General features: G+C 49.6%; 2 protein-coding genes across 2 annotated transcripts; one reads left to right on the top strand and one right to left on the bottom strand.

The window, feature by feature from the left end:
• Positions 1-25,396: 25,396 nt before the first annotated feature.
• Positions 25,397-88,254, bottom strand: SLCO2B1 (solute carrier organic anion transporter family member 2B1). The gene is made up of 15 exons (XM_063327956.1): positions 88,134-88,254; positions 73,405-73,508; positions 63,231-63,368; positions 62,316-62,478; positions 60,681-60,908; positions 59,466-59,564; positions 56,514-56,644; positions 45,491-45,599; positions 38,220-38,384; positions 36,443-36,635; positions 35,500-35,656; positions 30,405-30,574; positions 27,785-27,849; positions 26,958-27,078; positions 25,397-25,957 (listed from the first exon to the last, which is right to left on the bottom strand). Exons 2-15 carry the CDS (start codon positions 73,483-73,485, stop codon positions 25,783-25,785), a joined length of 1,995 nt encoding a protein of 664 aa, XP_063184026.1. The 5' UTR covers positions 73,486-73,508; positions 88,134-88,254; the 3' UTR covers positions 25,397-25,782.
• Positions 88,255-107,417: 19,163 nt separating this feature from the next.
• LOC134511305 (olfactory receptor 2AT4) lies at positions 107,418-108,350 on the top strand (the record flags this gene model as incomplete). The annotated part of the gene is made up of 1 exon (XM_063325039.1): positions 107,418-108,350. A coding segment is annotated over exon 1 (933 nt), but the record flags the coding sequence as incomplete, so codon positions are not given.
• Positions 108,351-142,927: the final 34,577 nt, after the last annotated feature.

Below are 142,927 nucleotides of genomic sequence, written 5' to 3' on the forward strand. Positions count from 1 at the left end.
AAAAAAAAAAGAAAGCTCTTTACAAACTGCACCAAATTTTGTATTCTTCAGTCTGTTTTCACGCAAGACAAAGATTTTTAAGGGTCAAAATTTATGTACAACTACGCTCTTTCAAGTGCATTCACAATATGTGAAAAGCCCCAGCACTGTTCGGTGTGAAACAGCCATCTCAAGGGTCTCTTGAGGATCGTGGTTCCAGCTGAAACTGTTTGTGCATTTATTTCTGGAAATTCCCAGTGTAATAACTGACATGGGCCAGTGCCCAGACACAAAACCCCCTACAAACCTCTTCTGCACCAAGATTTCTCCTTCTTCTCTCTTACCACTAATCTGTAACAGAGATTTTATTTGCATTGAGGGAATAGACTTGCTCAGAGTTGGCTGGAGACATGGCAGAGAGAAGCCAGGGAGGTAATGAAAGCAGGTGGAAATGCTGGCTGAGGAAACAGAGGGAGTATTTTTATTCTTGCAGTGTTGCAAAGCCTCTAACATCCACCTGGAAGCAACGAGGACTGTCTTAAGGATTTCATACAAAGACAAAAAAGGTCATCTGAGTTGGAAAAATCTGTACAGGATTGAGGATTTAGCTAGACTAGCCTCGACCTTACAGCCTGTAGCATCATTGCCATTCCTACACACGCCCCTGGCTATGGAGCACCATAACCAGGCTCCTACTCTGTGTGGTTCACTTGGAAATAAAGAAAACAATGAACAAGAAGAAAGTAAAGTCTCAGGAAAGTGCACACATCCTGTGGCAACCTCCCTTTTCTCAAAGCTGGACACAAAAAATTTCCCATTTCATATCAGCTGAGGCCAACACCCTTCCAAGCCATCAGGAAAAAGAGCTGTACCTTCTCCTCGGTAATCCAACACAGTGGGAAGGACATCCCTGTGACCATAGCACCACAGGCATGTAGAGCTGGGGGGACTTGGGGAGACTGCCTGGCCCAAAATCTGCATCAAAGGGTGGTGGAAAATGGCTGGAACCCGCTCCCATCATCTCTTGGGTTGGGAGAAGGGCTCTTCAACAACTCTACTCACCACAACACCTTGTTTTGTCCTGCACGCAAACACCACCAAGCAACCATGTCCTGGCAAAGAGCATCCTGCTTTGATGTGAGTGGATAACATCCCAGGAAGGAAGGACACAGATTTCTTCTATACCCTACAAAAGAGGGAAACTTTCCCCATTCGTCTTGTACTTTTTTCATCTCTACACTCATCATTGCCCTGGGGACCACTGGCTTGGATTTCCCCATGAATGCCTCTCAGATGTGAGGAATGTCCCTGGGAGACACCTTAGGACAGGAGAACCAGCTTGTCTCCCAGGAGGGTCCCGTTCAGGTCTGGCACCACCTGTGATGGCACATGGATGTGTCCTTGGCCTTGGATGGAGTCCTTCAGGCTGGAGCTGCAGGACCAGAAGACATACATGGGGCTCACAGGGGTTGCCCTGGGCTGCAGGCTTGTGGCTTTTTGGACCATGAATCTCTTGGCAGTGCAGCCACGTAAGTTCTAATGAAAGGTTTTCCTATTTCCCTGGGGTTTTTTTTCATCAAAAAAGCAATTTCCCAGTCAGTTTTAGTTCTTCTTCATATGCTTTCATCTTTGGAACTTTATGATGTTAAATAGCTGCCACATTTCACTCCAGGAGAGCACAAATCCCTGTATTTCTGCCCCAAGAGGGCAGAAGTAAACACAGATGTAGTCACAAGGGAAACCACTCATTCTTTTTCTGTCTCCCTTGTCTCTGGTACTTGAACAAGATTTCTCTTGTGTCTTTCTTCTCCTTGATCTTGCATTTTTCTATTCCCGTCATCTTCTTATCCTCTTTTCTTCCTTCCCTGGGTTTCTGGAGTCACTACCTTTTATGCACAAACCCAGCAGCTCTCTTTAATCAGACACAGCAATTAAGAAACTCTCAATTACAAGTGTCACGATTTATTCCTGGCTTCAAGATTTTGAGTTCACTTATTATTTCTCTGTCTGAAAAAGTCTGGGGGGAATTAAGCACAGAGAACTGGATTGCAGAGGGAAAGCACCCCAAAGAGTAGCATCCTCTGTCTCCAGCAGCCAGAAATTGTTATTTCTGGGGATTCACCAGATGAGAGTTTTATCCTGATGCTTTTGCAAGCCGACAGGCACCAGATACTTAACAGCTTGCTGGCAAGTCTTCCCTGCCCTCCCCATGGTCATGAGGAGACCCTAATAAAAAAAGAGGATGACTCTTTCCTCGGGGTTTTCATATCCCCGTTTTAGTACAGAGAAAAAAGACGATTATAGAAGTCACAGAGAGAAGAGGTTGGAAACAAGCTCAGGTGAACATGACAAAGCTATCTTGGCAAAGTCAGGCTGTCTTCAGCATCACCTGTTCCCTCTGTGTGCACTCTAGCCCTCCTCCTCCTCCTTTCCAGGCTGCAATGATGGGGCACGAATAGATGTGCCAGGAAACATTCCCTTCTCTGAATTCTTGGGTGGCTGATGGCTGGGGATGTGGGAATGTTGCCCAGAGGGAGAGGGGACCACACACATTAGGACAACAGGTCAACTTCTCAGCTAGGTCCTTGTGGTCAAGAGGGAAGAGGGCTGTATGTTGTCTGAGCCATCATTTGAGACTCCTGCTTTGGGAGGATGCTAATCATAGAGTCATAGGGTTGGAAGGGACCTCTGGAGATCACCCAGTCCAACCCCCTGACAGAGCAGGGTCACCCAGAGCAGGTGGCACAGGAACGCGTCCAGGCAGGTTTGGAACATCTCCAGAGACGGAGACTCCACCACCTCTCTGGGCAGCCTGTGCCAGGGCTCTGCCACCCTCACAGGAAAGAAGTTCCTCCTCATGTTTAGGTGGAACTGGCTATGCTCAAGTTTGTGCCCATTGCCCCCTGTCCTGTTGCTGGGCACCACTGAGAAGAGCCTGGCCCCATCCTCCTGACACCCACCCATTAAGTACTTACAAGTGTTGATAAGGTCCCCCCTCAGTCATCTTTTTTCCAGACTGAAGAGACCCAAGTCCCTCAGCCTTTCTTCATCAGAGAGGTGTTCCAGTCCCCTCATCACCCTGGTAGCCCTTTGCTGTCCCCTCTCCAGCAGATCCCTGTCCTTCTGGAACTGGGGAGCCCAAAATTAAACCCAGTGCTCCAGCTGTGGCCTCCCCAGGGCAGAGTAGAGGGTGAGGATGACCTCCCTCCACCTGCTGGCCACACTCTTCTTGATGCCCCCCAGGATGCCATTGGCCTTCTTGGCCACAAGGGCACATGGCTGGCTCATGGTCATCCTGTTGTCCACCAGGACTCCCAGGTCCCTCTCTGCAGAACTGCTCTCCAGCAGGTCAGCCCCAACCTGTCCTGGTGTGTGGGGTTATTCCTCTCCAGGTGCAGCACCCTACATTTGCCCCTATTGAATTTCATAAGGTTCCTCTCTGCCCAGCTCTCCAACCTGTCCAGGTCTCTCTGTATGGCAGCACAACCTTCTGGTGTGTCAGCCACCCCTCCCAGCTTTGTGTCATCAGCAAACTTGCTCCAGCTGTGGCCTCCCCAGGGCAGTGTGGAGGGGGAGGATAACCCCGTTTTGACCAAAAGACCTCATTTTGCTTGTTTTAGAGGGAGGCTGTAGCTTACTTTTGGGAGGAGGTGACTCCCAGAGGAACCAGTGCTGTATTCTAGAAGACTAAAAGACACACAGCAGTTTCAGGGTACAAGCATCTCTTTTCTTCTTTTTTTTTTTTTTTTTTTTCCCTCGGAAATTAAGTATCCTTGATCCAGCTTCTTGCCTTTGTGGAAGGCAAACATGGAAGTGAAATATAATATCATAAAACTAAAACCCTGTAGCGCTCTCTCTGCACTAGCAACTAGCCAGGGCTGAGCCACGAGCTCCAGGCTTTGCTCGTTATCTCCTAGATTGCTTCATTGTTACTTGATTCCTGGAACGCTGTTGTGTTCTTCCCCCCTGCCCATGCCTGATTGTGGTTTGGAGGACAGCATGGGCCAGAGGTCTTAGTCACATAAGGAGGTTGGATGCAGCTGGTCAGCCAAGAAAAGGAGCAAGTTCGTCTCCGCAGACGTGCAGAGGATGTGCTTCTCACCCTCCTCTTATTTACCAACAGAGACCCAGCCTTTAGCAGTGAGAAGGGCAGGGCTTTGCTGCAGATTAAACAGCTTGCTGTACGATTCAGTTCAGACAAACATTCCTGAGCGGCGAAGTGGGCTGCAGTGAAAACGAGCTGCAGAAAGCTCATAAATCTGTGGGCTGGGAGGCAGAGGGCTGCAGAGAAGTTTCTGTTGCTGCTTTTCGGGTTGTAACTGCCCAACGTGTGCTTTTATCCTTTGGGGACTCAGATTCTCCTGCATAAATGATGCTGCTCCAGTTGCCTACCAGAGACGTCCAGAGCAGTTTGAGATGCCCTTGGGATTCTGGAGCGTTTCCAGAGAAGGGCACCGGAGCTGGTGAGGGGTCTGGAGCACAAGTCTTGTGAGGAGCGGCTGAGGGAGCTGGGGGTGTTCAGCCTGGAGAAAAGGAGGCTGAGGGGAGACCTTCTCGCTCTCTGCAACTCCCTGAAAGGAGGGGGTAGCCAGGGGGGATCGGTCTCTTCTGCCAAGGAACAGGCCACGGGACAAGAGGAAACGGCCTCAAGTTGCCCCAGGGGAGGTTTAGGATGGATATTAGGAAAAATTTCTTTCCTGAAACGGTTGTCAGGCATTGGAAGAGGCTGCCCAGGGCAGTGGTGGAGTCACCATCCCTGGAGGGATTTAAAAGCCGGGCAGACGTGGTGCTGAGGGACATGGGTTAGTGGTGGGTTTGTCAGTGTTGGATTGATGGTTGGACTCGATGATCTGAAAGGTCACTTTCAGCCTAGACCATTCTATGATTCTATGGGCATCCTGGCAGGACCCCAGCTGCCGGCCACCAAGGGGAAAGGCTTCTTTTGGTCACATATCCTGATTGCTCACCCCATTCAAGAGGATTCGCTATTGATGCAGGCTGCTCTGTGTTTACGTAAAGCTTTTCATGCACATTCATGTTCATGAAAGTCTTTCCATGCACACACATGCATAAATAACACCACCAAGGAGGACTGTGCAGCCACAGCACTTCAGTGATTCCCTCCACTTAGAATGAGGGCTGGCCTCAGCTGAAGTCTGGGGAAGGGGGAAAAAGGAAGGACAGGCACTGGGTGGCTCTGCTATATGATGGGAAAGGCTATTGCTCCCCTTCACAGAAAGCGCGTTAATACCCTTCCTCATAAATCTGCCCTTTCTCAGGGGCTGGACCCAGCACAATGGCATTTTATTTGCATTTTGTGCCTCTGGGTAAGAAAGAATAAAATAGCCATTATGAAATGTGAGCAGAGGAGAGAAAATAATCTCATGGCAGAATGACAGCTCTTTGGGCATGAGCTTCTCCCAGCCAAGGTCGAGGATGGATGTCTGCAGCCCTGTCTGCTCAGACCTATTGCACCAAGGCAGCGATGGGCTCTGTGGAGCAGGGAGACTGGGATCTGCGCTTCCTTCCTAGACGATGAGCCTTGGGGGCTAAATTGCAGCAGAAATGCTGTTTGCACAGTCCCTGACAGAGCAGGGCTCCAGGTCTTCTCTTTTGGTGGTGAGTTCCCAGGTGCCCATCACCACAGCTGGAGTGATAGAGGAGGTGAGCCAAGAGCAAAGGGGGATCGAATTCCCTGTTAGTTAAGCTCAACCAGTCCCAGCAAGGTATTTTGGTCCCTAAAGTCTCCCGTGGAGCTTGTCACTTGCAAGGCAGTGTATGTGATACCCCTGGGAGATTAGGAAACATTGGCAGGTTCTCACCTTCACACAGACCAGGACCTGGTGGGAAACAGCCAGGCAGGTGGGCTTGGGATGCACAGACCTGAGGATGTATTCTCCTGAAGATAATGTAGTTTTCAAGGAACCTGGATTGTCTAACTCTCAGGTGCCGCAGGACTGAGGAAGAACTGTTGTCTCCATATTTACATAGGAGGCTCTGGAGCCATCAGGGATGAAGTGACTTATCCAATGACAAGGTGACAGTCATGCAGCCAGGGACAGAGTCCCAGTCCACCCCTTACCCATGAGTCCCTCCAGGCCCACAAAGCCCTTGCCCTTGACCTATATAATGCTGTAAACCACGATGCCAAGATTGCAGAGCCATTATCAACACTTCCCTGAGAGTTTAATTTCATTGCTATCTGTAAAGAAATCTGAATACAATTAATATTACCCCGACTCCTTTCTGGTCTTCTCTGCTGAGCTATTCTCCCACAAGCTGCCTGTGTGCTCTGATCTCACGGCCATCTCGGTTTATTATAGCTCATTCACTTGATGGATGCTGAGGCTTAATGATGACTTGTATGACTGATAGATCTACTGGAAAGCAGCTAGCAATATTCACTTCTAGATGGAGCCCCAGGTCCTCTTGCAGCTGAATGCTGGACTGGAACAGGGAAGCTATAAATAAAGCTCTGAAATTGTTTCCTCAGGGAATTTTTTGCTATTTCACACTTTGGGTCACTCAAAGATGTCCAGGCAAAATGCAGCCCATGGAGATGGTGTTCTGTGAGTATCCAGTGAGATTTGGGCCACCTCACTGCTGGCATCTAGACTCATCTGGTTCCTTCTTCTGGGCATGGGTAGGGGCAGAGAGTTACGGAGGCCACTTCATCCTGCCTCGTGCATCGCTTTATTGCTTACATCTGAATGTCCTCACTCTTGAGGTCTGAAGCAATTGAGAAGAGCAAGCAACAATCCTTGTTTGGTGGCATGGGTGATGAGAGAGGATGGAACCAGCATCTGGTGGAGGCTGGGAAAGCCCGTGGCTCTCAGGATCCTACATCAGACCCATCCCACCATCCATGCTATGAGATGAATAGAGCCAAAGGCAGCAGCCCAGATGGTCTTGGGAGCGAAGGGACATCAGAGTGGTCAGCGGAGAAGTGGCAGCATCTCGTCTCCAGGTCACAGAGCCACCAACATCAGCGATTTTACACAGAATCACAGAAAGGATTAATTTTTAAACAACTTTTCCCATATTGGCAACATAAACCCACCATTCCTTATCCTGAGAGGTGCTGGTAATTGATCGATAGAGAAATCTTTATAGACCTGCCTGGGTTTCACTTGGTTTACTCCTTCTGTCATCCATCTAAGATTTTAATTATGGCCTTAACAGATCAAACTGCACTTCTTCCTGCTCAATCTAGTAGAAAGTGAAAAAATATTTTTTGCCCTGGCCTCAAAGCCTCTGACTGTGCCCACATAAACGTCAAGTGCAGGTGGATTCAGGCTGCCCAGGACATGCTGGTTTCAAGCTGCTGCTCTTCACAGAAAACCTGCAAACAAAGTGCAGAGCATCCCAGCCTTCAAACAAGAGCTCACAAGGCCTTCGGCCATGATCACCACCTTCTCTCTGGAAAGATCCAAGATTGAGTCCGTAGTCCTTTATTGAGTATTTAAACAGATGAAGCCCCACACAACACGAGAGATTCAGATTTACTTGTTTTCAAACAGTTTGGTTTCTACTGTGTCTGGTCCAGGACCTCAGCTTTTAGCTGCTGGGAGTGGTGGATACTCATTGGACTCCTGGCATCTCCCAGCAGATCCAGGCATGTTCCTTCCCTTCTCCAAAAGACCCTGGGTTCTCCAGATATGCTGAGGGTGATGCTGATTAGCTTGAAAGGAAAAACCCTTCCTCCCAAATTCCTTTGGCTTATGGGGCCAGGATTTGCTGGAAGGTGAACCATTTTGCTGAGAATGTTGGATTGTCTTGTAGACCCTGTTATGCCCCTCTGCTGATGCATGAGAGTATTTCCCTTGGTCCAGAGGGCAAGGTCACCCTGGCAAGCACTGCAGTGCTCAGCCCAACACTTGGCTTAAAGCCACTTTCCCTATGCTACTTCTCTTAGAGAGAAGTCCAAGGATTCCCACTGCGCCTTCTCTACACATGTCCAAGGGACCCTAAATCCTTCTGTCTACGTCAGGGTGTGGGTTCAGAGGCAATACAGCAATCAAGCAGTTTGAGTGCACAGAGATAGTTCACTGAGGAGTGTGAGACAGTCCTGAAACACTTGGCTGAAGAGCGCAGAGAAGGCACAGTAGCATCCCTCCTCCTCTTAACAGCCTTCTCAGGCTCATACAGTGCCTTTCTCCAAGGGGAAGGAGAGGGGCTTCAGCGTGGAGAAGGACTTTTTAGAAGGGCATGTAGTGATAGGATGAGGGGTAATGGCTTCAAACTGGAAGACAGGAGATTTAGGTTAGATATTATGAAGAAATTCTTCACTATGAGGGTGGTGAGCCCCTGGCCCAGGTTGCCCAGAGAAGCTGTGGCTGCCCCATCCCTGGAGGGGTTCAAGGCCAGGTTGGCCGGGGCTTGGAGCAAGCTGGGCTGGTGGGAAGTGTCCCTGCCCAGGGCAGGGGGGTGGAACTAGATGGTCTTTAAATGTCCCTTGCAACTCTAACCATGCTACAGTTCTATGGTTCTATGGTTCTATGTGCAGGCACTTACACACAGACACACAACACAGTTTGTTCTCCTCTGAGTTCTTGTGCAAATCAGCTGCTTGCTCTCTTTTACTCCCCGGCGCCTCTGCTGCTCCCTCCCATCCATCTACACCAAACCAAGGGCTCCATGATACATTTCTGCCATACTGTACTCCTTCCTCATGTCCTCTTACTCTACACCTGGGATTTTCCTGAAGGTTCCCATTTCTCCTTGGTTTGATTTATACAGCCGCATTAGATAAATGGCGCTTGCTCCATCTATCCTTGTTATGACAGCCACGCGCCATGCACTGTGCATTCATTTCTCTCCCCACTGACCTCGGCAGTCTTCGCCGGAGTGTGCTTGAACAAAAAGCAAAGGAGGAGAGCTGTAATTACTCTCTGCGGTGGTGAGGGGAACATCGCGAAACAGCATGGGATCGAAAGCAATGCAAGCACCCTGGTGATGGGTTGTCGTTCCTGCAGCTAATAAAAAACGAGTGAGGACAGACTTTTTAGCAGGGCCTGTCGCAATAGGACAAGGGGTAATGGTTTTAAACTGAAAGAGGGAAGATTTAGACTAGATATAATGGAGACATTTTTTATGCTGAGGGTGGTGAGGCACTGTCCCAGGTTGCCCAGAGAGGTGGGAGATGCCCCATCCCTGGAAACATTCCAGGCCAGGTTGGACGGGGCTCTGAGCAACCTGGTCTAGTTGAAGATGTCCCTGCGCATGGCAGGGGGTTGGAAGAAGATGGCCTTTAAAGGTCCCTTCCAACCCATTTGGTGATTCTATGAATCTATTCTATGATTCTAAAAGTCAGGGCTTCTGGAGTGGATGGAAAATCTCTCTTAGTTTAAAACCTCTTTTAGTTTAAAGCTGTTACCCCTTGTCCTGTCGCTATAACACCTGCTAAAAATTATCTTCCGTATAAACTCCCTTTAAGTACTGGAAAGCCACTATAAGATCTTCCCTGGAGCCTTCTCTTCTCCAGGCTGACCAACCCCAACAAGGAGGAGGAAGTTGAGCAGTGTTTCCTTCCACAGCACAGATAAATAGTCATGTGGTTTCCTTTTTTGCCTTTTCTATCTTGAATTATAGTGACAGAGAATCTCCTCTTGCCCAGAAATGCAGCTTTGAGTATTTGCATGTGCTTTACTTCCGGCTGTGACTTTGATGCTGTGCTGCAGACGTGCTCTGGGTACACGGTTGGTGGCTCTTTCGGAACCCCGGGTCCCCATCCAAGGGCATGGGGCAAGTTGGCTCGGGCAGGCACAGTCGGGACAACGGTTTCTCTTCCCAGTGTTCTCCTCTCTGACCTTTTTAAGCCAAATCCCTGCTCCTGTGTCCCCCTTCACTTTGTACAGCACTGATGCCCCGGGGCCCAGGCTTGTTTATACTCCTGGATTGTCCTGTGATAGGCATTATCACTCTGTTACCCTAGTAAAACATCTTTTTTTCCTTTCCTTTCCTTTCCTTTCCTTTCCTTTCCTTTCCTTTCCTTTCCTTTCCTTTCCTTTCCTTTCCTTTCCTTTCCTTTCCTTTCCTTTCCTTTCCTTTCCTTTCCTTTCCTTTCCTTTCCTTTCCTTTCCTTTCCTTTCCTTTCCTTTCCTTTCCTTTCCTTTCCTTTCCTTTCCTTTCCTTTCCTTTCCTTTCCTTTCCTTTCCTTTCCTTTCCTTTCCTTGCCTTGCCTTGCCTTGCCTTGCCTTGCCTTGCCTTGCCTTGCCTTGCCTTGCCTTGCCTTGCCTTGCCTTGCTTGCCTTGCCTTTTTCCTTGCCCTTCCCTTCCCTTCCCTTCCCTTCCCTTCCCTTCCCTTCCCTTCCCTTCCCTTCCCTGTGTTTGCAGTGCATATTTCAGCAGTTCTTGGCTGTTCTTGATGCTTTGCCACTGATGAAGGTGGATGCTGAGGGTGCTGTGGTCACCCTGGGGCTGGTGATGCTGCAGGCCAGCTGAGGTGCAGTGCCTGGTCCCCGGTGACACAGCCACGCTGGGACTCTGATGACTTCAGTGCCTGCCCTGCTGTGTAAGACAGAGAGCTCTGCCTTGCAGGGATGAGCACACTTTGCCAGCCAGCAGCGTATGGAGGTTATTAATGGATGGAGCTAAAACCACTTGTACGAGGTAGAAAACTTCACACTCATCCTGCAGCTGTGGAGGGACATTGGATTTAAAAAAGGCTTCCCCAGCTCTTATTCCCCAAGTTGCTCTGTGTCGTGCAAGGAGTCCCCATGCGACAACACGCACAGTTCTCGCTGCACCTGACCCCAAATCGAGCCAGACACTCTCCTGTTCATTACAGAGCCCCAGTAGATGAAGCAAAGGAGGACCTCGAGCCTCCTCCTCCACAGATGCCCGTGGTGTCCTGAGTCCCTTTCCACTTCATGTTTCATCTCTTCCTTTCACTCTTGCCTTTACTTTTGTTCAAGCCTTTCTCCTCCCTATTTATTATTAATATATACATTTGCTGTCTAATTTCTCCCTCCTTTTCTATTATTTAACCATACCCAGGCTACAGGTCCTCTGGCTCAAAAGACGCTTTAAATTAAAGCTGCAGCTGTGTGTGGGCCAGAAGGAATTAGAGCCTCCATCACCCTCCAGGGCTCGGATCAGCCCTGGCATCTGCTGCTTTCCAGCATCCCCAACACTGATGGGATCTGAGGGTGCTCAGGATCTGCCCGTGTTTTACAGAACCGTGTCCTTTAAAACTTGGCCATTTGGTTGGTATGTGCCAAACCAAACTTCAACAATTACAGCAGGGCTGTCATCTTTGGAAGGGTTTGGTCCTGCAGCCTGCGGGGCTATTGTGCTCCTCTGAATAGTTTATATCCTGCATGATGCAGTGGAAAGGGGAGCGCAGGAGGGGAATGTGTGGGTCGGAGGGTTGGGCCGGGGACCCCGTGGCGGGATGTGCTCCTGGTCCCAAAGGGCTGCGCTGGGAAACGTCTGCTTCCCATGCATTTCCCAGCACCTGCACAGCTTTCTCCCTCCCCCGTCCAGAAACAAGCGGAAGGAGCCGTTTCCCTCCGGGAACCTGGAAAACATGTATTATTTTACATTTCTGGAGAAAAATAAACATAAAATTTCTTGGTGGAAGGAGGCAGGGCAGGCCCCATATTAACCCTGGTGCGTCCTCCTCCCATTGTCCTCTCCCAGAGAGGCTTCATAGGCAGAAACCGTCCTGGTGCTACCTGACCTGGTCCATCACAACCTCTTCTGTGGCCTCTGCTTGGTGACCCTGAAGCAGTGGCAGGTTGTGTGTGTCCCCCGTGACGTGCCAGCCTGCGGGATGCTTTTGCTGGATGGGGTGTGGAGGAGCATATTTTAAACATTTAGGACCCTAGGGTCCCAAATAATGCTACACAGCTGTGTTTGTATAGCAAAACTGAAGCTGTAATGGGAGGTGAAATGCTCGGTGCATGTGGACATCCGCATTTAGGGGATTTAATGTGAAGCCGAATTACATCCCAGCATCTGTATAAGGGGGGTGAGGAAAGATGCTTGTGGCTTGAAAATTATCATGGACCTCGTCAGTCCCCGGCTCGTTTCTCTTTGTGCACAGCTTGCACTTTCTTCCAGCCTCGGGAAAATGGGTATGTGACACCAGCACCCAAGGAACAGGTCTAGGGCGGTGGGAATGGGACGGTGGAAACCACACAGGAGACCAGGCATCACTATTACCGCTTTGCAGCATGCTCCCTGCAGCTGATACCTTGCTTAAGCTGCCATGAACTCCTGGCTTCTTTCAGGTACGTCTTATTCCTGCATCCTCTGTTCCCAGAACAACTTCTGCAATTGCTCCCCTGAGGTATGTGGAATCCTGAAGACTCTACAGCCAGGATTTCGGGGAACGACGTTGGCACACCAGGCTGTTGACCACAACTTTCCTCCAGTTTCCTGGAAACAGTAAAGTTGTAATTTCCTCTGGACTTGCCTGTCATTATCACCAGGGTCCAAGAGCAACACGTTGCCGTGTGTCTCTAAACATCTTTGGTCTGGGATGAGCCCCAGCTCAGACCTGGGACACCTGGCTGTGTCACATCTCTCCTGGTGGGGACAGTCACGAGAGCTCTGCCTCTTTCTGCTCCAGATGTAGGAGGTCGATGCAACAAGAGTCAGTGCAAGACCTTCTGGAAAGGAGGTGATACTTGCTTTAATCCAGATGGATTTCAGTTGTTTGCTCCTAGATTTCACCCACTCACCCTCCGCTACCCAAATATCTGCGAACACCAAGGCATGCGTGCCTCAGTCAGCTCAGGATTATCTACTTCAATGGGGAAGATCAAGGCTCCAAAACGTCCTTTCCATCTCTCTTGGATTCCTCTTCATTGGCAGTGACAAACTTATTTTGGAAAGGTGTCTGTAGGGGGTATCTTTTGCCTCAAAACCTTGCTTATTCTGCCTTCTGTGAATCTTAGGCAACGCTGTTGCATCTCCTTGCTCTGGGGCTAAGCACAGCTCCAGCCCGTCTCCCAGTGGGACAGCAGGATGAGGGCAGCTCATGGGGCATGAGCTAGAACCCCCCTGCCACTCTCTCATTGCCAGAGCAGGTCTGCACCAAAAGGTGGTTGAGTGGAGCTGTACAGGAGTGTATCTCTCGAGCAGGGTGGGAGTAGGGATTTCTCCAGTGTTGCCTCTTTTTTCACTGTCAATGGTGTCCCCGTTTGTCAGCATCCCATCCCTATCCACCTGCCTTTAGTGTTTCTACAGGTACTTTCACACACAGGCATTTCCCATCACCCTCCACCCAGATCAACCTCAGCACCTCTGTCACAGACCCCTGGGGGGCTCCGGGTGGGATGCACCTGAGGGCATAAAGCCAGCTGGTGTCTCCTGTCCCCATGCTGGAAACACTTAGGGGATGAAGAGAGAAGATCCTTCTCCGTGACCTGCTTCTCTGGAGACTCTCCAAAGGCAGCAAGACGCAATGGCTGGTAAGCGTTGTCCTTGGCTATCATGACCCATTCCTCTCCATCACTCCTTCTCCCTCCCCTCTATCTCTGTGGGGTGTCCATAGGCTCTGACATGCTTATCTTTCTCTCTGTGCCTCTGTCTACTCCACCCCTGGAGGTGTAGACGCAGCCTCTATGCTATCAAGGTCCTTCACAGTGTGTTCTTGCCCACCGTGGCAGCCTCTCAGCCCCTAGGTCACCATTTTATCCGCGTCTCTGTGTTTTCTCCAGGGTTTCCTGATGGAAAATCTATCTACAAATATTTGTGGATTTATATCTGCATCTCTCTAGCCTCCCGCACATCCCACCTTGAAGGTCTCCCTTGAGAGCCACCTACTCACAGAGCTGAGGACTGAAGGAGTGGCTGATGTGCAAACCCACCATGTCTCAGCCTGGCCAGACCCACGTCCTCCCTATGTGGCTGCTCGTCCTCCTGCTTGCAAAGATTTCTGACTATCTCTGTATTTGTGCCCATCCTCTGCTCCAGAGCACTCCTGCGGTCACGAGAAATCAGAAACTGGGGGAAAAAAAAAGTGAGCACAGATTCCCCAAAACTTTATGAGTGCAATTTGGGTACATCCAGCCGCCAATGTGCAGTTAGGTCAGGTCACTGAGAGGAGCAGGAGATGGGGAGGATGGAAAGGGAAACCTTTTTTAACAGCAGGTATAACAGCAAGAAGGTTTCAATAGCAAATTTAGCTGGGGAACGTTGGGTTTTTTTTTTTCACTAAAGTTTGCTCAGAAAGTTATAACGGTGTGCACAGCTTGGAACCATCTCAGGTTCTGGTCTCTTTAGCAAATGACATTTTAACTAGAAAAGTGAGGTGAGAGGGATTAAAATGTTATGGCAGCCTTTATCAGCGCCGTCTGAAAGCACTTCTGTCCTTCAGCGCCCTGAAAGCAACAGATTAGGGTGAAGCTGGGAATATGCTCAATGACGCAGTGTCAGCCCTTATCAGATCTGGAGGATAAAGGATGTTGTTCCCTCGCCACAATAATTTCAGAGCCTTCAACAACAAGCTCCCGCGTAACTTTGTTATAAGTACACTAAGCTCCAAAGATGAATTTCATATTTCATGAGTAATCATTACTCAACCTGTCTCTAAACACAGAAGAGACTTCCTGATTTATTCTGCTCTGTTTGTCTTGGACCTTCAAGTAAGCACAACTGGAAGAGAAGAGGGGAGGGCAGTCGGAAATCAGTAGGAAAACGCATTCAGTTGAGCAACACGGGGAGATAATTTTGTGCCTCAGAGTGCAAGGGGTCACACCTTCTCCGCATAGGACAGCGACTGAATTCTGGTGAATGCCAGTTTCATTGAGAGGGATATTATGAGCTTAAAACTCTTATAATGAAGGCACAGCATCTTGGCCAAACCCCAGCAAATTCTGCTTTTAGATATACTCTTCTGCATTCAGGCAGCTGCCATCTCCCCCATGTCCTGCCATGCTCTTGGCCAAGGGAGAGAGAGGTCACCCCAGAAAGGTTTGCATCCCATGGGTGGCATGGTCGCTCCTCAATGCACAGCTCATTAATTCTTTATTTTTCCTGAAAGTATTTTGAGATTCAGCTGCGTGAAGAAAGGTTTGTAAATGGCAGGTCCTCTGTGACCTTCGATGTCACGGTTCTGTAAGGAAATGTTGACCCAAGCAACCAGGACTGCAGTGCAAGTACCTCTTGAAAAGGACAGTCAAATGCCATGCAGCACTTCAGAGCAGGAAACGAAGAAGGGAGTCATCGGATCAATGGCTAATAGGGATGGTTTTCTTGGTCTTGATCTGATGGTGCAATTACTGCTTATAAGTAAAGTCCACTCAAGTAAGCAGCAGCATTTCATGGGATGTGAGATATTTCTTTCTTGGTTCCTGATGTCTGAAAAAGCACCATTTTGGAAAGCGCAGCTGTCTCCTATCTCTCCCTGCCCTGCACCAGGCAGACCCCAAGTGGTGGTGGGTCAGTGATCAAACCCAAGAGCAAAGCCAACCATTAGATGACAACAATGTTTCCTGCAGGACACAGTCTTTTCTTGACAGTCTTCTGTCTGAATAGTGGTGCTGCCCCTGCCCTACTCATCTTGTGGGCTCTCATATGGTTTAGTGGTGGGTTTTGTCAGTGTTGGGTTGATGGTTGGACTAGATGGTCTGAAAGGTCCCTTCCAACCTAGGCAATTGTATGAGACATTTCTGGAGACATTCAAGGTCAGGCTTGATGAGGTTCTGAGCCATCCAATCTAGTTGAAGACGTCTCTGCTCACTGCAGGGGGGTTGGACTAGATGGCCTTCAAAGGTCCCTTCCAACTCAACACTTTCTATGATTCTATGGTACTATGATTGTCCTGGAGTCAATGCATGTCTCCAGCTGTTGGCACGACTGCAGTTTGCTTGGAGAGTTGAAACTCTTTAGAGACTCTATAGAAAGTAAAAATTTAGGGTTGACACCTGTTAGGCAGTGGAGAAACATCTGTGCCACTTCCTTAACTGGCTGCAACAAGGTATGGTCATGGCACAGAGAAGCAGAGGAGCAGCACAGATCCTTCCTGAAGCCGCAAATCCCTCAGCTCTCCCATTCCTTCTTTCATTCAGCATGATGGAAAAAGCAGGTTTTTGTCCCAAATCTGGGTTCTTTACCTGGTGTGCAAGACAATAAGACACAGGGCAGAGGTTTTTCCAAGTTTATTCCATTAATGCGCAGAAATGGGGTGCACCTTATTTTCAAAAATTTCCCTTTTTATACACTGATTATTACATATTTGAACAATTAATACATAGTCATTGTTATTCTCTTCAATGATCGGTCAAGATTTCTTTGTTTCCTATGTAAATTAGTGTGCAGACTCTGTGTTCTTCTTCTGTTGTTCTCTTTTGAGTAGGTGGTATCACTTGGGTGGGTGGTCAATGAGTCGGTGGTCGCGATCTCCCCCTGCTGAAATTACCTTTTACCTACTTCTCCTCTAATTTTGGTAGTTACAGGTGGTTTTCTCAGTTTGCCGACCAGGCCTGCGGTTCATCATTCTCTTGATGGAAATATCCTGCTTATTAACAAAGCTGCATTTTCTAGTAGTTTGTTCCTTAATCCAACCTTAGATAAATCATGTCTAGTTACTATTTCTCTATAATTAATGAAATAAGGTTGGGGCTGTACAGGTGACTTTTAGCAGCAGCAGCAGTTTCTCTTGGTTGCTTCAATTACATTTCATTTTTCTAGTTAGCATCAATTTTATTACAAGGTGATCTGTTGGGGTGCAGCTGCTTCAGTGTGAGACATTCTGGAAAGGGGCATCAGATCAGGTCACACAGGTGTGATTGAATCATCCCCTACCTGCTACAGCATTACAGGGTCTCTAAGCCTTCCTATTGCGTAGTTCATGGATAGTCTGTGCCAATCAAGACAATGTACCCTTGCTACTGGGGTGGCAGATCCCAAAATCTGCTCCCACATGTCTCCTGGTGCTGGGGTGGGAAGCCTGGCTGAAACTCTGGGGTCTACAGGCTTGTAGAGTGCCTGGGATGCTGGCTCTGTCCCTATCCCCGCATCCAGATACGTGGTCAAAACCCACAAAGGAAGGCAGCAAACCAGCCGACGACTGCGCTGGAGGCTGTTTTCATGCTTGCCTGCACAGCGCAGACATCTCTACAAGAAGCATGAATTTCTCTTACACGTTTCCATGTCAGGGTCTGCTTTCTTTCATGTCACCAGCTGGGGAACACGCCACAACACCAAGACACGTGTTGTTGGACACGGGTGCTGCCAGATCATATCACAGCAGCGCTTTGCATTGCTTTATAACCTGCCTCACATGCTGGACCACAGCAGAAACCCCAAAAGAAAGCTCTCCTGCTCTCCACCTGCTTTGAAGTATGAGATTTTCTTCCTTTTTACGTTTGCAACCATGCCTGATGTAACTCTGGGCATTACCAAGATCTATATGAATCTTAATCATTCTAAAGTCCAAGTTAGTCTTGGCTTTAGCTCTCCCACCAGCCAGTGAGATGTGCAGGTGAAAAAAAATGTTGTTCTTTGGGAAAGTGTGTCCTGTGACCGCGTTGAACATGTTGCCTGTCAGGTTGACTCACCGTCACACAGCTGGCAGCGCCAACACGGCGGCGATTCTGGCAGTGCTGCCAGCTCCCGAGCAGTGCCAGCTTGCACAGCATCCCCACGAGGTCTCGAGACATCCTCTCCCTTTCGCTGCTCTTCAATGCTTCAATAGAGCCTGGGACGGGCAGGTTGGAAGGGGCTCAACAGCATCATATATATGCTGGTTAAAGAAAAGACTTTGCCTTTATCTGCAGTCACCCTGTGACTTTGGATTAGGTACTTGCATCTCCCATTCCTAGAACGTTCCACTGATGATCCCAGGGCTTTGCATTGCAGCTGGAGCTTCTTCCTGCTCCTCCACCTTCATCTTTTCCCCAACTGAGACTTTTTTTCTCCTACAAACAACTGATCTTCCCTCCTCCTTAGAGCTACTCTGCATGAGAGGCGGCTGCCACATCCCCTTTCTCACAGGGCAGGTTGTGCACCCCAGCCCTCCTCTATCCGTTTGCTCTCGCTGTTGAATCCCAGCCTTATCGATTTCAGGCCAATCTGCCGTGAGTGATTTGAATTCAAATCCTGCCATCCGCAGCACTCGCGACTGCAGGCAGAAATTTTATTAGCTCCTCTTTCTCTCATCATCCAAGTCATTAATTAAAACATTGATTAGTGCCAGAGACAGGACAGACCCTAGTGAGATTCTACTGGATAAATCCTTTCAGGTAGGCAGTAAACTACCCGTAACCTCTGGAAGTGAAGCTTTCCAATTAAGCATGCTCTTTCCCCTTCTTTTTCTCCTCGCTGCAAGATAATTTCATATGGCTAATTAGTTTATGGTGGGGTAGGGTCAAAATCCTTACTTACGTCAAGGGGTAGCACAGCTTCCCCAGATGGGCCAGATGCCTCCCCAAAAGAGAAATTAAATGTTTGATGTGATCTGTCTGTGACAATCCACGACATTATTAGCCAAGTGCTTGTACATGGATTAACAAATTCTCAGCATCTCTCTGGTGCTCAGTGCTGAGCTGCGTTTGGATCTGCCCGATTTCTCCCTTTTCCCTGTCTATGACCCTCCAGGAACCCCCAACCTCTGTGAATTTTGGGGTTAATCGATGGCAGTTCAGTGATGCCTTGGATGGTCTTTTCAGTATCCTAATGGGAACTTCCCAGACCTTCCTAAAATGACTATTTCTACCTTTTGTATATACCTACATGAATTATTTGCTTTCCTTTTCCCCAGCTTGGGGACTAGGTTTTTCTCTCCCAGCTCTGCCTCAGACTATGGCCAGGCACAGGGATTCTCCACATTTTTGCTACAAACTGGGTCTCTTTGCTGAGCCTTTTCAGGGAACAGATTTCGGGTTGCCGGAGGCAGTTTGAGGGAATTTTAATAGAAGCGTTCAGTGGGTTTTGATACACATTTTTTTGTTGGCAGTCTGCAAACAGTTGCCAAATCCACGTGGGACCATCCCTACCCCCCTCTGCTGAAAAACCTGCTCCTTTAACAGCAGCAGACGACCAGGAGAAACCCTTTGGGCTTTGATTGCAGCAGAACGGTGGCCAGGAGCACCGCAGGGAGAGATCTAGCCGAGATAAATAGACCAAGGGGATGCTAGGTGATTTAAAAGCTTTAGCTTTGCTCTTTTCCAGAAGAATGAGCATTGTGCTTAGCTATAAAGTAGCTCTCAGCTCCATAAATGCCTTGGATCCTTCCCCGCTCAGACAGACAGCGATGAACCAGGTTCGCTGAATCTTTGGCAAACTCTGCTGATGTTTTTCTTCTCCAGCCTGCAGAGATTTGAACCAACAGTGAATATTCATGGGCTGAAGACAGAAGACAGGCTGTTGAGTGGCAAGGGGTTAAAATGCCACGAACCGCACCAATGCAGGTGTCTACCAGATGCAATGTGTTAAAAACCCTCATGGAGATGGATGTCTGGAGTCCGTGTTCCTCTGCCCCAGGCAAGGATTCTAATCATGGGGCAATTGGATGAGGAAAGAGAGATGCTATGGCTTGATCTCCCCCAGAGAGGGCAGAGATCTCCCTCACCCCTCCCTGGTATTTGTCTCTGCTGGGTTCAAGAAACACCCAGTACTGCACCTCAGCTTTTGTGAACCCTGTTTTGAGCTGCTGGTCTCCATCCCTGCCTTGTGTAGACACTGTGGGGGAGGGTAATCCCAATCATGAGCGGGTCCTCACCATGTCAAGCACTGGAAATGCATCCATGTCCCTTTTTGAACCTTCATTTATGCTTGGTGGGACTGCAAGGCACCCAGCTCCCCTTCTACTGCTGGATGGATGGAAGTCCGGGTGTTAGCCAGGGACACCCAAAGAACTGCTACGTTAAGCTGTCTCAATTTAATACAGTTGACAAGAGCAATTACAGAATTTGCTGCTCTCAGCATTTGCACCACTGTTTGTCACTCCTCAGTAGCAAGTCAGGCATCGTCCCTGGCTGAGACACTTGTGTCACATCTGCCTGAGTAATGGCTGGCCTCTGGCAAGGGGCTGCTGGGAAGGGCTGGGTTACGTCTCCTCAGGGGTGGAGGAGGTAGACTCGGCCATGCTTTGAGGAAATCAGATCATCCTGGGAAACCTTTCAAATTCCTCCCTATCCTCTTTTCTTTAGTGTGCATCTCTAAATTCAACTCTCTAAGTTGAGTGTTGTGCTGATCCCCATGCCATCTCTCATCCCGTTCCAGCCATTTCCCAAACTCCTACACAACAAAGCAATGCCCTTGGGTACGCAGACCTTGTCCTGGACACAGCCATGCTCCAGTGCTGTAGGGTCTCCCAGTTGATGGGGCTTTGAGGGTGAAACTGTCCTCCATGTGTTTTAGCACTGAGCATCATCATTTCCTTGTTCTGGCCAGCCCTGAGGAAGCCCCAGCTCTGCCAAGCCAAGTGCTACCCTTTCAGAGATGTATGAAGGAACCAGCGAGAGAGCGGTGGAGACAGTGATGGATTTATTAGGGGTTTAGAAAACACAAGCTAGGAGGGAGAGGTTGAAGCTGTTGGGTTTGTTTACTCCAGAAAAGGGAAGGTCAAAGGGTAATGGGTAAATGAAAAAAAAAGGTTGTTCTCAAAAGGTTAATAGCCAGGTTTTCCCCTGTGTCTCCTGAGGAAAGACAAGAGGAAGAGTATTTATTTTGCAAAGGAGAAGATTTGAGCTGGCTGCTGTGAACTGTTTCCCAGTGCTCTGACCACTGGGCCGGGCAGTGTGGGTGAAAGGGGAAGGGAAGCTTTGAGAGGGCTAGTCCAGCTTTAATTTTGGTGTCCCATCTCCTTCTGGTTTGAAATTGACAGACGGTCACAGGACAGACAGACTTGTTGAGGTACTTCAGGTTGGTGCCTCACCATCCTGGGAGCCACTCTTCTACCAGCAGAAAATCATAGAATCATAGAATGTGTTGGGTTGGAAGGGACCTTTAAAGGCCATCTAGTCCCACCCCCCTGCAGTGAGCAGGGACATCTTCAACTAAATCAGGTTGCTCAGAGCCTCATCAAGCCTGGCCTTGAATGTCTCCAGGGGTGGGGCCTCCACCACCTCTCTGGGCAACCTGGGCCAGTGTCTCACCACCCTCATTGTAAAGAACTTCTTCCTAATGTCTGATCTAAACCTGCCCTGCTCTAGTTTAAACCATTGTCCCTTGTCCTATCGCTACATGTCCTCGCAAACAGCTCCTCCCCAGCTTTCCTGTGGGCCCCCTTTATGGACTGGAAGGAGCTCTAAGGTCTCCGCGGAGCCTTCTCTTCTCCAGGCTGAACCCCCCCAGCTCTCTCAGCCTGTCCTCCCAGCAGAGGGGCTCCAGCCCTCCCAGCATCTCCGGGGCCTCCTCTGGCCCCGCTCCAACAGCTCCATGTCCTTCTTGCGCTGAAGGCTCCAGAGCTGGATGCAGCACTGCAGGTGGGGTCTCACGAGAGCAGAGCAGAGGGGCAGAATCACCTCTCTGGATCTGCGGCCCACGCGTCTTTTGATGCAACCCAGGATGTGATTGGCCTTCTGGGCTGCGAGCACACGTTGTTGGCTCATGTCCAGCTTCTCATCCACTAGGACCCCCAAGTCCTTTTCCGCAGGGCTGCTCTCTGTCACCTCATCCCTCAGCCTGTATTGGTAACGAGGATTGTCTCGACCCAAGGGTAGAACCTTGCACTTGGCCTTGTTGAACTTCATGCTATCCTGGCTTCTGAGGGGCTCTGGGCAGCTGTTGGCACTGAAAGGTTGTTGGGGCCGGATGAAAAAGGTGTGGGTCTGGGTTAGATCTGACAAGAAAATGGGTTAGGGACTAGTAACAGAGGTGGAGGAACAGGATCCATCAGGGGAAGGTTCTGGGCTGGAAACCTCAGGCTGTTAGAGACCACAGGTGACTACAGCAGCAGTGCAGGTGGTCGGAGGCTCCTCTGCAGGACAGAAGAACCTACCTGCTGGCCAAACCTGCTGTTTAGGGGGGTTTTCTGCTTACCTGGAGCCCAGATCCATTATGGTATGGAAAAACTTGCTAAGGCTCATGCAAATTCCCAGCTTCCCTTGGCTGTTATCCATGTGGTCATCAGCGACTCAGCCAGGGGACACCGTCAGCAGATAAAGATGAATACAGCACTCAGGGTGTGATGGAGTGGGGAGTTATCTGTCTCTGCTAACCAGCTCACTGCCTTTGATGGATCCGGTGCCAGCCACCCATCCTCCTAGCACCCTGCAAAGCCTTCTTGTAGTTGGGGAAATACCATTCCCTCCTGTTTTAATTCATCCTCTTGACCTTGTGCAATTCTCACCAGCCCCGAAGGCACTTGTTTTATCTTCAGGTCTGTGACCCTTGGTACCGCAAAGTGCTGCATGGAAACACCCAGTGCATTCAGCTCCTGCTCTGGACATCTTTGCTATACCTGCCTTGCTGTAGGTTATCTCCTTCAACCTTTCTGGAGCACAAAGGAGTGAGACTGAAGAAAGTCAATGGACTTATGGCACAGCTGGATTCACTCATGTTACCCTCCCCTCGGCAATTGATGGCTGTTGCCTAAGGTATACCTTTAAGTGCTTTGTAAAATCTATTTTAAGCTATCTCCAGGGGTATATCTTCTCAGGGGAAAACCTGGCAAAGCATCAGAGCCCAGGGCGGATTTTGCTGATGCTACACCTTCCTTTGCTTCCATTTTTCGCAGTCCTCCTACCTGCCTGCCCCTTGCTCTCCATCAAACACTCTTCCTCTCACCTTGGTGCTGGCAACCTTTTCATATTTCCTGGGTTTTATCTCCCTCCCTGCTGACAGTGGGAGCTAGCCTTTCCAAACTGCCTCTTTTTAATCTTCTCTTGCAAGTCAGTCCCTTTCAACAGTGTTCTTAAAGAACACAGAGGAAGGGAAGAGGAAAAAGTGGCTTTATTTCTCTTTATAGAAACTCCAGCCCAAATTAATGGAAATTACCACAGCAAAAGCATAACAGGCCTATACTTGACCACAAAGCTAAGACACGCTGTTCGCAATTGCCTTGGATGCTTACCTACAGGGAACTCTCCTCTGCTGGAGGGGTAATGAGGAAAGGAAGAACTCAGGCTGCACCAGCTCGTGCATTGCCTGAGAAAAATCTCTATAGGATATGATAGGAGTTTTCCAAGCGGAAAATGGATGCAGACTCCCAAGCCCAGTAGTGAGAAGAGGCCATGCTGGGACTGAGCTGGCCAGACTATCCGGTGGGTTGTTTCTTCATCCGTCATGAGCCCAGCAGACCTGGCCATCGTTCCAGATGGATGGCCAAGGGATGGTGCGGCCTGCCGGCTGCCTGAAATAGCACCATGAATCCAAGGGAGGTAATTGAACTCACTGTTTATTTTTGCATGAAGTTGTTTGTGAACAAACTAACAAGACAAATTGCTGTGTAAGGATTTTTCCGCCCCTCTTTTTCTTCCTCATAAGCAGCACAGTGGTTTGGTAATCATGAGGATTAAGGAAGAGTGGTTGGAGGACTTTCAGAAAGGCTGCAGTCATCCCTCTGAGGGTCTCCCTCCGATTTCTAACAGGAGAAGTCTGGTGCTACGCTGTCTGCTTTGCAAGAGCACAGCTACCCCCTGAGCCTGTCCCCACTGCTGCCCAACAGCCCGGCGTGGCAGATCCACGCAGCAAAGCGTTGGCAGCAATTTTGCAGAAGGATTGCGCCGGCAGTCCAAGACAAAGAGCCTAGGACTCCTTGGACTTGTGCAGTGGCCACCAGCCAGGCTGAGCTGCTCTGGTGCTTGAGCATGGTCTGGCCCCCAGCTGAAGTCAGCTGTCCTAATGGTAGGGAGGTGCAGCCTTTCTGGCTTTATAAAGTCATTCTGCTACCCCGTCCGGGGGCGTTCCTGGCAAAGTGCACTGCAGCTCGACTTTTCACACCATATGAAATGAATTGTGTTGTTATTATCTTGTTGTGGTTTGGAAAGTACCCTGGAGCAACTTGAGGTTGTGCTGAACAATGCAGGAAACCGTCTGCAAGCTGAGGACTTGTGCTTAGCCAGGAAAGAACCTTCTTCTCCACTGGATGCAGCAAGGAGGACACAAATCCATGGGCTGCCAAGAGCTGGAGGGATAACTGTGAACATCATGGCCCATCTCTTCCCTACTCCTGACCAAAGAACCTTTTTCTTATTCCTAGTCTGGTTTATAAACAGATGCTACATAGTCATGGCTTGAAAACCAAGAATAGTGCAAAACTTCCCTGGATTTGGCTTTCTGATGCTCATGGTGAGCATGTGCTATTCATCCTTCCTTGAATGGGTCCACCTACAGTGTCCACTCTCATGTCTGTCTTCTAACACCTTGTTCTAAGCCAGAAGTCACTTCTGTGTGTAGGCACCCGTGAACAGGGCTGTAAATTCTCGTAACCATCTCTTCAATGAACAAAAGGTACTGAACAAAAACATGCAAAAAAAACCCCCAACCCTAATAAAATAAAATTAATCTTTCACTCTGAAGTACGTTCATTTGGTCTCTCAAAGTGTCTGAGCAAACAGTCTGGTGAAATATCTAAACCAGCCACTTAACCACTGGCCTTTCCACCCTCCACCACTGTACTTCTCTGCACATCTTACCATAGGACTATTTGTCAGGGCGTGAGGAGTTAATGAATTTTCTCTACTGAGTATTTCTTTCCTCTTCTGCGTATTTGGGCTGAACTCAGAAGTTTTGGTTTCTCTACTGAATTCCATTCTGGAGCCAAAAATGACAAGTTACCCTATGGTCTGTGGTTGCACATTGATGGTATGAGACCAGCAACACAATCTGTGCTTGGGTGGAAAGGAGCCCCGAGATGGGAAGAATGCAGGAAACAGAGGCAGCTGCACCAAAATAACACCAGACTTGGCTTTTACCCCGTAATTACAGCTGCATCTGACAGTAACCCCTTCAGGGAGCACAGCAAGGCTGTCTGGCTCTGTGGTCAAATGGCTTAGCCACAAGCTCTGCCCAGTCTGCTGGGTTCAACCTCCCTTTCTGGTCCTGCAACCCTGGGAAAAGTTCTGCCTTTCTCAAACTGGAAAACAGGAAGGAGCCTTAATACTCACATGCTTCAGTAAGCTCCCGTGACAAGTACTGATAATGCAAAAATAAGGATTATAATTATTATTATTTGGGCAAAATGTGGCCATGCTGCCAAAGCTCTACAGATCTGCGGGCATTGGTGTTTCTCTCCTGGGCTGGACCTGAGGTTCCTTTTGATGTCCTCCCCTCCCCAAATCCTCACCCCTGCCCCTCGCTGCCAAAGCAGCATCTACACAGCACCATGGGACTTGGTCCTTGCAACGGTCCACAGCCTGGGACAAAACTCCCATCAATGTCAGCTGGAGCTGGATGAAGCCTTCAAGAAAGAGAGACCATCTAACACCACGAAAGCAAAAGGAACAAGCACAACTGACGTTTTGGGGTCAAGGACAGACCATCACTCATGGAGATGTATGGGTTCAGTACAAAACCATTTCTTAAAAATGATTTATTAAAACAAAACAAACCACAAAACCCTTCAGCTATATGGTTAATGCTCAGTGCTGGCACCACCAACATTGTCAGCAGGAACAAATGCTTTGGAGGACATAAATCCAGAAGACTGCAGTGTCCAAAGGTTAATGTGTGTGGACTAATCCACATGAAGGAGCGAGCTGCACCACTGAGGTGGAGATGACAGGTGTAGTACAGCATATGGACAGACTCCCACGCTGTACAGACGTAGTACATCCCACCCAGAAGATTAGGGAGCATCCCCATCATCTCTCTCTCCAAGCATCCATCCTTCACAGTTCAAATGTTGTGTGATTCACATGGCTTCACCTCCCTGGACAAGGATTGCAATTCACATTTTTGGCATCACACTTTGGATTCTGGGCTCTTTATGGAGTTTACTGCCAGTTTCTCCTTCTCTGGGTCTGCCTTTGTCTCTGCTGTGTCACTGGCTTCCCTCTCCTGCCGTCTGAGAATCACATACACCATCACGAAGCACAGGAAAGCGCCCACCTCAAAGAAGAACTGGAGACCGAGATATCTGTGGTGTGGAAACACAAGAAATCAGGGCACCAAGCACCAACGCCCTATGTCCCCAGGCCCCCAGCAGATACTGAACATTGGGGATGGGCTCCTTGGGCACACTCAGCAGTGGGCAAGCAACAGGTGTATGCCTGGCTCCTGAGAAGGGTGGCAGAAAGAGGAGGAATAGCTAAGAAGAGCTAGGAAGAGCTACTTCTTTTGGTGTTACATTAACAAGTCATATCTCCTGGCGAAAAGGAGGCACATAAAAACATGTCTTGGGGTTGAGGGCAAATAGGACTTGCTGTGGCTACTGGGCAGGGCGTCACTTAACGATGGATTTACAACAGGGATGGAAGACCACCTACAGCTCCCTTCCAGCCTCCCCACCGTGCACAGTCTGGATTTGGTGTCAAGCTGGGCTGTTCTGTTGGAAAATGAATCCCGTGGTAAAAGGCACCCTGCATGGACTCTGCACCACCTCACGGGCAGCTCTGAGGCTGGGGTCACCCCTGCTGCTGCCTTACCTCCAAAGACAAGGTGTCAGGACAGGCTGTTTTTGTCTATGCTCACGAAATAAGTAATCATAGCATTATAGAACAGCCCAGGTTGGAAGGGACCTCAGAAGATCATTTTGTCCAACTTTTCATGGGAAAGGGAGCCTAGATGAGGTTACCTATCACCTTGTCCACTTGCACCTTGAAAACTTCCAGCAATGGGGACTCCACCATGTGTCTGTGGAGGTTGTTCTGGTGAAGGATTGTTCTCACTATAACGCAGGGAGTGTTTCTGGAAGTGGACCTGTGTGGTCTTCTAGCATCAAGTTAGCATGGTCCTTGGCATGGTTTCAGCTTGTGCCAATGACTTCCCTCCAAACCATTCCTGAGCACTGCTGGGAGTTAGCACGGGCCAGGGGGATGCCAGTGTCCCTGCTCGCTTACCGCGACATATACAACTTATCCAGGTTGGAGGTGGCCTGATGCCACATTCCCCCTTGGATTGCCTCTGCCCATCCCTACCTTTGCCTGAAGAGGTTATTGTCGTAGTATCTGCAGGCCGCCTTCCTGTCGCACTTCTTCTCCCAGAGGATGCAGGTTGTGTCGATGGCGCTGCCGTACAGAACGGGCCCCGGCATCCACGCTGGAAGCAGAGGGGGATTTGTTACATTATGGGAGCACCTCTGCTGGGACAGTCCCAACCCTGGTTACTTTCCCATGTCTTAGGGAGGAAAGTGGCTGGGGGTGGTTTCCTTTGCTCATGAAGCCACTGGTCCTGCACAGCACACCAAGGGCTGGTTGCATGTTTGCACCCCACCATGATGCGAGAAGGTCCTTATTTATCATTGCTCTTTGGCAAGGGACCATCACTCATCCCAGGAATGATGTTCACCTCCTTCATGCGCCGTGCATGTACCCTCCTTCCCACGACTGCAGTGGCACGTTCTGGGGGCCTCCAGGTGAACGTGAATTTTCACCATAGGAAAAATAACTATAGTGGGATCACAGGGCATGGTTTGCAGCCACCCTGATATGCTGGAGGACAACATGGGAGTATCTACACACAGCCAAGGGTTGTCCTCCTGGACCTGAACTTATTCCCTGTCCTCTTTTATTTAGCTGCATAGATGCACCCCCATGGAGATGCCTCATTGTCTCCCCACCGTGTGCAGCCCCCCAGACCCTGCAAGGTGGCATCTTTCCCTGGCTCTGGACAGGCTTTGACCAGTCCGTAACTCTGAAAAAACAGCACTTCTGCAGCCCTGGGGCTGCTCAGGGATGAAATGCCCACGAATCCCCAAGAGCTGACATGATTTTCCAGGACGGCATTTCAACACATTTTAATTTACCTAAAACTCTCAGCAGCATGAACTGTATCCCCACCGCAAACGATTTGTCTTCAGGCTGGATGCTCCTGAAAAACAAAATGGAAAGTGTGCCCTCTGGCATTCCCGCAAAGATGGATGTTTCCCTCCCTGGCATTGCATGAGGCCTTACGGCACCTCACCCAAAAAAATGATCCTTCGACCCAACCACCAAGGACCCCAGGCAGCTCCCATTTACGTCAGCAAAAATAATGAAGTTTCATTCATTAGGGCTAGAAGCAAACCACAGCCTTTTCTTGGCCTGAAAAACCTACCAAACTCCGTAAGAGACGGGGTGGAGCTCAGCTGAGTATTTTTGCTTTAAATTTAAAGAATGCGGACAAGTAAAACACAAAGAGAAACCAATATAGCCGCTGGCTCTGCCAAACAAGAGCAACACAAGGGATGCTTTTTGTAACTGAAAGAGAAAAGTGATTTACCCATTGAGGAAGTGGCTTTTTTTTGAGGTGGGATGCCCCAGTGTATATTTCAGTAGTACCCCAGTTTCCTGAAATAAATATTTCAGGCTGTGGTTCCTGCTGGGGTCAGACATGGGAGAGGACTGGGTGGCAGAGGACCTCCAGGTAGAGCACACCTCAGGGAACTTGGCTTCCCTTTCCTCTCTGTCTGCCTGGTGTGTGCACTCATGGCATAGAAGGAGATTTAATAATGCCTGGGAGCCAAGGTAAAAACAGGTTTTAACCACAGCTTTTCCCTAAAAAGACACTGTTCAGAGTGCTTTGACCACAGAAGCATCATAGAATCAAGCAATGGTTTAGGCTGGAAGCGACCTTTAAAGATCATCTAGTTCCACCTCCCTGCCCTGGGCAGGGACACGTCCCACCAGCCCAGGTCGCTCCAAGCCCCGGCCAACCTGGCCTTGAACCCCTCCAGGGATGGGGCAGCCACAGCTTCTCTGGGCAACCTGGGCCAGGGGCTCACCGCCCTCACAGCCAAGAATTTCTGCCCGAGATCTCAGCTCAGTCTCCCCTCTTGCAGTGGAAAACCCTTCCCCCTCGTCCCATGGCTCCCCTCCCTCATCCAGAGTCCCTCCCCAGCTTTCCTGGAGCCCCTTGAGGGACTGGAAGGGGCTCCAAGGTCTCTCCGGAGCCTCCTCTTCCCCAGGCTGAACCCCGCTAACTCTCTCAGCCCGTCCTCCCAGCAGAGGGGCTCCAGCCCTCCCAGCATCTCCAGGGCCTCCTCTGGCCCCGCTCCAGCAGCTCCGTGTCTCTCCTGTGCTGAGGCCCCAGAGCTGGAGGCAGCACTGCAGGGGGGTCTCCCCCGAGCGGAGCAGAGGGGCAGAATCCCCCCCCTCGCCCTGCTGCCCACGCTGCTGGGGATGCAGCCCAGGATGCAGGGAGATTCTGTGCTACCAGAGCATGTTGCTGGCTCATGTTGAGCTTCACATCACCCATCACCCCCAAGTCCTTCTCCTCAGCATTGCTCTCAATCCAAAATTGTGCTTGGGAATATCATTTATAGACTAACATAGAGATTCCCCAATGACTTTCCCCTCCTCCCCAGCACAGTCCCAGCCTCAGCCTCTCCTGCCCATCCCAGGCTCCAGCCCCATCAGCCCAGGGCTTGTGTCGAGGCTGGCTCCAGCCTGCCCCATAGGCACCTTTCCAAGGGTGTGGGAAACCAAAGTCCAGGTTGCTTGTCTGCACTGGGAAGGGAGGCTGTATTCAAGCGAGATCCTTCAAGCGAAGGAAGGTAATTAAACTTCTTAACTCAACACAGAGATGGATTAAGAAGTGCCAAAATACTGCCATGCTAAATTAAATCTGAGTTAATGGTGCATCTCGTTACTGAGGTATCAGCCGTGGGTGGGGAGAAGGAACAGGATGGCTGCTGGATCTGAAGGTTGTGCTGAGACCAGGAATGGGGGTGCTGAGGGTAATGTAGGGATCCTGTGACCCCCACGGCCCCATCGGTGGATGGAGGTTCTGTAGGGGCCTGACATGGTGTGACACCCACCCACCCACCAGCTGCTCTTTGCCTGAACCTGTTGGTGAACACCACGTTGCCTGCAAGAGCAATTGGCCATGCAGCGCTGGTGGCTCCATGGTAGAGCCTTCAGGAGCCTGAAATCTCCATTTGCTGCTTAACTCTGCAGGGATCAGCAGCCGCAGCCAAGGAGACCTTGGAAGAGCCTTTGTAGTCTTAGGGCAGCAGGACCTCTGTTAGTGCAGGGTCTTCAAGAGCAAGTCCTGAAGGTCTCTCCTGCTTCAACATTTGAGACTGGAGATGCTCTGTGTTTCTGTCCTGCCCAGACATGCCAGGTCTTTTCTAGGAAAGCACAGCCAGCTCCTGAGCCAGGAATATGCTAGAAGACAGACAACCACGTGCAGGAAGCCCCATTCTCCATTCCCTGCACCAACACATGCAAAACCCATGTAAAGGCAACTGGAACAAGCAAAAGGAACTGGGCACAAGGTGCAATATTGGGGTGGTTTAACCCTCCAATCCCTCAGCTGGAGAAAACCTTCCTCCCCAATTCAAGGACCCCTTGGTTTCCCAAACCCAGACCCTGGATGCCTTTTCTGCCACGCTTAAAGGTGTGGTTGGGTTGCACCTAGACCATGGCCAACCCACGTCTGCTCACCTGAGGATAAGCATGAAGGACGGTGTGTGGGATACACTGGCCAGGATCCCCGCCAGGCAGGACAGGACCACAAAAGGCAAGAAGAGGTGGGAGCAGCCGGTGCCGCAGGTCCCGGGCTTGGCAAACCCCGCAAAACCATTTTCAGAGATGCAGCTGCAATTGGTGTAGTTCTGCAAAGAGGAGAGAAAACCCAGAGGCTGCTCATCTGCTCAAGACTGTGGAGATACCGGGGATAGCTGCCAGCTGTCAGAGGGTGGGAGAGTATTTAGGTTTTGTCTGTAAATAATTAGCAATAATTAGCACTCAACACTTAAGGGAGCAGGGGGAAAGAAACACATAGAATGAAGCTGGCTGGGGATAACAGACTGAGGGGATGAGGAAACTCGTTTTCCCATCCCTACTTCTGGCCTCCAACATGCTACCATCTCTGAAAAGAGGTCTCAGTCCCACCAGGCCCCACAGGCATCGCTAGGATGTCCCACGGGAGAGCATCCACAGCTGACAGAGATGCTGGGACAACCGTGGTACCTTGGTTCGTCTATAGTGGTACCTTGGCTCATCTCTCTGTGCTTCCAGGGGCCCCTGGGAGTTCTCCCAAGCCAGAAACATCCATGTCTTGTTGATGTGAGCCCCAGCCATGGCTCCGTACCCGCTGCAGCAACCCTTCTATGCTCGTGCTTCCAGTCCTGTGTTTCACGCCTGTTGTGTGTTGAAGATACTTATGCACAGGTTTATTTCAATGTCATCCTTTGCTGCTGAACGCTTTGGCATCCTGCATAAAAATCTGGACTCCTGGCATGGAAAAATCTCACCCCCAGCTGATTCAAGCCTGATGTGAGCTTAGTGGCCTGTGTTATAACTTTTGGAGGAAATCTCCAAGGGAGCAGCCTGGGCTCCACCACCTGTACCCAACTTGTCTCCTGCTGTGAGACCCTTCATCCAGGGGCTACGTCTTGAGCGGAGCTGGCAATCAAAGCCAGAGCCCAAGCTCAGGGGAGCGTTAAATCAGAAAACACTTGCTAAGGGAAAATGCAAAACTTCACCTTTGAAAGAGGGTCATAAATAACCGGCTCAGCGTTAGCAATGGAAGGATGCCCTGGGGCGAGGGATATGGATTTTTTACTTTTCTCCAAATTTTAGTCACAACTCTCTTTTTTTTTTTTTAATTTTAAAATAAACCTCTTTTTTTTTTTTTGGAAGAGACCTTTAAATAAAATGAGCATGATCTTATTGTTGCCAGAGGGGATAGATTCATAGCAGGATGGCAGTTTACAGAAGGGTGATCCAGAGGCAGGGGCACCTCAGGGTCTCCCAAATTCCCATTCCCGCCTTGCTGCCTGGGGAAGTGGCATGTCTGACGCCCATAAAAGCTGCTCTGCTCCTTTCATTTGGAACCTCGGAGGATTTTAGAGCAGGGAGCATGACCCTGGCTGCAAAAACCCCTGAGCAGCAGGGACAAGCCACAAAGCGGCCGGTGGCCGGTCTCCATGAGATGAATCAACTGGGCAGCAGTGCCACGAGGCTGACGCAGCACCAGGGATGGGGAAAACCACCCAGAGTAGTGGAGAGAGAAGAATAACTGAGAGCAACCCCCAGACAGGGCTATGGTTTCTGGGCAGGATGGGCAGCTGGATGGCACATGGCCAGCCCTGGGTTTCTTAGGAGACCTTGGAGCCCCTTCCAGTCCCTCAGGGGGCTCCAGGAAAGCTGGGGAGGGACTCTGGATGAGGGAGGGGAGCCATGGGACGAGGGGGAAGGGGTTTCCAGTGCAAGAGGGGAGATTGAGCTGAGATCTCGGGCAGAAATTCTTGGCTGTGAGGGCGGTGAGCCCCTGGCCCAGGTTGCCCAGAGAAGCTGTGGCTGCCCCATCCCTGGAGGGGTTCAAGGCCAGGTTGGCCGGGGCTTGGAGCAATCTGGTCTAGTGGGAAGTATCCCTGCCCAGGGCAGGGGGTTGGAACTAGATGATCTTTAAAGGTCCCTTCCAGCCCAAACCATTCTGTGATTCTATGATTTTCCCCAGTTGGGACCTCCTGGTACCCCAGATTTTGGAGTGTGTGTTGACCATCTCAGATCTGACCCAGGTCGCAGCAGAGGGATGTTGTCCCTGCTCCCACCTGTGACCATGTATGATGAGAGCAGAGGAAGGCTCAGAAACCCAGGAGCCCCATGGCATGGATATTCCTGCAGTCCCAGGGGAGCCCCTGAGGCCACCTCACTTCAACAGGTCACGCTGGACCCAAAGAAATAGCAAAGCACTAAAAGGTTGTTACTGCAAGGTCCTGCTCTTGGGGCAAAGCTTCCTGTTGACCATGAAATTTGGGGACATCCGGCGATGTAAAAAGCAAATGGCTTTCAGCGTAGGAGAGCTTTCCAATGAAAAAAGCCCAGCTTGCACTGTGCAAGCCTCCTCTGGAAGGGCTGCAGCAAAGCTGAGCAAAAAACTGTAAGTTTTTTGGCACACTGGGAGGGTTTCTAGAAAGCCAGGTGTTTGGGACATGGAGAGCAGTAGGCAATGAATGCCACAGGTCTCTGCACTGGAAAAGAAATGCTGAAAATGGTAAGAAAAGTGTAATATGGCAGAGAAAGCAGGAGCTAGAAGAATGCCATAAAACGCAACAATCTCTTTTTTCCTTTCCTGCAAGAGGCAATACCCAAAATTGGAGAGAGACTGAGGTTGCTCTGTGGACACCTGAGCTCAGCTCCTCATCCCGCACAACAAAGGAGCAGAGCTCAGCATCTGCAGCCACGTCACTGTGTGCCATGAGCTCCCCCGTCCTGGGGAGATGCAACCTGCTCTGGCCACTGCCTGCTGGCACATGGCTGGGCGTCTACAACACCATACCGAGACACCGTCCCCGTGCGGAAGAGCCTCTCACACAACTGAAATTGGGTCAAGATGCGTCAATAGGTGGAAAGAAGATTCAGCAAATTATCTCAGTGCTAGAGGAAGAGCTAATGCTGGTGTTACCATGTGGTGTTTGCATGGCACCATCAAGGGAGCCCTGATTTTGTTGTAGCATGTGACTACATATAAAAATACATATAATGAATGCAGGAGTGGGTCACGTTCCAGACCCCAGGATGCCAAAGGGCTGGAGGCATCTTTGAGGAGGAAGAAGCAGTTGAAAAGCATCTGCTGCGCAAAGGACAGGCACGGGGATGCAGAAAAGCCCATTTGGGACCAAGCTCTGGCAGAAAACATAATTGTTATTAAAATGAAGTGTTGTTAATTAACAGAATGCTGCTAAAAAGTGCCCAGACAATCCCATGCTGCCATTATATCCCGTGCCAAGAACACAGCGGAAAGCTACTCACCCTCTATGGATTGCTAGCGTTTTTCAGATAGGTATTTGAATTGGCAAAGATTTCCTTACTATTTATTTGTTGAGCTGAATTGCCTGGAGACCCAACAGGCAATTTGCACTCTGAAAACTCAGCCCTGTTGGGGTTTTGGTAACAGGAAGGGAGTAGCAGAGGAGCGAGAGGCACAGGGCAGCAAAATAACCCTGCCAGGTCTGCAAATCAAGGCAAAGCCAAGAGCAAAACCCATTTCTCTACCCACCGCATTGGGACTCTCCCACTAAATTATCCTCTCAAGTAGATACTTGGCTTGGCAACTGGTACTTATGGAGAGGATGCACTCTGCAACTGGATCATGACTTTTTGACCTCCAAATCTGCAGGATGAAAGGTGGAATAACACTGCTCTGACGCAGCCGTCCCAGGGCATGCAGCGAAGGTCTGCTAAATGTCAGTGCTGTGTGTACTGGGGCAATGGTCCCTCCAGGCTTGGCTTGCCCACAGCATATACTCTGGTCATAGAATCACCAAGTCCGTTTGGTCACAGAATTGTAGAATTTAAAAGGTGAGTAGGTGCTGAGGGACACAGTTTAGTGGTGGTTTTGGCAGTCTTAGACTGATGGCTGGACTCAACGATCTTGAAGGTCCCTTCCAACCTCGATGATTCTATGATTCTATCATTCTGTGACTTAAAGCGCCTCCCTGAGTCCCCAATATCACGATTTACCTTCCCTCTCTTCATCCCTCCACATGATCTATAGATGAGGCATAACTAGAGCAAAATATGTGATGGAAACACCCAGGCTGCTTCTGCAACTGTAGGTACCAGTGGAGCGTTTTCAGCTGGTATTTGCTCTGACTCTGCAGGAGGGCGGTTTGGACCAAGCGCAGTTTTGCATTTTGCTTCAGCAAAAAAATAAATAAATAAATTGTTCATTCTTGGCTTTGAGCATTTTTTTAGGTCAAGCCCCCCCAAGCAAACACTACTGGGTGAGCAGTCTGGGTTGAGACCTGCTGCAAGACATGGAGGTATGTGAAAATGTGTACCACCTGCATTAATATTTTGCCTTTACAACACTGCAAAAGTGGAAACTGTCATAGTCCATCCAGTTTCAGCTAACTTTGGGCATATGATACTTAAATTAGGACACTGATTTCCGTAGGTCCCTATTGAAGGAAAACAGATGGAGAAACTCACAGCAGGAGCCTAGAGGTGGCCTGACTCCCCCCATAGAGAAAACACCCCTTGAGTACAAGAGGCATCCATGGACCTGGGGTCGTGCTAGGTGCTGTGATTAGTCCTTCCCATACTGCACTTCCTCCTGTCCCACGACAGGAAACATAGCTAAGAAAGGTGACTTTGTTGGTCATCATTTAGGTGGGAAGGGAAAGCAGATCCTTGCATCATCCATGCAAGAAGTCTGCTCAATCTGCTGGGTAGCATGGGAGATATTGAAAGTATGGTTTGTGGAGCAAAACCTGACCTGAGGTGGAGCAGTGGGTGGGGAAGGACACCTTGACATCCTAAAAGGTTGGAGACCTAGACGGTTTCCGCCTGCTGTCTTGGCCAAGGACCTGTACTGGCAAGGGCTGTGTTATACTGGAGAGTGCTGAGAGACACCATCTACAAGGGGTTTTCCTGGGACATTCTCAACCTCCTCATCCCACAGGGTCATGCAGAGCTTGTCCAACACTAACGAGCTTCAGAAAACCTAATTGCCAGACTTGAGTGCTGCATTGGTCATCCCTCATTAGCCATCCCAAGCCAGGACACTGGCGCAGACAGAATGACTCACCAGGACTGAGTTGTCCGCATCGATATTTACGACTCTGCAGCCGGCGGAACAGGGTGAGATGTATTCAATGTTGTTGGAGCCGCAGATGGGGTTATAGGCTTTCTCGGGGCAGTTACACTGGAGGTTACACTCCAAGGCGTAGTGTTCAAATTCAGAGCTATGACAGGAAGAAAATATTAATACACGCTATTGAGCATCATTAATACACATCCTACATAGAAAATATACTGCATGTATATTGAGATTAATAAAGAAACACTCGATTGATAAACAAAACCTTCCCCGTATGTAAGAGAGGACCCACAAAAATTCAACTATAACCCCCCTGGGCAAAGCATCATGACCACAAATGGTGAAGGGAGTCACCCACTTCCTTCATATTTGGCCCCAAACGTGGGGTCTTGGGGTAACGCAATACCACGCTGTGGGAGGTGGTGAGGTTCCCGCTGAGAACTTGGGCTGGCTTCCACCGAGACCACAGGATGCTGAACATGTCAATTTACAGAAACTTGGATCAAGCCTTGAGGGAAGACAAGGTGCTGCCTGCGTTTAGCTCCGTAGGGAAGCAGCCACGGCTTCAAAGGTGTGATCCCAGGGCTGGCCCTTGCCCAAATTATTTGCCTGTGAGTAACGCACCGCACTTTCCAAGACGCGATTTTAATCTTGTGCTGTTTGTGTCAAAAACGCGTTCACCTTGGGTTTCACAACCAACGAAGTTAGAAGGAATAAGGATGCAGAAGATCCAGTGTTTATGCACAAAAGCATTATTTTCTCGTGTTATTCTACCACTGTTAACTGTTTCTTTTGAGGGAATAAACTAATTTTGGGGTATTCTGCTTAATTCCCACCCAACTCCACCCTGAGGAGTGCAGCTGGGGATGAGGGGTACCCACAGCCCTGGGAATGACCCCCCTGTTCCCAGCTTAGCTGGAGCTGCCGGTACCTCTCACTGTAGGTAACACCTGCGACCTTCTGCGTGGGGCAGCCGAGGAAGAGGAGGGGGAAAGCCACGAGCAGGCAGAGGAACATGCCGAGGACGCACATGGCGCTGCATTGCCGTAGGGACATCTGGAACCGCTTCAGGATGGCACCACCCACCACGATCCCCACCATCGCTCCGGGGATGTTCACAGCACCTGGGGAAAGGCAGGTCCTTGTTTTCCATCTTCCGAGCTGCATCATTCCCTTCATTATAGTGAAGGGCCAGAGGATTTGCTGTTGGGTTCCTGTTTTTCAATGTTGGTCATCTGGAGGGGACCAAGGCTTTTGCAGAGGCTGGTGGAATAATGCTAAGAAAGAGCAGTTTTGCAAAACCAGCAGGATCCCACAGCAAACTGACCGTTACTTATCCGCGCATGGAAGATGTAGGGACCGGTGAAAAGCTACGCTTCACCCAGCAAATGTGATTTTTCAGTGTAGATGGAGGAAAATATCAAGTAAACCTGGAGTGGATATGTAATTTCTGCACAGTCATGTGCCCACTTCTGTTGTCATCAGCATAAAAATGAAGATTTCCGTGACAGACTTAGCGTTTTGCAAAACCCAGCTTTCTAATGGGATACCAAAGAAGCGCAATCTGTTTAATTCAACAAAGAATCAACAGGGAGGTTGCTTTCAGCCCATAAACAGCCACAGAAGGAAGGGATTTCTGACTACAGAAAGCCTTTTGATCTAACAGAAAAAGGCAAAGCAAGATTCAGTAGCTGGGGACAAAAACTAGATAAATTCGAACAAGAAATACGGCGCACGTCTTTAACAGAGCGGGTAAATCAAGGGTGAGAACAGCTCAGCAGGGCGCATGGGTGGAGGACCCCACTGCTTCAGCATTTAACCTTTCCGCCTGTATTTAGCCAGGTTTGCTGGGCTTTGCCAGTCTGCTCTGCTCACTTTCTTCTGATTTATTTTTTGCAGACTTCAGAAGACTCCTTCTCTGAGGACGCGTGCTGGTTTTTTTTTTTCCAAAAATATATTTTAAATCCTTCTGTGTCTAGATCCACAAACTGATTATAAGAGTAAGGCTTTATTCTTCGTATTTTTATTACCATGAGAAGCTCGCACAGGGAGACCTCAGTGCCGGACAGGACGTTCTGGATATCACAGTGCAAGCAAAAGCAGTCTAATCTCACGAGCACATATCCTGCTTAACACTTACTCCTTTCCTTCCTAACAATACCAACAGCAAGCAATTAGCCCAACCATTACGAGCAATTAGTTTGACTATAGCAAACCTTTTGAAGGGTTTAGGCACGATCAGTACACCGGCCTGAGTGGCCTCTTGCTGCAGACTATCTTCAAAATGCATGCTTACATTTCTGCAGTTTTTAATTTTATTGACTACCTACTTTTTTAAAGACCCTTAACCCAATGATCGATGTAAAGTAATCCCTGCTACAGAAATGTGCACGATTCATATCTGATGTTTCTTTGCTCCTTTAATGCAATCAGTTGGTGTCCTCTCCTTGATTATAGTGAATAGCTTTAGATAATAAACATTTCCCCAGGTCTTAAAAGGTTTTATTCTAGCAAGCTCAGGCTGCAATGTAAAGGAAAGAAGGCAGATAATAGCTAAGAAGTTGTGTGGGCAAGGACCTGGTGCCACGTCTGTCTGTAGGTAATGGAAGGAGCCTGGCAGCTCTCAAGGAAAACTTGCTTTTTAGTAATCTCTAGATTATTTTCCAAGGGACGCTCAAAAGCTGGCAAGCCTTGACAGCAACACTCACCGATGATCATGTTGGCCAAGGACGCCGTGAGGGAGAACTGCCTCTCCAGGAATTTCCCCATGAACGTTGCTAAACCAGCAACCATGGCAGAGAGGTTGACCTGAGCCAACACCACCAGCAGGAAGACGGGATGACGCAGGTTCCTCAAGAGGACCACAGGAAAATCTGAAAGGAAAAAGGGAAACCTGTTGCATACAAAGGAGGTGTACAGCATAATATTAATCCACAGAAAGTGACAAACCGTTGAATTTTCCTATATTTTTTTGCACAGAATTAACTCTTTAGGAGCAGTGAGCTCTTCCAAACATTTCAGAATGCGTGCTTTCAGGGTTTATCATTTGAGGGTGTGATTGCATGGCCATTGGGATATTAAAAAGTCAGGATGACGCATCAGGACATTGCAAAAATTAAACACTTGATATCTCACATCAGCCTTTGGGTGATGTGCTCAAGCAACCCTGAACATTGAGATGGGATGGAGAGCAGCCCTGGGGAGAAGGACTTGGGAGCATTGGTTGGTGAGAAGCCCAACATGAGCCATCAACGTGCTCTGGTAGCACAGAAACCCCCCGCAGCCTGGGCTGCATCCCCAGCAGCGTGGGCAGCAGGGCGAGGGGGGGGATTCTGCCCCTCTGCTCCGCTCGGGGGAGACCCCCCTGCAGTGCTGCCTCCAGCTCTGGGGTCTCAGCACAGGAGAGACACGGAGCTGTTGGAGCGGGGCCAGAGGAGGCCCTGGAGATGCTGGGAGGGCTGGAGCCCCTCTGCTGGGAGGACAGGCTGAGAGAGTTGGGGGGGTTCAGCCTGGGGAAGAGGAGGCTCCGCGGAGACCTTGGAGCCCCTTCCAGTCCCTCAAGGGGCTCCAGGAAAGCTGGGGAGGGACTCTGGATGAGGGAAGGGAGCCATGGGACGAGGGGGAAGGGTTTTCCAGTGCAAGAGGGGAGATTGAGCTGAGATCTCGGGCAGAAATTCTTGGCTGTGAGGGCGGTGAGCCCCTGGCCCAGGTTGCCCAGAGAAGCTGTGGCTGCCCCATCCCTGGAGGGGTTCAAGGCCAGGTTGGCCGGGGCTTGGAGCGACCTGGTCTGGTGGGAGGTGTCCCTGCCCAGGACAGGGGGTTGGAATAGACGATTTTTAAAGGTCCCTTCCAACACAAACCCTTCTGTGATTCCATGATTGTGTGATTCTATTCAATGCTAATGCACAGGACAGATCTGCCGCCTTCTGCAGAGATACCTCCTGCTGAGCTCTGAGCTGCCAGGGTCTTATGATGCCTTAGGAGAAATGCAAGTGGCTCCATGATAGTTTTTCAGCCTCAGCTGAACCTGTCGATAAATAGTGTTGACATCTCCCGCTTTCCATGGGTGGACTGTACTGGGATGGCTGAGAGCAACATGGATACCTGCCTGTCTTTCCCCCACCACCCATGGGCTGAGGCTGCAGCGTTGAGTCATTACAGGGGCTGCTACAAACATGCATGGCCCCAGCAAACACGGCCTCAGTTCCTTTCCCTGAAGCTTTCTGGCAGGGCTTCCACTACAGCAAATACAAGAGTAGCTGGGAAGTCATTAAAAGTTAATTTATTTGTTTGCTGCAGTTGCAATTTCAATGTCCTTTTTGTTTCCATCACAAAAATGTATTTTTTGATTACAAGCAAGAAACACTCAGGCGAATTCCCCTGTGGCTGAACCCTCGCTGCTTGAGAAGAAGACATCTTTAGCTTGTTCAGCAAAGACATCTGCCCCGCTCCCAGCGCCGTGGGAATCGGGATGCCTGATGCTGACACCCGCCAGCTGGGAGGCTACAGTTCTCCATCCCCGAGCGATTTCTCCTTCGTGCCCATCCCAAACCCGCTTTTCTGCTCAAGCCTTTGCTCCCCCTGAACCATTGGCTTCCCCCCGTGCTCTTCGTCCTGCTCTGCAGCTCGCAAGCAAAGGGCGTGCATAAAGGGCAACCTCCACACAAACAGATGATGAGTTTCCCAGATGAGGGCTCTGAAAGTCAATATGCTGAAGCAGAGATAAGGAATTAACTGGGGGGATTAACGCAAGGGCCTGCCATAAATTAATGGTGTTAATTCTTAGCAGCTCACAAACAAGTGGGACAATCTTTCTATCTGCTCCAGCACGGAGGCGCTGGGAGACGGCAGCGGGGAGAACTTTCTGGTGTTTGTCTGGGAGTTGCCCCAAGCTGTGTATTTGGTTTAGCTGTCCTAAAAAGTTATGTGAAGAGCAAAGGGCCCTCCGTGGATGCGAAGGGGTGCCCCGTAGGGAAAGGCGAAGCTCTCGTTCATGAGAGTATCACCTCTCCAGTGCAGCCATCTGCTCTCAGGGGTAGGCAAGCAGCTACAGACCTTGGGGAGCAGCAAACTCAGGGGCGCTGGAGAGGGTCCAAGTGTGCAAGGAATGTTCAAGGACCCTGAAATACTGACACGCTGAAGAACTGTGAGGGTAGGAATCCACCAGAGAGGGAGTGAGCCACGATGGTATCTCTAAGCTACATAGAGACCAAGGTGAACCCCAAAGAGGGCAGAGGGTTTTGCTCTTAAGTATCAATAGAGCTCTTGTTTTTTGAAGCATATTCCATATGGAATATCTCATATACTGGAATATCTCAGACATATTGCAAATACGAAACCTCAACTTGCTGAAACATCTCCTGAGAGCTAATCCAGCCCTTTGTGGGAGGTAGTGGGAATCTTCCACCAAAAAGGTTTTTTTTCCCCAGAGTGCTTCGGTCTTTTCAATCAAACTTCGCCCCCTCTGCCATCCCAGATCAGAGCCATAAAGGTAGGACAGCGAGCAGGGCTCCCACTTCATGGTGGGAGGCGGCAAGATTGCCATCCTTTGCAATCACCGTCTCATCACTAATTCGATCGCCCTTATAGCTCCAGGGAGGAAGCTGAGTAGATACTAAAAGCAAGTGGAAACTTTAAAATAATGATAAAAATATATCTTGAAACCATCTTTAGGCACCGTAGAGAAACAAACAAGTCACAAGCCCAGTGTTTTAATTGCTTTGAAGATCACCTTTAACGGATTAATTCCCAGTATGCACAACAGAAGCTGCACATCCTCCCAGGTGTTTTCAACAGAAGCCTAGAAATTAGCAATGGAAATGACTTCAGGCTGGCTAAATCCTACTTTCTTGATTACTGGGAGCAGGTCCGATGCCTGCAAAAGGAGCATTCTGTGAGTACGAGGAGCAGGGTGCAACCCAATGTCACGCAGAACATCTGTGCAAGAGCCAAGATCCTTCCCCACAGTGCTTTGATTTTCCTACTTTTGAATAACTCCGGCGTGCAGAGCCTGATCCCTCCTTGGATAATTGACCTCATTGTTTGGAAATGTCCCCAGTGCTTTGCCTGAGTATTTATCCTGTACACAGCTCCATCCTGTTATTGCTGATTGTGGAGGGAGAAGCTCTTCCTGTCCTTGAGGCAGAGTTCCCAGGGCTTGGCAAACTGCTCTCTGCTCATCACACCTTGCCCCAGAAAGATTTAAGGCCCGGTGGCTTCCAGAGGAATGGAGAACACGAAGAACCTCATGGCATGGGCTCTAAGCCATCCTCTTTTTGTTCCCAATAAAGCAAACGGCAAAAATTCCCGCAAGCCTTATTTTGCGCTCAGTTATCTCCATGTGCACTGAAGCAACAGAACAAATGACAAAATGCATTTCCTTCTCCATAATCATGCTTCATTTTGCATCATTTAAGCTGAAATAAGTGACTAAACAGCATTTCTGAGCATGTTCCTCCTCCAGGTCAGCTTAGTAATTTAAGGCTTGCCTCTGCCAAGCTCTTAAGAAAATTATGAACCATTACAGGCACTCTTTAATCTTCTTCTGCTCAAGGAGCAGCCTCAAGCGCTTTGCTGAATCACAGCCTAAATAGATAGTGTCTTTCTCACCTGGAGTTTCCCCAGGCTTGGGCCAGGTGATGCATCTCCAACAGGAGATCCATTTTCCCCACTCATCAAGAAAACCCATCCCCGTTCCCTCCAGCTGACAGGCAAAGGGACACTTCTCAACGGGAGTTGCTGTCTTCCTCCCGGGCGAAGCGTTCCTGGTCTCAGGTTGGGTTTGCAGCCATCCTGCATGGGTGGCCCATGTGAAAGTGTGAGGCCAGTTTGCAAAACTTTTTAACACCAGTGATGAGCCAACTCCAAGCGTTGACTCAATGGACTCCAACTCCAAGCGCGTTGTTTGGGCAGATACAACACCAATGGTACAAAGTACTTTCTAACTGAAAGTGGACAAAGACCTGCAGATGAGCCAAATAACCAAGCACAGCCCTGATCTCTGGGGCCATTTCATAGAATCATAGAATCATAGAATCATAGGGTTGGAAGGGACCTCTGGAGATCATCTAGTCCAACCCCCCTGCCAGAGCAGGGTCACCTAGAGCAGGTTACACAGGAACACGTCCAGGTGGGTTTTGAATGTCTCCAGAGATGGAGACTCCACCACCTCTCTGGGCAGCCTGTGCCAGGGCTCTGCCACCCTCACAGGAAAGAAGTTCCTCCTCATGTTTAGGTGGAACTTCCTATGTTCCAGTTTGTGCCCATTGCCTCTTGTCCTGTCCCCGGGCACCACTGAAAAGAGCCTGGCCCCATCGTCCTGACACCCACCCTTTAAGTATTTATAAGCGTTGATAAGATTTGTAGATGTGTCAGTTAGGGACATGGTTTAGAGGTGGACTTGGCAGTGTTAGGTTTGTGGCTGGACTTGATCTTAAAGGTCTTTTCCAACATAAACGATTCTGTGATTCTACAACCTACTTGAGGTATTCAAACACCTCAGCCAGAGGGAGGACTCTGTCTTACAAGCAGTGTGGGAGGAAAAGGACTGAAATATCACAGGGAAAAATCAGAGACCTTGTGTGGTCCTTGCTTGATCCAATCCCTGCTGGCATCTTAATGCTTTCCTTCATCCCACCCTGAACAGGGGACCCAGAGTCAACAGCGACCTTCATCCCACCCTGAACAGGGGACCCAGAGTCAACAGCGACCTTCGTCCCACCCCAAACAGGGGACCCACAGCCATTAGCGTTGGGCAGGGCTGGGGCTGCCTGTCCCAGGGACAGCACCGAAGTACCAGGCAGCTCTGGGGAGGGGACCATCTGTAAAATATCTCCTCGAGATGCAGATGTACCAGTGAGCAGAGGCCCAATCCACTTCTTGCCAATAGCCATCTCCAGCATTAAACTTGGCCCCTTGCCCATAAAACTAACATATTTTTTCACAAGCAGAGAAAGCTGTGAGCATAAGACTGAATTGGCATGCAGGTTGCTATTTCTCCTGTATGATATTATAAAAATCTGCCTTGCTGTCGTTTCTGCCGGTAGATTGGCATTGCTCACCTCCTGCTTTTCTTCAGAGTGGGCTCCTTCTCCCCACACCACGTCCAGAGATGCAATTGGAAAAACCAAGGAGGTACGCCTCAAAGATCCCCCAGCTCAACCCCACCAATTCCAGCCTGCTGAGACCAGCAAAGCGGGACCCTTCTCCTTCACGAGCCGGGTCATCCTATTGCACGGGGGTGTGGTGTAAAATGGGATCACTATGAACACTATGAACCTGGTAAAAGGACCAGAATGTCCTACAGCATTTCTCCATCACACATGTTTTGTTCTGTCTCTCTTTTTAAGCAACTGAAGGTATAAAATTCCAAGGTGATTCAGGCTGGAAAATCTCCAAACGCCGCTTTCATAAACTCTCATATAGAAAAGAATAGTAACAATAGAGAGGAAAAAAATGCTTTGTGACAGAAGAAACAAAATAAGGAGAGGAGTTACAAAGTAGGAGGTAAATTTCTCTTTCCAGTGACCCATAGATGAGCCACCACTAAAATCTTCAGCCTTTACTCAAATTGTCCCCATCTACACCATCACACCCTAGCTACCATCCAGATTCTGGCTCTAAAATGAGTTTCGTATTAGAAATCTCGGTGATTTCAGCAAGATCGCTCTTCTGAGAAAAAATCCAGGCACTTCATTTTTTTCAGAACTGGGCTTTAGGGGATAAACTCCCATAAATAATGAATTTATTAACACAGATCCCGCAGCCCTGACGACACCGAGCCAAACCTGCGGCTCGAGCGGAGGTAAGATCTTTCCTTCTCTTTTCACCCAGGGGCAGGGAGCTCATTTTTATTCGTTTTTCAGAGGCAAAGAGCAGAGCATCGGTGTGAAAATCCCATCTGAGCACCATAAATCTGTTCCCACGCCATCACTTCCATCACCCAGGTTTTCTAAATGACGGTGCAACAAGGTCAGCGGGGGAATAAAACCCCGACTTGCTCCTCTAATTTAGCGTCAGGCCAGCGAGCAAATGGTGCAAACCAGCAGAATAAAAACCTGCCCACGCTTGTCTGGCTGTGCCTGCCCTGCGCTGACCTTAATAAAGCGGAGAATTTCCAATAAATTAAAGGGATGATATTCAGGAAATATGGAGGAAGCTGACATGGATTGACTTCAGAGGGCCACTTTTCTTAAGTAATTGCCAAAGCACAGAGTATTTCCTTCACAAAAAACAACCCTGAGCGGCAGCCTCCACAGCCCAGCTGATTCCCTTCAGCACAAAGAGCCTCCTCGTCTCTAAACAAGCTAATTGCACCAGGTTAAGATCACCCTGTACAAACATGCATCTGATTTTAATTGCTCAGACCCTAGTCCCAGGCAGCGCCGGCTGTCTTCAGTGGGACAGGGAGGGGAGCCTGGCTCTGATATTGTTATCAGCCTTGAAAGAGGGGGTCTGAGGAGGGTTTTGGGGATGAAGAGCCACCAGTGCTGCTGGTGGTCTGGTTTCTGCTATGTCCTGGAAGCTGAGAAAGAGCAGTTGGATGCACCCAAACTGCAAAACCCCTCTAACTGGGGGGTTCTTTCCCTTCCCATGGCTCTGCTCCAGGCTCACAGCTTGCACCCCTTTTTTCCGGCCTGGCTTTGGGCTCCGATGAGGTTTTGGCCTCCGTTTCCCCCTGCCCAGATGAGCTCTAAAGCCACGCAACGTTGAGAGCTACCAACCCCAGATGCTTTGATCAGCATGAGCTGGGTAGTCTGGACGTGATGGCATCTGCTGTGAGCAGACCAGGAAGAGATCTGCAGATAGAATTAAACCCAACAGTAGGTCTAAGTTGCATCTTGAGGGCTTATCTAGGAGGTAGCACAGGGAGGAGCATCTCTTTTTCTTACCAGCATTGCAACCCCTTGCATTGCCCGTTGCCGGGACGTATGTTTGTGCAAGCAGAGGAACCCCATCCGTGTGGGAGGCAGACACTTACGTTTGATGAACTTGGTTAGAGAGAGGTTTTGGACGTGTTCAGACCTCGACCTGAGCTGGCTCAGCATACCCTTGCTCTTCTTGCTGTCGCTCTCCTTCCCACTCGCCACCTGGGGACAGACGAGAGGCTGTCACTACAGTGACCGTGCCAAAGTTTCCACTGAATTCACTTTTTCTCTCCCAAATCAGGGCAGACAGCAGCCCGTGCTTCTTGCAGACGGAGTTTGAAGCATTTCGGCCAGCACGGTCCATGTCCAGCATGGGATGTGCAGCCACCACCGAGAGGGATCTTCCCACCCTTGGCTGCTGCTTTGTGCCCACACCGTTGGGTTTCTGATGGGGCTGAGAGCATCCACGCTGTGCTATAGGGGTAAGAGCCAGCTTCCCTGCCTTTCCCAACCGCAATGAATCACTCTTTATAAATATTGAGCCAAGCCGTTACCCAGGTACAAGCACACTTTGTGCTCAGCTCACATGCATATGGAAATTCAAGATTTTGCATCGGGAAAAAGCAATACCCTTAGGGAGATGCGTTTCTTCCCCAGAGGGTCTCCTTTGCCCCTGTGTGGGGGGGGCATAGGAACAGCAACCCAAGGAGAGATGCAGCTAGACCTGCACCCAAAGCAGGTTTGGACCTTGGGTTTGGATGGAAGATGAGGAAAGACTTTCCTTTGAGGGTGGCAGAGCCCTGGCACAGGCTGCCCAAAGAGGGTGTGGAGTCTCCTGCTCTGGAGATGTTCCAAACCCATCTCCAACCTGCTCTGGGTGACCCTACTTGAGCAGGGGGGTTGGACTCGATGGTCTCCAGAGGTCCCTTCCGACCCCAACCGTTCTGTGATGAGCATTTTCCCTGCGTCTCCGTGTGCGCCGTAACAAGCTGCTGTGCGGGTGCCAGCAGGGAGAGCAAGCAGCAAATGCAGGAGGAAAAGATCCAGGCAGTGAGAGGGTTTGGGATGGAGGCAAAATATTTTTCACCTCCTAAGCTGAGAGGGGTTGACCCAGAGCCACGCAGAGCAGGGGAGCAGCCACAGACCCCTCAGCTCTCCCAGCCCCTTCCCTCTCTTCTCCTGCTCCTGGAAACCTCAGCTGAATTCTAGCAATTCCTACTCTCGTTAATGCTTTTAATTCTTTTTAGCCACATCTTTCCCACTGAACAGCAGCATTGTGGAAGGGGCATCCTTTCCCATCCTGGTCCATGCGAAGGGACAAATCCTGCAGCTCTCCTCTTTATTCCTTTTCTATTCAGGGGCAAAAACACTTTGCAGCTGGAAATCAGATGGGTCCAGGTGTCTCTGCTTAATTTAGCCTCAGCTGGTGCTTAGGCTAATGAACAGCTCTGCAGGACATTAATCCGGGTGCTCTCAGGATCCGCACCCTGAATGTCATGTTGCCACTGCTCACTGTTGGCGGAAGAGGAGAGATGGAAGATGGAGGGCTCGGATCATCTCAGGTCCATCCCAACCTCATTAGATGACTGCATGTCCGAGGCAAGTGTCCAACACCCCATCAGCAAGCGGGAGGTCAAGGGAGGGGAGGATTTCTTGGATGCACATCCCATCCCCTGTTCCGCAGGATTTAGGGGAATCACTGGAAAGGAGGGCATTAATTAAATTAGATGTGCTACTCTACACGTGCAATAGCAGAAAGCGTTCAGTGGGAGTGCGGTTTTCACGGAAAACCACAGCGTATTTTTAGCCAGCAGGACAGAGCCAGCGGCCCCGTCTCCCACATCCCGCATCAGCTCGGCAGCAGCGCTGCTGCACCTCTCGACGCAACTTTAATGCGAGTCAGACAAACGAGTTCATTCACCAGAAATTATAGATGCTCTTAATTCACAGAAAGAACCGGGCAGGCTAAAATGATCTCTTTTCCGAAACTGATTATTAAACATCGGAGAGGTCAAAATGCCCCACACTGCGCTTGCGCCACATTCCCTTTTTGAAGAGCCACTACAAGGCAAAAGCAATAAAATTCCTTTCATGGTTTTTATTGATCAAGCTTGGGGTTTAATATATTTTTTGAATGCAAAGATAAAATCCAGCTTCCTTTCACTTTTCAATTAGGTTACATGGTCTCTTCTCTCTGCTCTAAAACTGGAGTGTTTTCCAAAAGTACGTTCAAGCTGTTACTGACTGTGCCTTTCTCAGCTTCCAGCTGTTTGTACTTCAGAGAGCTGACAGTCTGCTGGGCACTCTCCGTGCGTCCAAAAAAAAAAAAAATTTTTAAAAACCCCCAAATCTCCCCAAATTCCCCAGTCTGGGATGCCTCTGCGTGAGCATGACCCTTGCAAGCAGGACGTTTCTGTGCACATCTGCTGGCTCGGCACCCACCTGAGGAGCAGCTGGACATGGAGCAGAGCACTCAAGGAGGAGGACTACTCCACTCTCCGTGCTGGTTTGGCCCCAGCATTTTTTTTGCTGTCTGAAAGGATCCAGAAACGCATTCCTCTGGGATGAGGTAGGCATGTTCACACGCCGGGAAAGCGAGTTGTGGAGGGACCGGCACTAATCACAGAATCACAGAATGGTTTGGGTGGGAAGGGATCTTGAAGATCATCTCGTCCCAACCCCCTGCCCTGGGCAGGGACACCTCCCACCAGCCCAGCTTGCTCCAAGCCCCGGCCAACCTGGCCTTGAACCCCTCCAGGGATGGGGCAGCCACAGCTTCTCTGGGCAACCTGGGCCAGGGGCTCACCACCGTCATAGTGAAAAATTTCTTCCTGAAACGAGGAGCATCCCTAACATGACCTCAACCCGGGGAAAACCCCCTGTTTCCCTGCACGGACATGAATAAATCGGGTAATGACTGAGCAGGGCTGAGACCTGGACTTGCTTTGCAGGCTCCTGCCTTCACCCACCTGCTATTGCACCTGCAAAAAGGGCAGCCAGAGGTGCTGGCGGTCTGGTTTTATTCGAATATAGCACTGGAAAAAGGGAAGAATAACCTGCTCTGTGACAGTGAGGTTTTCCTTGCTTAATTTGAGGCTTCTGCAGAGTTTCCCTTTGGCTGTGCAGAACCTGGCACTCCCGGCTCGTTGAAAAATAAGGTCAGAGAAGCTATTTTCGTGTTAAACAAACAAAATGTAAAAACTCATAGCTTGAAAAAAAGAATTATTTTCCTCCTGACAAGGTCATGCTCCCTACACACACTTCTTTGTGCCTCTTCCAGCGAGTGTGGGTCCCACCAGGGACCCTGTTTCCTAGAGTGCTAAAATAACCAGCCAACAGGCACCTCGCTCACGCGGAGCGGGATAATTATTTTTAACTGCTGTTTTCGCCTGTCTTTGAAGCTCCCTGGGGAAAATCTCAACGCAGAGACCAGCCCATTCCTGTAACACACCAGTGGCACCACCACGCCCTGCCATTTGGCCCCCAGTTGCTCCCCAGATAATGCCCTGTATTTTCCGACTGCCTTTGCTGGTGCTTTAGGAGATTTAATGAGGCAGCCTCGGAGCATCGCAGCCTCAGGAGCAAAAGTTTCCAGGCAAAGACTTAGATTTCCCCGTCCCCGCTCTTTAACCTTTCCCTACTGGCTGATAACCCAAACTGGAGCAGGCGTTTAAGAGAGTTCCCCCTCGGTTATTTTCATTTCAGCTTTTTGTCTGCACTGGAAGCGCACCAGGTCACTGCTGAAGAAACGTGGGAGGAGGGTTCATATAAATGCTGGCAATCTGTCCCGAGACAGAAACCGGAGAGGTTATTTTTCACTTCCCCAGCGCCGTTGCACAACGTCTCTGCCTGCGCAGAAGGGGCCGAGTCGCTGCCCCAGCACCATCCCACCACGCTGGACCTGGGATGTCCACTTGGAGCCCTGAGGACAAGCCCAGACAGAGCTGTCAGCTCTTTGCACCCTGAAAATAACTTCCATGGGTTGGGAAGTCCCCAACGACCCTGATATAAGGCAGGAGGATCCTTGCAGGCTTGGACATGCTGGTGCAATCCCGTGATGTAGCCAAGAGCAGCTCCAGCATCCATGGAGCATCTTCAGGGCAGGGCAGGAGGGATCCCAGCTGCATTTTACCTGCAGCATCTTCTCCTTGTCTCAAACCTTTTGCTTCAAGAGCAGAGGGACAAGCATTGCCTAGACCTTGCCAAGCAATGCCACCTCCAAGCAGGGACGGTGATGACACATCTCACACCTCATTCAAGGTTTCTCTGTGCTTGCAGCCCCCTCCTGCCACCATGCACCAGGTGCTTTTCGGGATGAAAAAAGTCCACCCAGTCTGCAGGCTGTGGTCCTAAACTCTCTAGCTCTCCCCGCTCCACGGCTTGAAGCACTGTCCAGACGATGGGTTTTGCCCTGGGAAACGGGGGGTGACTTCTTAACCCTCTGCTCTGCCATCTACATCTCCTCCAGGACAGAGCTGCACGTCCAGCTTGGTGTTCCACTCTCTTGCCAAGCGTCTGCTCCAACTATCCAGCAGGGCAATTGAAAATAAGCTCTGGAGGTACTGTACAGATGTCAGGGGACACATTCCCCACCATCCCAGCAGAAAATCCCATCAGATGCATTTTGCTAGGCCACCACAGAGCTGTCGCATTGCTGCACGCCCTGAGCACTCCCGCAGTTCACATCCCTCCAGCTCCACTACGAAACACCCCTAGAAATCCACCTCCTCTCTTCTGCAAAGGATTTCTTCTCCCAGCCTCTCCACCCCACAGATGACGACCATGCCCTTTCCACCTGCCCCGTTAGCAACACCAAGGAAGGAGCATGGTTTCTTTTCCATCCCATTTCTGCACTTCTCCCAGTTGAAGTGACATGTGTGAAGCTTTGAGATGAGGAAGGATCCAACGTGAAAGAGGCATCATCCTGCTCCATCATCCTGCTCATCCCTTCTGGTTGGCACCCACGTGTCCCCCAGGTCGATGGGTACCTTGGGCTAGGGACTGAACGTTCAGCAGCAGCCTGTTGTCCCTCCTCAACAATATCGGTGGCTAGATAAATAAAAGCAATGCAGTAGGTCTAATCTCTACAGCCCTAGGCAAAGCAGAACGTGCAGCACCATATGGGAAACCGTTAGCTAAGCTGGAGAACATGAAAATTAGGAGAGTAAACACAACATGAGTAAATAGGAGAAAGAAAACAGAGCATCCCAGACGGATGTACTGCGCTGCTGGGAGGTGCTGGTGGCTTCCTTAGTGGTTTGGTGCAGAAGCTCCAGCAAATATTTTCAGTAATCCCCTTGGCATAGCGAGAAGACAAGTACTACTTAATCTGCAGAGCAGAGGGAAGGTGGGAATTGTCCACACAGAGTGAGGTGGGGTACCATGTAGGAAAAACTAGGCAAGTAGAAGGCTGAAATAACAGTAACTGAACCAAACTTAGTAAAAGGGCATAGCTGTACACTTGGGGTTTAAAAATAATTTCTGCTGCACGTCTGGAAATGCTGGAAATGAGAGGAGGAGAATGACAAATAGATCCAGGCGTATCTCTGCATAAGCGTATGGTGCAGCTGTGGAAGGAGTAAGTGTGATGTGAGGAAGAACTGAGGACGGTGTTTCCAGGAGAGCCAGGGAAGTGCAGACCCCGCTGCACCACCACTGGAGACCAGATCCAGACCAGTGCAGCACCAGGAAAACCAGTTTGTGAGTGGGATGGGTGAAGAGCAGAGCTTCTGGGATGGAGAAGCTCTCTGGCAGCAGAGGACTAGCTAGCATCCCCCGCCCCGCAAAAGGAAGGCTTTTTTTAACGATGCCAATATGGCAATGAGTAGGAAAGAATTATTTATTCAGGATTAGGGGCAGAACAAACTAAGGGATAAAATATAGACGGGAGATTAGACAACATGCTTTGCAACACGCAATAAATATCTGAAACCATCTACTGGTGAGACCTGAGAGGAAAGCACTGCTGAGATGGATTGATATCCAGAGGGCATTGCGTGACGGTGAGCCGGAACCACTAGGGCTTGGAACTGGTAGACCTGCTTCCCATAAAATCTATCCGAGCTTTCTCACAGGGCATCTGTTTGCAGATGACATGTGCTGACACTACAGGGGAGGCTTTGTCAGGGTGAGGAGGAAGTGTCAGTCACCCCCTTGGGAGATGTTTGGTTCTACATGACTTCAGAGTGTCAGAGAACAAAATTTGATCTGGGAGATAATTGAGTCTACAAGACAGATCTTGCACAGGAGCAACGCTAAGCAAGGTCAATGCTCCTGCTGTTGTTTAAGGGGCTCCCCAGAGACATGGAGGTGCTGGAGCGTGTCCAGAGAAGGGCACCGGAGCTGGTGAGGGGTCTGGAGCACAAGTCTTGTGAGGAGCGTCTCAGGGAGCTGGGGGTGTTCAGCCTGGAGAAAAGGAGGCTGAGGGGAGACCTTCTCGCTCTCTGCAACTCCCTGAAAGGAGGGGGTAGCCAGGGGGGGTCGGTCTCTTCTGCCAAGGAACGGGTGATGGGACAAGAGGAAACAGCCTCAAGTTGCCCCAGGGGAGGTTTAGGATGGATATTAGGAAAAAGTTCTTCACCGAGAGGGTTGTCAAGCATTGGAAGAGGCTGCCCAGGGCAGTGGTGGAGTCGCCATCCCTGGAGGGATTTAAAAGCCGGGCAGACGTGGTGCTGAGGGACATGGGGTAGTGGTGGGTTTGTCAGTGTTGGGTTGATGGTTGGACTCGATGACCTAAAAGGTCCCTTCCAACTTAGGCAATTCTATGATTCTACCTTTCCCCTTTTCAAACCCTTTTCACGTCACCCGCGAAGCTGCAGGGACTGGGGAGGTGCTTCACCAGCTGCAATGCAACAGCCGGTGAGATGGCAAGACAGACAGACACTGTGCCCAAGCAAAAGCACAGGGAAAGCCTGTAGCAGACAGGCTACAACCGCCTGGGTTGGGATATGATAACATCGCCAGGGATAGGTGGTAAAGCATGAGGTAAACTTTGGGTACTCAGCACCCGGAAAACACTCAGGTGCTGTAGCTCCCCAGAATCCAGGACACAACCCCAAGAAATCGTTCAGGCTCTTGGGGGCAGGATTAAACCATAATTACTGAACAAAAGAACTGGTCTTGACTGGAAACAGTTTGTCCAGTAACAGCCTTATCCTCATCCCCTGCCTGAGATCATGACAGCTTTACAGCTTTGCTGTGATCGTCCCTCAGATAGGATTATTGAGGATAATTTGGTGCTAGAAATTTACTGACAAGTTTCAAAGCAGAGGAATAAAAACGTTCCGGGTCTGGAGTGATTGATTTATGAAAAAAGATCAAAAAGAGCAAACTCCTATTCTCATTAATGTTAACACTAAGTACACAAGTCATTCCAGGAACTTCAAAGAAAGAAGCTATCAAATAAAGGTAAAGCTGGAATGTGGATGGAGAATAAATAATCTGCCTGGGTTGATGGGGAGAGGCAAATAAGTCTCCAAATAGACCGAGGACTGTGCTATATTCAGTGTTTGCTGGATGATGCCCATTGACGAGGACGGTCCTTGGTCCGGAGAAACCACCAAGAGCTCAGATGAGTTGTATAGAGTGGGGCAGGTGAAAGAAAGGCAAATGAAGGCAGGAGGAGAATCAGAGAAGAGAACTAGTGCTTTTGGCAGTGAGAAGGACCGAGCTATGGGCCAATCTTTGCTACAGGGATCTCGTTTAGTGGACTCTGCAGTGGGAAAATGTACCCACAGCTTGGTGTGGACACATTATTCCCAGGTTGTTTCATCATCTGCTGAGGAATGTGTGGTCCCAGGGGTCTGCAGACAACAAGTGACACAAGGACAGCTTGGCCTGGGGCACCTGAAATTCATTTTGGGCCTCTTGAAATGAAGCTCACAGCTGGTGGTGGTGCAGAAACGTCTCTGTGGACAGAGCAGATCTGTGCTTTTTCCATGCGTTATCACAGCTGCCATGCCTGGAGGTGTTTGGTGTGGGTAAGATGTTGTGCTAGACCTTTACAAACACAACGAAAAGCCCGGCTGATGCCTTCAAGGACTTGCAGCTTGTGGTTGTTCTGCTGCCGATTGCTTTCCTCCTGCTTTGGACAGGCAGAAGCCCTGAAACTGAAGGCAGCCAAGGAAATGCCGATTGTCTTTGAAACTGCAACTGTATTTAGACAGGGTTGACCCAAAGGTTATCACAGTGTCCGTTCTTGCTGATTTGCTGTCTGCAAAACCCTGGGCTGACCCCATCCCTCCCTTCCCCTCTGCAGTGTGTCGGGGATGGGGCTTTGTCCTGCAGAGCCTGGCAGGGAGCTACCACGGGGATCCCACCTTTCTTCACTGCAATGCCGCATCTCCATCCCAAACCAGAGCCAAGCACGAGAAGAAACAACAGCTCTGCTCTGCGCAGTGAGAGGGAACCTGGAAGCAACCCTAAAACCGCAGCATGAGCCACCGTGACTCTGGGACCTACCAGGAAAGGGCCGGCTACTCCAGCTGGGGCAAAGGAAGGCAAAAGCGGGGTCAGAACTGAGCTTTTTGGCTGGAAACACATGTTTCCTTCCTGTGTTCGTGTGTCATACCAACTCTCCCCATCCCTTCTGTGGGGTGTTGCAACATGTGCCCGGCTGATGCTCTTTTGGGGGGGAACCACATCTCGAACAAGCTGCAGTAACTCAGTGGCCTTGGAGATGCTGCTGCCTCCAGCTCACCGCAGAAGAAAACGGGCTGCCCTTCGCCATGGAAAAGCGGTCATGCTTATACCCTTAGCCAAACACTGATTTACTCCAGGGGCAAGCAAGAGAAAGTGATTTATAATTATATTTTTTTCTGCTATACCTACAGAAAATCACCCTTGATAATACAGATTTTCCTACAAAGCTTTGAATGCTCCCACAGCAGACAGGTGTCTTACCCAGAATAGCATCTGTCAAAGTTTCTAAAGAGGCTTTTTTTTTTTTTTTTTTTTTTTTTTTAATTTAAGCAGGGCCCTTTGCTGCTGCTTGTGGCACTGACACCCCCATGGGACGGGCACAAGCCGGTTTGGCTGGCCCTGGCGTCCCCTGTCCTGCAAGGGGGTCAGAATTTTGCCATCCCTTAGATTATTTTCCCTTTTATTATTTTTTAACTGTAAACAGTTTCCAAAAGCTTTCTGGGGGAAACGGGGAGAAATTCAAGAAGATCTGGGCTGCAAAGGGATAAATGGGTGCTGAGCCATGCGGGAGCATTCCCTACAGGCATCAGCCAGCAGAGCGGGGTGAAATCTCCCTGCGGCTTTTTTAAAATCAATATCCAACCCATCCTCCCTTTAACTCTTTGAAACTCCTCAGACTGGTCAGAGGAGTGCAGCGCTTGCAAAAAAAAAAAAAAAAAAGAAAAAAAGTACAGTTGTTTTAGTTTGAAGTACCTTATTTTGTCTCAAGAGCCGTTTATGAAATTAATATTCCCATCGGCCCTAATAAAGAACGTTTGCCCTAAGATGGAGTGTGCTGCTCTTGCACACCGAGCGGGTTCTGCTAACATAGATCATCCGTAACGACTTTAAAGTGAACCAAGCTTCAGGGGCATAAATCAGCCACGTTGCACTGGGTATTGCCCTCATCCTGCAAAGCGCTGGGCGGTTTCCACCCCATTACCTCGCAGGCCCACAGCACCTTTGCAAACCTCACACCACGTATAACCCATGAATAGAGCATTATATCCCCAGAAACGTAACTGGTACATCAGGTCACATTTTTCCCAGGCAGGTGAAACCCAACTCTCCCTAAGAATCACTCATTCCTGTGAAAATTCAGGCGGCACAGCAGGAGGAATGAAGCATTATTACGCACCAGACAGCGCATGCACTTGTTTAGACAAGAAATTTTCGACACTGCCCCAAGGTAAAATATAGGTGAAAGGCAATTACACAGGCTAGAGTAAGGCCAAGACATCGAGACGAGCCCAATTTCACCTACTAAGCGCGTCCCGACGACTTCAATAACATTCCAAACCGTAGCGTGATGCCTCCTCTAAAAGAACAATTTGTTTTGTGTTATTCCTCGCGATGCGTCGGTTGCCAGAAAACCATGACCCGCAGCCAGCGAAGCGCTCGGGGAAGCTCACAAGCTATTTTGCATCTTGGCGTGAGCACTGAAGCACTCAGGAGGGCTCCGGAGATGTAAAAACCTTGGTAGTAGACACAGAGCAAAGTACAGTCCCACCAGTGGGCTGCAGCAAGAGCCAGGGACACGCATTCCCTGAGCAAACTGCAGGAAGGCAGATGTTTGCCCGCAATAATGAGTTCAGGCTGCTAAAGGCTTTTTCCCCACCAGAAAACTCTGAGGACTTTACAGAGGCAGGGTTCAGGGGCTGGAAAGTGTCTAAAATCCTTTTTGGCCAGCCAAGAGGTGGCAGTGAGAAGGTGGTGGGGGAAGTTTGAGGCTGGAGCAGCAGTTAACCCCCTTCTGGAAAGCGAGAAGGGGCTTTCGCAGTGGAAATGAGACAAACTGCCCTCCAGCCTCAGTGTTTCAAACACTCCCAGGGTACAACCAGCTTCTAAGGAAAGGCTCCTGATTCATCTTTCCAAAGAACTGGGACTGATTTCCTCATCGGGCGCACGTGGCGTCTCTTGAAGGAAAGCAAGTGCCTTTGGCACAGCATCTCCCACCACCTCCCAAAAGAGATCATAGAATCATAGAATGGTTTAGGTTGGAAGGGACTTTAAAGACCATCTAGTTTGATCTGCAGCAGAAGGAGCAGGACCATCTCTTTCCTAGGGAAGGCAAGGAGTCCCATCTCCAGGTGAACCAGGAGGGTGGCTGTGAGGATGACCTCAGTCTACACAGGATTTGGCTGGTGCTAGATGTTCCTATGCAGAGGAACCAGCATGCAGGTGCTGCTTCAGTGCCCCACCAAGGAAATTATCACATCCATTAAGCTGCTTGCACCATGCTGGGTTTCACTAAGCATTTCCAAGAGCCTCTGACGCGGGAGATGAGAGCAAATCACAGCTCACATCTGACTTTGGGATGCAGATCTAAACTACATGACCACTTCCACAGTGGTGCTTCCCACCCACGGATGCAGCAGCGAATGCTGTTGGTGAGGGGGGAACGGCGTACTTGTGTGCAACGGCAGAAGGGCAATCTGCAGCACCTCTCTCTCCTACCTCTTTCGGCATTTCCCGCGGGAAGAAGAAATAAGGCACCGCAGATATGGCCACGAGACTGGCTGCAACGAGGAAACCAAGCCACCAGGCGCCAACCCACCGCGGGTCTTTGTTCGTGAGCTGGACGTCATCTGGAACACAAATGGAGAAATGGGCAGTAAATCAAAGGTGAACGGAGGGACCCCAGTGCACCAAAGGGATGGGGATGAACGGCCCCTGTCATCCCAGACATCAGCGTGCTCCAAAGCGGTGGCCCCAACCTGGTGACCATCAGCTTTGGGGTCTGAGCAGCATTTGCACCCAATTCGTCCCATGGTGCTAAATCACATTTTGTTCTTTGTGTCTTAAAAACCCACTCAGCCCTTTGGATGGAGACAACTGGGACAGGGATGTCCTAGGGCTGGAAAGGCAAACAAAAGCATCCCCATCACAGCTTTTTCAGACAAGGGACATCCCTGTTGTGAAAAAGCTTCGAAATACTCACTCGAGGGAATTAAGCCATGGTGACTGTCAAGACAGAAGGGAAAATCCTTTCATAAGAGCATAATGGAGATAACTCCAATTAACTTTTGGCATCCAAGAGCGCTGGTTTAGTTTTTTACAGTCTGGCTGCCTGCACAAGGACCCCTGTTCACAGCAGGACTTGGACCCTGGAGCTCTGCCCACCAGTCTGGTCCATCAGCCAGTGCCTGGCTTGCAGCTCAACCGCTGGAAGCCAATCTTAAAAAACAGTTTAATAAAAATTATATCCCTTTCTCCTGGCTGCCTTCCTTCAGTTCACAGAATCATGGAATGTTTTGGGTGGGAAGACACCTTAAAGGCCACCCAGTGCCACCCCCTGCCCTGGGCAGGGACACCTCCCACCAGCCCAGCTTGCTCCAAGCCCTGGCCAACCTGGCCTTGAACCCCTCCAGGGATGGGGCAGCCACAGCTTCTCTGGGCAACCTGGGCCAGGGGCTCACCGCCCTCACAGCCAAGAATTTCTGCCCGAGATCTCAGCTCAATCTCCCCTCTTGCAGCGGAAACCCCTTCCCCCTCGTCCCATGGCTCCCCTCCCTCATCCAGAGTCCCTCCCCAGCTTTCCTGGAGCCCCCTGAGGGACTGGAAGGGGCTCCAAGGTCTCCGCGGAGTCTTCTCTTCTCCAGGCTGAACCCCCCCAACTCTCCCAGTTCACCCAGCCTCTTCTCCTGCCATCCTCAGGGCGCTCTGACAAAAATAACATTTTCTGTGGGGAGGATACTTGGCATAAATAAAATGGGATATGCAGAAGCCAGAATGCAAATTCACAACAGGGTGAGTCTGAACCAAGAAATATTTCTACAGAAAAAGGGGATGCCTGTGGTTAGATAGCAATCCCAGGAAACGAGTCCTCCTGGAAACCTCTTCCTCAAGTGTGAAGTTTAACACAAGTGAGCTATTCTCACTGTGAGGGGGGGGATGCAATTAAAACTGCAATCAGTTTACTAGATTTTGGTACTGCCACATCTAATCTCCCATCTCTGGAAGTAACAAGTGATAGGTCAAAGAAATTTGATAATCTCCTCCCTGCACGATGCGGTTAGCAAATTGGAATTTTAAATCCCTTCTTGAATAAACACCAAGTTTATTTTCTAGGAAAACATGAGGTTAAATTGCACTTAGCATTAAGCAGCCACTAGCTTTTCCCAGTAGGCTGAAGACATCTTTAGGCTGAAGATGGCTCTAAAATTGGCTGTTCTCTGGTTCTGGCTACTCAGGCACATTTCTCACTTAATGCCCATCTGCAGAAGATGGCTTAGAAGAACTGAGCACCCCATTTCTTCACCTTTCAGAGGCAGGTAAGCCAAGACTCCAGACACCTGGCCAAGGTCCACCCACTGAGGAGGATGGATGGCAGCAGGACTAAGTCTGGAGGTCGCCTGATAGCAGGAGGCAGTGTCGAGACTCGAGTGTGCTCTTGTGCTGCAAATACCATAAACGTGCGGAGTGAAAAAGTCCAGAGGAAAAAAACATCTGGCGAAGTCAGTGAGCAGGAATGAGCCCAAGGCACCGAGAAGGAGCCAAAGCATCCTTAGTGTCAACACCCGCTGCTCATCCAGCCCCAGCCCTGATGCTCTCTGGTCATCACCCGAAGGAGCCTGTCCACGTCAGGATAAGCTGAGCTGTACAACGTATGTCTGCTCTGCTAATAACCAGGAAAGAAACTCTTGTTTTCCCAGCCAGGATTCAAGAGCAGACAAAAAGGAGGCGACTAAAAATGCTTTAATAGCGTGGCTCAGGAAGAGACATTTGAAAAAAAAAAATCCCCTTTCGTGCTCCTTTCTTGCCCTATCCAGCATTTCTCTTCTACTGGTTTTCACCTTCCTCCCATCCTACCCTTCCCTCTGCTGCTTCACCTCTCAGGATCCTGGTACCCATTCTCCATTCCTTCTCTCTTACTTCTCCCCTCTGACTTTCTCTTTTGTGCTTCTCTCTGAGTTTCGTTCATCGTCCACATCCCCACTCTTTCCCAGTGCTGGCAGCAAAATGCTCCCACTGCTGTTGCTGGCATATGGCAGAAAATTCGTAGGAGAATGAAAATCAGGTCTGGTCTAACAGCAGAGTGCAGATGGGAATCTCTCTCTAACCAGACCTGGCAGCAGCCCAGGGCTGAGGGTTCCCCCAGGTCTTGAAGGAGGAGAAAGCACCGATTGAAATGCAGCGGCCATGGGGCCAGGTTTAACCCTCGCAGATGTGTGTGTGACACCGATTCAGGTGGCAAGGACCCACTTATTTGGGGAACTCACCCCAGCACTGATGGGACCCAGAGCATCCCCAGGTGATGGAAGTGATAAAGGGAGCCAGCCCCTGCCAGACAAGTTGTACCCTCATCCCTTGGTGGTTGGGATGCCCAGAGAGGGGCTGGACCACTGCAGGCTCAGTCAATGGGATGCGAAGGGTGCTGGGTGGCTCTCCGAGGGCGCGTTCACTCACCTCCGGCGACTTTGTCAATGTCGACGTAAAAACGCAGCATGGCAGAGCCCAGCATGAAGGCCACCCCCGGCCCGATGACGGTCACGGAGAACAAGATCCCTGCAGAGGGGCGAGAGCAGAGAGGGGCTCAGCCCCGCACATAGGGACCACGGGGGACAGGAGGTGCCTCGAGGCAGGACCACGGTGAACTAGGGTCCGCCCCATCTGCCTCCAGTGCAGGCTTTTTCCCTGGCAGCTTTCTTATCTCCCACCTTTCAAAGGATAACAACCCTGTGTTTTCCACGCTCCCTTCACAGAAAAGGTTTTGCAAAACTCGGATCTTTCCTGCCACTTTTTTTCAGCCTCCCAGAAAGACCGAAACACACCCAGGAACACGATGTGCCCCTTGGCATAAGAAATCCAGGAAACGCAAAGGTTTTTTACAAGGTCAAGGAGATAAAAGTTCTCAGCAAACTCTCCCACGTGAATTACTGATAAAGAAATTAAACACATGTGAGAGTCAACTCCTATCTTACAGGGGATCCTTTTAAATACGGTGCAGAGGTTTGGAGCATCTACCTGAGCAAAATCCGATGCGGTACTTCCAGTCTCTTGAGAGTTATGAACTGGTTTTGAACCACCCTTGCTGTCCCATTCAGTTCAAAAAACCATCACAGATAACAGCTGGAAAAGGGCTAGAAGGCCCCGCAAGGCCCCATCTTGTCCACCCCACCACCCTGGGACATCCCTTTTAGGTGTGTACCCAAGCTGTTCCCCAGTACCCCCTCCACTGAAGGATACTTGCCCACCTCCCAGCTGGCTGACCCTGCTTTTTTTAGCTTCCTATAACGTTCTCTATATCTAAACAAAGTCTTCCTTGCTGCATCTTGAGCCCACGGCTGTCCCCTGTGAACACAGAGGTCAGGTTATTCCTCTTCTCCTTGTTGAAGCCTTTTTGAAGGAGGACAGGGTTATTGTGCCCCTCTCCAGCTTACCACTCTCAGGCCAAAAATGCCAGCATCTCCCCTAAATCACGTTTTCCAGGACTCCTGGTCTGTCAGCTGTCTGTCCAAGCTTGAAGCAGATAAACCATTTCTGCAGAAACCTTCCTAGCACTGGGTAGAGCAGGAGGGCTACAGCAATCCCTTCTCTCATTAATGCAAATTAGTACTGTCTGGCCTTGCTACAGAGGGCTAATTCTGCTCTCCCCTCTTTCCACAGCACCCCTAGGCTTACCCAAATAGAGGGGGGAGTTCCTCTCGCTGGCGAAGTCGTCGATGTAGGAGATCCCGAAGGGCTGGATGGGGACGCCGCCGATGCCCAGCAACGCCTGGGCGATGAACATGACGAGGAGAACCTCGTGGTTCTCCCTGGCAGCATAGGGGGTGCAGCCGGCATCACTGAGGTTCCCCCGGGACCCCGGGACCTCGGGCTGGCACAGGTCAGTGGTGTTGCTGAACATGCCTGCCATGACAAGGGGAGCAGGTCTAAGGAGCTGGAGAAAGAGCTTCCCTAAGACAGCAGCAAACACGTAGGTGTGCACTCAGTAGATGTCAAGTGGGAAACAGTGGAAGAAAATGCAAAGAAACTGCAAGGATTACTGTGCAGATGTTTCACAGAGAGACGGACGCGCGTGCCCTGAAAAGCCAGCTCTATGGAAAAAGCGGAGCTGAAATCACTTCCAGGACCTTCGAGAGATCTTGCAATGAAGGTAAGTGAGTAAAACTGCAGATTTCGTGAATAGCTACTCAGGAAACGAGAACTCCTTTTACCCAGAAACGGGTTACAAAGCTGCCGAAGTGCTGACTCTAGCATCCTTACCTTCCTTAAAATACTGGGGGAAGGGATGGGGGGTGTATAGCAGGGTTTCCATGGTTATGTCCCGAATCATATGCAACTCTGAGTGCTCGACACAGGGCCACCTGCACCAGCAACTCCTGAAAGGCACGGCTAATTGGTTCCAAACTGCTGTTAGCACCTGAACCCTGTTTGCATCTGTGAATTATTCACCTACTAAATCTTCCTTTGGTGGCTGCAGCTGAGTGAACCAGCTGCGCTCTCTCTGAGGAGCCAGGGAAAAGCTGTTTAGTGGAGGTTTCTGAAAGATTTCCTGGCGCTTCATGGCAGGATTTAGGAACCTAACAGGAGTGTGGTTTTCTCCTTTCTTTCTTTTCTCATCTCTTCACCTTCTATCAGGAAGAAAATCCCAAGTCCACCCTGACCTGCTCCTCCATGAATGATTTACACCTGCATGTTTCTTTCACAAAAGATTGTTTTTTCTGGTGGGGTCTAAAACCTCAAAGCATTCCCTCAAAGACAGCTCAGCTAGACAAGGGGAGATGAGGGAGGCGCCCCACAAAGAGGAGAAGTCAGGTGGGAAACGAATGTTCCCTCATTGCAGGCAACAGCGTTTCACCCCCAAAGCTGCCCCATTGGATTGAGTCCAGCTCCTTCCGTATCTCTTGTTTCCTTCCCATAAAGGGCTTTGGAGTTTATGAGACCTTATCTACGTTATGGAAATAAGGGAGAAGTTCATGTGCATGAGGGCAAGTTGCCTCAACTCACAGAAGGTGAGATCTCTGATGATTGGAGAAGACCTTCCTGCTACACGGACGTGCAGAAGGCAAGGGGAATCAGAGGCACAGCCTACTTTTTGGTGGTTTTCATGCCCTTTCCTGTGGTTCCAGCTATCCCCTGCCCCTCTGCTTCCCATCAGCAGCTGCTGCCTCTCAGGACTGAGATGATTTCATCCTCAGAAAATTACAATTCCTTGAGGACCAAACCTACAGCCTGCAGCTCGCAACCCCTCAAGGGAAGGTTATTTCCTTTTTCTGTCCCAAAAGGCATAAAATGAGTTCCTAGAGTACCTACTGGCAACGGACTGGTCGTACTCATAGGGTCCAGTTATGAAGTGGGGGAGAGACATGAGGAATCCAGCCAAGGAGACGAGGATGGCACCGCAGCCGATGAAACGGGGTCTGTGCACTCGGCTCCCGAAGTAACTTATGAAGACGATCAGCAACGTGTTTCCAACCTGCAGCAGGACACACAGACCAAGCATCTGACTATGAGCCAGCAGTGTGCCCAGGTGGCCCAAAAAGCCAATGGCATCCTGGCTTGTATTAGAAATAGTGTGACCAGCAGAAGGAGGGAGGTGATTGTCCCCCTGTACTCAGCACTGCTGAGGCCACACCTTGAGTATTGTGTCCAGTTCTGGGCACCTCAATACGAGAGAGACATCGAGGTGCTGGAGCGAGTGCAGAGGAGGGCAACCAAGCTGGTGAAGGGCCTGGAGAATAAATCTGATGAGGAGCAATGGAAGGAGCTGGGACTGTTTAGTTTGAGGAAGAGGAGGCTGAGGGGAGACCTCATCGCTCTCTACAACTACTTGAAAGGACAGTGTAGAGAGGTTGGTGCTGGTCTCTTCTCACAGGTCATTAGCGATAGAACAAGAGGGAATGGGTTCAAGCTGCAGCAGGGTAGGTTTAGGCTGGACATTAGGACAAAATTCTTCCCAGAAAGAGTGGTCAGACACTGGAATAGGCTGCCCAGGGAGGTGGTGGAGTCACCATCCCTGGATGTGTTTAAGACTCGTTTAGATGTGGTGTTAGGGGATATGGTGTACGGGAGAACTTTGTAGAGTGGGGCTGGTGGTTGGACTCGATGATCCCAAGGGTCTTTTCCAACCTAAATGATTCTATGATTCTACGAGGTCTCACAAGCGAATGACAGGAGCATGGGAAGAGCATTGACCAGGTAAACTAAGAGAATCAAGCTGGTTTTCACCTCATTGAAGGAAGCGAGCAGCCCTGAGGTCTGGCTGGAGAGGCCATATCGTCTCTCGATGGTTGAGATGGAGCTCTTCAGATAGCCAGAGACCAGGAGCTGGGAGAGCTGCAGGAGACCGTGGCAGAAAACGAAGAACTGCCAACACAAAAAGAGAGCATCCAACATGATAACTGCGAGCTGCAACATAACAAACAGCATCTCCTACACAAAGGCATGATTATTGAACATGAACGTTTGACCCTGAGCCTTTGAAATATTACCCTCGCTCCTGCCATCAGTGGTTGTCTAAAATTAAGTCCGGGCCATTAAACAGTCCTCTGCTAAAAATGACAATAGGTTTAGTATTTCCAAGGAGAGAGTAGTTTCTTCAGCTGAAAGTGGCTTTGGACAAACAGATCATTTCATTTGGGACGCTGCTAGTTTGGGTTGGCCTGGACCCCCTGAGATCCAGCAGAAGTGGGAGGTTGCACAACCTTCCCACTACCGACCGGCTCGTGGCAGGCAGCCATCCCCAGTGCTGTCAGGAGCGCTTCTGGGACAGGAACGAGCCCTTCCAAATGCAGCAACAAGCAGCTTCTTTAGAGAAAGTCAGGAGAAGGTCAGGGAGAATAATTCAGACTTTCCATTTTCCTTTCCTTCTTGCGAAGCCCTGGATGTAAAGAACATATCTCCATTGAGAAAATGTGATCGTTCTTTCCCACTTCCAGACGGAAACCTTGTCAAAGACCATCATCTCCCGGAAAATCATCTGACCTCAACTCCTCCAGAGCTTGGGACGTACTGGTGTTTGGCTGCCTGGGGGAACACATGGCTCGAGCTGCCCCACCATTACTGAGAGCACCATCCATCTTCCTGTTCCTCACCCAGAAGAATTTCACGAGTGCTGAATGAACCGTCCCAGGAGGGATGGACACCACCACCCCTCCATCCACAGCTCTGCAAAGTACTCAGCAAAGGAAAGGAGCTGGCAAGTCACCTCCTTCCCAGCTGCCACGTGGCTCTCCACAGGCATCCTTCCAGTCCCCGCACTAGTTAAAATAAACTAACCAACCCAAACAGTCGCATGCCCTGAGGAGGTGGACCACTCATCTCGCTGCAGGACAGGCTGACTATCACTAGGTCCTTGCAGAGCTGTTGCCCTCGGCCTTGGATGCTGCCCAAAGCTGTTGGCAGCTCTTTTCCCAGTTGCTGGCCAGAGCTGGGCATTGCTCCGGCTCTGCGTGTTTTGCGGCCAGCTCCCACCAGGCAGGAGTCTCGGCCAGCGGAAATGCTCAGCTTGGCCTGGGGTTCTGCTGTGTCTTGTTCTGATCCAAGGCTGAAGAGGGGTCCCTGCCAAACTGGACTGCTCTGCAAGCAGAGGGGCTATTTACAGCACAAAAAGGGAAAAAAGAGGGTGGTCAAGCCTCCTCGGCTCCCTGAGAGCTGGAGCATCAGGGTACCACCACCAAAAGTGATGCGTTGCCATCATGCAAAGCAGAAGGTAATCCAGGACCTTCCCCCTTCCAGGCTCGTGTCACCACTGAGGCGTGCAGCATGTTTGGACTAGGAAAATGTCACCCAGCCAAAGGAAAGCTTTTCCAGAATCAGCTTTGCTAGAACTCCTACACTCCTGCACGACATGCTGGCTATGTCGGGACACTGTTTCCTGAATACAATGAGTTCAGCTGGAAAGGTTGAGGCCAGATTCATTTTTTCCAGGCATCCATAACACAGAGCCCGATGGGTATCCAAATCTTGGACATTCACAGTGTGTTGGTTTACATCAGCTCAGCAATCGCCCACCACTGCCCCACGTCCTCCTCGGCACAGGAGGTCAAAATGGGTTGGGAATCTGGTATTTTATTCTCCCCTGTCTGGGCAGAAAAAAGAGATGGCCTGGCAAAGGACTTGCAGTGGCTTGGTGTCAGCACCGGGCAAGGACCCCGGTTCACCTGGCTCCTGGGGCTGCTTGCTGTTAGCCATCGGATCACAGCTCGGCTGGTGATCTGCCAGGAAAAGAAGGAAAGGCCTCACGGACTTTAGATCTGCTGGAGAGATAAATGACCCTGTTTTTCTCTGGCTGCACACATGACGCTGCATTTCATCCTGCAGCAAAAATCGCTTGTTTACATTTCTGTATCTGATCTTCAACTTGTGCGGTCTGGAAAGACGCTCTTCGCGCCTGGAAGAGCGCAAACTTTACTGACATCAGTGTGACCCTCGTAAACAGAGGGAGAGATTTCCATGAGGACCAACTGCTGCAGAGCAAAAACTCAGCTCTGCTCGAGAGGCAAAGGGCTTAAATGCCTATAATATCTACGCCAGAGGTCATATGGACACACACACCCCAATATGCACTTCTGCTGCCCCAGGAGATCTCAGCAGGGCTAACCCTACAGACAAAGCCTGCTTTCATCTAAATCCTTCCCTGCCAGCAGAGCCAGCTTCTTCGTACTCCCAGTAAAAGGAGGGAGAAGCAGCAGACTGCAGTGTTGTTAAGCGTGAAGGCAACACACTAAAAATCAAATTATTCCTGCTTATCAGCTCCCAGGAAACAGACGTCCCAACCTTGAGCATCCCTTTCCACCCTTTCAAAGTACAGGCTCTATTTACAAGCCTAACGTGGGCTTGAAAGAGGGGTGTGACACCAAGAACCATGATTCAGGTCTCCTCCTGCAAGCCTAGTTTTAGTTGAGTCCCAAAGGTTGAGTCCATACTTGTAAATGAAACAGGCTGGGGGCCCACTTTGATGCCAATGTTAGTGGGGACAGAATAACCTGCATCCATCCTACCAAACTCACTGAGCCTTCAAAATAGGGGGGCTTCACCCAAAATGCTTGCTGGGAATGGTCCATACCCATGGTCCCATGGCTGGGAATGGTCCCATTTCCCATTTTTGGAGGGGAAAGCAGTAGTTGGCTCAGGGTCAAGCCATGGTGATAATTCAGAGGTACAGCCAGATGAGTTGTAGCACTGAAGTCTGTTCAGGGTCTCGGTACCCAAAAAGCTCCCTCCATCCCTGGCGTTAATGTGTCCAGCCATGCTCCTCCAGCCTGTGCTGGGGTGAGGGTGCAGGGCAAGCTCCATCCTGCCTTTGGGATGTGCCAAGGAATGTAGCTGCACCGCCATGCCCACCATAAAAGAGGGGTCTGGTTTTCTCCCAGCAAGCTGCTGCTTGCAGCTCCGGCCATCCAGACCAAAACCCTACACTGGGAGAAGGATCCGGTGCTCTCTGCAGCCCTCAGAGCAACCACCACATGTCACCCCCCCAAGTCTGCTTGGGTTTGGGGGATGCCCTCCATGCCACAGCCTGGAGGGCAGGGCTTCCAGGGGGTGAAGATCCAGACCTGGAGTGAAGAGAGCTCCTTCACTGAAATCCGTGGTGCACTTTTATAGGCTTCTCTTTCTCTTTTCTGCAAGAGAGAAGCCATACTGCAAGTCCTGGGGAACACGGCTAAAGCTTGTCATTGGTGGCAGGACATCACAAGGGGATTGCAGCAGCTTAAGGAAACTGGAGGTGGAGGACGGGGGTCCTGGGTGATGCCGGGAGCTGGGGGGGTGGGTAAAGACAGCCCAGCAAGAGCCCTCAGGTATGCACCGTGTCCCACCGAGGCAGCAGGGGCAATGGAAGAGCCGCAAAGGCATCCGACCACAGTGCAAACAGCAGGATGAAGCGAAGGGAAGGAAATCCCCACGGGCTGCCCGGCAGAGCTTCCTAAGATCAAGCTATCGATAGCAGTTTTTAATTAAACATTTGAAGCTCTTTTCCTCAACGTGTGCCTTTTTAAAAGAAAAAGACTGCTAACAACCAAACGTATTAGAGGGGCCAACATCTAATGCTTCTGCACTGCGTGTGTTGAAAGAGAAAAGACCAAGAATTTTATAAAAACCTGGGTGCCCAGATAGTAACCGTGCTAGTTACGGCAAAAAAGGTTTTAGGCACAAGTCAGAATCCCAGAGCAACCAGGAAAATATTTAGAAATCAAGATGGAAATGGTTGAAAAGGAGGAAACAAACAGGGATTTGAAGACCATTGCCTGCATTGTCTCCAACTTCTGCAGCGATTCTGAGGAAATGTCACATAAAACCTCATCCTTTTGCAAGATCTGACAGATTTCCCATACTTCCCACTTCTCCATGATGGTGATTAACTTTCCTAAGGTAGCAAAGTGGGAGGTCTTGCAATTAAAGTTCTGCAAGGCCAAGCTTCCTTCTTGCCCCTCAGGGAGTCATTGCGGGCAACCACCCTAACCACGGGGCATTTTTAGGCTGGGGAATGTTTTAATGAGTGAGAAACAGAGAGCTGGTAATTGCTAGTGTGTGATTTCCAGTTTGCCCCACGGTAGCTGTGATGATAGTGGTGGGTGGTCGAGCCCCAGCAGTGTGTCTATCGCGGAGCTGCTCTGGGACCTCTCATGATATGTGGTGCAGGGCTGACCATGTGCAGACCTGGACGCCACCCTACTCCTTTCTCAGCTACATCTGGGAGATATCCCATGCCGCAGGGCAGGCAGATCCTCTGCACCATCCTTCTGTGCCATCTCGTTACTTTTCCCGAGGACTTGAGGCTGGGGTCCCTCCATACCTGGACTTGGGACTGGTGGGATCAGCCAACCTGGGTCTGCGAGGCTATTCCAGCAGTGGGAGAAGATTAGAAGGTGTCCTGGGTCTGAAGACACCAGCCTTTTCCCAAGACCAGGGCCCTGACAGCAGGTCACAGTCATAGAAAGACAGAAGCAGCCCCAGAACTGGGCGGTCACAGAAGCCACCCCAAGCCCAGCTCTCTGGCACCTCTTTCCCATTGTGGGCCAAGCCACATTCACATCCTTTCCCTTCTACATCAGTAGAGTTAAAACAACTCAAAGAATCCAAACGAGTGCTTGCGTAGGCTGAGGAGGAAGGAAGGGAGAGTTTTTTTAATGGCTTTTTTTAAATAAACATCTGTGCAGCGTTATTACAAGAGCCTGCTCAGGCTCTGTGTTGGGATCACACCAAACATTGCACTACATCAGGGTCAGATAGTGCTTGGTACTGATGTACCCCTGCCAGAAACACCCACCTTGCAATGCCAGGTGCAGAGCAACCTTCCTCCTCTGGAGCTGTGGCATGAATATTTCCCACCACCCGAGAGTGCCCAAGACATCTTCCCAGTGCCCCAGAGGTAAGAGCGGCACCCCCGCCAGGTCTTCGGTGAGGTGCCCTCACCCACAGGCAACAACATCCCAACACCTACATCTACACCCTCCACAACCAGCACCGGGATGAGCAAGTCTCCGCTCTACCACACATTGAACGAGGAGCTTCTCTGCAATCATGCACTCTCAGAGGAACTCGCTGCTTTTCTGCTTTTTTCTATATTTTGGAATATATTTTTGCAGGCTTTGCTCTACCAAGCCATGCATCGTGTCAGTGAGGTATTGCTGCTCCCACTCCGCACGTGTAAGAGAATGGAGAAATGTATTCAATCCTACGCAGCCATTAAATTGCAGAACTGGGGATTAAACACCAATATCTCCTCTTTCGGTGGTCTGGAAAAAAACTTCTTACAAAGCTTCCATTGTGTTCCTAGTGTTGGTCATGGAGTTTGGCAACAAATCCTCCACGTAAGGGCTCTGGAAGGCGCACACACAGTCTTGCCCCAGTTGCCAGAGGGAAGTCCGTATCACGCTGTTTCCATGTGTTTAGGAGACTTTTGCTGCTATTTTAAGGAAGGGTTTTGTGCCTCAGCACATGATAAAATCCCATGTGCTGGGCTGTACTTACAGAGAGGAGAAAACAAGCCGGGGAGGAATCAGCTTGTTCCAGTTTTATCACAAGCAGTCGTGTGTAATCAGGCACAAGTCCCTACCACTGCCCAGAAGCCCTTGTAATAAAGGCTTGGGGCAGGGACAGCTCTTGAACTAAAGCACAGAGCAGAAAACACCAAGGCCTGAAGCTTGTATGTAGAGTGAATGTCCTCTGCCAGCTTCTCGACAGCTTTAGGAAGTGGGCACATGCACAACATCCCTTGAGGAGGGGTGTTGGGACCACAAATGTGGTCCCAATGAACCTGGAAGCCACCTCTAGGGCATGAAGGTCATTGTGTGTGTCCTCAAGGTGCAGGAAGGCAACAGGTAGGGTCTGGCAGGGATGGGAAACGTGTGGCCATGGGACCATGGCATCCTCCTGTGGCCATTCACCTTGCCATGCATGTCCCTACCAGGAGGGGTTTCACCAACCTTGCCTGATGCCTGAAAACATGTACACCTCAAACAACCCAGCAGTGACCGCATTAAGAACCCCAGTTTACAAATGTCCAACTGGCCTTTCAGATCTTCCAGGTTCCCCAGTTTTATTGGCCAAAATCTCTTTATATTGACTACAATGGATCACACTATGGACTATGCTTTACCGCCCAGCAAGTCATTGCTCTTGGTCTGCTTCCTCTTCCGCTGCAGGTGATCAGTTGCCATAACACTCATTTAGTCTTTCCAAAAAAATTTCTCCTTCTGTAGCAGTCTTCATCAGAGGTTCCCAAAATACTTCTCTGTGTCTTCGCGTGAGCAGCTTTTCATCAGAACTGCTCTTCCCAAACCCGTGTGTCTGGCATGGGATGCAAAATGCTCCTTGAAAGCCAAGACAAGACATTGAAATTTAATGGAAGCAGCAGCAGACCTGATTTAATCTGCTCTGATGGACTGGACAAATTCATGCCAGGTATCTTAAAGGCTCAGGGACCATCAGCCCTGGGAACATTCCTCCTAAGGACAGTTTTGAGTTATGCCTCTCAGTTGCATTTTGGCATGTGGCAATTAGTTTTTGTGACACGCTCTCTCTCCCTGGAGATATATATATAAAAATGTATAAAAATTGCAGTGCTGTGATTTTTGGTCCTTCAGCCACTTCAAACACATAAACCACATTGTGCAACCGTTTTGTGTTTCTGCAAGAACCATTCAGACCCTGGACTTGAAGTTATGTTTTCTGAGGAAGTCATTTAGAAACCGGACAGGGTGACCTAACTTCTTGAAAACAACAAAAAAAAAAAACCCCAACAAAAAAAAAACTGCCCAGAAAAAGAGATCTGGGCAAAACATCCTGTACTGAGTATAATAGTGTGCTTGGAGACATTGCATGGTCAGGTCAGCTCTGCCTTAGGGGTAAAAACAAGTCCTTCAGCAGTTTAATGGGAAACAGAATTGGAAGAGAGGATTTGCCCTCTTTGCTGTCAGGATAAGGCCTGGCAATGGCTTCATCGAGGCTTTTCCCAGCCTTCTGTGATTGCAATCATCCCTGAAGCCTCCCACGATGCTCCTCTGACCTGGGGGGATCAGTCAGGGCTTCCCTCCTGAGCTCCAAGCAGAAACCCAGCAGTAGGGTGTCCATCATGAGAAGAACCAGTCTCCACCAAAATCCCGCTCAGGGTGAGCTCCAAAGACCCTCCAGAAAGCACTAGACCAGCATTCACGGGCAGTTTCAGAGCTGCCCATCACCCTGTCCAGGTCCGGCCTGAAATATTCTCCATGAAGAATTCCTCTCCATCTACCTTCATGGATACCTTCACTCAGCAAAACAGACATTGATTCTGCTCGCAGACCCGAGCTGACTTTGCATCTCAGTGGTTTTAGTCTTTGAAGTTTCAAAGCCCTTTAAAATATCTCTGCATGGAAAAATCAATGGGATTTTATTTTTAAAGATAATCTTGCTGTTATGTGAAAAAAAAAACCAGAAACCCAAACAAAATCAGAGTTGAATGGACTGAAAAGAGGATGAGGGGAGAAACCTCAGGACTGTATGGCACCAAGCTCTCCCCTCTCCTGTGCCTCCAGCCGCTGTAGCTGTGGTAACCCTCTGCCTCAGTGACTTCTTCTGAGCTCAATTCCCCCCTGCCACAAGGGGTGAGGTGATTAAATTCACCAGCATTTGTGAAAAATAGCAGAAAAACCCAAAATCTTCCCCACAAAAATGACAGAGAAATCTTGAGCCTTGAAGACTGGCTGTCGTCTTTTGCTCTACGACCTAGTGAGACTCCCTAAGGACTCAGGTAATTGGCTTTCAACTACACCCAATATAGCATCGAATTGGTGACAACGCTGTCACTATCGAAAAGGTGCAGTTATTCAACGAAAGGAGAATGAACCAGCCCATGGTTCTGCAAAGAGCTCCTCAGACGCTCAGCTGGAGAGGACCTGGGGTTGCCCTGAGTCCAGCAGGACACGTACAGCATTGCATGGCTGTAAGACTTCGAAGAAGCAAGGTACATATGACTGGCTCTGGTTTGTGTTAAAATTAAATGAAGACAACAAAGAGAAGGAGGAATCTGATCTCTCAACTTACCAAGTCACTACCGACTCTCCTAAGTGAATGAAAGCATCATTTCCTGCACACGCTTGCAGCGACATGCTAAGAGAAGCTCATGTTGTGTGCGTATTGCATGTGTACGAAGAAAATCCCCAAACTTATGGCTGCATAACAAGGGAAAAAGCGTTTTCCATCTTCTTCTCCATTTATTCTCCCAGCAGTCTTTGATCTGCTCCCACATCGTACCGCCTCTGGCTCCCCCAGTGCCTCAAGCTCCCACTTCGCTGTAGCCCATTCCCACAGCAAACCACTCCATACCTGTCATCTCTGTGTGTTTAAACAAGAGCATCTTGAAAGCTGATGTTCACATGCCAAACGACATGCTCCGTTGAACATAGCAATCGCCCTCCAGCTAGACCAAGAGTCGGCTTACTTTTGGTTTCCTGCTTCCTTGCGATATGTGAGAAAAGAGCACAAAACTTCCAAAATGTCCTTTTTGTAGAAAAGAAGATGGAAATATTAACTTGTTCCTGATGCAAGCTGAGCACTCGCTTTTTCTGATATCACTGCGGTCGATGTTGATTATTATTTCCCCTTTGCAGATGCTCGTCTGATCTAAATGTTTACACCTTTTCTTTTTTTCTTTTGAGTGTTGCTACACTTCTCCAATAGTACCTTTCAGCAGACCACCAGTTGCTCAAGGGATGTGATCATACCATCATTGTAACATGGGATTTTTAAATATGCCACTGTCACTATACAAAGAGAAAAGGATTATCCACCACCTCCATAGCCAAGGATCATGGATCCTCCTCTGCAAACCACTGAGCAAGCAAACAAGGAGCTGAGGAGCCCCTCTGGTGGTGACACAGCCATGGGTAGGAGGCAAGAGGCCATGAACATCTGCAGGTGAGCTCAAGGTCAATGTGCTAATCTCGCACAGGCAGCACTGGTCCCACCACCAGAAGATCTCAGCTTCTACTGCATACAGCCTCACACCCCTTCCCAGCTTTAAGAAGGGGAAAAAAAGGGACCTTCACACAGGGTTACCCATGGCTCAGCGGTTTGGGTGCTCCAGGACAAAGGGAACCTGACTTCATGCCTATGTTGGTGAGTCGAGCTGGTCCTCTGGGCAGCCCTCTGGTCATGAGACTGCTGTGCAAAGTGACGACCATCTCCTGCCGCCTGTGGTTCCCACCACAACCAACTTTTGGGGCTTCTCCAAGGGGCTTAACAAAGCCCACTCCTCTGGCTGCCTGCCATGGACCTGTCAGAGGGTGGAGGAACCATCTCCCTGCATGACCCCAGACACCCAACAGCAAGACAAGGAGGAGCCGGGTGAACTTACATCAGGGTCAGGGGGCGTTACAGGATGCGTGGCCTAAATCATTGCTTAGGACATATGTTTTCAGTGAATAAATTCAATCAACGACAGGGTTTAAGCCAACTAGATGCCATTTCTTGCCTAAATGGGGACTAATACCCAAAGCTTTGCAGGCTGCTGCGTGCCAAGCTCTGAGCGTGAGCATCGAGTCCCCCTTTCCTCCATCTCTGCTGCCCCCGTTACACACATGCATTTATCATGGACATAATAAACAAATTATTTCCAGGAAGACTGAGGTTCATAGCTGCTTTAAGACCTGGGATTTGTTTCTCTTGAAGGTTTGCTCTGGGCTCTGGGAGTTTCACTGACAGAAGTTAAATACCTCAGAAGCTGAAAGTTAAACTTGCGTTGCAACATCCCCGTCCCGGATGCACGTCCAATGGCATTTCTTCCACGGGGAGCACCCCATCCATATGCAAATACATTTTGTAAACAGAAATGCTATCGATGCCTTCCGCAGAAATAGAAACTCCTCTTTACCAGGCCAGTAATCCAAGAGGGGGATTAGAGAAAGCCGGAGGTATTTACCTTGATACTGAGAAATGGGTTCCTGCAGAGCGTTTTCCGGGACCCATCCGGGTAGCTGCTCTTTGTCGCGGTACTCGTCATTCTGTCAGGTCTCCTTTATCCGCCTGCCAAAATAATAAATTCAGCACAAAGCTAAGTTGCTCTGCCTGAATTCGCCTTGCTCAGCACAGCAAAATCCTGTCGTGCTTTGCAAACACCCACACAGCAGGCGCAGGGTCGTCGTAAGCAATTATTAATTATTCCTGTTTTTCATTTTCTTTTAGCATTTCGCTTCTGCAAAGCAAAAAAGCAGCCTGCAAAACACTAACACGCTCATCACCAGGGCACCTGAGAGGTTAAAAATTATCAATCATTTCACTCCAAAGCAACAAAGCAGCGCTGAGCCAGGATCTTGGTGTGCCTAAATCCCAGCCACACCAGAGCACAACTGGGGCTGGCGCTGTTCAACATAACCAAGGCCAATATTGTTTAAACATTATCTGAATGGGTACTGTTTAACGCCCTTATCAATGACCTGGGTGGTGATGGGGCAGCCAGTTGGCAGGAGATGCAAGACTGGGAGGCAGGACTGCCACAGCCGATGATCGTTGTGCTGCTCTCCGTAGGGACCCGAACGGGCTGGAGAACCTCATGAAGTTCAAGCAGGAGAAGTGCAAAGTCCTGCAGCTGGGGAGGAGCAACCCCAGTCACCAGCACTGGCTGGGGTCCAACCAGCTCTGCAGAGAATGACCTTGGGTTGGACACGAGCCACCAACGCTCATGGCATGGCAAGCCAGCCGGGCTGCACTAAGAGGAGTGTTGACATGATCTCCAGAGTTCCCTTCCAACCTCAGCCATTCTGTGGTCCTGTAATAATAATTTCAATACCCCTAGGAGGAAGGAGTGCAATCTTTACTGTCCCAAACTGTGGGACTCTGATTGCTCTGATTAACTCCTTCATATCCTTGAACTACACAAGACATCTTGGCTTCTTTTTGTCTGGTATCAACCACACACCTAGATGGACCATCCCAATTAGTAAACAGGTTTCCAGATCCCCTAATCCCACCCTGAACCTCAGGCACAGGGAGCATCCTGGGGTCCTCACACGGTGCCTGGGGCCAGCTCTGCTCTCCACCGTGCTGGTGTGAATCTCCTTGAGCCTCATTTCCTTCCCCTTCTTTCCTTCCTTGCAGCTCCACAAACCCCAGAGGACCTTCTCTGATTTGGTTAGATACAGCTGAGGCCAGGATCCAGCCTTCACGTCATATATTGCTCTATGTCAAGTTGTCTTAGCTTTCTAGGTATGTTTTTAATTACTCAGTGACACCAGAGTTGAAGGTCAATGCTATGGAGTTAGAAAAATACCCACAGCATTGAAGAGAAGGGAAAAGCAGTTGAGAGGAAAACCCAGCTGGGCATTAGCTCAGCTCTTGGTGCTGGAGCAGCCTTGGGCCAAATGTGAGGGATCTGCTCAGACATGAAGAACCCACAAAGGCGAGGCCAAACTCACCAGCTGCAGCTGAGGTCCCATTTACTGCTAAATGTCCTTATGGGATGCAACTGGTTTCAGCTCCCCATCACACAAGGCTGATGGTTGCAAGAGGGCAAGACGTACAGAAGAGTGCACATGAGATCATGCAGCTTCGGAGATGCTGGCTGGCCAGATGGCCTTCCCAAGAGCAGGCTATAGACAACCAAAGCTCTGCCTAAATGAGGGTGGGTTTTGGGGACTGTGGGCTTGAAGCAGGAGGCACAGACAGCTCCTGCCTGCAGGAGAGGATCATAGAATCAGAGAATTGTCCAGGTTGGAAGAGACCTTTCAGATCATCAAGTCCAACCATCAACCTAAGACTGCCAAGACCACCCATGTCCCTCAGCACCACGTCTGCCCGGCTTGTAAATACCTTCAGGGATGGCGACTCCACCACTGCCCTGGGCAGCCTCTTCCAATGCTTGACAACCATTTCAATGAAGAAATTTTTCCTAATATCCATCCTAAACCTCCCCTAGTGAAACTTGAGGCCGTTTCCTCTTGTCCTATCACCTGTTCCTTGGGAGAAGAGCCCGACCCCCCCTGGCTACCCCCTTCTTTCAGGGAGTTGTAGAGAGTGAGAAGGTCTCCCCTCAGCCTCCTTTTCTCCAGGGTCCAGCAAATCCTTCTCCATCCCTCCATACGCTGGGTCTCTGATGGATTAAAGCCTTCCTTTCCTGCCTCTCATTTTCACCCATTGTGTTTTTTGAATCCTTCCACATGTGCTTTCTGCCTCTCAACCACCACCTAAATTTAACCGCACCAAGAAATGTAAATCTGTGGGAAGCCACCTTCCCCCTGCCTGCACCACTGACCTCCTTCCCTTTGGACCTGCTCTCCCTCCTCCCTTCTCACTGGCTACATCTGTGGAATGAATGATGTGCGGGAGGACGATGTCTTTGTTGGGTTTTTAGTGCCCAGGCATCCTGCTCAGGAAGCTGTATTGTTTGGAGGCACGTTAAACCCATTAGGCTTTAGCTTGTTGTTCAGTACACTCTAATAGATGTTTCCATCTCAGCGGCATCTGCGAGCTCTGCAGCAAATGGGGTGAAAGGCTTTCCATCATTATTTCACCTAATTCTATTTTCCCCACAACGAGAGGCAAAGGAGCAAGTACCGTAGCCTCAAACAAATTAACAAATGTACAGGTTGATGTAAATTCTGGCAAGAGGATACTGTCTTAACTGCGGCGTTTATACAACCCTTAAATGCCCTGCACTGGAGAGGTAAATTCAAGGGGAGGTTCTGCATGTGGCTGAGTTACGAGCTCCAGCGCGTTCTCTGCAAAAACCAATTGCTGCCCTCAGCCCCATTTCAAGACAAGGAGATATTGCTACAACAAAATACAGGATGGGATCAATAAAGTATATTTGACCATAAATTAAAGCCTCCATGAAAAGCTCCACTGAACCTCTGGAGGGTTAAGCAGCGCCGGAGCAAAAGCACCTGCCTGTCTCCAGACCACGGCGTCCAATATCTCCTGTCTCTGGGAGCAGCCCTGTGATGAATTATTTGCAGCTACCGACTTTGCTGCTGGAGCCTCTTGAAAGCTCAGGGGCTCCACAGGGAAAAGAGGAAGGGTGCCAGGGTAGAGAGGGAGGAAAGCAAAAGGAGTCTGAGCCCAGTTTTGCAGGGATGGGCACGTTCATGGAGCTTTAATGCCCTTCTTTCCCTGGTTAACTCTATTAATGTCTTTCCTGGCCCTTCTCACCAAAGATATGCTCAAGCAGACCTGCAAACAGCAAGTCCTGTGTTCTCTAGGAGTATTTTGGTCTCCCTGCCCATCCTTTCCAGCCCCTCCTTTAAATGTGTTCATCCTTTAACCCTCCAGGGTGTCCAGGAGCCTCCTACACCTGGAATTAGTCCAACCTCTTCCCTAATGAGTTTTCATAGACTTCTTGTAGAAAAAAATAGTAGAAAGCACTGGTAGGAATGTTTTCGCTAATCCCTGCCCAAGCAGGGTGTAAAAGTCCCTCACGCTTCACCGTGCACCATAATGACCCCAAATTTCCCACACTGCCACAGAGGAACTCAGTTCCTTTTTCTGCGGGGGAGTCCCCTGCATGAAGGAGAACCTGCATCGTCTCTCAGCAGCTGATGGCCAAGGTTGAGTCCCCAACATAATAAGGACATGGACCTGTTGGAGCGGGGCCAGAGTAGGCTCCGGAGATGCTGGGAGGGCTGGAGCCCCTCTGCTGGGAGGACGGGCTGAGAGAGTTGGGGGGGTTCAGCCTGGAGAAGGCTCCGCGGAGACCTTGGAGCCCCTTCCAGTCCCTCAAGGGGCTCCAGGAAAGCTGGGGAGGGACTCTGGATGAGGGAGGGGAGCCATAGGACGAGGGGGAAGGGGTTTCCACTGCAAGAGGGGAGATTGGGCTGAGATCTCGGGCAGAAATTCTTGGCTGTGAGGGTGGTGAGCCCCTGGCCCAGGTTGCCCAGAGAAGCTGTGGCTGCCCCATCCCTGGAGGGGTTCAAGATCAGGTTGGACGGGGCTTGGAGCAAGCTGGTCTGGTGGGAGGTGTCCCTGCCCAGGGCAGGGGGGTGGCACTGGGTGGCCTTTAAGGTCCCATCCAACCTATACCATTCTATGATTCACGGCCAAGCCTGACTCCATCCCACCATGCACACCCTCATCTCACCTTCAGCAAGGTTTCCTACTTCCATTTCACACCTGAGAGCATGCACTGCCTTCGAAAGAGGGAGGGTGGGTGAGCCACGGAGAGACCCAAGGGGATACACTCAGCAGAGATCTGAAATGCTGCAAAGGTTGCCAGCAGTTAAAAATGATAGTAACCTATTGCATTCAGATACCGTTGAACCACAATGCTGCTTTAAGAAGAAAATGAAACAGAAAAGTACTTTGATCCAGCAGAAGGGGCAATGACCAGTGCAAATAGAAAGGCAGATAAGACTTAATTGATAAAAATCAAATTGCATGAAGATAGCAGCGTGCCAAGGTCAGTCTGGTTCTTGTTTCCTTCAACTGGGTCAAGCCCAGCCGTGGCAGCACACTCCAGGGATGGCACTTGCTTGGGGATAGCCATGTTTTTCTCCTAGGGAATGGACATCTATAGATGGAAAGAAGGATTATTTTCAATTAATGCAATTTCTCCTAGGTAAGGCCAAGAGGTCTCACCAAATCTGCTCCTCTGGAGGAAGGAGGCAGAGCTGGTGCTGCAGGATTAGTGCTGAGGCTGGGTACGGCAGGGGAAGGAGGCAGAAGGGAGCGATGAGATAGCAAATCCCAGAAGATACACCTGCATCAGGGTAAGGAGAGAAGAGAGCAAAAAAGACCAAATCCCAAGGTGATTGGTGTGAGGGGGGATGTGCCCGGGTCAGGTCTGCAGCCCTGGGGTCCCTGGTGGCCCAAAGACCCTCCAGCATCCCAGGAAGAGGATGTACGGTGGGGATCACTATTGCTCCAAGCATCCCCGCGCGTCCACGGTGGCACCCACAGAGAATGCAGGGGCCACGCCAGGGCCACAGGAAAAGGGGAGAAATAGTCAACCCCGAAGTGCCACCCCTTGATTTTGGAGAGCCTGACCCACTCCCAGACCAGGACCTGCACCCGCATCCTGACCTCAACTCCGGAGCAAGCTGCTTCCCACCTTTGTGCCTCAGTTTCCCCAAGAACAAGCCAGGGAAGAGACACCACCTGCCCCTATAAAGTCTTTGGGGAGCAGCAGATAAGCTGGGACAGGTAAATGCTGCGGCTTGCATCAGCGGGGGTGGACTTAGCACAGCGGATGCCATTCCCTGAACATGCTGTGGAGGAAAGGGAGCTGCAAAGAGCCTTGTTTACTCCTTCCTGCAATTTCTGCAGGCTGCACTCAGCTGTGCCTGAGAAGGAACTTTGTCCTAGACAATAAAGCATGAGCTGAGATGCTGCTGCAAGAGCTGGGACTCCAGCTAGGGAATGCTGTCTAGACGGTTGGGGTGGTTGAAGAACCAGGCTGTGGCCATGGGCAAGTCCCTGCCCGCAGGACTGAGGGCAGAGGATGGTCCGAGCTGCCTTCAGACCCAAGGGCAGCCCAGCAGCAACCCTTCTCCTTCCTGAGTCCCCTCCAGCCATCCCAAAAACACGGGTTCTGCATGTTGGTCTATTGGCGACGGTAATCACGAACTCATAGAATGGTTTGGGTTGGAAGGGACCTTTAAAGGCCATCTAGTCCATCTTCCCCTGCCATGACATCTTCAACTAGATCAGGTTGCTCAGAGCCCCGTCCAACCTGACCGTGATGGGACATTTCTGCAAAGCTGGAGTAGATGCCACTGCCTGGCTTCAGTCCTCTGCTCCTGGTGAGACACTAAGCAGGACAACATGGCCGCTGGAAGCCTGCTTGGTGAGCTGGTGGCCTCTTGCTGACCAAAGGCGATGAGCTTATCCCATGCATGGATGGGAAGGGATGTCTGAGAAACACAGCGGTGGGGCAAGTAGTGGTGGCAAAGGCATGTTTCTCCCTGAACACCTGCTGATGGACATGACTTAGGAGTGGGATCTCTTCCTCCTGGGATGATCTTCACCATGGATGTCAAGCAGGCCAGTGTCTGCTCCCCACTACACTTTCACGCCTCGCTAGCGCACAGAGCAGCCCAGTTCTGCTCTGAGAAACCCCTCCGAGAACCTCCATCCAAACGCTTCACCGTTCGTCCTCCCTTCTTCCCCTCCTCGACTGCAGGGAGCGAAGCCCCACAGCGCAGCAGCGTTTCTGCACTGCTCTGTCACGCCCAGCCGTACCCACCAGCTCCGACACAGCTGTATTCCCTTACACACTTCATCAGAGGGGAGAGGTGTTACCCCAGCGAGGTACTTATGATGTCAAATGCTGCTCTGCTGGAGCCCTCAATGATGCATTTCACCTTTTGTCCCCCAAATCACAGGAGCGTGAAACTCATTTGCTAGGGAGACACAGCCACCGAGAGGCAGGGTGACAGGCAGAGGTGACAGGAGCACCACGAGCGGAGTCACTGACCCTGGCACAAAGCCCTTTAAAGCCAGCGCTGCACCTTGATGAAGCAGAAAATTGCTTCCTTATACGCCTGCAAGTAAACTAAACTCTTGAGCAAAATTGCTTCTCGCATAAAATCCAGAGGGACTTGCCGTGCTCAATGGCGGTGCTTAGGAGCCTGGCGAGGCGCGCGGGTGGCTGGGTTTCACCGAGGGTGGCCTCTGGGAGACAGTGTTTTCGGTGCAGGGGCCCAGTGGAGCGGCTCATGCAGCGGGACCCCAACCAGCAGCTACCCAGCACCCACGGAATTGACCCATAGACTCCCGGGAAGGTGACGGATGGGTGGTCGTTCAGAGAGCAAAGTTGCCTGTTGCTGGCGATCCATCGGTTGATATTATTCCTTCAGCTACGGATGAAGGATTCGTCCTCAGAGACCTTTTTTCTCCACGTTGCTGTCCTGGGGCACAGCATCCCTGGGGAAGGTAGAGCCTGTCACGACAAGCCCCGGGTGTTGTGGGGACAGGGAGCTGAGCCGGGACACACCAGCAGGTCAGTCCCGCACCAGATGATGCCATAAAATATTGCCATTAATTACAGCCTTGCTTGCCTGACCTCTCATCACCGCTCCCAGGAGACAGTGACAAAGCGACAAAATGGGGGGCAACAGTCTGGGGAATAACCCCCCATCTGTACAGAGCTCGGCCAGATAATCCCATAAACCTTCGCAGCACAGATTAAGATCAGAGAATCACAGAATCTTCATGGTTGGAAAGGACCCTAAAGATCATCGAGTCCGACCAAACCCCTACAATCTCTGTCACTAGAGCATGCCCTGAAGTGCCACATCTAGACGTTTCTTAAATGCCTCTAGGGGATGCTCCACACGTGCTCCCAAGATGTCCTTTCTTTGATGCCAGGGCAGCCAAAGTACCCCAAAACCTCCCAGTTTCTCTGGGACATGTGCAATGGTCCTGGCTGCGATGTCAGGGGACCAGGCTCGGTGGCACCAGGGTCCTGTCCCATTCCTGAGGACGTAAATCTATTACAAAGCCTTTATTAATAGCAGTGAAGCTCCCGTTAACTGAAGAAGGAAAAGCACGCGCTGGGCTCAGCAGAGCTTGAGTAAACAACAGCGAATGTAACACAGCAAATTAAATCCCAGCAGGGGAGACAAAATACCAGCAAATATCCTGTAATCTGTCTGCCTTCTACTGAATTTCTAGAGAATTTACATTCACCGGTGGTAAAACTGGGAGAGTGTCGGCGTGCGTATTGATGAGCGTGCCTGTGTTAAATGGGAAGCTGGCTTGGGAAATGTGGGTGCAAAGATGTTTTGTAATCCAACGTATACACATCGTTCCCTGCCTGGAAAAAGATTGAGGGATAAAATGGATGTGTAGATGCGCCCAAAAGCTGTTTCCATCTTGCACCAACTGGCAAAAAGAAAGTGAAAATGAGATCAGCCCAGCTCAGTGACTCTTTGTAATGAGAAATGTGTCAGGGATGACACATCCCAGAAACCTCACAAGAAGCTAAACAAAAGGAAATCTGTTACTGAGAAGTTAAAAGATGAGAAGGAAGAGAAAAATTGGTGTTGAAACCCATGAAATGTAACCATGGTCGATGAGGGAGAGGCACCAGCCCTGCTCCGGTGTGAAGCACGACCGGGTGCTCTCCGGAGATCCCTGCTGGCCCTGACCCCCACTGACCTGGGAAGGATGAAGTCCTCCTCCCCATTTGCGTGATGAGGTCTCACAGACCTCCTTGGTGTGCCCTGCCAGATGCCGGAGTCTTCTTGGAGGGGTCCTCACCTGCTGCAGCACTGCAAGATGCAGTGAAGGGGTTGCATGGGGACTGTCCCCATGCACTGGATGACCCTTGTGGTGGTGGTTGCCATTGTCATAGGAGCATAGAATCATAGAATCACAGAAGGGTTTGGGTGGGAAGTGACCTTTAAAGGCCATCGAGTCCAACCCCCTGCCCTGGGCAGGGACATCTCCCACTAGATCAGGTTGCTCCAAGCCCCGGCCAACCTGGCCTTGAACCCCTCCACGGATGGGGCAGCCACAGCTTCTCTGGGCAACCTGGGCCAGGGGCTCATCGCCCTCACAGCGAAAAAATCTAGGAAAAATTCTATCTGGTCTAAATCTATTATACCCAGTCTAAACCTTCCCTCTTTTAGTTTAAAGCCATTGCCCCTCGTCCTATCACTACAGGCCCTGCTAAAAAGTCTGTCCCCATCACTCATCCTTGGGAAGAAGACAGTGTCCATCGCACGGGCTGGGGTGGCCTCGCCGGCAGGAGAGGAAAGCACCCAAGAGCAGAAGTGGCTCAGAGCGCAGGGGGAAAGAATCGCAGAGGTTACAGGCGAGGGAGGTTTTGCGGCCAAGATCCCCCTCTCAGCCAGCTACAGCAGCATCAAGGCTGGGAATCATAAAATGACACGAATCATTCACCTGGTTGCATTTTCAAAGGCTGCCCAGGGCTTGGGAGCCATCGGTACCCCCAGAGACCCCCCCCGTCTTGCCATCCTGCTGCTTCCTGAGCTCTCGTGGGATACATCCCGCTCCGTGCTAAAGCAGCGTCTCGTTACATCTCGGCGCGGCTCCTGCCCTTGGTTTCTCCCCGCGTGAACTCCGGGTTTGTTTGTGCTGGCTGTTGTGCTCTGGGTGAAAGCGGTTCAGCTCAAGGACACGTGAGACGTTTGCCAGACAGGGAGCTGCCGGCTTTGCAAGTTTTACTCCTTCTCCCTAAGATTTCATGCAGTATTTTGAATAAAAAAGTTAGCCCTCTCCTCCGGACCATGCCAGATGCTGAGCGTACCCTTGTACGGGGGATGAACAGATGTGGTGCGTACTACAAAAAGGCCATATCTTGTGTCCTCGGTGGGAATTTTCCATTTTAGCACCACCTCCTGTGTGTTTGGCAGGGAAATATTCCCTACTTCAAGCAGCTCGAAACCTCAGGATAGGAGTTAAAGTGATGAATTACGTACGAAAAGCCCTTTCCCCAGTGGGGACCGGCCTTTCCGTAGGCTGCAAACACGTGCTCAAGTCTATGAAGAACACATCTGCCAATGGAAGTCTGAAGGAAGGCGATCCCAAACCAGAGTTTTTCCTCATTTGGGGGTTTTATACACCACAAATACCTTCCTGATAATTTTTTTCCTCCTTACTTTACTGATGCTTGGGCAGGAGTGAAAACTGAGAAAAGGATGGGCTTTTTGCTCCGTGTTTCCAAAGAGCTGTAAGACTTTGCAGGGGCGTTTGCTGGAGGAAAGGGGTGAAAGCAAGAAAAAGGCAGGGGGTAGAGGGGCTCCAGCGACCGACGGATGCAGACACACACCGATGAGAAAAACTGACTTTTCGAAGGGGAAGCTGTTGCAAAATGAAGAGCAGGAGGCGCTGCAAAAGCCTTGTAAACGCAGCCTGAGTGAAAGCCCCAATAGCTCCCAGGAGCACAGTGTTCCTGCAGCAGTCCAGATGTTGCTTGCTATATATTTTCTACAACTTCTTTTAAAAAAAACCACCCAAACCCCAATATTTTCCACCTGCACACACCGTCTGCCCAGGACCGTGGACATGATCCCCCACGCTGATGCTGAGCATTGCATGAGGAGCACCTACACACCAGTTCACTTGCTTCCTACACATTTATTTCCACGGGACGTTCCAGGGCAGCTCTTTCCTCCCTCCAGATTAACCAGTAGATTAGCAATCAAGGCAACCCCAAATTTTGGGGAGAGACCAGTAAGTTTTACTTCACCGGGAGCTGGGAACGACGCCGGCCACCCGCACGCAAGAGAGATTGATGGAAGGGTAGGTGCAGAGAAACGCTGCCGCGATGGACGGGGAACTGAGAGTAGAGCTTAGGAGAAGTGAAAAAACTTCCTGACCCAGCAAAAAGAGAGGCAGAGAGGAGCTGGTTACAAACACCCAGGGGGAAACACTGAGGGTAGAAGAGAGTTGGCGACATTACGGGGTGATGTTGGGACAAAGAGCAAGCGCTGGAGCAAGCCCCAGCCCAGTGCGGCCATCGAGAGCTGAAGCTGGCACGGGAAAGGGAAGAAACATGGATATTTTGGGCAGCGGAGGGGATTAATTCACAGAATCATAGAATCATAGATTCATTTGGGTTGGAAGGAACCTTAAAGGTCGTCTTTTTCCACCCCCCTGCCATGGGCAGGGACGTCTCCCACTAGACGGACTAGACGTCATTCTTCCATTATTTAATGTTAACGGACTGCAGAAAGTCGTCTTTATTACAGAGGCATCTTGCTTCTCTTCTTTTTACTGCCAGGTGGTTTTTACACCATTTGAAGCAGCATCTCCTGCTCACCCCGAGAGCAGGTATGGACTGGCACACTCCAACGGATGAAGGAAGCCCAGTGAAAAAGGAGATTATTTTCTGGAAGTCCCCAGACCAGCGGCTGGAGCCACGTCTGGCCCCGGCTGAGCTGCTCGTCTGCAGCCCGGCACCCGGCCGGCGACGAGCCTGCTCTTGCATCCCTGGGAACAAACTTGTCCCGGGGTTTCTCCAGCCAGACGCCCACTATCGATCCCTCCCGGAGGAGATTTCAGAGCCTCGCAGTCTTTGAATCACGTTTCAAGCCAGAAATTCCCCGCGTTGCTCCCTGCGTCTTAGACCACTCTCTCCATTTCTTGTGAAAATTAACATTTTCAAAGCCTGGGGGCTAACGACAGGTCCCGAGATGGGGAATGAGGCTCCCAAACCATACCTTTGAGTCTACATTTAGCAAGGCAATGGCTGGAGACACCGAGCATTTAATCCCCACGATGGCTGGAGCCAGGGCATGTGCCGGAGGTTCAGGATAAAGACGGGATGTGCTGCCGAGCTGCAGCGAGAACACAGCGCACACCGGCACCCCCAGAGATGCACTGGGACCAAACTGGGAGACAGGAACCACAGAGAGGGTGGGTTGGGATTTATTTTTGACGAGACCAAGGTCCCCAGAGACCCCCGGGCTGCTGCAGGGGGAAGGGCAGCAAACCAAGCAGCCCAGGAAGGCCGATGGCTGGGTGAGGAGTGCTCGGGTGAGCCAGGACGAAGCATTTCAGAGCCTGGAAATGCCAGCAAAGGCAAGAACACTCAAAGAACAGGGGGGAAAATGAAGAGAAACTGGTGTATATCGCAAAATATACAGCTGCTGCCTGTGGGCGGTGATGCAGGTGGATGCCACGATGGATGCCACAGCAGGGAAGTGACGCTCCTTTCTAACGTTTTTCACCTTTTCGCCGTCTTCTGCCTGAACACAAGACATCAGAGACCAGTGCAGGGCAGAAAAAAAATAAAAAATGCAGTCATGAAATTTCTGCACACAACTGATAAAAGGCCTTTTGGAGCAGATCGATACGGCTTAGACCACAGATGAGAAATCGGATCCTGATGGGAGCTTGGATAAAGGATGCTCCGTTGCCCACTGGAGCTGTACCAGCAAACGACGGGCGAGCTGCACTGCGCTGCCTCAAACGGATGCTTTATCAGGTTATCAAACAGCTGGTAGGGTGAAATACAGACATGAATTTTGATAAGCTCCTGAAGCAGCTCAGCTCTGGCCTGTTTGTGTGGCTGGGTATCCTTCGTGCTGCTCATAACCAGCCCTAAATGTTTCTCTTTTTTGCCTCATTTGCCGTTGTTCTTTGATTTGCTCCAACATCCTTCAAAAGCAGCGTGGGCAGCAGGGCGAGGGGGGGATTCTGCCCCTCTGCTCCGCTCGGGGGAGACCCCCCTGCAGTGCTGCCTCCAGCTCTGGGGCCTCAGCACAGGAGAGACACGGAGCTGTTGGAGCGGGGCCAGAGGAGGCCCCGGAGATGCTGGGAGGGCTGGAGCCCCTCTGCTGGGAGGACGGGCTGAGAGAGTTGGGGGGGTTCAGCCTGGAGAAGAGAAGGCTCCAGGGAGACCTTGGAGCCCCTTCCAGTCCCTCAAGGGGCTCCAGGAAAGCTGGGGAGGGACTCTGGATGAGGGAGGGGAGCCATGGGACGAGGGGGAAGGGTTTTCCACTGCAAGAGGGGAGATGGAGCTGAGATCTCGGGCAGAAATTCTTGGCTGTGAGGGCGGTGAGCCCCTGGCCCAGGTTGCCCAGAGAAGCTGTGGCTGCCCCATCCCTGGAGGGGTTCAAGGCCAGGTTGGCCGGGGCTTGGAGCAAGCTGGTCTGGTGGGAGGTGTCCCTGCCCAGGGCAGGGGGTGGCACTGGGTGGCCTTTAAGGACCCTTCCCACCCAAACCATACTATGATCCTTGACTGGCATTTTCCTTTTTGCACTGGACCTGGAACACTAAGCACAGCAGTGAAGAGCTCAGGGCCTGCCCGGTTTGGACACGAAGCAGCAGGACCTGACAGCATCAAGGTCCAGAGATCCCATCCATTTCCCAGTGCACTGCAGGGATTCCAGCTGGAGAAAGCCCATGGCACGGCTGCAAACCCATGCACATGGTGAAAAGGTGCCTCAGACACGTATCCAGGCGAGAAAGGAGTGAGGGAGGGATGTGCCCTTCTGACACGATCATTGCTCAAAAAGCACCAGAGGTAGAAGAGATCTAAGGTACATCCATACACAGACCTTGCAGAGAGTCTTGGGCATAACGTGCCTCTTTAACGATGAGAAACCTGCAAACCTGCTCAGTAACAGGACCAGTAAGAAGTTTTACAGCCTCTGCAGGCGGACATAAAGCATCCTTGAGCAACCCTGAGCCCGTGCCCCGAGGCGTCCCCAAATAAATCACGGAATCATAGAATGGGTTGGGTTGGAAGGGACCTTAAAGATCATCTAGTTCCAAGCCCCCTGCCATGGGTAGGGATGTGCTGATGGATTTCATCAGGTCGCATGGGCTTATGTACCTTCAGGTTCCTTAGATGGTCTCTGCTCCCTCTTCCTACAGCCTGGATGTACTGCCACGGACGGGGCAGCCTTGCCCCTGTCTAACCTTGCCCCTGTCTAACCAGATCCGCAGGGGCTGGAAGCAGAGGGGTGCAACAGCCCCCGCCCAGGGTGGGAGGTCTCCCCCACCCCATCCCGGCACAGCCAGCCCCATTGTCCCCATGCCCTCCAGGGAAACTATAGCTGAAACCCAACAGAAGCAGCAAGCGTGGTCAAGGTGTGATCAGCTGGGCTGTGGGAAGCACAGAGCCTTCTCCCAGCTTTTAACCTCACCTCTATCTGCTAAAAATCAAGGTTTTCAGGAAGGACAGGCTTGGCCCATGGCTGTCTCCCAGGAGGCTATGCCCACCTCCAAGGCTTAGAGCATTGGCTGGTTTAACAAACATACTATTTGCAAGACCCATGAGAAACCAAGAATCCTAATCATAGAATGTTTTGGGTTGGAAGGGACCTTAAACACCACCTAGTTCCAACCCCCTGCCCTGGGCTCCAGGGCCAGCCCTCCACAGGGCTTGTCCCCAGACTAAGCCCTCACCTCCAGAACAGCAAATGTACATAACAAATAAGAGGGATGCAGCCCATCACCTTGGTCACTGGGCTATTTGCACCTTCCCCCTCAGCTTGCAGAGCTGCACAAAAGCTTTCCCCCTGCTGTTAACCCTTTCCTGCTCCCCGCCATCAATTTTCTCAGAGCCAGGAGGGTCACATCGGCTTTTTCTAACCAGCACGGGGCTCCTGCCTTGAACTGGTTCCTCTCCCAAGCAATGCACTGCTGGAGAAGCTTGGGTTTGGCCAGGGTTCCCCGGGTGGCACCGACACTGTCCCAGCCCAGGTACAGGTCAGGTCCATGCTTGCATGGCATCCTCCCTGACAGCCCGCCAAGACCTGGGGTGAGAAGAGGAGTTGACGTAAAAGAAGCAGCAAAACTGTAAAAGAAATGAACGGCGGCAGCCTCGGGGCTTGGGAAAAACTCCCTGCAAAGGGAGAAATCAGTGGAGCTGCTGTATTGGAAAAAAAAGACTCAAATAAATAAGGGCAAGCAAAGAGGAAGCAACAAAATACATGTGCAGAAAGCCAGCGTGGAACAGGCGCGGGTAACATTTGTAATCGCTCCTTGTTGGGTTTTTTGTTTGGTTTTTTTTTTTTTTTTCCTTTAGCTCTGAAGCCATTGGAAAAAATCCAGCTCCTGAGCCAAAACAGGTTCAAGGAGTTTTGCGAAACACCGCGGGAAGAAGCAGCCTGTGGAAACTTCACATCTCCCGAACCCCATCCCCGCCCGGCGGCTCGCAGGCGGGACCCCGCGCCCGCCCGGTACCCGGCTCGTCCTCGGCATCTCCCGGCCGCGGCCAGGAGCCAGCGCTGCCGTACTCACGGTTTCAAGGACTCTCCCGATCTCAATCCCACCGCGTTGGGAGCAAAAAGTTTTCCTCGGGGCCGGCGGCTGCTGGGGCCATTCACTACTTTTACTTCCCAGCCTGGAGGTGGGGATGGGTGTGTGGAGGTGGGGCTTAGGCTGCAATTTCAAAAGCCGGACTGCATTTTAATCAAAACTTTTGCAATCTCTTTCGATAGGATTTTTTTTTATTTGGGGGGTTTTTGTGTGGGTTTGTTTGTTTTTTTTTTCTCTTCTCCTGAAGTTGCAATCCAAAAAATGACAGAGCTGCCTATGCGGTTTGCTGAGACAGGGCTTTGCAAACTGCTTACACAGTCCCAGTCCAAACTGGGCTTGGCTTTGACTCCGTCTCCTGGCTCCCGTCCCCTCTCCCCTCCAACCAAGAGTCCCATCCCTCCGGGGCTTCATTTTCTTATTCCAATTGCTTTATCTGCATTTATTTCTTTAATTTTTGAAGCTGTGGTGTTAGCCTGGGATTTGTGACCGGGAGTGTGTGTTTGTATAACCCCGGGATATTCATTTTTCAATAGCTCTCCCTATTGCTTTTTTCCACTGACCACTAAGATATTTCCAGATAAAAAAACAGAGGCACTAACGAACAGGCAGCCCCAGTTAAAGCTGTCAAAGGGAAGCTGGGATTTCTCCCGTTGGGGTTCTTTTGGTGCCTTTGTGTGTGTTTGGGTTGCGTGCAGGGGACGGCTGTGGGTGAGCACTGGGGATGTCCTCTCCTTGCTTGGGTCCATCTGGATGCTCTGCCTGGCTGCTGGCACGGCTCCTTCCCAACAGTCTTCGCTGTGTGTTCCTCCTCCCCTGGATGTTGGGTTTGCTCCATCTGCTGATGGCTTGTCTGGGGACGGTGACCTGTGTGTGCCCGCAGTGCCATGGATGGAGCTGGCCTTGGACATCTCTGTGCCACAGATCTCTCATAAGGGAGATGAGGTGCCGCCTGCACTCGGACACCATGAGAGGAGACAGAGCTACCAACTTGTTCTGGAAATGCAGCAGTGAAGGAAAACTCGGTGGTCCGTTTTGCATAAACAGGGGTGTAGAAGTTCTTGTAGAACCTGGTAGTCACCATTGAGCATCACTGGCTCGTCACAGCCAGGGAGACACCCACAATCTTCGGGTGAAGGCAACGGGAGAGGATGCAGTCCCCAACAGGAGCAGGCTGGAGGGGCTGTGTTTAATCTGTGAGCTTGGAAATACATCTGAGCACCCAGGTGAGGACGCTTGCCTTAACCACCCCGTGAGCTTGATCCACCCCAGGAGGCTCCTCTCGGTCACCTCTCCAGAAGGAGGTGATGGAAACATCACCAAATCCCCCTGGAGATATTGCAGGTGCTCCAGAGAAAGGCATAAACTGATCCTTTCAAATCAGGTCCCTGCACATCCATCCCCAAGACCTCTGGTCCCGCTGGCCTTTCGCAGCTTCAAAAATCAGCATTCCCACAGTTTACAGGGCTCTCCTCACCAGCCCTAACCCTGCTCATACATTTCCCTGCTCAGAAAATCCAGGAACCTCACCGCAACCACCTGCAGATGGACTAGCTCTGATGCAGAGCCCGATTTATAAAGCTTTTAGGTGGGACTGGGAAGATGGTCCCTCTCCAGCTCCCTCCTCCTGCCACTGTACCATGGTGGTGCGAAGCCCAGGGGCTGCTCAGTGATCTGGTAGCATGGAAAGGAGGTCATGGAGGGAAAGATTTTAGTAGGGCAACCTCAGTTATGGATTCTCCGAGGCTCAGCCATGCTGTCCATCCAGGGGAACCCAGGTTTGGTAGCTCTCAAGAACTGCTGCAGCCATCGCTGCCTTCCTTGAGCTTTCAATGGGATGAAGAGGGCAGCGCAAGGCTGACATGAGATATTGGGTCCGGGCAATTAATGCTGAAGGTTTTTTACTGCTTTGCTTCATAAACCCAAGTCCCTGGAGGTTACATTTTCAGGACCAAATGCCGTGAGACTCCATGAGCTGCTGCTCTCTCAGTGGATCATGCACTCTTATCCTGCACACGCTTTTGCAAGTTCACTCTATAGTCTCCATAAAAGCCATTTGTGTGTATCTTTTTCAAAAAAAAAAAAACCAAAACAAAACACCCAACCAAACAGTTTGCTTTGAACCTCTTCAAACACCTGGATTTCAAATGATTTCAGAGCTCTGGAGGACTGAGTCCATCCCTTCACCTGCTGCTACCCCTTGGCCAAAACACTGCACACTGCCCGGGCACTGCTGCCGGTTCCTCCCACTGCCTTCCTCGAGGCTGCCGGGGTGTACACGGCCTCAGCGGCCCCAAACGTCAGTGTCTGGGGCTGGAAAGGTGTGCACGAACCCAGGTGAGGCTTTGCCAGGGCAAATTCACACTTGGATTTCATGACGTTGCGGCCTGGGGACCAGGGCAGCTGCAAAGTCGCATCCAAGGAGAACACAGAATCATAGAATCATAGAATTGTCCAGGTTGGAAGGGACCTTTCAGATCACCGAGTCCAACCATCAACCCAACACTGACAAAACCACCACTACCCCATGTCCCTCAGCACCACGTCTGCCCGGCTTTTAAATACCTCCAGGGATGGCGACTCCACCACTGCCCTGGGCAGCCTCTTCCAATGCTTGACAACCCTTTCGGGGAAGAAATTTTTCCTAATATCCATCCTAAACCTCCCCTGGGGCAACTTGAGCCCGTTTCCTCTTGTCCTATCGCCTGTTCCTTGGGAGAAGAGACCGACCCCCCCTGGCTACCCCCTCCTTTCAGGGAGCTGCAGAGAGCGAGAAGGTCTCCCCTCAGCCTCCTTTTCTCCAGGCTGAACACCCCCAGCTCCCTCAGCCGCTCCTCACAAGACTTGTTCCAAGGCACCAGGGGAGATGGAGAGACCTTTGGTGGGTTCTCCATTCTCTTTTCATCCCCAAAGCCATGGGAAGCTCCCAGGTGGAAACTCTGAATGGGATATTTTCCAACTCAGGGTTGTGGTGCAGCACAAGAAAGGCACGGCCCCATTTTTCCTGCCGGCATTTCTCATTGCGGTCTGACGGATGGGACAGACCAGCCAGGGGAAACGGGGCACATCAGAGGGACTTGATGTTTCCAAAGGGAAGATTATCTGCTTTCCCTGTGCAAGCTCGTTAAATAATAATTAAACAATTGCTTTATTAGCTCTAGCAGCAGAGATACATTTGCTAAGTAGGAGACAGCCAAATCAGTGCGTTCAAAAATGCTCTTCGCCCGAGTGACCCTGAGCTGTCCTCCCAAGCAGGGCTGCATCAGGCAGATAATGCACTGCAGAGAAAATAAACTTTATCAGCTCTCGTCGGCTCTACGGTATCTCAGGAAGGCATTATTAGATCTAAAAACCCATATTATTAATATTTCACAGCTGCATAACTCCTTTCTTTCCAGAGAGGCTGTGCGGTGTGCACAGACAGCCCCTCAGGACCCACAAAACGTGGTTTATTTTGGGGTGGGAGGTCAGAGCTCCTCGACAGGGGGAATAACCCAGTGGGAAGAGGAGACTCTGCAAAGCGGTAAGAAGCAGACACCCAAAAAGGCCCGGCCGAGTGGACCCTTACCCCCCTCATGCCTAGAGAGCGGCAGGGAAACGTGGACACCCCTTTCAGCAGCAATATCACGAAAGAAGAGCACCATCTATTGACTCCTCTTCCTCAGCACCTCATTTCTAGCTGCTGGGAGCCTGCATGAATTTTGCCAGCGCATCCAGCCGTCCCAGGTCCCCAGCATTTGCCAGAGCATCCTCGTTTACAGAAGTGCATCATCTCATCAGAGCAAAACTCTTTCATCCCACTGGTCCAAGCTGGCCACTCGATGGCCCAGCACCAAGTTACATCTCCATGGTCAGACAGGCTCCTCCTGCAGCCCCAAAGGCTGCTCGCCCGTCTTTTCCCTTGGAGGATGCAAAGAGCTTTCTGCAAAGCGTTAGACCTGGAGGTGAATTTGGCTCTAAGCTAATGAATCCATGTGTCGGTGGGTGCATCCAGCCCGGCTGTGGTCACCAGGCAACCCCCCCTGTGCAAGGGGTGTACAACAGCCACCGTCCCCTTGGGCTGCAGGAATTCAATTAGCTATATATTCATTAGCTATATATGAATGAGCAATACGTATTAGTATTGCATCGTGTGGGAAAGGGATGCAGGTGAGCCCCTGGCCCAGGTTGCCCAGAGAAGCTGTGGCTGCCCAGCCCTGGGGGGGCTCAAGGCCAGGTTGGACGGGGCTTGGAGCAACCTGGTCTAGTTGAAGAAGTCCCTGCTCATGGCGGAGGGTTGGACTAGATCACCTTTAAAGGTCCCTTCCAACCCAAACCATTCTGTGAATCTGTGATTCTAAAAAGCCAATGAACTCCTCAGAAGGAAAGCGTTTCTCCTGGCGTCCAAGCCGCGTGGCTCCCAGCTCGGAGTTGTCTCCTGCCTGCTGCTGCCACTCTCTGACCAAGAGCTTTCCTGCAGTTATTTCAGCTTTTCGGTAGCTGCAAGCCTTTGACCTTCAAATATTTGGATGTGCGGACCCCGAGTGCATCCCGTGGGAATGAGGAGGATAATTCCTGTTGAAAAGTGAGCATTAAGAAAGTCCCAGTGACTAAAACCAAAATGGGCTACATGAAGCGCTTTAATAAAAATAAATTATACCAACCTCATTACAGCCAGTTCCATGCTGTTAAATCCTCCAGAGGATGTGGTGGAAGGACTATTTCTTGGAACAATTAAAACCAGTTTGCAGCAAATGATAGCAGCACTTATCTTGTGCAAAGAGATTATAAAATTTCAACTGTGTGAGATTTTAAGTGTCCACGGATGAATAAACTGGGGCTTCCAGCATGGAAGAGCACACTTTAGCCAGCCCGTATCTGCCCAGGCTTTGCTGGTTACCCCAACTGTGCTCTAGATCCAGGAGCTAAACTGGGTTGGCAAGGGAGCAGCTCAGTGTCCTGCACTGGAAATGGGACACATCCCCACGTGTGGGGCTGAGGCTGATGCTTTTCTGCACATGGCGTTGGGAAAAACCGGGATTAGGACCGGGGTTTTACATCGGAGCTCTGCTGACGTCTTAGAGATCCCAAATCCCAGACGCAAATGTTTTGAATTCTGCCAAAATTGTTTGCAGAGCTGGGATCTAAACTGGGTGGGCTGGAGTCCACCGGTGGCCATTGGCCGCCCCGCTTCTAGATATTTTTGGGGCTGCTTTCTGAATCCCTGCCTCCCCTTTTGCTGCAGGCAGGAGTCGCAGGGAGAGCTGTCGGGAGCCGCAGCACCAGCGTCGGTGCTGAGTTCAGAAGAGGAAAGACAAAGACAAAAACAGAGGCTGAACTCGTGGTTCCCTTTCCTGTCCCTCGACCACGGGACCTTCCTTCCTGCCCTGAAGAAAGAGGAATCTCGTGGGCTGTGCAAATGCAGTGAGGAGTATCCTCGTTATTCCACCGCTGAACTTCATCCTGAAATTCCTCTCCATATATTCATCCCGAAATACTTCTATATATATTCTTCCATAAGGAAATGTCAAGGCATACATTCAACCAAAATTTCAGTTCTTATGAATGGGCAGAGCCACCGGGACACACAGGAGAGTGAATTGCGACACAGCTGGGTTTCAACATCTGCAGCAATAGCTGGGAAGGGGCAGAGAGAAATCCTGCCCTGGGTAAGGAGAAGGAAAGCAAAAGAAAGGGAAAAAAATACAACTTTCCCCCGTTCTCTTCTTGCGAAACCGCCAGCCCGCGCCCTTGGGCGTAACTATTTTGGGACAGCATCGCCCGCGATGTGTGAGATGCCTTCAGTCTCGGAAAATCTTTCAAAAAATATGAGAATGGGTTTTTTTATGAATAACACAGAAGCAATGATGTTTCCTGAAGGATGTGCTTTGACTTGAAAACTTTCCAGCAGGGGATTAACGCCGCGCTCAGAGGCTGCCGGAGCTCAGAGCATTTATGTTGCTGCGTAATTGCACAAGATGCACTTCTTGGAGAGTTTCGAGTCTATTATGCACTTCACTCCTGGGGGAGGTGGTGTCAGAGACTGCGATTTATGGACAGAGGCCATCATCCTGTTTGTAATTCATTTTTTTTTTTTTTAAAAAAAAAAAAAAGAAAAAGAAAGCAGCTTGCAAGTCATGATGCTTCGCAGCCTGGGCCAGGTTCCCACCCCTCGCTCCATCTGAGTGCTAGGTGTTAGTTAGGGGAACTAATGGCATTATATAAAGGCAAGTGGCTAAAACGTGAGTGTACTGCACATAGCAAGAATGCACCGAGAGAAACATCTGGTTTCCTATTTTCTTTCTTTTTTTTTTTCTTTTTTTTTTTTTTTATGAAGGATGTCACACAAGTGGGAGCATCGCAGAAAACAAGATCTTTCCTTGGTGGAGGACATCAACTGGGAGAGCACCTGCACCCACCGCCCTTTCAGCACGACTTTAAAATGCAGAAGGTGCTTTTCGACGCCTTCGTCGACCACGCCGTCCTTCTGCTGAGCCTGCAAATGGGTTCTAATTAATGTCATTCGTGATGGCAGTAGTTTTTTGGAAGCTTCATGTATGGGAAACTGCCCCCTGCCCATGTCCAGCATTGGCAGCTCCATCCACATCTAATGGGGAGATGGAAGGTCCCGCCATCCCCTGCCAAAGCCTTTCTGTCCGTGTAGGCTTACAATTAGTCTTAATTGCTTCTAACGACCTGAGTGCCGATAGCAATGCTATGAGGAGGGGCAGAGTTTCTCCGAAGAAGGATCTTACTGAAAAGTAATTAGTCACCAAGCCAGACTGCGCAGCGGTTCGAGCCGGGTGCTTAATAATTGAACGAGTTCCTGTTTCTTGGAAGCGTTTGTAATTTGCAGTTGTTATTGAAGTGAAACTTTACAGGAATCTATACGCAGAAATCCTTAGAACGGTGCCTTTATCAGCCCTCAAAGTTATCTAAATTCTAGTACATTTTGTCTTTACGAGAGTGGCTTAAAGAAATTACTATGTAAGTAAATGTTATTACAGCCCTGATAAAGCACTGTATTCTTCCCATTTTCACCAGTATCCTTTGTCTCTTTTTTTTTTTTAAAGATGTTTGCTATCGCCTATCAATTGGAATATGATCCCACCAAGCCTAGACGCAGTCAGACCTAAAGGGATGAGAAATTAGTTGGCTTTTAGGATGGAAAAGTCCTTGGGAAGGAAAGCCGGGCTGCGTGGCCCAGCAAGGAGAGATGTACTGCTTGGGCTAAAATAATTTAAAAAATCATTTTGGCATTGCAAAAGCCCATCTGGGAGAATTTCAGTTAAAAATGTGCAGGGACAAGAGATACCGTCCTTCATGAAACGCAGCCCATGGAATGAATGAGACATGAAAACATTGGGGCAAGAAAAGGGCTCATGGATTTTGCTCTCTGCGATGCCACCAGTTGGATATCGCTGAAACCAGGGAGTGATGCTGCAAGGATGCAGGGGATGGGGAAGGGCAGATCATCTCCAGCAGTTTCCACATTGGGTTTCCCCCCTCAAAAAAAGCTAATATTGAATGCTAAAGATTATTTTTTTTTACCATGTCCTCACCAGGACAACCCAGTAATAACAAAAATCATCCTGAAATTGCTCTGCCCCAGCACAGACTTTGCTGGGGAGAAGGAGGCTGGTGGAGATGCAAGAGGGTTGCACGGCGAGCAGGTCTCTGCACAGAGACTCGCTGGCTTTCATCCGTAAATCCTGAATGAGGAGCAGAGGCAGCAAATGAGGAGAGCAGGGAAGGAGAAGGATTCCGATCAGGACCTAGACCCATGCAGAAATAGGGTTAGTCCTGACAGGGGTAGAAAAGAGGGATGAAGATGATGATGGGTCAGTCCACCCAACATCCCAGATGTCTGTATCTTAACGCAAGGTGTGTGGAGGGGAACAGGAAAAGCTGGAAGCCTGAAGTTGGGTCAATGGCTCATTCTGCCCCACCAGAGACTCAGCAAAACCATCTCCATAACTAGAATATTAATAGAAAAAGAACTAGAGTTTTCAGGAAGGGCAGACAGGAGCAAAAGAGGAGCATGATGGTTTCCATACCATCACAGAGGTACAGATTTATTCTGAAGTTCAGACCACGCCAAGAGTTAGACCAGCTGAAAGTCTGTAGGAAATGGGACAAGAAAAAGAACACTGTTGTGTGGGTCTGCTACACATGAAGATCAGGTGGAGGAAGCTTTGCAGGCAGCTAACAAGGTCAAAAAACCCTGGAGTTTACACAAATGAGGGATTTTCAGTTCAAGGAATGGATGGAGAGTGTTGTAAGAGCATCATCTGGCGCTCTGGTCTCAAGCCAAGAAGGAAACTCAGAGAAGGTGGGAACTAGGTGAGATCGCTGGGACAATACTGAAGAGCAGCAGGAACACATAGAGGGGATGCCTCCCGCAAGGATGGCTACCAGAGCCGCAAGGATGGCCACCAGCACATGGAAAGGGGGTGATATTCTGCTCCATGGTGGCGTTGCCAGCTGACGCTGCTTAATGGCTTTTTCCACGTCAATGTTCATCAAAAGGTCAACTGCAGCTGTGAGCAAAATAGACACCTACAGTGGAGGGGAATGGACAGAGCCAAAAATGGTGAAAGAGGAGTTTGGGGAGTGCTTGGATAATCTCAGTATTTTAAAATTGCTTGGGCTTTATTTTGGAGGACTAAAGGACAGGGTGATTTCCAGCGCCGGCTTTGGAAAGTCATGGTGAGAGGCTGTAAAACCTGGTCAAACGCAGAGAAAAGCAGCTGAGAAAACAGGCAGGAGCCCCGCTAAGCCCCGTCGTGCCGGCTGCGTGCGGAGATAAGCCAAGCTTAGAGCCAGCTATTGCTGAGAGCCAAGGAGGGACGGTGTGAGCAGAGCCATGGTGACATTCAGCAAGCTCCAATGTCCTCTCCGTCAGAGCCTCTGCCTGGGCAGGATGACACAGAATATCCTCAAAGTATTAAAACTTAATTATTTTCTTTCTTCATTTCCAAGTGACCAGCAAGTCTCAGAGCAAAGCTGACATGTTCCATCACTGATCTGTGTTTTACACGAAGAGAGCCTCCCATGAGCAGGACACTTGGCCACCTCTCGAAGGGCTGAGCTCAGCTGTGGCAACATCAGAAAAATACCTCCCAGGCACAACGACACCTTCTTAATTAGGCAGACTAATTGGATTTTCTAAATGGGAGAGGAAAAGGTCCACATACAAGCAATTATCCTGCTTGTGAGGAACTCTCAAAGGTTGCAGGAGCAATTAAGAAGAGGACACCCATGTCTAGGTGGCCAGTAGCCCACCTCCTCCATGGGATGGTCCAACAGTGGCCCCAAGAGTATAGTGGTCCATGTCTAGGTGGCCAGTAGCCCACCTCAGCCATGGGATGGTCCAACAGTGGCCCCAAAATTAACAGCTGTCCCTGGATTTCTCTTCCACGGATATCCCAAGTCCTTCCTTGAACTCCTGTTGGCTTTATCTCGCAGTATCCTGTGGGAGGGCGTTTCAAGGCAGGATGGGACCCTGAGTGAAGAGCCACCTCCTCTTGTTTGCTTTGATGCACCCACTGGTGGCTTCACTGGGTGTCCCTGAAGTCACTGTGCAAATTTGGGCATTTAGGTTGCCCAGAGAGGTGGGAGATGCCCCATCCCTGGAAACATTCCAGGCCAGGTTGGACGGGGCTCTGAGCAACCTGGTCTAGTTGAAGATGTCCCTGCCCATGGCAAGGGGTTGGACTAGATGGGCTTTAAAGGTCCCTTCCCACCCAAACCATGCCATGATTCCGTGATTCTAACGTGAGGTTTGCAGGGCTGTGACCAGCCCATGTCTCATGGTAGGTTTTCACCTCACCAAGTGGAGATTTCCACCTCCAGGTACCTCCTTTGGGCTCAACAGGAAAAAAAAAAGGATGCTCTGAGGATGTGATGCCCTGACCCATGCAGGTGACAGTCCCGTTTGGAGGGGGAGGCTGGACTAGTGACCACAAAGGTTTTTCCAGCCAACCCTTCCAGAGTCTGCACCGAGCGTCCAGGGCAGACGTTGCAAACCCCGCTGGTCCTTGCTCCACCAGCACATTTGTCCCAAGTCCCTGGGCTAGGCATGGCTGTGCTGATATAGTCCTGAATCCTTTCTTGTCTCATAGAACTGTGCAAGGGAGGATCAAAAGGGCAACCATCGTTCATAAATCCACTTGTAGGTGAAAACCTGAATGCTGGAGCTTTTGCATGTGACTGATGGACACTGCAAGGAAGTAAGACATGAGGGACTCACACCCAAGAGGCAGTCACCTGGGACATGTATCCCCCCAGAATAACTAGGTGGGGGCTATTTACCTGTGGAAAAGCTGGTGGGAACATGCAGAGCCATGAGCTGGTAGTTACTACTGCTCCTCGGGATGGACATGGACGATAGAGATGATGGATGGATGGATGGATGGATGGATGGATGGATGGATGGATGGATAGATGGATGGATGGAAGGAGGGAGGGAGGGATAATGTTTTTAAACTGAAAGAGGGGAGATTTAGATGAGATATTAAGAACAAAATTTTCACCATGAGGGTGGTGAGCCCCTGGCCCAGTTTGCCCAGAGAAGCTGTGGCTGCCCCATCCCTGGAGGGGTTCAAGGGCAGGTTGGACGGGGCTTGGAGCAAGCTGGGCTGGTGGGAGGTGTCCCTGCCCAGGGCAGGGGGTGGCACTGGGTGGTCTTTAAGGTCCCTTCCAACCCAAACCATTCTGTCATTCTATGGATGGAAGGATGGATGGAAGCAGGGAGGGGGGGTGGATGGATAGATGGACAGAAGAAAGAATGGATGACCTCTTCTGCCACTGGCAGAGAAGAGGAGGGGTCCGGCGGGTGCTGGGGGCGCTGGTGCCCCCATGCCGGGGAGCTGTGTTCCGGTGTGCCGGGGGGTGGCAGTGTGAGTGCAGAGAAGGAGGACGCTCCCTCCATGCAAGCAGGGAGCCTGTGGACTCCCGGAGTCGGGATGCCCTGAGCCCCCACATCCTTCACCCCACAGCCCAGCAGGTCTCCAGGGAGTCCTGGGGCCGGGGATGAATTTTATTTCTGTGCACGTCCCTGGGCAAAGGCAGGAAACAAAAAAAAAATAATGAATGTAACTAACAATTTTCAGCTAGACAAAGGGAAAAACCAAACTGCAGTTCTGGTTTCTCGCTGCTCACGGTTTCGTGTGAGCAACGATTGCACCCACCTGTGTCTTGAGTGGATTCTTGGGGACACCCCAGCTTCCCGCCAGCCTCAGTTTCCCCTTCGGCAAAGTCAGGGCTCTTCAGACGAATTTCCCAGTGACTCAAGTCACCGCCACCCACCTCTCACCTCGCTGCACAGAAAACCCCCAGCCCTGCCTATAAATTTGGGGCCGCTCACCCCAAGAACACCCCGCAGTCTGTGGGGTACGAGCTGCGTGAGACCGGCTGTTCTTTGGGGTATCACTGAGTCCTTCATCCCTTTTTAACAGGATGGCACATGCCTCTGGAATGGAAAAAACAACAGAGGAAGGAAGCTGTCATCCTCACCCTGCCCCAATACTCCTTGTTTTTGCAGCTTGAGCTGTGGGGGCAATTTATATGGAATTCACGCGCTGTAGGGAAACGCATTTTTATGGCATCCAAATACTGATTAGATCCAACCGTCTCACTCACCTTGTTCATAGCATATCCACTTATTAATCTTCCCTTATTCGGCTATTTTATTAAGAACTGATTGAGCACGCTTGGCAAAACCAGGTAGCTGAAGAGTGACATCCAGCGTTTTATGCACGCAAGACGAAATGAGCATTTTTCTACCTAGAACTTCTGAAATTCGAAATCAATGGTGTGGTCAAGAATCTTTTAAATCGGGGCAAGCTGGGTTCATTATTCCAAAAGCATTGGTTTGCTCCTATACAGGATGACTCCCAGCAAGGGGCAGGGTGGAGGGGATGAAGATAAATTGAATCTGATATTTGCATCACCCCCAGCAATAGGACCAGGGGATGCTCCCTGAAACCACTAGAAGACTGGTTTAAAACAGGAAAGCTCTGGTTTTACGCAGTGGGCAAATCCTCAAGGATTTACAGCCCACAAGGTTGTCGAGATGCAGAGGACCAGCAGGTCAAGCAGATGGACAACAGGTCCATGAGCAGATGGCGAAGGGACGGTGTGACAGTGTGGGCTGCTGGGGCAATATGAAGGCAATGGAGCCCGGGAAGGGGCTCTCTCCATTAGCATCTCCTTTCCTAGTTTATTTTTATGCAGACATGTTATTTTTATTTTCTTTAAAAAAAAATAAATAGTGAAATAAAGAGAGAGAAAGTTATTTCAGATGGCATCAATGTAAGAAATTTTGACATAAGTGAATTCTTCGCCGGATCATTTCTCTTTACATCAAGGATATCTGTGAAAATGAAAGTATTTTCCAGCAAGTCATAATTAGGAGAATGAAAGCACTTGTGCTACGCTGGGACACCCACAGGGTACACCAGTGTCCACGGCTTTACTCATAGAAAAACAAAAAGTGGCTCCAGGATGATGCTCCACACCTGCAGAGCAGCCCAAAGTGTAACCTCTCTCCACAGACCAAGTCACCCAGAGCTTCTTAACTTGATAGGGCTCAAAAAAAAAAAAATAGTTTAAAGGGTTTAAGAACTTTAAAACTCCTACTGTGTGCTCACCGGGACCTGTGCAACTGGAGGCTCAGGCTCCCCGAGGCTTTGGCACACTCCAGCACCCGCCGCACAAGCCCTGATTACGATGTCCCTGGGTATTAATTATTCTGAAAAACATTTCTCAAACTCCAAAGACCTGCAAGCCACCAAGAGACCAATTTGCGCTGTTTTCACTGGCATTGCCACCCGAGTGTAAGAATTAGTGTTTCGAAACAAACATGTTTGGAAACGCAACTTCTCCTGAATGTTTACGGGGAGTATTTTTAAAACGAGGACCCAGGAGCTCCGTCGTCAGGGGCACCATGTCACTTGGATGCAATGAGAAATTCAGGGGGGGAATTACTCCAGGAGGTGTACATTAGAAAATGCACGGAAATGAGTAGAGTCATCACCTGTCCTGTTCACGCTGAGCATGATTGTGGCTTAGCGTTGGCGTTACTTGCTCTTGTGTCCATGGAGCAGGGCCAGATCCTGCCTCCTGCATAGGGAAAGGGGGACACACGCCCTTCTGGCACCAAGAGGTGCTCCAAGAAGTGACCACAGAAACCAGATGACCGGGGATGAGCATGCGAGGGGGGACAGGGTAGGAAAATTTTGCAGATCAAGGGAAGGTGAGGGTGGGACATGGAGAGTTAGGGGTCCAGGGAGAGGAAACCATAGGGAGCACCACGGACACTCAGGCCATGGCAGACAGTGGAGGAGAAGTGATTCATAAGCTGGAGGAGCAGAGTGTGGCAGTGAGGGAAGGTAGCTCAGATAAGTCTGAGGGCAAAGGGAAGGAGGAAGAAGACAAGGAGATGAAAAGAAATATCTTATGGGTTTTTAAGTAATGAACTGAGCTGAACCAGCATGGGGCTTGGCTCTCCTGCCATTCCAATGGGTGGTCCCAGCCAGGAAGAGTGGGAGCTCCCAGGGGAAAGGACTTGACCTTCAAGAGGCACCAGGGTCTCATTTGCTGCCCTGTCCCACAACTGGCCAGAGTGCTCGGGAGGGGGATGGCGTGGGGAGGCTGCTGCTCAGAGCAACTGTAGTACAGGGAAGGGATTTGTCCCCCACCCAAACACTGTCAGAGATTGCTGCGAGAGGTCATGGTGTCTCCATCTGTGGAGATGTTCAAAACCTGAGTGGACACAGTCTTGGGCAACCTGCTGCAGATGATCCAGATGATCTCTAGAGGTGACTTCCAACCTCAACAATTCTGTGATTTGGTCTTACAGAATTTATTAGCCTCCTTTGCCAACATCTACTGGTCACACTTGAGCAAGTCCCCGCAGCTTCATGGGTAGCATTTTCATGGTGCAATTTCTCCAGCTGTAATAGATGTCTGCTTCTGAATGAGATGAGTTCCCCCAGAGGAGCATCTCTCCCACCATGACCTGGAGCAGGAAGAGGGACCTCAGATCTGCTGAGGGTATAACCATTTGTGCTGACCTCTCCATCCTCCCCTGACCATGGCCACCCCACCTGGGACAGATGCAGACACCACGGTGGGGATGGCACCAGGGTCCTACAGAACCTGGGAGGAGATATCTCAGATGCCACCAGCCATTGTTGTGCTCAAGACCATACAACATTCAAGTCTAGCGGACTGCTGTGAACCAGTTGGCACCTTGAGCATCTCCGTCCTGTCCCCAGGGAAGCCAGTGATGACATTTTAAGCCGGAGCAGCTCTTAGTCCTAATTATGTGGGTGTTTCACAGAATCGGGTAGTTTAATAAAATTGCCATCCTGAAGGAGGGATTGGTGTCCTGTAACATATTTTTCCACCAATTTGTTGAGACTGAGCAGAGGCTAGATAATCCCAGGATCATTTATAGTGGGTGTATCCGAAGCTACCCGTAACTAAAAATTAAATGAGAACTGACAAGACAAGATCCCAGCTCAAACAGTTTATAATCAGCAATCAGATCCTCCTTTGTGCTATGCAAGAAACATTTTGTTACCTGTTATCCTAGAAGAATATTAGAACTAAATGTTAGGGAAATTTTTCTCATCCATAGTCTAAGCTCAGGAAACCACAGTTACGTGGGTTTTCCTGCTTGGAAACGTAGCTGGTGTCCTCCTGTTAGTCCCTGGAGCAAGATGTGGACTGCAGGATAACATCCACGGCACAAATATGATGGACAAGGTGTGAACCTTGCACCAAAACCTCAACAAGTGTCGTGAGCACTCGGAGGCTCTCAAGGACATGAAGTCCAATCAGGAGGAACTTTGCACAGCTCCACCATATTACTCGTTTCTGGCTGTGATGGCTTTCAGTCAGGACGTGACTGGAGACTGGCAGGGGGTGAGATATTAATGAAAATATGTGGAGGATTCAGAGATGCATGTAAACCACCCACTGAATCTTATTTCAAAGATTCTGTTTAAAAACTGACCCAATCTGGCATGAATCCCACCTTTACAAATGAAAACAAACTACGGTCCATCTTTGTGTCCTCACGTTCCCCAAAAGGTCTCAACCTCTTGCCAAGCCCTCAGTGATGCTCTCCTGATCCCAGCTCCCCTAGTCTTGAGGATTCAGACTCAGGATGTTGGACCCAAAGAATTGGTGTCCCCCCACCCTATATTCTGGCTTGAGTGAGCAGAATTGAAGGGAGCTTCCTGGGCAAAATGACTTTGAGGACACACTCCAGGAGCACCACCAGATCCCACCACCTGGCAGAACTTTCCATCTCTTTCATTTACCAGAGACATGACTGCAATTCAGAGGAATAATTGGGTCGGAGCAATGTAAATGAGACTGGTTTAAGGTTTTGTATCTAGATGTTCCTGAGCTGCAGGTCCTTGCATTATTCACAAATTTCTAAAATAGTAATTAAATCTGTATTTTTCTGTATGGTGTCTAAAGATGCATCCTGCACCACAGAAGACTGAGCATGTCAGACCCTATCTACACAAGACAGGATTTAGCCCTTTCTAACTGTCATCCCACAACTTTCACTTAAGGATGGTTAGGGGACAGTGGAGATATTTATGGAGGAATCTGGAGCAAGAGGATGTTGGTCTGGGAGGACATTTGGAGAAGGTGTTTACTTTAGTAACTATGAATTGCCCCTCAAAGGGCAACATCCCCCTCCACTGACTTTAGAGCCAGGTGGCAATGTCTTCTCATGCCACGTGCCTGGATTTACCAGTCCACACAGTTCCCAGGGGCTGTCATTTTTCCCCTTGGCCTCAGCCATACTTGACAAAGCCTCCAAAAGAAGAAGCTGTGAGGTTTAGAGGTGATGGTCTCAGGGCAAGGAGATGGGCTGCTCACAGAAGCAGCCCAGGGATGGCTGAAGTTGTCACCTGGTTGTCCATGTAAAGTGGTTGTATGTTGGCCAACATACCTAGACATACCTAAGCATGGTGCATGGAGCAGGCCTGGGCTCCTGTTCGAGGTGAAATTAAGAACCAGAGGCCAACATACAGGGATGGCACGCAAGGAAACTCCTGAGCAGCCAGAGAAGTTGCCCAGCCCAGTCCCATGCACGTTGTATTTCCAATTGCCCGCTCCTCCTGCACCAGCTTGACCTGAAAATCCTGGAGAAAGGAGACAGAGTTGGAAAAGATACAGATTGGGATCCTCTGTGGTTGTGTTTGCATTCGGGCATGCTCATGCGTTTGAGCGAGCTGCTGTTGGCCCCACCTGAGAACTGCTCCTCTGCCTTGGCCATATACTATATCTTCAGTGTTCACCTTGGGTGGTGTAGAGGGGGAGATGAGACTTTCACACCCTCCAGAGTGCAACACAGGCATTGGAAGGGTCAGTATTGAGCCATTGGAAGCTCCTCCAAATTTGAGAAGAAAAGACCTGTCTTCCTCCAGTGTTTCTCCACCAGCCATTGCCCGGGCCTTGACACAATGACACACTTCCATCACACAACAAACTTCATGTGGTGAAAACTCTTGTCTATGCAAATCTGTTGCACGATCTCCACCTGCTGTGACCTGCGGCGTGCAATGAGGGGATTCAAAACTGCTCTGTCGGGAAAATAACATGTTGGTCTCCCAGCTGAAGGCGAGAAAACATCACGGAGAGCATCTCTGGGGAGCATCTTTGGGTGGGGAGAGGGGCAGCACGTTCATGTGTGTTCAATATCAGTAGTGGCTCTGCCCGTTGATATATTGCAGGAGCTTTGCACTTATCGCTACGGATAACATTAAGGAAGGAGAAGACCTTGTTACAACTTCAAAGTGTGAGTGAATTATTGTTGCTACTATTCCGTTAATATGATAATATTTTTCAGACTAATTAAGTGTTTCACTTTGATTTACTTTTTTCTCATGGGGTCCAGAATGGAAAAATATGATCGTAATACATGTCAGCAGGCTCCAAAGAATGAGAATTTGATCTACTATGTCTGAAAACAACTTCAAATCAATGTTGATTTTAAGGCCATTACACGCTGGCAATTTTAATTCAATACAATACATTATCTTGGGGTTTTTTAATAGCGCGACATTGGTTTATACAAATTACATCCTTGAAGCTTACTAGTTTGGAAAAAATAATAACAAGAAAAAGAAATGGAGAAGGTTAGATTAGATGAGAGGTAGAGAGTAAACAAAATATCAATTATATTTAAATCTCAGTGGGGCAGAAAATCTATTTATTTGTAATATTAAATGGATCTCTCCTATATGGTTATGGAGATGACTTTCTGGGTGAAAGGTAAAACTATCTGAAAATTACCAGAGATTTAATAATGTTAGGAAATTGCATAGACCAACCATCATTCTCAACTACTTGTGGCCAAGCCCAAAACATTTCCAAGAGAGCTTTATTTCCCCTCTCTTAAATTGGAAAAAGGGAATGAAAACGCATGAAAACTTAATTAAGCTTCATTTCTCCTTTTTTTTTTTTTTTGTTAACATAAGCCTAATGAAAGCAAGGGTGGTTTTTCTTCTGAACATTATCTTAGTTTTGATTTACCCAATGTTAGAGAAAATGGATAAATTCCAAAGGAATCTGTGCCTATGAAAGTGCAGCGGAAGTTTCGTGGCTTGAAGAGAAGATGCTGGAAGTTTCCAAAATACTGCTTTATTCCATAGGGTTTGGGCAGAATGCTTCTTTCTAACATGCATTAAATCTTTATGAGCAACAAAGGAAGGATTTCCATTGAGAGGAAAGAAAATCTTTGTAACTTAGGAATCTTAAAAGCTCATAATGTAAAATAAATGGAAAAGGACGACATGCTCTTTCTTACCCTTCCTGGAGAAATCCAAAAAAGTATCACAAGTTTATATGAATAATGCAATTGTAGAGCTACTTTATGTAAAATAAAGATATGTAAGGGCTGTGAGCTGTCACACATCGTGTCCTCCTCCATCTGAGCTGAAGTCACTGACGGGTACTTATTCCTAGTTTTTTTTATTACAGTGTCTTTGAACTTCATGAATCTCTAAAACATTGCTTACTATGGTAAAAGACATGCTGCTGACCTACGTCAGCCAAAAAAAATTACGGCGAAAATTCCTTTGCTTTTATGTACCAGGAAATGACCTGGAAGTCAAAAGAAATTCTACAGTTTCATCTGAATTTCAGCAACAGCAGCAGAAATCTACTGTGAGCTGCAATGACAGTGGGAAACGCAGTGAGCTGGAAGTAGCCAACCAGAGGTAACACGGGCGTGAAAAAAGGGTGATGAGAATGACTTTGGGTAGCAAAGATTGCAGTAATCAAGCAGAAGAGAGACAGCTGATTGACTGCTTCTCAGCTAATTCCCTGAATTCCCTTAGAGAAGAGAAATGGCCATTTCCGTAACGTTGTTCGTCTCCTCCTTGGTGCAGAATGGGGCAGAGGAGCTGCATCCCCAGAAATGCTCCTTTTCCCCACGGACAAGAAAAGGGACCCAGAAGGACCACTGCAGATAGAGGGGCTTTGCACAGAGAGCACCCAAAGCTAAGTGAGACGAATCATAACAAAGAATCATAGAATGGTTTGGGTAGGAAGGAGCCTCAAAGACCATCCAGTTCCAACCCCCTGCCCTGGGCAGGGACACCTCCCACCAGCCCAGCTTGCTCCAAGCCCCGGCCAACCTGGCCTTGAACCCCTCCAGGGATGGGGCAGCCACAGCTTCTCTGGGCAACCTGGGCCAGGGGCTCACCGCCCTCACAGCCAAGAATTTCTGCCCGAGATCTCAGCTCAGTCTCCCCTCTTGCAGTGGAAACCCCTTCCCCCTCGTCCCATGGCTCCTCTCCCTCATCCAGAGTCCCTCCCCAGCTTTCCTGGAGCCCCTTGAGGGACTGGAAGGGGCTCCAAGGTCTCCGTGGAGCCTTCTCTTCTCCAGGCTGAACCCCCCCAACTCCCTCAGCCTGTCCTCCCAGCAGAGGGCCTCCAGCCCTCACATCTCTGGGACCTCCTCTGGACCCCTTCCAACAGGGAATCCTTGCCTTTCATGCCCAAAGCTGAAGAGCGTGCCACCTATAGACATAATCCAGACCATCAACAGAGAATCCAAATCATCTTAATTGTGGGTTAGAGACATGAGGGGACAAGCTGTGTCTTGCAATGTGCTTGGCTCTGTGAGATTCCACCCAATGCGTGTTTTCCTTGCAGAACCTCTGCAATGTTCCTTAGAGAAATGTCTTCCTGCACATCAGCTGGTTCCCTTACTCCTTCTTCATCCTTGCAGGTGTTTTGACCAGCCCCGCCATGGAGACTTGCAGCGGCAATGCTTCCACTAAAGTCTTTTTCTTGGTGGGGTTTCCAGCTCTCCAGGATTTCCAGACCCCACTCTTTGTTGTGTTCTTGCTATTCTACCTGCTGATCCTGGTCGGTAATGCCGTTATCATCACCGTGGTTGTGGTTGACCACACGCTCCATAAACCCATGTACTTTTTCCTGATTAACCTCTCCGTGTTGGACGTGCTATTCACAACCACCACCATCCCCAAAATGCTGGTGATGTTCCTGGTCAACGCTAAAACCATCTCATTTTGGGGCTGTTTTCTGCAGATGTACAGTTTTCACGGGTTGACGGTAACTGAAGCACTTCTCCTGGTGGTCATGGCTTACGACCGCTACGAAGCTATCTGCAACCCCCTCTGTTACCCGGCTAAGATGACAAGAAGAGTGAACATCCAGCTGGCAGCGAGCGCCTGGATCACTGCGTTGCTAATACCCGTGCCCGTCATCATGCAGACCTCTCAGCTGGCTTACAGGGACACAACCAAGGTTCACCACTGCTTTTGTGACCACCTGTCAGTGGTACAGGCTGCATGCTCGGACTTCAGTGCTGATTTCCAGACCTTCTTGGGGTTCTCCATTGCTATGACAGTGTCGGTGGTCCCTCTATTGCTCGTCACCCTCTCATACGTCCACATCATCCTCTCCGTACTGAAGATCAACTCCAAAGAAGGACGCACGAAAGCTTTTTCAACATGTACTTCCCATCTGCTTGTGGTGGGCACTTACTACTTCTCCATCACTGTGGCGTACATGTCCTACAGAGCGGACATCCCCGTTGATGTCCATGTCATGAGCAATGTTGTCTTCTCTATTTTAACTCCCTTGTTAAACCCCATCATTTACACTTTACGGAACAAGGAAGTAAAATCTGCGGTTAAAAAGTTTATTTTTCTGAAAATCTTTCCCCTTTTGAAAAAAATTTATTTATTTGAGTAAAATTTACAGCCGTGTGGACGCCTCATGCCTTTTATTATTTCAGTCCTCTGTTTAATTAAGACATCATTGCCTTTGGAGTTTTGTTTGGTTCCCCTGAACTGTGGTATGACCTCTGTTAATGTATTTCAGCCTATTTCTGCGAAGTTTTTAGTAAACTTGCTGCAATATTTATAATTTTCTAGTTTGGTTTCTATCCTTCAGTGACTAAATCCCTGAGGCACTAAGGAAAGCTGTGAATGCACTAAATAAAGCTGAAAATGAACTAAATAAAGCTGAACAGGGGCGGTACCGCATTTCTTTACACTTTCCCCTCCACGTTGCACTGTGGAAAATGCATTAATTCCTTCATTTAAGAGTTTCAGGGGACATAGGAGTTATTTTCCCTACAAATGACCCTGGACTGTTACTCCTGGGTGAGGAAACTACAAAATCACTTTACAGGACTGCAGAACTGCGGGAAACATTAAAGATAAATAAAAAATGCAGCACGTACAGCTGGATGAAACGGTGTCTGTGTGAATACGGTACCATCAACCACCTCTTATATCCAACAGCCCGATGTGAAGCAACAGTCAATAAAACACCCTGAACCTCAAATTTAAGGCAGAGGTGCTACCAAGCATCAGAAAGTGTGATTGTTTATCTGGAGTTTATTTATTTCATTTTTTCCCTCCTGAGCAGGCAGAACGTTGGGTGCAAATGAGCACCTCTGATCTTTTGAGACAGGCTTGATTTTTTCCTACGATTAACATACTGAAATATACGTCCTTCCTTCAGCATCTGCTTAACAGAACTTTTCAAAGATCGTTAAAGGTGGTGTAGTCTGCAACAGAGATTTGGGAGAAGGCTCAAGCTACCTCCTCACTCATTCTTCCTCTAACATTTTTAACTCGAGATGCTGACCCAACCCAGGTTCAACCCATTGGTTTGATAGCCCATGTAGACTAGAAGGGTCTCCATTTCCAGTGTAGAAACAACTTTACGCTCCTGTGACCAACCTTTGATGCTCTTGGCTGCCTCTGAGCAGAGGACCTCCAGCCAAGGGGGCTGGAGAGGAGAAAACTCTGCCAGGTGGGCAAGGAGGTGACACGTTCACTCTCCTGCACTGACCGCCACCAAAAATGTACACAGAGATTGGGAATGAATTGAAAGAGAGTTAAGGAAGAGTTCGTCTAAACATAGCAGTTGATTTTGGTGGAAGATGTTCGTTTTAAAATGTGTTTTTTTAAATATTTAATGCTTCCCCCTACGTTGAGTCTCTAACATGCAGAGCATCTTCTCTATCATAAGTGTGTGAGCAGGACCTGTGAGCTTGTAAGAGTCACTGAAAGAATTGTCATGGCATCGTCTTGGTTGCCTAAAAGTGTCCACCATGCTTGGGCACAGCCTCTTCCTCCAAAAGAGGAGGCACCATGGGATCCAGAGAGGGAACAAAAGACACCCGTGTGTTTGTTAGCACGTGAAAACTCAGCGCTGATCCCCTGTTCACAAGAGAAGAGACCTGCATGTGTGTTGAGAGAGAGGTTTCCAGCAGAGATCTTGCAGACACACTAACAAGGACATCAAGTTCAGGTGCCTGAAGAGCTTTTGTGGGACCTGGATTCTCTAATGAGCTTTGGAGACTTCCAGGATCAGACCGTGTTAGTGAGTGGGTGCCACAGATCATTTATTCTCCCTTGGTCACAACTTTTGCAGACTGTAGCCTTTGGGTCTGACACCTCCTTGAAGAAAACGCTCCATCACTTCTAGTTGGACTAGAGGAGAGTTTTGAGCTGAAATCCCCTCCTGACAAAATGTTTAGCAGCAAAGAACTGTTCATAATGACCAGTAAAATGTTCTTTTTTTTATTACTTGCACAGTTAAAAACCTAAGCAATTTACACTTTGATGTTACTCATTTCCAGCCATAAGATCTCATTTCATTTTCTGTCTGACACCAGATCCCTGCTGTCCGTGTAAATTCACATACGGAGATGATCAAACTCTTCTTTATGAAATGGGTGCCCAGAGGCTTTCGCTGTAATACGCATTTTCCAAACTTCTGACCATTCTCGTGATTTTTCTCCCAACCCTCTTTATGTTTCAACAGTCTTCTTGCAGGGTAGTCATAAAACCTCAATACAATAAGCCTGTATTGGCTGAGCCATCATCAAACAGAGATTACCACTACCCAATCCTTCTGGCATTCCCCCCTGATGTATATGGGATTGCTTTACTCTCAACAAGTCATTTTGCAGAGACAAGCGCTCCCAAGAAAAAAAGCCATAAATACATGAATTTTAGCTACTATTTTGATGGCAAGGATTTTTCCGAGCATCCTGAGGATCGGAAGCAGCCAGCAAGGAGCTGTGCAGAGCATCGTGGAGGTGCTGAGCCCAGAGGGGTATCCCCCAACCCCGTAGGGCTCGCATGCCTTTTTCATCCACAGCTTGGAAACTCCTTCTAAAACCCTGGGATGAGGCACTGGAAAGGGATTCAAAATTCATCGCCATCTGGAGGAAACGGGAGCACGGTCTACGAGGAAATGGGGAGTGCTGTGCTCTCCCCTCGGCTAGTCATCAGGAAAAGAAAAATTAAGCCGTGGAGAAAGGATGCATTCAGGTTTCCCCCAGCTGCAGTGGGGAGTATGTCACCAGCTGCCATAAAAATCCCAGGGTGGTCTCGGGTGATGGCTCATGAACACGAACCGTGGTGGGAAATCAGCCACCGCAGCCACAGGGGTGAGATGCTGAGAACCACCAGCAGCATCTTTCCTCCTCTTCCAACGCCCATGGGCAAACTGGGGTGAAAAAAGCCAAAAACGAACAAAAAAATGAACGGCACCTGTCACTTCTTAGAAGTTCGTTCCATTATAAGGGAATGAACCTCCTCCAAACGGCAGGTGTCCCCTCTGTCCTTCACAGGAGGTGTCTACAGGAGCTGCACCCAGGAGGCACCGCTCCAGCACAAGTGCCTTTATCTCAGGAAGTGATTAATAGAAAGCCATTAATTGGACTTCTGTCCCCCCCTTGCACATATTGCTGGGACTTAGCCTCGAGGAGGAGGGGACCTTTCTAGGACCTCCCGAGAAGGAGCGGAGCCTGCAACAAAGGGAAGAGCCCTAGCGCGGCACCTCGTTGCTGGCAAGACTATATAAAAGAACCAAACCCACCCAAAGGATTTTACATAGTTTTTAGAGTTTTCCCCTTGTACAATGTGAGCTGTTCATTTACGTTGAGGAACTGGACTTTTTTACCTGGGTAAAGCCTGATGTTGTTCGTTGCTCAAGAGGGAAGCAAAGACCTCGGTTGGCTTCTAATATCTGCATTCAAGGGCAAGATTAGAGCAGGCAGGGTAAAGAGGCTTGCAACCAGCATTCAGAACAACATTACAGAACAGAACTACCGAAATAGGATGCTAAAGCCTCCTCCGCTTCCCCCATTCATCACATTTGACAATATAATAATTTTGCCTAACAGCTAGAAACCATTTCCAGCTAATATTATTTGTTATCTGCAGCAATAGCATTATACCGATATCCAGAGGGTCATGCAGCTGCCTTTTACAAGACGTTGCATTCTCATAATGTGTTTTCTGCTCCAAACCTTCATCTCGGTTTTACAGGAAACAAAAAATAAATAAGAATTACATCCAGCAGAAGAACCTGCAGACCCTGAGCGCCAGTTTTCCAGATGCAGCTGGGTGTTTCTGAGCCATGAGATGCAGTCTGGTTATGAATGTGAAACCCTGAACCCTTCCCATAGCCAATTTTTATGTCAGCCAGAACAACACTGGGTAATACTCTCCATCCAGCCAGCAAATTTTCTCACCTGATACTCATTATTGTCCTTAAATTACTTTAAGTCCCCTTCGGGGATGTCAGCCCCCCTTCTCCAACCCCTCCACATCCCAGCAGCTCAGACCACGCTCCTTTCTCAATGGAAATCTTACAGGAAAACCATGATTTTTATTTTTTTTTTCTGATTTCAGAAGGAAAGGAAATCAGAAAATCAAAAGATGTCGGGTTTGGCACCCATATAAAACAAAAAAAAAGCCCCCCAAGGAGCTTATCAGTGCGCACACTCATCTGCTGGTCTCCCCCTTGACTCGCTGCTGCTCCTTCATGCCTGAGATGTCCTTCCCAAGTGGGTCATGAGCTTGTACGTTGTGCAAATTACGTGCACATGGATGCGAAGCAAAGGCCAGATTGTTTCAAGTGCCATTATAATAACAGCTTAAAAGGACAAGAGAGTTTATGTAATCTCTTTTGCAATCAGAATTCGTCTACAGAAAGTTCTTGCACAAGCAGATGTTATTTTTCCGTGGTTCCTCTGTGCTCACCATCAAACACAAGAACATCAAAATACTTTTGCTTTCCTTGGGTTTTTTTCTGGTTTGTTTTTTTTTCCCGTTTTGACCTGGTGTGAAGTGAAAGCCTCATCCACCGCAGTGCTCCATGGAGAAGGCACCCGAGGGTACCCTCATGCACCTCCTTACCCCCCCCCCAAAAAAGCACAGTGCTCACTGGGATCACTCAAAAGCCTCCAAAGAAACCCCTGAGCACCACAAGCAACACCCTGTCCCCCTCAAATGATGTCTGCCCCTTCTCATCCACCAGGGCCAAGTTCTCCAGCTGGGCTCCTCCATAGCCAACAAGGAAAAAAAGAAATATTCAGGGGTAAGCCATCTTGACTCTTGTATTTCTCCATGCGGGACGGTCTGCACCTGGAAATGTTTGCAATCACCAGGGTGATTGGGATGGACACTTCTCTGCATAAAGCAGATCAGTTCTGGTCAGCTCACGAGGGATTTTGCTGCAGCATCACGGCAGCGAAATACAAAGCTGTGAGGTTTCCAGGGCTGTTTATAGATCTAAAAGCCAGGGAAATCACGGCTGGAAATGTCACAACATCTGCAGTAAAGCGATACACATTTTGATCATTTTGTTTTAATAGAATAAAAGTAAAACTGCAGGTTGAGGAGCGAGTGTCCCTGCAGGCAAATCCCCAGTCACGCAGCGTCTCCGCTGGGACACGTCATGGCAGAAGTCCCAGACGCTGGAGAATGAACTCATCATTTTCTTGGTGGTTTAACACCATTTTTCATCGTTTGCACCAGCAGTGCAGCACTTGGTGACACGGATATCTGGTTTCTTCCCCTCTGCTTTTTGCGTAGATTTTTCTGCTTTCGACCGCATCCCTTCACTCCCGGAGAGCTACATGACATTTGCCGTGTATTTGTCATGCTGGGAGAGTATGACAATAGTTGAGGGGGTTGGAAAAAAGACCTTTTTTTTTGTACACAGAAGAAGAAAAGCCTTATGGCCCGAGCCCCAGGGAGCCCAGGGAACAGCTGGGAAGCCACTCCCAATTCACGCTCTACTGCAGTTTCCCCGCTTAATGGCTTTCTTCACCATTTCTTCCTCGGAAATCTGCACAGCTGCAAACCCCACCAGGAGCTGGGTGTCTTTCAAGGTCTTCCGGTGGTCATGAAACCCTTGGTCTTCCCTGCACACCTCCGCTTTGGTGTCTCTCAAGGTCTTCTAGTGGTCATGAAAGCCTTGGTCTTCCCTGCACGCCTCTGCTTTGAGATGTCTCCTTTCCCATGTCCTAGGTTGATGACCTGCCCTTTCAGAGCAGGCACGTTGCTGTGTTTGAGATGAGACGGCTCCTTTCACCCGACCAGGCAAAGAGGGATCAAGAGGGATCTTCCTCCCTGCTCCTGCTGCTGAGAGCCTTCTCCGTGGTCGCTCTCCAGGCTAGTGGAAACAGGGGCGCCACCATGCCCTGGAAGATGCTTTTCCCATGTGAGTCTTGCTTCTTGCCCTGGGAATGGGCTGAGCCCTGCACACTGCCACGACAGGGAGAAGGAGAGGCAGATGTGCAGTGTCTCACCATGAACCAAATCCTTCAGTCTTGCTCTTAGAAAGGACGGGGCTTGGGGAGGTCACTGCAGGGATCCTGTTTGGCCCCACACACCTTTCTACGAGTCTTCAAGACAAGAAAATGTGCATCATCCTTCTGCCCTTGCAGCAACGAAGGTGAATGGTGTCCTGGGCTACAAAACAGTTGCCAGCAGATCAAGGGAGGAGATCCTTCCCCTCTGCTCGGCACTGGTGAGGCCACAGCTGGAGTGCTGAGCCCAGGGCTGGGCTCCCCAGCACAAGAGAGGCAGGGACATAACTGGGGAGAGCCCAGAGAAGGGCCGTGAAGATGCTGAAGGGACTGGAGCATCTCTGCTACGAGGAAAGGCTGTGAGAGCTGGGGCTGTTCGGCATGGAGAAGAGAAAGCTCAAGGGGGTTCTTAGCAATGTCTGTAAAAACCTGATGGGAGGGTTCCAAGAGGATGGAGCCAGGCTCTTCCCAGTGGTGCTCACTGCCAGGACCAGAGGCCATGGACACAAACCGAAACACAGGAGGGTCCATCTGAACATCAGGAAACACTTTTCACTGTGAGGGTGACCAAGAACTAGCACAGATAGTCCAGGGAGGTTGTGGAGTCACCATCCTTGGAGATATTCAAAAGCCATCTTGAAGTGGTCGTGGGCATGTGGCTCTAGGTGGCCCTGCTTGAGCAGGGGGTTGGACCAGATGGCCTCCAGAGAGCCCTTCCCACTTCAGCCACCCTGTGATTCTGTGATTCTGTAGCTGCTGGGGGAGATACTTGATGTGGTTGCAATCCCACTGCACGTCACCATCCAGGCCAGGGAATTACTGCTCTGCAAAACTATGTGACTCCTAATTCCTTGGGGGGTTCGAGCTTTGTGAGTAAGATATGGGCTTATACTGCCTTTGTGCCACTTTGCGCGCTTCTCAGCCCTTGGATTTCCTGTCCATAACAGTCATTTTATTCATTTGCCTCCAGGAAGCTTCTGGTCTTCCCAACATGTGTGCACAGATACGTCGAAGTAGGGTTTTCTGGTCAAACCTGAATCTGGTAAGTCTCCATGGTACTTTGTGCTTGGGTGTATTTAAAGGGTGTCATCGTTGGCTTTCCTTGGCTTGATAGATGTGTCTGTGCTGGTTTGACTTTGCAATCTGCTTTACGGATTAAAATGCAATATTCCCTTCGGTCACAGGCTGGAGAGGTGGAAATGCAAGGACACTTTCTTTGGTGAAACACGTTTCTTATTCATAGTATCATTTACGGTTTTAGGAGTAGCTGCCCAACTTCTATGTAAATTATACTCGCTAACGTTTATCAACTTCATTGCTAAGGAAGGAGGATGAAGGTGAATTTAAAACAACACCTTGGGAAAGCGATGAAGCCCTTGGCATGCAAACTATTGGATTTGCTGACTGTGGGTCATTCAAACAAAGATGTTATGAATCACTCAAAGACGAGCAGCTCCTTGAGCAAGGTTTTATTTTGTAGGGAAGTTGGGGGCTTCTGCCCCAACCTGGGATCCTCAGCGTGAGCTCAGTGCCTTGGGGCAATGATGCTTTCTTACTTCATCTCATGCACAAAGCCACAATGTTCTTGTACCAAATTTATCACCCTTTCTTTGTTGGATGAGATCTAACTTCAACCCTATTTCGTACCTCCTGGCTACCCTCACCAGAGTGTTCTAATCCCGGGAAGAGTCACTGTTGCTACAGCTTCTCGCAGCAGCCATTTCCTTTGATTCTTCCCCTGACAGCTCTGTTTTGCTTAATTTAAGCTTAGCTATGTTTGGTTGTTATGTTTTGCAAATTATCTAGCATTTCTGTTTTGAAGATCTACAGATGCCTGACAACATTACTCCATCCCCTCCAGCAGTCTCTGTACATGGTTCCTCCTCCTTTATGCTTGAATAGTCCTTACTTTGTCTTTTAATCTCCAAAAAAAAATCCAAAACCAGAACAAAGTTACCATGGGTTAAAAGAAAACGTCTCCTGTAAATAAATACCTTGTTAATAGAGAAGACATTCACAAGAGTAGAAATTAAAGGGGAGACAGCTGGGAACTGTTTTGAGTTCCATGTCGTTCGTCATGCTTCTGCAAGAGAGAGAAAAGAAGAATGGGATGGGATGGGATGGGGATGTGGATGGGACAGGATGGGATGGGGACGGCATGGCATGGCATGGGGATGGGATGGGATGGGGATGGGGATGGCATGGCATGGGGATGGGATGGGATTAGATGGGTGGGAAAGGATGGGTGGCAATTGGTGAAGGGGTGGGGTGGCATGACATGGCATGGAATGAAATGGCATGGCATGGCATGACGTGGTTGGCAGTTGGAGAAGTGAGGGAAAGGGAGAGAAGAGGAGGAGAGGGATAGCACATAGGTTGGGTTGGGTTGGGTTGGTGGGAGGTGGCAGATGGAGCCCAGGTGGCAGGTGGAGGATGGCATGTCAGGGCTGGGTGGTAGCGGGATGAGGGGTTGGGGCGGGAGAAGGATGGGTCCAGGTCAGGACAGGACATGGAGGGGCACCAGTGCTAGTTGGTTGTGCAGGAGTGGAGCTGGATGAGGGCAAGAGCAGGGGCTTGGGTGCTGCTCAGGGCTGGAGGGTCTGGTGGCAACTGGGGGCCACCAAGGGAGATGGGGCCAAGGGAGATGAGGAGTGGGGCTGGGCAGCTGCCAGGATGGTGGGATGGAGCCACGGGCGAACAAGGTGGTGGGGATGGAGACAGGGTGACATCAAGGAGGTGGGGCTGTGCTAATGGAATGTCCCCAGAGTGCTCTCCTGGCCTGGAGGGACACAGGGCTGGGGCTGGGGTTCTGCCCACCCCTAAGGGGCATGTGGGTCATGGCCTCCAGGTGAAGGGCAGGGAGACAGGAGGATGGAGCAGGGCTGGGGTACCCCAAAGGGCAGGGTGGAGGGGCATGGGGGGATGTGGGTGGAGGGAGGTGGGATGGGAAGCGGGCAGGGGGAAGTGGGGGGTGATGTGGGATGGGGGACTTGCATGGGGGGATGTGGGTGGGGGGCATTTGGGCCAATAGGTGGAGGGATGCGGGATGGGGGATGCAAGCTGGGGACATGGGCCGGGGAACGTGCGCTGGGGGACGTGGGCTTGGGGACCTTGGTTAGGGGAAGGCAGGGTGGAGGACGTGGGCTGGGGGATGCAGCCTGGGGCACATGGGTGGAGGATGATGATGGTGGATGTAAGGGCAGGGGCAAGGCGGGGGGATGTAGGCTACAAGACACAGGCAGGGTGGGGACAAGCATGGAGGGACATGGGCTGGGGACCATGGGCTGGGGACGCAAGCAAGGGGATGCATGCTGGGCTCAGCATCTTGCAATTACTGACGTCAGCTCATTTTTCCCCTTTTTAAAAAAATCTTCTCTGCAGTTTCTTGTACGCTAACCTTCATTAGAAACCAGCATTGACAGCAGAGAGCTGCTCAACCACCTCCTTTATACCTCTCTCTTGAAGACAGATGGACTCTCAAAATTTAAACACACGAAATTTTTCAAGCCTTCGCTTTAAATCCTCCTTTTGCACTGCAGGGGTGGGAAATCCTTCACTGCCCGGTGTGATTAATGGCCTTTTTCCCTACATGCAGAGCCTCTTTCAGATTGTACCGAAGCATCAAGAATCGTCTCCTCCGAGGTAAAAATGCCCAGGTGGCTGGTGGCAAAGGACGGGACCTTCACAGAGGTCATTTGCTTTTTAGGAAATGCTTTTTTGACCGCGAGTTGACCATGACCACGTCAGGGTTCCTGGGTGGGTGCCGCAGGGAGAGTGGGGTGAAGAGACAGCGCTGGCTTCCCAGCCAAAATTAGCCCGTAAATCATGTTTCCACTGTCGGATTAATTTCTGAAATTAATCAGTGCCTGGGCCATTCCAGGGGGACATGTCCCATTTCATAACGGCAGAAGGGAACCACCACGTCGTCCATCTGACACAGGCAAAGTAAGGCTCTTCCCCAGTTTTCCTTCCTCTGCTGTTTTTTTTTTTTGCACGGGGTGATTATGGGGAATTAATTAATCCACACCGAGGATTTCTGCTTTGCTTTTCAGAAATTCGATAGCCAAGGACATCCCGGTTTTCACATACGGTCCGGAGAGAGACCTGGTAACTGAGTTTCCGTATATTCAGGTAAATTTAGATGTCTGTCAAGGATGCACAAACGGGCAGAACTAAATGACCCTCCTCCTCCTCGCAGGCTCATCCAAACATACCAGTGGATGTAAGCAAGGGATGGCTTTCTGTTTCTAAAAAAATAATTATTTTTACAGCATTTGTTTAAAAAAAAAGGAGGGAAACCGTACAGAGACTGATAAAAACCGGAAAAACCATTTCAGATCCAGCAGCACACTTGATTTCCCTCTCAAACTTGTATAGTTTTTAAAATAATTTTACTTCATCAAAAGAAAAATCGAGAAATCGAAAATTACCCACTCTGAAAATTCATCGTTATCCAACGATGAGCTCTCAGGCACCTGCTTTTTTCACTGCTTACCTTCTCTGCCTTCCCTTCCGAAGTGATGAAGGGTGGATCTGGGGAGGTTTTGTGTCTCCCTTTACTGATGCAGGGGTTTTTTGGGGAGCTTTTCCCACAGCCTGTAGCCACGTTTGCACCTCGCAGGACGAGGGGTTTGTGGAAGGCTCCCCAGGATCTGTCGTCTCCCTCCGCACACGCTTCAGGATCAGGCAGGGTTCTTCCCAGGGGAAAACTGGGACTTCAGTCCCAAATTAACTGGGCTGGGCATTTCTCTCCCTTTTTAAAGCAGGTACCATCACTCCCGCGTGCGCTGCTCCCTGCTGCATCCCGCTACTAAAATCCAAATCTTCAAACACAACTGAGATTATTGGGGGGGGCATTACAGTTTTTACAGCATCTCCACTATAGATTTTAAAGGCAAAGAACATGAAAAAATTAATTTTTTTGGCCAAATAATGAGCTTTATATTCTTCTGGCAGCAGGTAGCAGGTTGGACACGCCGAGACAGATCGAAGACTTACTTTAAAGACAATAAACTAGACAAGCACTGCTCAAGAAACTTTCTGGTTCAGACACGCTCCATGTCTGGGTTGTGTTTATTTCTGGTAGTGCAAGCTCTGAACACGAGACAGAGAACATATCCGTGCGACCATAACAGTCTCCGGCACATCAGATTTCCCAAAACACGGCATTAAAGTGGTGGTCACCCATGGCCATCACCAACATCCTTCTTGAAGTTCCTCCTGTAGAACTTACTCACTTTATAATATTAGTCAAATGGAAAGGAATAGCAGCGTAACCTCTCCTCTGAAGATTAAGGGCATGTAGCGATAGGACAAGGGACAATGGTTTAAACTAGAGCAGGGCAGGTTTGGATCAGACATTAGGAAGAAGTTCTTTACACTGAGGGTGGTGAGACACTGGCACAGGTTGCCCAGAGAGGTGGTGGAGGCCCCATCCCCGGAGACATTCAAGGCCGGGCTTCATGAGGCTCTGAGCAACCTGGTCTAGTTGAAGATGTCCCTGCTCACTGCAGGGGGGTGGGACTAGATGGCCTTTAAAGGGCCCTTCCAACCCAACATGTTCTATGATTCTGTGATTCTATATTTAAATGCACTGTGCGCTGCTCAGCAGTTCCTCTTCTTGCGTTATCACTCTGCAACGCTATCAAACCCAAACCTTCAATCTTCTCCAGAAATAGAGATGGGTGGTGTGTACTGAGAGAGCAGCTTGAGAGCAGCCCTGAGGAGAAGGACTTGGGGGTGCTGGTGGACGAGAAGCTCAACATGAGCAGGCAATGTGCACTTGCAGCCCAGAAACCCCCCCGCAGCCTGGGCTGCATCAGGAGAACCGTGGCCAGCAGGTTGAGGGAGGTGATTCTGCCCCTCTGCTCTGCTCTGATGAGACCCCCACCTGGAGTACTGTGTCCAGCTCTGGAGCCCTCAGCCTAAGAAGGACATGGAGCTGTTGGAGCGGGTCCAGACGAGGGCCATGAAGATGATCAGAGGGCTGGAGCACCTCTCCTATGAGGAGACGCTGAGAGATCTGGAGTTGTTCAGCCTGGAGAAGAGAAGGCTCCGCAGAGACCTTATAGCAGCCTTCCAGTCCCTAAAGGGGGCCTACAGGAAGGATGGGGAGGGACTCTGGATGAGGGAGGGGAGCCATGGGACGAGGGGGAAGGGGTTTCCACTGCAAGAGGGAAGATTGAGCTGAGATCTCGGGCAGAAATTCTTGGCTGTGAGGGCGGTGAGCCCCTGGCCCAGGTTGCCCAGAGAAGCTGTGGCTGCCCCATCCCTGGAGGGGTTCAAGGCCAGGTTGGCCGGGGCTTGGAGCAAGCTGGGCTGGTGGGAGGTGTCCCTGTCCAGGGCAGGGGGTTGGAACTGGATGATCTTTAAGGTCCCTTCTAACCCGAACCATTCTGTGATTCTGTGATTCTGTACTGAAGAGGCCGTGCCATATACTCAATTATCAGAAAATGAGAGGTGGTATTTCTGGAGATGGGGAGCAAGAACCGCTTTTTTTTAAAGAGATGTAGGAGGAAGTGTAGACTTGTGGACCAGGGATCTGCATCCAGGGCACTTCCCTCCAGACTCTCCTCCTCTAGGACTGTCCAACTGAAGAGCCTGGGGAGGACACAGCCTGGTGGGTGGGGTATGCTCAGGGATGTGGGTGCTCTCAGCCCCTCTGAGCAGTCTTGAGCTCCATCTCGTAGGATCATAGGGTGATCCAGGTTGGAAGGGACTTCAGGAGGTCTCAGGTCCAGCCTCCTCCACGCAGGGTCATCTCTGAGGGCAAACCAGGTTACTCAGGGCTTAACCCGGTTGGGTCTTGAAGACATCCGAGGATGGAGACCACACAACCCCTCTGGGCAACCTCCTGCAATGTTTGAATCTTCCTTATTCATGTGTCAGAAATAGATGCCCTGAGGATGTAATTCCTCTTTTCTAGAGAAACCTCTGAAAACCTTCTGGTGGCTCTGTCTGTGCTGCCTTTCACAGAGGAACATGGAGGCGCGAGTATTCGCGGACATTAGTGGGTGCCTATAGACCTGTCAGTCTGACCTCCGTAGCAGGGAAGGTCATGGAGCAGATCATCTTGAGTGCCATCACAAGTCATATAACGAACAAGCAAGGGATCAGGCCTAGTCAGCATGGGTTTATGAAAGGCAGGTCCTTTCATAAGTTCCATCCTTTCAGAAGGAACCTGATTTCCTTCTATGACAAGATGATCCGATTATTGGATAAGGGAAAGACTGTGGACATTGTCTACCTAGACTTTCAAAAAGCATTTGACACTGTTCCGCATAGAATTCTCATGGGAAAACTGGCGGCTCATGGCCTGGATGAGCATATGATCTGCTGGATCAAACACTGGCTGGATGGGCGGTCCCAAAGAGTGGTGGTCAAGGGAGCTAAATCCAGCTGGCGGACGGTCACAAGTGGTGTCCCTCAGGGCTCAGTGTTGGGACCATTTCTGTTTAACGTCTTTATTGATGACCTTGATAAGGACACAGAGTGTATCCTCAGCAAGTTTGCAGATGACACGAAGCTAAGCGGGAGTGTTGATCTGCATGAGGATAGGGAGGCTCTACAGAGAGACTGGGATAGATTGGACCGATGGGCCAACGCTAACAGAATGAGCTTCAACAAGGCCAAGTGCCAGGTCCTGCACTTGGGCCACAACAACCCCATGCATCGCTCTCTACAACTACTTGAAAGGACACTGTAGAGAGGTTGGTGCTGGTCTCTTCTCACAGGTCATTAGCGATAGAACAAGAGGGAATGGGTTCAAGCTGCAGCAGGGTAGGTTTAGGCTGGACATTAGGAAAAAATTCTTCCCAGAAAGAGTGGTCAGACACTGGAATAGGCTGCCCAGGGAGGTGGTGGAGTCACCATCCCTGGATGTGTTTAAGACTCGTTTAGATGTGGTGTTAGGGGATATGGTGTAAGGGAGAACTTTGTAGAGTGGAGATGATGGTTGGACTTGATGATCCCAAGGGTCTTTTCCAACCTAAATGATTCTGTGATTCTATGGTTCTCTCCCAGCAGTCCTTTTTGCCAACGTGTTGTGAGCAGAGTAAGGGGGAAGGTTATGTCACCTGCCTTTACTGATGCTACCCCTGCTCCTGCATCCTATTTGTTTGCTTTTCTTTTTCTTCACTGAGCAGCAGCATAATTTCGAGTCACATCACAGTTCACCGTACTTCTCTGATGGAGTTGTTCGCAAATCTGCCAGCACGCTGTGATAACCACGGGTTGCTGGGATAGATCTTGAACAGTTTCTGTGCCGGGTCTGACTCCCTTGGGACTTCATTTCATGCATCTTTACATCTTGGCAATAAAGATCAGCAACCACGCTCTCTGTGCCTCTAGTTAGTATTCACCTCATAGTAAGCAAATTTGAACTCTACTGCCCTGATTTCCTTAAATTACATGAAAAAAAAACCCTTAGCAATGTCAAAATGCACACATCTGCTGGTTCTCTTCTGTTCAGAAGCACAGTTTCTATGTTATCAAAGGAAATTAGTTTGTTCTGACATCACTCGATATTGGACATTACTGATGCAGTTGTTTTCAGAAACACCTTGGTTAGAAAAATACTCTATTTGCTTTGATTCGTGAATGCTTTTCGAGCTTGTGAGGACTTTTGTCGTTGCTGTTCCTGCTTTCAAAAGAGATGAGATAGTGTGTTATTTTTGTACCTAGGAGTGTGGATTATTTATAGCGAGAGTCTGGCCTATGCCAGCGTACTGCGATTGCATTCGGTGAAAGAAATAAAGAGTGACATTCAGAGATGCTGCCTCCTGTAATAATATGAAGCACTTAGATGACAGAATTACTTATCAGCTCCCACGGCGGAAATACAGTTTTATAAATTGCTACAGTTTCGCTGAATTTACTGAGAACCTGCCAGGCAAAGAGGATAATTCGTAATAATAATAAAGTGGTATTTGTTCAACAGTGAAAAGAGATGAGTCCCCGTGCTTAACATGACTCGAGCAACAGCATTTTTTTCAGCCATGCATACTTCTGCAACAGACAAACCATTTAGATAGTTGTCTCTCTGAGAGACAGAAACTCCTCCTCTTCTCTTCTACCACCAAAACACCTGGGAACTACTCAAGAGAAAAGCTAACGTGTCTTCCTCACCCCATCCTCAGCCAACGCCAGAGCTTCCAGCCAGGTTTTTGTAGGGTCAGCTGCTTTTTCTCCTCGTTACTTGAGCAAATCTGCTGATCTTGAATGTTCTCACAGTCTCACTGCTTGCTCACCCCGTCGGAGACGGGACGTTGCTGCCAATGAGCGATACCTGCTCAGAGGAGAAGAATAACCCCCCCAGATTTCCCATCAACCAGTTGCTACCAGCAATTAATGTGCTGGATGTACAAAATTGCAGAAGTCAATGAGCTCTACTCAAGCCCAAAACTGAGCGCATCACACCTACAGCAGATTTTAACTATGGAGCTGCCCATGCAGAGGTAAATGTGCAAAGGGCACAGGCAAGAAATAAAAAACCTTCTTTCCAGAAGCTGCTGGATCCTAGTACGTGGTGCCTCTCGCTGGCTGGGTCTACCATTGGGCACTCTCCCATTTGCTGTATTGCACAGGTGTGCTGGGTAAAATGAAGCAAAACTAAGTAAGAATTCATAGAATCAGAGAATCAGAGTATGGTTTGATTTGGAAGGGTCCTTAAAGATCAGCCAGTGCCACCCCCTGCCCTGGGCAGGGACACCTCCCACCAGCCCAGCTTGCTCCAAGCCCCGTCCAACCTGGCCTTGAACCCCTCCAGGGATGGGGCAGCCACAGCTTCTCTGGGCAACCTGGGCCAGGGGCTCACCGCCCTCACAGCCAAGAATTTCTGCCCGAGATCCAATCCCAATCTCACCTCTTGCAGTGCAAACCCCTTCCCCCTCGTCCCATGGCTCCCCTCCCTCATCCAGAGTCCCTCCCCAGCTTTCCTTCAGCCCCTTGAGGGACTGGAAGGGCCTCCAAGGTCTCCGCAGAGCCTTGTCTTCTCCAGGCTGAACCCCCCCAACTCTCAGCCCGTCCTCCCAGCAGAGGGGCTCCAGCCCTCCCAGCATCTCCGGGGCATCCTCTGGTCCCGCTCCAACAGGTCCATGTCCTTCTTGTGCTGAGGACTCCAGAGCTGGACACAGTACTCCAGGTGGGGTCTCGCCAGAGCAGAGTAGTGGGGCAGAATCACCTCCCTCGACCTGCTGGCCACTTATCTTAGCAGCTTTCACATGGCTTGAAAAATTTCAGTTCGGGACCAGTTTCTAACTGCAATTATCTGTTCACCCTCCTGGTTTCGAGCACTGAGCTGCTTGATGCAGGCGGCTGGTGTTGACCCCACTCAAGTCTCCCTTTGACGCAGTTTTTGTGGTGCCAAATTACCGACGAAAAAGTGGCCTGAGCACGTGCAAAAGTCCACAGCTCATAATGAGCTGGTTTAACATGAGCAATGCCAGGTAATCCCCCTGCTACCAAGAAAACCGCACTTACAGCTGTTTTCTCTCTTTCAATTGCTCTGTTCTCCCCGTGATTACTCGTTACGCTCATTAATCCTTCTCTGATGCATAATTGCTCTGTGTTCTCGTACTTAAGGGAAATTCTGGATTAGTTTGAGTAACACCACCTTGGATTTTGCAATTCGGCATAAGCTTTTAAGCTCCGGAACATACCTCAATAACTGCAGCGTGATTTGTTCGCTTCCAGGAGGTCCCTGGTCTTCAGAGCCTGCCTGTGTCCACCAAACGCTTGGAGCTGGCTCTGATAATGAGCAAAAAAGAGCTGGTTAAGCATCAGAAATTATCACCACACTCCGGCCATTGTGTTATATCGGAGGTAGTCCAACCGGTGTTGTAATTTAGCCCTTCTCCCCTTTCAGTTGAAAGTTAACAACTACAACGAAACCCTGATGCTACATCTGCTCATTTTCATAAGCAGCCTCCTGAACACGGTGAGTTTTAATGAGACGGTCATTATGATTGCCGTTCTGCTCCGCTGGTTTTCTGTTTAACCCGCTACTCTGGGAAAGAGAGGAATGATCCCTGCCTGACTGCAGCTACTCTGCCATGAACCGATGTCTTCCTCAATGCCATAAAACCCACTTCAACCGTTAAAAAATGGCTTCAAACATGAGTTTAGGAATAATTTTGAAATCATCCCTATAAAACGGTTGATTTGGAATATGCATTATTGCTACAAAATGCTTTCTGGCAGCTCATTACAACCTCCCTTTCTCTTTATCCTCTCCTTGTTCCGAGTCCTCCAAAACAGGACATGAGTTTTCATCTGCTGCTGCTTCTGTGTGAATACACCAACAAGGCACCGGTGCACAAGCCATGAGGCACTCGAAAATGAGCAACACAGAATGCTCCATTAAATTAATACAATACATGAAAATAAATGCTTGGCTCTTTCAGCTTTAGCAAGAAAGCGTTTCTTGCACAAATAACGCACGGTGCCCAAGGTCATTGCACGCCCCATGAGCGGCAAGGGATGGAAGCTCTAGCCATCTTCCGGGTCTACAAGCGCATGAAGCTGCAGATTGTCATCAGCGTGGTGGAAATATAGAATCATAGAATTGCCCAGGTTGGAAGAGACCTTCCACATCATCGAGTCCAAATATCAACCCAACACTGACAAACCCACCACTAACCCATGTCCCTCAGCACCACGTCTGCCTGGATTTTAAATCCATCCAGGGATGGTGACTCCACCACTGCCCTGGGCAGCCTCTTCCAATGCTTCACAACCCTTTCGGTGTAAATTTTTTCCTAATATCCATCCTAAACCTGCCCTGGGGCAACTTGAGCCCGTTTCCTCTTGTCCTATCACCTGTTCCCTGGGAGAAGAGACCGACCCCCCCTGGCTACCCCCTCCTTTCAGGGAGTTGCAGAGAGCGAGAAGGTCTCCCCTCAGCCTCCTTTTCTCCAGGCTGAACACCCCCAGCTCCCTCAGCCGCTCCTCACAAGACTTGTGCTCCAGACCCCTCACCACCTCCGGTGCCCTTCTCTGGACATGTTCTAGCACCTCAATGGCTTTTTTGACATACAAGAAACATCACTTCTCCCACAAAAGTTGGCTTCCTTGGCTCCACTGGTCACAGTATAACTCTTCATTTATTTTCCTCTGCTTTCTCCAAGTGATGCTTGCTTTTGGCTTCTTCATAGCTGTGTTCTGACGCTTCCCACAGATGTACAGGTTACTGCATCCCCTCCTCTTGCTCTGGTTGTTTACAATTACCACACATGAAAACGTATCTCTCAGAAAAGGTGCCTTGTGTACCAGGAGTACAAGTACTGCCTCCAAGTACTGCTGATAATACAATGTCTTTAAAAATGACTAGTTTCCACTTCTTCTATTTATCCTGAAGTCAACGACCTGGGTGAGGGGACAGAGGGCACCCTCAGCACATTTGCTGGTGACACAAAGCTGGGAGGGGTGGGTGACACCCCAGAAGGCCGTGCCACCATCCAGCCAGACCTGGGCAGGTGGAGAGTTGAGTGGAGAGGAACCCAATGGAGTTCAACACGGGCAAGTGTAGGGTCCTGCCCCTGGGGAGGAACAACCCCCCGCACCAGGACAGGTTGGGGCTGACCTGCTGGAGAGCAGCTCAGTGGAGTCTGGAGACATTCCAACCCCGCCTGGACACGTTCCTGTGCAACCTGCTCTGGGTGACCCTGCTCTGGCAGGGGGTTGGATTGGATGGTCTCCAGAGGTCCCTTCCAACCCTTTCCAGTCTGGGATTCTGTGATTCTGAAGCACTTGCGTGTTGGTATCTTTGCAGCTCTAATTCCAGGATCCATGAACTTTGGAAAGTTTGTTTTTTCCAATGGAAATTCTTGTTTGCGTTTTGTGTAATCGTTATTTGTACAAAGCTTCTGTCACTTTGTCAAAACTTAGCCTTTGCACTGACATTTCCCGTGTAGAGCCATTGGCATGTATGTTTTACCCAGATCTGGGCTGAACATCCTGCACCTTGCTGGAAAGGATAACTCAAATCCTACTACCTACAGCCCCCAGACCTCTGGTGCCTCTAACCACTCTTCTCAATCAGGCATGGGGCTCAACCATCAGGAGACCCTTTTCATTGTTGTCCCCCCTCTTCTCCATTTCCCCCTACTTGTCCCTCCCCGATCCACGTTAATCTCTCCCCGCCTTTGGTCCCACCCCCCACCATCCCACACAAAGCTTTGCACGTCCCCACATTTGCCTTAAAACGTCCCACAATAACTTTTACACAATCCTACATTCCCTCTCAAATACCACATTGGAAGTTTGGTTCCTTCTTCAGGAGACCCAAAAAAACCTTATTTTCCATCAGCGACCTGAGAGCTCTGGTCTTTGCTAATGTCCCCATTACTTTCATGTGGTCAATTCATTACTGTTCCTGTGTCTTTTTCTTGTTTTTTATGCTAAAAAGCCATTAACCAGGTCTCCTTACAAAGCAGACACCCTTACATCCTAGGTATCCTTAAAATTTGAGTAATTAATTTTATGGGACAAAGTTCAGAGTCCTAGCACCTTGAATGATTGGGGACTGGGAATTTGAACTTTTAAGGAAGTGGTGGGTCATTGCTGAAAGAGCTGAAAAAGGGGAGGAAGGAAAGTATAAAAGAAGGAAAAAAAAAAAAGGCGAGAAAGGGAGCCTAATCTCTCCCATTGTGCTCAGAAGGGTTTCCAAGTATTCTGGAAACATTAATGAACCTATTCTTGGGGCACCCCTGTGAAGCAGGTAGGTTGGCTGATTAACAGAGAAGACGAGATGGAAGCATTAATGTTGAGAGAAAACTGCGAATTGTTTTAAAAGTGTCTACAAGAGGCGTATTTCCCCTCGATGCAGAGCTCCACAATGTCCAGAGGTTGAGGAGTAGCGGAAAACAGCATCCTTTTCCCCCCTAATTTCCTTTAATTCTGTGTCTCTTAAGCTAGAGAAAATGACCAGAATAAGAAACTCTCGTACCAAGATGGTATGGCGTTATTTACTTCCAGACATGCCTCCAAGGAGGTTGGGGCTTCTCCTCCAGCTGCTTGCTCAAACCAGGAGCTTCTTATTACAGAAGTGAATGCTGTGACAAACGTCAGGTAAATTAGAACAGCAAAAACTGCTACTGGCTTTGCAACGCAGGGTAAACTAATGATTTTATTCTTTTCAAAGCTGTTAGGTGCTTTAAGGTCTATTTCCCACGTTTCTCAGTATATCTGGTCAGAAAACACGCATAAATTTGACCGGGAACTGCTCAAGCTTAGGTAGAAAACAACTAGCTTAGAAACATCAAAATTATGTCAGACAAAACCCGTCAGCAGAGGCAGCAAAGCGAGGGTGTAAGGATGGAACCGACCAACCCAACACAAGCACCGGTGTCGCGGACCAAACCTCCACCAGTCGCAAGTTTCTGGAAGGAAAGAGATTTTAAAACCTCATTTACTTTCCTGCCGATTTGGAGCTTTTAGGGAAAATCCAGCAACACTGTATTTGTAGAGGCATTTCAGACTCAACCTGAAACGCGCAAATAAAACCACGTGTTTCTCTGCTGGAATATCAGCAATCACTGTTTGTAATGTCTCAGTTTCCCCAGGACAGCAAGGACTTTAATCCCTTATGCCCACCTCCAGTCCTTATTCTGCCTGGCGTTTTGCAAATTCAAGCTGTGGTTCTTCATCTTACACTTTTTTGGGGTCTTCCCTAAGATTTTGCCACATGGGTTTCGGTAATTTGGGCCAGCCACTCTAGGGGAAAAAAAAAAATCCATTTAAAACTTATTTTGTGGGCTTTTCTTTATAGTTTCAGCCAGCAAGAAAAATCTGCAGAGAAGGTAGGAGCATACGGGATCTTCACTGTCCTGCCCCATGGACGTATTTAAGCAAGACAGAACCCCATGTGGTGATGGGCACTGCCACCGCCACAAGGCACAACGCAAGGCTTAATTTGGCAAGGCAAGATCAGAGAATCATGGAATTACGGAATGGTTTGGGTGGGAAGGGACCTGAAAGATCATCTTGTTCCCACCCCCTGCCCTGGGCAGGGACACCTCCCACCAGCCCAGCTTGCTCCAAGCCCCGGCCAACCTGGCCTTGAACCCCTCCAGGGATGGGGCAGCCACAGCTTCTCTGGGCAACCTGGGCCAGGGGCTCACCGCCCTCACAGCCAAGAATTTCTGCCCGAGATCTCAGTTCCATCTCCCCTCTTGCAGTGGAAACCCCTTCCCCCTCGTCCCATGGCTCCCCTCCCTCATCCAGAGTCCCTCCCCAGCTTTCCTGGAGCCCCTTGAGGGACTGGAAGGGGCTCCAAGGTCTCTGCAGAGCCTTCTCTTCTCCAGGCTGAACCCCCCCAACTCTCTCAGCCTGTCCTCCCAGCAGAGGGGCTCCAGCCCTCCCAGCATCTCCGGGGCCTCCTCTGGCCCCGCTCCAACAGCTCCGTGTCTCTCCTGTGCTGAGGCCCCAGAGCTGGAGGCAGCACTGCAGGGGGGTCTCCCCCGAGCGGAGCAGAGGGGCAGAATCCCCCCCCTCGCCCTGCTGCCCACGCTGCTGGGGATGCAGCCCAGGCTGTGGGGGGGTTTCTGGGCTGCCAGCGCACATTGATGGCTCACGTTGATCTTCTCATCCATCAACACCCCCAAGTCCTTCTCCTCAGGGCTGCTCTCCAGCCATTCTCCGCCCAGCCTGGATTTGTGCTTTTAGTATATATTGTAATACAATTACAATATATATTACATCACAAATGCAATATTATAATAATATATATGTTGTAAATATATAGAATCATAGACTCATTTAGGTTGGAAAAGACACTTAAAATCATAGAGTCCAATACTATGTTTTATATACACATTGTTGGATATCATAGAATCATAGTATCACAGAATTGTTAGGGTTGGAAGGGACCTTAAAGATCACCTAGTTCCAACCCCCCCTGTCATGGGCAGGGACATATATATATGTAGCTATATAGGTATTGTTATAAAATCATGGGTCATTTTAAAAGTATTCTTTAGTATTTTTTATACAAGTACTTAGATTCTTAAGTAACTGATTCTTAAGCAACTTAAGTAACTTAAGTAACTGCCAGCCTTATAACGAGTAAACAGGGAATCTTCAGTGATTGTGGAGAAAACAGACTTCTTCAAAGCTGGGGGCAGGGAGCAGGGAGGAGGCACGAGATGAGGTGTTATCCGAAGGGAAGAGCTAATTCTGTATCAGATATCAGATATCTGTCAATTCCTCAGCTGAGATATCTTCTTCCTATCTTCTTCTATCCTTCCAGTCCCTCAAGGGGCTCCAGGAAAGCTGGGGAGGGACTCTGGATGAGGGAGAGGAGCCATGGGATGAGGGGGAAGGGGTTTCCACTGCAAGAGGGGAGATTGAGCTGAGATCTCGGGCAGAAATTCTTGGCTGTGAGGGCGGTGAGCCCCTGGCCCAGGTTGCCCAGAGAAGCTGTGGCTGCCCCATCCCTGGAGGGGTTCAAGGCCAGGTTGGCCGGGGCTTGGAGCAAGCTGGGCTGGTGGGAGGTGTCCCTGCCCAGGGCAGGGGGTGGCACTGGATGATCTTTAAGGTCCCTTCCCACTCAAACCATTCTGTGATTCCATGAATAGTCAGGGTAACAGAAGAGGGGTTTTCTCGGGCAGTAGTTGTTGCAGTGCTGTTTAGGAACATCCCATGCCCAGTGTGAAGAGCAGACATGGCCACCCTCATCCATTCACCAGTAGAGGGTCCCAGAAACAAAGATGTGCTGGAGACGGTCATTGAGAGCACTTTTATGCCTCTGAAATCAACCGCACCCTACAGCTGGTGAATCTACATTTCCCCCAGCGCAAACTTGAAGCAGGCCTGTGACTTTTTTTTTAATATCTGCCCACATCTTCTTTCAGATTATGTCAGTTCTGTAGGAAGTAACCAAACTTCCCCAGTGCAAGTGTCCTGAAGCTGCGGCGGAGCAGATCTATTCTGCACTCCCTCATTGGTGATAGCAGTGATATACCCACCACGATCTGAGCCCTAGGCTTCTTCATGGACATTACGAAAGTCTTCTCTAAGCAAAGCCACAGTTCCCCTGTGATCTACCACATTTGAGAGAAGTCTGGAGTCTCTAGAAACCCCTGCACACGAAGACGATAGCATTTCTCACAAAAGGCGTTGCTGGGAAAGGCAAGGACATTGATAAGGCATAATATTTTGATAAGGCGGAATATTTTTGTCATCATTTCGACACGGGACATCAAAGGAACTGTCCCGTGAACTTTTATGTGGTGCTAATGTGGCCAATGGTGATCTCGGCCACCTCTGCAGGAAAGCTGGGAAGCCTGGCAGTTGGTTTTACTTTGAGAACCTTTTGGATGCTTGACATTGTTCCCCATAGAATTCTCATGGGAAAACTGGCGGCTCATGGCCTGGATGAGCATACGATCTGCTGGATCAAGCACTGGCTGGGTGGGCGGTCCCAAAGAGTGGTGGTCAAGGGAGCTAAATCCAGCTGGCGGCCGGTCACAAGTGGTGTCCCTCAGGGCTCAGTGTTGGGACCATTTCTGTTTAACGTCTTTATTGATGACCTTGATAAGGACATCGAGTGTATCATCAGCAAGTTTGCAGATGACACGAAGCTAAGCGGGAGTGTTGATCTGCATGAGGATAGGGAGGCTCTACAGAGAGACTGGGATAGATTGGACCGATGGGCCAACGCTAATGGAATGTGCTTCAACAAGGCCAAGTGCCGGGTCCTGCACTTGGGCCACAACAACCCCATGCATCGCTACAGGCTTGGGGCAGTGTGGCTGGAGAGCTGCCTGGCAGAAAAGGACCTGGGGGTTCTGATTGACAAGCGGCTGAACATGAGCCAGCAGTGTGCCCAGGTGGCCAAGAGGGCCAATGCCATCCTGGCTTGTATTAGAAATAGTGTGACCAGCAGAAGGAGGGAGGTGATTGTCCCCCTGTGCTCAGCACTGCTGAGGCCACACCTTGAGTATTGTGTCCAGTTCTGGGCACCTCAATACGAGAGAGATATCGAGGTGCTGGAGCGAGTGCAGAGGAGGGCAACGAAGCTGGTGAAGGGCCTGGAGAATAAATCTGATGAGGAGCGATGGAAGGAGCTGGGACTGTTTAGTTTGAGGAAGAGGAGGCTGAGGGGAGACCTCATCGCTCTCTACAACTACTTGAAAGGACACTGTAGAGAGGTTGGTGCTGGTCTCTTCTCACAGGTCATTAGCGATAGAACAAGAGGGAATGGGTTCAAGCTGCAGCAGGGTAGGTTTAGGCTGGACATTAGGAAAAAATTCTTCCCAGAAAGAGTGGTCAGACACTGGAATAGGCTGCCCAGGGAGGTGGTGGAGTCACCATCCCTGGATGTGTTTAAGACTCGTTTAGGTGTGGTGTTAGGGGATATGGTGTAAGGGAGAACTTTGTAGAGTGATGATGGTTGGACTCGATGATCCCAAGGGTCTTTTCCAACCTAAATGATTCTATGATTCTATGAAAAACTTGTAAAAATGCCTGATGCCTGATGGGAGTCCTGCATCGACCACGGGCTCACCGTCTTTTCCCTCGCTGCTCTGTTACTCTTATACAGCACTTACAGAATCACAGAATCATGGTGAATGTGAAGATGGTCCGAAAAAACTGGGAGTTCCCCAGCTTAGAAATGGTTCTGCCTTACTGAAATACAGACCTGTGAGCTGTTTCAGAGGATTTAGCAGTTTCTAAAAGGAATTAGTGTTGTTAACGCCGAATATAACAGTGGTGAATCTGGTTTCAGGGGAAAAGTTAAGATATATTGACCTGTGTCACACAGCAAGTTAGAATTAAATAAAAAAAGTAGGTTTGGGAGAGATTTTAGGCTTTTAATCCATTTTTATACTCCATGATGTTCTGTATATGTGACCAGCGTCCATTCTAATCATTTGTTGGTTTCTTGGTGCAAATATATTCATTCAGCCATTTCATTCTCACATTGGTTATTCTTTTGCTCTGCAGCCACCCAGTGTGCTACACTGAGCTGCTTCAGGGAACTGAATGTCCACAGAATCCCAGGATCATAAACTGGAAGGGGTGGGAAGGGACCTCTGGAGATCATCCAGTTCAACCCCCTGACAGAGCAGGGTCACCCAGAGCAGGTGGCACAGGAACGCGTCCAGGTGGACTTTGAATATCTCCAGAGCAGGAGACTCCACACCTCTCTGGGCAGCCTGTGCCAGGGCTCTGCCACCCTCAAAATGAACTTCTCCTTATTTTCTTCATTCCGGTTTGTGCCCATTGCCCCTTTTCCTGTCCCCGGGCACCACTGAGAAGAGTCTGGCCCCATCCTCTTGCCCCCCGCCCTTTAGCTCTTGCTGAGCATTGATGAGATCCCCTCTCGGTCTGCTCTTCTCCAGGCTGAACAGCCCCAGGGCTCTCAGCCTTTCCTCAGCATAGAGATGCTCCAGCCCCTCCGCATCTCCGCAGCCTCCGCTGGACTCTCTCCAGCAGTTCTCTGTCCTTCTGGAACCGGGGAGCCCAGAACTGGACCCAGTGCTCCAGCTGTGGCCTCCCCAGGGCAGGGCCGAGCAGAGGGGGAGGATGACCTCCCTCCACCTGCTGGCCACGCTCTTCTTAATGCCCCCCAGGAGACCATTGGCCTTCTTGGCCACCAGGGCACATGGCTGGCTCGTGGGCAACTTGTTGCCCACCAGGACTCCCAGGTCCCTCTCTGCAGAGCTGCTCTCCAGCAGGTCAGCCCCAACCTGGACTGGTGCGGGGGGTTGTTCCTCCCCAGATGCAGCACCCTACACTTGCCCATGTTGAATTTCTTTGGGTTCCTCTCCATCGGTTCAAAGCAACTGGTGTGGGAACTGTGGCTGGAATGGGACGTACTACACTAAATGCCTCATAGAGTAAGTGCTGGTTACTGGTGTCCCCATCCTGCCAGTAGCCAGGAAGAACTGGGACACCACTCTTCCACTCTTGCGCATTGCTGTAAAAAGCATACAAACAGAACGCTGTTTCTAAGGGGTTTTTAACTTGATTTTTTTTTTGTTGGGATTAAGCACAATAAGAGAGGCAAAAGGAAAAACGCTATTGGGAAAAGGAGTGCGGCTTTTTGTGTAGTGGAGGCTCTGCCAGGCTTTTCTGGTTGGTTGTCATAGATGAAGGAGTGATGCGCAGCGTTGCTGAGAGTCCACCTGAAAAACAGTCAAAGTAAGGGAAAAAAGCACATGGCAAGAGGAGGAATTTGAGGTACCATTTCTTCAGGGTGGGTTCTTCTTGCACTTTACTTTCAACATAGAAAGTTTAGCAAGGACAGTTTTCTTTTTACAGGAACTTACAGATTTTTTCTCCTTTGCTTGTCCAAAACAGCCTTAAATCTTATCTGCCAGCACTAATGGAAGTTCAGTCTGTGATACTTTCCAGCTTTCCCACAGTAAGGGGTCATCCCACCACCAGGTGAGAGCTTTGATAATGGATCCAGTTTGATAATGGGTTCTCTAACCCCTTTTCTCCTATAGCATTAATGCTTTTCATGTTGCTCCCATGTGCAGCAGTCGTCAGTCAGTACATCTTGAAAGACACCTCTAGATAGGACATGGCTGTAGAGAGTGCAGCTCTTCAACCTTCGGACTCATCACTCTCCAAGCCCTCCTCTGCGGTCCTGTCCTGAGAGTAGGACCTGCTGAGAATTACCCACATTTGACTGCGGGTACGGAAAACCGTTCAAAAAGAAGATTGTTCACCAGGACCTTAGAGATTTGCCGTCCCTATGCACATTAAAATTCACCCTAACCTTTCTTCATACTTGCACAGGCGGCACCTGCGCTTCACTGTCGCCACATCTGGGCACTGAGATGAGTTTCTAAAGAACTGTAACCAGTTCTTCCCGGCATAAACAGCAGCATTTCTCATACAGTACATAAAATGGGCAAAACACATGAAAAGTGAGGGTCAAAAAGCCAAATGGAAGTGTCTCTGCAGCTTCTGGAGAGATACACCAAAGGGCTGTGCCTATGTGCCCAAGGCCCTGACACCAACTGGCATAAAAGAGTCTGTGTCAATAGCAGTGAAATGCCTTAACCTCAGAAAAGGGGTGGTTGGATGCAAACTGCCTAAAAGGATTGACCCTGGACAAATGGAACCTCTGACCGTGCCCAGTGTTGCTCCAAGTGTGTGAGTTGGAACAGGCCAATTTTGTACCAGGGTGCTCGAATAGCTGACGGCACGGTTGTGTGCCAACACCATGGATCACCACGTCTTCAGATGCCACTATAGACCTTGCAGCAGTCTGGTTGTCTGTCCCGGGAACGTCCTGTGTGGAAGAGTGCAGTGAGCTAACATTGGAATCATAGAATTGTCCAGGTTGGAAGAGACCTTTCAGACCATCGAGTCCAACCATCAACGCAACACTGACAAAAACCACCACTAACCCATGTCCCTCAGCACCACGTCTGCCCGGCTTTTAAATACCTCCAGGAGTAAAATAGTAGTTAAAAGAGTACCAGTGAGGCAAGACGGTGAGACCATGGTCTAGACTACCCTGAACGATCATCTCTGCCAGGGACTTGAAGTTTCACCTGGCTTCAGACACTCCTGATGAGGGATCAGTCAGGTACATCATGCGGTAGAAAGAAGGTACCCTTAGGAGTCTAGGAGGATATACGAATAGTACAAGAGATCAAGTAGCAGGATTTTGCTCCTAAAGGAGATGTTCTTGGTCTCTGATATAAGCCCCATAGTGCCTTCTGTTAAAGCCTACTTTAACAGCTGAGAAACAGCAACACCTTGTATTGGTTTTGGGTTTTTTTTCCCCTCAGGCTGAGAGGTCAACACAACAGCTGCTATTTATTTCCATTAGAAGGGAAAAGCAGTAGATTGTACTCTTCTTTTGAAGCTACTAACCAAACTCAAAGTTTATTTGTTGCACATACTGAAGAATTTGAAGTGTTGTTCCAAGAATAAGACTCTCTTCTTCTCTTTGACCCAGAAGACCAACTTCCTGTCAAGCTGGTGACATACCAAAGGATGAGTTTCCTGCTATTACACAGCAAGGAAAATATTTCTAAGAAAAACAAGAGACGCTGAGTTCCACCAAAGGGGAAGGAGCTGTTCAGTGTTTTCTTCAGTAGAATTCTTCTTTCAGGAGAGGTGGGGTTCACACCACCAAATGCAAACACTAATTCCAAAAATAACTAATTTGCAAGACAAAAACTTGAAAATGTACCTCCTTCATTCTCCTTCTGCACAGAGGAGATGCGTTTGTGTCTCCTAGAGCTAGGATGATGCTCCAAGTGATTCACTGAGCAAACAAAACATCTTCTGTAGATCCAAGGTCTTGTTCACGTCATGGGGACCGGACAGGACAAGACCAGAGCTCCTGAGCCACAAGCTGCCAGGAACTGGAGAGGATGCTGGGGAAATAGCGTTGTATGTACATACAAAGATGAGAACAGTTGTGTAGGAACACCCAAGAGCCCATCCAGCCCCAAATCCTCCCAGCCCAGCCTTGGGCAGGTAGCCAGGGAAGGGTATGAACATAGCAGGCACACATGATACTTCCTACTAATACTGGCACAACGTTCAATTATTTACAGCTCGTAATTCCTCAGCCCCTGAGGCAGAAGTGGTTTCTGTGCAGTTTGCAACCCCCAATGCATTCGTTCAGTCTCCCCTTTGCTTTGTCTTGGACCTGGAGATCTTCATTTTATGCTCCCCTAGTGCTTTTTTGGAGAGAGGGAAAGGAAAGTCTCGAATGAAATGAATGAATTAAAAGACTTGCCGGGCTGTTTCTCACTATATTTCTCACTGTATATCTCACTATATTTTACCTCTCTTCACCAGCCAGTGGCCTTTCCTAATATCGGTCATTTTATCGTTTCACTAATATAAATCTGCAGAAATGTATGAACAGGACGTGTCAGCGCAGCTTTTCTCAACAATGATCGTAGGGAGAAAAAAATGAAATGGCAGAGGGGTAAGTTAAAAAAAAAAAAAAAAACAACATAAAAAACATCTAAGTATCCTTTGATTAGTAGTTTATACGAAGAAGTTGTTCATTATTAGAAGTCCAGAACCATTCCTGGTTCAGTGGCACGGAGATAATTTTGGTTTTCACCCATGACTGTCCTCCCAGATTCTGCTCTGGCCATCCACAGCTCCTCACAGCAGTGTTTGTTGGTTCCTTTTAGCATTTTTCTTCTTCATTCTGTTAAATATTGTGAAAACCAACTTCCACATCACAACGCGTCATCCTCCATCGCATCTGTCAGCGCTACTGAATTTAAATTAGCGGGAGTTGGAGAAATCTTCTAAAAAACGCATGCTCGCTTCATTAATTTCGCTTTCCTTACAAATACCACAGAAAAGGCACATTTTGTACAACATTGGCTGCACTTAGTCTTACATAAAACCTGCATTTCAGACAATAATACTGGCAGAATTATTCTACATGTAGATTTTTTTCCTATGACCTCACTTCCAAGGTACCTGCCCCTTTCCAGACGGATATTATTGTAGATGAGCAGATCTGCCTGGGTGTTAGTGTGGTTGCCAGAGAATATTGGGAAGATTTTACTATCATCTGTCCTTTATCTGTGATATTGCCGAGGACCAGTGAGAAAAGTTACTGGCAGTTTGTCAACCTGTAATTGGAAGGGTCTGAGATCTGCTTTTCTTCTGCTCGGTCACCAGATGTAGGTGGTTGAATCCATCAGAAGTTACGTTCTTGGCAACAACGCTCTCAAAGTAGTTGGAATAACCATGTCTTTTTGCTGTCTCCAGAGAGAAAGGTTATAACCCCCAAACGGCACGCTTTTTCCTTGGGAATTAGTTCTCCAAACTAAATATACATCCTTGAAAATGAATAATTATTGCTTTATATGGTTTGGGCTGCACAAAATGAGTGAAGAATCACAGAATCACAGAATAGTAGGGTTTGGAAGGGACCTTTGGAGATCATCTAGGCCAACGCCCTGCCAAAGCAGGGTCACCCAGAGCAGGTGGGACAGGAACCCATCCAGGTGGGTTTGGAATGTCTCCAGAGACGGAGATAAGAAAGGGAAGGGAAGGGAAGGGAAGGGAAGGGAAGGGAAGGGAAGGGAAGGGAAGGGAAGGGAAGGGAAGGGAAGGGAAGGGAAGGGAAGGGAAGGGAAGGGAAGGGAAGGGAAGGGAAGGGAAGGGAAGGGAAGGGAAGGGAAGGGAAGGGAAGGGAAGGGAAAGGGAGAAGTTAGCCTCAACGCTTTTTCCTCAAAAAAGGAGAGAAAAATGGTACTCGAAGTGGAGTTTGGGTGGGAAAATGTCACTACCTACATGGGCCTGCAGATTTGAGATGTGGGGGAGCAGAGCTACAGGTCCATACTACTAAACAAGAAAACAAACCTGGACTGCTAACAAATAATAGGGAATCAGCCAACCAGCATCTAAAGAGGGTTAGAGAGGCTCACTTCTGCATACACTGACACAGGCTGACCACAGACCCACGCTGCAGCACGAGCCAAAATCAGGGCGGCAGTCCCAAGGGAACTCTTCCCTCCGCTCCCGGTCCACAGTGAGGATACTCAGGCTGTTCGGTATCCCTCACGACACTCCGTCAGGTGTTCAGCTGTTACGGACCACAAGTGAGAACCGAGGAAGGGAGGAGCTGAATTATCAGTCCTCGTTATCAATACAGGCTGGGGGATGAGGTGACAGAGAGCAGCCCTGTGGAAAAGGACTTGGGGGTCCTGGTGGATGAGAAGCTGGACATGAGCCAACAATGTGCGCTTGCAGCCCAGAAGGCCAATCACATCCTGGGCTACATCAAAAGAAGCGTGGCCAGCAGATCCAGAGAGGTGACTCTGCCCCTCTGCTCTGCTCTCGTGAGACCCCCCTGCAGTGCTGCCTCCAGCTCTGGGGCCTCAGCACAAGAAGGACATGGACCTGTTGGAGCAGGGCCAGAGGAGGCCCCGGAGATGCTGGGAGCTGGAGCCCCTCTGCTGGGAGGACGGGCTGAGAGAGTTGGGGGGGTTCAGCCTGGAGAAGAGAAGGCTCCGCGGAGACCTTCCAGCCCCTTCCAGACCCTGAAGGGGGCCTACAAGAAAGCTGGGGAGGGGCTGTTTGCGAGGGCATGGAGCGATAGGATGAGGGACAATGGTTTAAACTAGAGCAGGGCAGGTTTAGATCAGACATTAGGATGAAGTTCTTCAGAATGAGGGTGGTGAGACACTGGCACAGGTTGCCCAGAGAGGTGGTGGAGGCCGCATCCCAGGAGACATTCAAGGCCAGGCTTGATGAGGCTCTGAGCAACCTGATCTAGTTGAAGATGTCCCTGCTCACTGCAGGGGGGTGGGACTAGATGGCCTCTAAAGGTCCCTTCCAACCCAACACATTCTATGATTCTACGATAATCCAGCCTGGACAGGACAAATAAATGTGCAACCAAGGGAGTCATGGTCCTATATTGTAGGAAAAGTCATAATTTTTGAATCACATGAAGGTGACAAATTCATTTTGGATGTGTTTGCGAAATAAGTTGTCCCAACGGAAATAGTCAAAGCATTCACAAGTGCAGGGTAGCTCTGCAATTAATAAAGACTGCAAAAACGCTTTCCAATTTTGAGATTAAAAATGGCTTGAGAAATGCAAAAAGCACTCCTACTAAGTTGGAAAAGGGCAAATAGAACCATCTTTCACCTTCTATATGCTGCCATCTCTTCCCTGCTGTCTTTGTAGCACCTCTTCCAACAGGACCATCACCTCTAGTGATGGATCCAGAACTCCCATTGCCCTCACAGCACCGATGTAGCAGACCCCTAATGATGGGTATAAAACATACAGCTCACGACAGCCTGTGACCAGGGGCACCAGCCCATCGCCTTGGCACATAACAGGTTGAACATTTCCACAGGGGCAGCTAAACCAGAGTAACAATATTTGCCTTCTTTTAGGTGTGCAACAATGAGAAAAATTGCCACTGCAATTTCAGATGGGCCCCTCCGGAACGCAAGCTGGAAGGATTTGTGTAGGCACCGGACCACCTCCTTCTTCGCACGGTAAGCACGGAGGGGTGGGACTTCTCCGCCTGTCTCAGCTTTATTTTTTCTTGAACGAGTTCATCAGTTCCCCATCTATACTTCCAGATCATTTCAGACTTTGTTCAGGCATCTCTTCGTCCCTTGCCATTTAGCCATGGCAGATTTTTACTTATTTTTTTCTCTTCTCTCTCCTTCTTTTTCATCATTCTGGTTGTGCTTGCCTTGCCTGACTCTATCAGACTACTCTCAGGGCACCCACAGGAACTGCAGATCGATTCCATTAAGCGCAGGGGCCGAGCAGCCAGCGCACAGTTCATTAAGATGGTTTATGAGGGGTGTCTTCTGAGCTCATCAAAACCCTCTTTGGAGAATCTTCCTCTCAACACAGATATCCAGCAGAGCTCCGATCCTGAGAAGACAGGACATAAATAAATATGATCCTGGCACTTTCCTCTGAGAGATATACTTCTGCCTTCCTATACATTAGGTGTCCTAACTTGCTGATTAAGAAATACTAGGCAGTCACCCAGCAGTACTTCACAAATCCATCAGCACCTGACAGCTGACAGCCTTCGAGCTCTTCCCTAACCCTCTTGGCTCATTAGTTCTGCTACTGACGAAGAACTATTCGATCCTTCTGCTGTTTATTTGACCAGGCAAATGGCAAGCTGCTCAGGCGGTAAAGGGCCCATGGGCACTGCAGAAATATAAATCTTTGGAGCAGAGAGATAACAGTTTATACGTCAAATTAGCTGCTCTTCAAGTATCGAGCCATGGTGATATTTCACATGCTCGCATGGAAAGGAAGGTGCCCAGGTGGCAATGTTCTGCTTCTCTCAATTCATGGAGAAAGGTCGATGCTGAGTTTTAGTTTTCTGCTAGGGTCTCCTTAACAGTTGCTTAGGTGTGCTGGAAGGAGTCAACCTTTTTACGTTTTCCCTATGAAAAAACTCTCCTGATTACTTATCCATGCACTAACTACACACCGAAGCCTCAGCGATTAGCTGAACTGGGTGGGTTTTTTCTGTGCTATATTTGGATATTTCTTCATCTATGTCCTTATCACAGAACCACATGGGAAACCTTCCTGCTCATTTGTTATGTCCTCAAACCCCTTACCATGCTGCTGCCCCAAAGACTCTCTGTTTCCAGGCCTATCTAGCAATACTTTAGCCTCTACACTGTATACCTCAAGGCTTTTGTTTCTCAGAAAGATAAGAACACTGATAGCTCCCAAGTAGCAGTGGTGGAGGTGTCTTGGAGACCCAGCCCAAGAGCAGAAGGGAGGGAGCATGCCAGTGAGCGTCTGCTCGTTTGGTGTTGAGTGTGTGCACTCGTGAATATCTGAACAGCAAGTCCAGAAGAGGCCCCGGAGATGCTGCGAGGGCTGGAGCCCCTCTCCTGTGAAGACAGACTGAGAGAGTTGGGGGTGTTCAGCCTGGAAAAGAGAAGACTCTGGAGAGATCTTATAGCAGCTTTCCAGTACCTGAAGGGGGCCTACAAGAAATCTGGAGAGGGACTTTTTACAAGGACGTGTAGTGATAGGATGAAGGGAAATGGCTACAAACTGGAAAAGGGGAGATTTAGGTTAGATAAGAGGAAGAAATTTTTCACTGTGAGGGTGGTGAGCCCCTGGCCCAGGTTGCCCAGAGAAGCTGTGGCTGCCCCATCCCTGGAGGGGTTCAAGGCCAGGTTGGACGGGGCTTGGAGCAACCTGGTCTGGTGGGAGATGTCCCTGCCCAGGGCAAGGGGTGGAACTGGATGGTCTTTAAGGTCTCTTCCAACCCAAACCATATTATGATTCTTCATATGACAAACTGCTGCTTCTACTAGCATTTTGTTGTGCCATAAACATGTGATGTGCACAGAGCACGATGTTCTCTCTTTCTCCCTTTCATTCCAAGTGTTAAGAGCTGCAAGGAATAGAGGGAAAGCTGCTGGAATGCTTTTACTCATCTTGAGTTTGGCCTTTTTGCCGTACAGGAGGGTGGCCATTGCTCAGTGGATCCAAGGGTAGGTGTATCTCCACTAAGCTTTACATCATCTGGCAAAACTGAGGCACATTTAGCTTCTAACCAAGGTTCTCAGCGTCCCTTTCCATGAAGAGCCTTAGCGTGCGTTCACGGTGCAATGCTGACCTCCTCTCTGGCGAATCAGGTTCTTCTTGCTTCAAAGACAACCTGCAGGGTAATGCCACCAAACGGTCCCTCATCAGTGAACAGAGCTCTGTCACAATAGTTTTTAATCCTTTATGGCACTTTTAAAAAGTCTTCCATGGAAATTTTGAAATTAAAATAAGGGTAATTTTTCAGGATAATTTTTCATAAAGTTCAGCTTTTTCTAAATGGCTCTTCCTTTTTTCTCTTTTGGAACGTTTAATCCCTTTTTTTTTTTTTTATCTTTTCCTTTGACTTTCACTTTTTTCATTCACTGAAAAATGCGAACTAAAGTTGAAAAAAGAAAGACTTTAAAACAGTGTGCGGAGGATAAACATTCTCTTATCCTCTTACTGTTTCACACATTTTTCCCAGGTCAAATGGGTTTATGAGCTTAACTGAAAGAATATGGGAATGTGTCTGCAGAGAGGGAAAATGTTCAAAATCCCAAACTAGAAAATGAACGATGACATTTCCCTCGATGATCTCTGCCCATCCACATGCTTCAGATTTCCTGGGCTAATTCATTCTGCCAAGAAGTAGGAAAAACCACAGGGAGGTTTG

The sequence above is a fragment of the Chroicocephalus ridibundus genome, chromosome 1 (assembly GCF_963924245.1).
Source record: "Chroicocephalus ridibundus chromosome 1, bChrRid1.1, whole genome shotgun sequence".
Classification (NCBI taxonomy): domain Eukaryota; kingdom Metazoa; phylum Chordata; class Aves; order Charadriiformes; family Laridae; genus Chroicocephalus; species Chroicocephalus ridibundus.

Bases quoted from the DNA above. Each gene is read 5' to 3' on its own strand.
- SLCO2B1 (XM_063327956.1), bottom strand. From the start codon at position 73,485: ATGACGAGTACCGCGACAAAGAGCAGCTACCCGGATGGGTCCCGGAAA. The intron at 38,385-45,490 runs GTAAGTGTCTGC...TTTTCCTTTCAG, and splicing joins TCTAACCAAGTTCATCAAAC to ATTTTCCTGTGGTCCTCTTG. The intron at 25,958-26,957 runs GTAGGGATGGGC...TCCACACCACAG, and splicing joins AATAACCTCTTCAGGCAAAG to ATATCTCGGTCTCCAGTTCT.